This window comes from Sceloporus occidentalis, unplaced genomic scaffold (assembly GCF_023333645.1).
Source record: "Sceloporus occidentalis isolate IW3139 unplaced genomic scaffold, rSceOcc1.0.p SCAF_13, whole genome shotgun sequence".
In the NCBI taxonomy this organism is placed as follows: Eukaryota; Metazoa; Chordata; class Lepidosauria; order Squamata; family Phrynosomatidae; genus Sceloporus; species Sceloporus occidentalis.
In genome coordinates this window covers 7,947,501-8,060,517 of record NW_028316993.1, presented here as the reverse complement: position 1 = coordinate 8,060,517, position 113,017 = coordinate 7,947,501, and the positions used below count along the sequence as shown (strand labels likewise).

Sequence of the window (113,017 nt, the reverse complement as noted above, 5' to 3'; positions counted from 1 at the left end):
CCAAGATCCCCCGTGTATAACAAAATCCATGTATGCTCAAGTCCCATTAAATATAATGACATAGCAAAATGGTGTCCCTTATAAAAAATGGAACATCAAGGTAAATTTATACTTTTTGGGAACATTTTCAAACCGTGTATGCTTGAATCTGTGTATAAAAAATCCATGTATAAGAAGGGCCGACTGTATATAGGCAAGGTTAAATAAGGTTAAGCATAGATATTCAACATAATAAAATGAAGTTTAATTCTTTCTTTTTTCTATTCATTTCTCCTTAGCCTTTCGATTATAGAGACATTTAAACCACTTAAAAAACATTAAGGGTAAGGTAGATGGATATCTGAATCAATAATGTGGTAACAATTTTTTTTAGCACAAACGCAGAATATCTTGTTTTGACAGAAGCTATGGAAACATGCGGATGTTTGTAATTTAAAACTTTCATAATCCTTCGGTATATTGATTGACTTTAAGATAAGCTTTATTGATGTGCGATAATGACCTTTTAATTCAATAAAGATATATATATATATATTTTAAATGCTAAGAAAGGCAGAAGGTAGTAGAAAGAGAGGAAGACCAGATGGGAGATGGATGAACTCAACCAGAGAGGTCATGGGCCTGGGTTTGCAAGACCTGAGCAGAGCAGTAGAGGACCAAGGGTCTGGGAGATGTCTCATCTATGGAGTAGTTGTGAAGTTGACTTGAAGACAGTTAACAACAACAAGAGTCTGTAGATAAATCTAGCTGGTGCAATGGGTGATCCTCTAGCAATAGAATTTAGGCCATGGAATTTTGCAGCCAATACAGTACTGAAACTAGGGCTTTCGTTGGCCTTTGACTACAGGTCAAATAAAGCAAAATAAGTCAGGGGGGCCATGGGAAATATGCAGTCCCTACAGCCCATTTCTATACTGATCCCAACCTAATGTATGTATGTTAACTGATGTCAAGTCAACTTCGACTTATGGTGACCTGGGTCAAGTCTTGCAGACTGAGGGATGTGGCTCCTTTGGTTGAGTCTATCCATCTGGAATGTGGTCTTCCCCTTTTGCTACTGCCCTCTACTTTCCTAAGCATTATTGCATTTTATGGTCAGTCATGTCTTCTCATGATGTGGCCAAAGTACGAAAGCCTCATATTTTAATCATATTGGCTTCTAAGGAAAGTTCAGGCCTGATTAGCTCCAGAACCCATTTATTTGTCTTTTTAGGAGTCCACAGTATCCAAAATCCAAAACCAAAACACAATGGCGTCCTGCAGAACTTGGACACATCTCTTTTGGGGAGTCCAGCTCCCAGAATCCCCACTGCCAAACTATGGTGTGACATCTTTAAAAGGGGCTTTGGAGCAAGCCACTTCTTATCCACCTTTCCCTGCAAGTTCTAGCAACAGAATGGAAGTTCCGTGACAGTTGGGAGTCCCAGAGTGGAGGGACCATGCTAGGCATCAGGGAGATCTAAATATCCTTTTGGTCCCTCTCCTCTGTTATTCCTCTCTGTCATTTAAGGCTGCTGTTGAGGAAGAAGAAAGGATCAGGTGGAAGGGAAATCCAGGAGAAATCAGTTGCTGTACTGGACCCAATGAATCCCTACAGGATCATCAGTTTTGTCATTTCCTTTGTTAATGTTGTGCTCCTTCTAGCTACCCATATTTCGCATGGATGGACTCTGTTTAACCTTAATGTCGATATCATTACTTCTGGGCTCTGGGTTACCTGCTCAGAGAACCATGGGTGCTACCCCATGCACTCCACTGACGGTATGGTATATGAGATGAAATGAAAATCTACCAGGGAGGGGTGAGAATTCTGTTTTGATTTTATTTTGATGCTCACGTAGCCAGATTTGCCAGTTTCTCCATACAAACCTTAAAGAATGAGAGAGACTGAAACCAACGGATCCCGCTACTCATTTAAAATGTGTTGTTGTGTGCTTTCGAGTCATTTCTATTCTTAAAACCAACCTATCAAGGGGGGCTTCTTGGTGAGATTGTTCAGAGGTTTGCCCTTGCCTTCCCCTGAGAGCATGTGATTTGTCCAAAGTCAACCGGTGGGTTTCATGGACAAACTGGGAATTGAATCCTGGTCTCCAGAGTTGTAGTCCAGAACTCTAACTACTATGCAACACTGGGTTACTTAAAATGTGGACATCCACCCATGTTCCCATTAGTCCCATAGGTAGCCCTCCCTCCTTTGTTGTTGTCATGTGCCTTCAAGTTGACTTACAACCTGATTTGAGGGGTTTCCTTGGCAAGATTTATCCATTGCCTTCCTCTGACGCTGAGGGAATGTGACTTGCCGAAGGCTATCCAATGGGTTTCCATGGCTGACTGGGAATTTGAATTTTAACACTCAAATTACTTCACCATGTTGGCTCTCTATTCCTCTCCCACAACTTATGGAGGGGAGACCATTTTGACAACCCTCCCACTATATTCTCTCCTACAATGCCTGAAAATCAATCCCGCTCTGGCTCAAACAAAGGTAATGCTTGAAGAGTCTCTCTGTGCATGGCTAGCCCAACTCAAGCATACTCATGGGCATGTGTTTGACTCTGTATTCACAACAGAAAGTAGACATTCCCCATGGGAGCCATGGTCAGTCGCTTCTATGTCAGCAGAGAAGGGAATCTGCTCTGAATTTCAGTCTAAACTTGAAATACTCCAAGGTGGTGAACCCTATCCTAAAAATAGGTTAATACCTCCGAAAGTATGGACTAAAATTCAGAGGAGATTCACCACTTTACTGAACTATATTATAATTAATAATAATGATAATTCCCAGAGTTGCCCACTCTTCCCAAACTGGGAAATACCTGGTTTAATCTGAATTGATTCAATCCTGTACACACCTTGATCAAAGACTAACAGGATGAAAGACTGATGGAATCATTGTTGTTTTGGACTACATCTTCTCCAGATATCTTAACCTCCACAGTTTCTTCGCCCATATTTGATGAAAGATAAGACGCTGAAATTATATGCAATAATGTTCACAGTATCTTTGTGTTTTTTCCCCAAAGTGTACTTGGATTTCACTCGGTGCTTCATGATATTAGGCGTCATTGCTTCCATCATTGCTATGCTGTGGTCAGTGGAATGGGACCACGTCATTCACTGCAACTTCATCTTTGTCCCCAAAGCTCTGATGACTTCTATCTTCAGTTTTCTTTCAGGTATTATTGTAAACTGTGTAAATGCAGGTGGGCATCTTTTGTGGGTCCATTATTGCTTTTGGGGCAGAGGAGGAAAGAAGTTTGTATAAGAAGTGTCCAATCTACCAGTGTCGCTGGCCTTTTGCTGCTTGAAGCGAAGGACAGGGTGGCCACAGATTCCAGTGATATTTGGTGATTTCCATGTCAGGGGTGTGGTAAGTCCACTCTGGACTTTAGACTACAGTTTAAAGGTGCTATCCAAGAGGCTGAAATATATTCCCGACATAACCTCAACACCTTGGAAAGGTCTTTTGCAACAGTAGTTCTCAACCAAGACAATTAAAGGTTTGGAAACCAAGTACTAACAACGTAGGCCCTGTGCAGACCAGCCTAAAAAGCCAGCCTGGGGCAGAGTTGGGGTGTAGCATCCACATGAAGCATGCCCTGATTCTACCCCCAGGGTGGCATGATGCCATGGCCCGCTCCACACAGCATGCGGCATCACAGTGCTCCTCTGGCACTGCATCCACATGACGCAGCGCTGAAGAAGCACTGTAAAGATGCGGTGCCATGGCTATCATGCCCTTCACAGGGCGCAAAAAGTCCTTCATATGCCTTGGACTTCAATTCCCAGAATCTGTGGTCATGCTGGATTGGGTTTCTGGGAACTTAAATCCAAGAAAACCCTGGAGAACCAAGCTTTGAGAGCTATTTTAAAATGTGTAGTTTAAAGAGTGGATTCACTGCACCCTTGACATGGAAGCCACTTGCCACTATGGCCAATCTCCCATTCTATGTACAGAATATGACCAGACTGACAGTGAAATCATGCCTTACGTATCGAGTTTAGAAAAAAATATTGTTTTGGACTGCAGCTCCCAGCATGCCATGGCCAGCATAGCCACTACTTGGGTAGCTGTAGTCCAAAACAGTAAACCCAAAAGCCCATGCATTTTCATGCAGTGAAAATATATGCTAATATAGCTGTGATGGATCCCATGTCTGTGGAAATGACTGCAGGATATGCACCATGGCATTCCCATTCACCTAACTTACAAGCACCACATGAAAATGGAGACAGGGGTCATGTGCATGCTTCCCTGCAGAATAATTGGCTGTACTAAACATAGTAACTGCTTCTGCAATAGTGGCTCAGATCCTGAATTGGAAAATTTATTGTAAGATTCTGTTATTATGGATCTATTAAATCCTCCCCTACCCCTGGCCTCCTGCAGGACTTCCCTTCCTCCTTCACCTCTAGCCATAATGAAGTTATCTTCCTCTAGGAATCCATCAGGAGGTCCTAGAAAATGCACTCATTGTGGTGCATCTGGCTATAATCCCATAGCGCACTCTTGACCATCCACTACATGGCCATGGCATGTGGGGTGCAAGAGGAAGGTGAGCTCTATTAGTCAGATCTAGGGACCTGCTGCCTTTTCTAGTCCATAAGAGCTGTCTTATCTGCCACAGAACTGTAAGTCTCCTCATTGTGTCTCCTAGGGAGCTTCGTGCTACTCGCTGTGGTGATATTTGCACTAAAACTTGATCACAAGGATGTGCAACCATCTAAGAAATGGGGTTTTTACTTAAGCCTTCCCGTCGTTGTCCTGTGCATCATGTCAGGTGGGTATATGGAAGAGATTCACCTGGTTCAAAATTATTGTTCTGGAAATCAATTTCCTGGGTTGATCTGTCACTCTAAGAAAGTGTCCTGTCCTCCAATGCTTTTTGAGTCAGATCATGGGCAAAGACTAGTGTCAGTGGGGTGGAGAATTTGCCCCAGGTTTTAGCCTAAACTTTACAGGAGCTAACCAAGCGGCTGGCCCCTTTTTGGGGACAACTAGCCTTGGATAACTAAGTTTCACCACCCCATTGATACAGGGACCACCAACTGTCACTGAGTGAGATATAATCCATGGGTTATCAATTAGCTATAGCATGCCTAAAGCCACTTCACAATGGGGCAATCTAAGGATATTACTGGGATGGAATGTTAAATTGCTCTGGCAAGTTTGACCTTTCCATCAAGCAAACAAACAAACAAGCAAACAAACATACGCTTTAATTCCTGATATATCTTCAGCACAGTTATCTATGGGGAGTGGTAGGTGGCATTTCAATCAGATTTAAGTTGTTGTTAACAATGGGCAAGATCCTGATCAGAACCATAACTTTGTGATAGTGGAACTGAATCGTTGGCATGATATACAACCATGCCAGTGAATTATGATGCACAAATGGGGCACTGTGAAATATGTCAGTGGGGTCTCTTGCTGCATAATAGGACAAAGTTCATAGAGGGATAATGCTTACTGGGGAAAATGAGGAATTGGGGTTCACTTGAAAAAGTTCTGGGATCAACCCAGGTGCTAGAATTGTTTTGAATTCTCCAGTGGGATAGAATTATAAAGTCTTCTTGGGGTGTGGGCAAGGATTGAGAACCTCCCCTGTTTAGATCACAACTCCAAATATGTCCCAGCTAAACAGGATCACAATAGGATCACTTTCCTAAGCTTGGGATGTGGCTATGTCAAGCTGAGCTCCTGCACCTCACCTGTGACTTTTACACCAGATGGTGGGGATACTTGATCTTGCATGTGTTCCTTTTAACCTCTTGCAATCGCTTTCTCTTCCAGGGATTTACAATCTAGTGACCTACAAGTTGGCACTCTGGGGGACAGGAACATCAACCACTCACGTGGGCCCAGAAATCCTCAGCCACGAAGACCTTCCACAGATCTTAAAACATTCCCGACCTTCCATTCTCTGAGCAAAAAGAGCTCCGGTTTGCCAGAATCTGTACTGGTAATGGACTTGGTTACACTGAAGCATCAACCTTGGGGCAAGGCAGTTCACAGGCTGCACCAGCTTCCTTGAGAAACACTATGCCAAGGACTCATTTAGGAAGGTCCCTCCACTGGAAGGACATTTCAGGTCTCTGCTACAATTTTGGCACAACTAAACAATCCTTCTCTTTCTATTTACTGTTATGCAATACTGGAGAGCACAACTCTTGACATTTTTCAGTGCTCCATGAAATATCTCTCACCTACAAAGACTCTTTCCTTTCCCCATTGATTAAATATCTATGCACTCAATATATTTCTCTAGACAGCATTTAGATGGACAGATACCGGTTCTCTCTGCTGCCTCCATTCCGCCCTCAAATGTATTTTTTAAAAATCCAAAATTTGAATAAAAGAGAGAGGGAATAATAGAATAATATTAATATATTTAACAGAGATATAATTAATTAATTAATTATTCTACTTTATTTTATTTAATATATTTATTTCTATTAAATATTTCTTTACTGACAAAAATGCTTTGGTTCTCTTGTCATTTAGAATCTCCTCCAGTCTCTCTCTCTATGTGTTTATATTCAGATTTTGGTTTATATTTCTTTTTAGTGCAACTCTCAGTATGTCTAATCCAGCATATCCATTGATCATGCTTGATGTGGGATTCTGAGAACATTCATTCCTATGTATTACTATATACAAAAAAATGGAGAGGGAGATGACACAGAAAGAAAGAGAACTAGATAGATCCTTCTAATAGAGACCTGTGGCAAAAACGATTGGGAAGACTGTATTCCAGATAGGACTACTGGGGATCAAGAATGAGATAGGAGCATTTTCAGGAAGGCTCCAGAAATTCCAAGATATCTCCTCTTCCTCCCAGAAACCTAAGGGCAACTCCTCTAGAGTGATAGACGTTGGAGCAATGCATTTACTCCAGGTTGTACTGCAGGACTGAATGGATCTTTCCAAAGTGTGGACCCTATTTCAATCACCCCGATTGTTCCTTGAGAGGTAACCCAAACCTGGAATAGATCCATCACTCTAATAACATGGTCATCACTAACTGCCAAACCTCTCCTGCAACCTGAAACAGAACCCAGAAAGGTTTGGTGGTGTATTTTATAACGCCTTGTTTGGAGGGTATGGCAAGTCATTTCTGTTGAGGAGATACAGGGGAAGATTACGACAATGTTCCACTGTAAGACCGGTTTACCTACTATTCAAAGCAACTAAACAGAACTGGAAGCAAATAGGCTTTGAATACAGATATCACCAATTTGTATATGTTATAATTTAATACTGGGCGGTATCAGTATTTAGGGCCAAGCAAATAAAATGTTCACTCTCCATAGCAGACCTTCACTCTAACAGCTGGGATACAGAGGCTCTGTGAATTTAATCCTCAAGGTAGCATTGTAAATTCTTGGAAGTACATAAATAAATGAATAAATAAAATGGGGACACCTTTAGCACTCTGGGTGTTTTTGGACTCCAGTTCCCATTAGCCCCAACTAGTAGAGCCAGTGGTGAATTATTATGTTAGCTGTGATCTGACCACATCAGAAGGGCTACGTATTCCCATCTCTCTCTTTAAAAAATAAAGAATAGAAAAAAGGGATGCTGGTTTCTTCAGAAGCCTTCTATCCAGAATAGACTCAAAACCAGCACATTGGTCCTGAGTTCATTTACAACTCCACTTGTGGTACTGAAGAAGGAGATCTCTTTATGTCCCACCCTGTCTTTATAGAAGTGTTCACACATTGCATTCAGCACAAGTGCACTCTGTGTAGGTATGCACTCAGTTTGTTGTTCTGTGCACTAGTAGAGGCACGTCTCAGTTAACAAAGCATCTGACAGAGAAGGTCCTTTTTACAAAGTTGTTTTATCTCCACCCAGCCCCCTGCTTTTCCTTCTTCTCCTTTATCTGGCTATTTTTTGAAGCCTCAGCACTCGGAGGTGAAGGAGGGCTGGAGAAATACAGACTTTTGGTGTCAGTTTGCAGCAGCATGTCTGCAATAAACAAGGCAATAAAGATCGAGCTGGGAAAGAACTGGATCCTACTCTAGCTTATACTACTGTAGCTGTGTGTTCCAGCTTACAACAGGCAAGGTAAACAGCAGCTGCCTCCAGAAGTACTTACTGAGCAGAAGTGAACAGCAAAGCCAAGAGAAAAGGGGAGGATAGATAAGCCTGGCACACCAAGTAGCCCTCAGCATGTTAGAAGGGTTTTCCTGGGCCTGAACAGACAGGCCAAAATAAAGCTGCTTCGGATCACTTTGGAGGTATGCTGTTTAAATGACATGTGCATCTTAAGAGGCCAGAAGCTGTGGCATGGCTTCCGGCCTCTTAGGACACATGCATCATTTAAACAGCATACTTCCAAAGTGACCTGAAGCAGCTTTATTTTGGCCTGTCTGTTTGGGCCCTTGGTTCCAAAATGTGGGAGCAGCCACAGAGAAGGCTCTGTCCCACTTGGCCATCACATGTCTCCATGAAAGGTGGTGGGATCGAGAAAAATGCCTGCCTTGAGGATCTTAAGGCTCAGGCAGGGGTCTTGTAGAAAGATGCAACTCTTCAAATAGCCTGGACCTGAGCTGTATGGAGCTTGATACAATTGCTGAGCAGCTAAGTGCATTTTCATCCCTCGTTTTAAAAATATGCTTCTATGGCCTGGCATCTTTATCCAGCCCTGGATGCCTGTTCCATGTGGCTCAGTTCCAGAAGCCAAACAGAAGTTCCATGACAGTTGGAGTCCCAGGCTCCAGTGTATGAAGACTCATGAAACTGCCAGACTTCAACTAGGATATACTTCATGCTCCAAAAGCCCCTCTGCTCCAAATCTTCCCTGCTGTTCCTCTCCACCTTCTTAGGCCACCATTAAGGCTCCTGAGAAGATGCTCACGTGATTGTCCACATTCACAGGATTGGCTTCAAAGGGAACACAAGAGAAGAAGCCCATCTCCTAATTTGGCTCAATGGTTCCGTATAGGATCTTAAGTATCGTCCTTGCATTCATTAATTTTGTATTGGTTTTTATTGCTCTTCTGTCTCCCAGCTGGACTGCTTTTTATTCTAATTTTGATTTCCTCCTGATCGGCCCTTGGACCACTTGTTCCAATAAATTTGGATGCTACATTCTGGCAAACTTCAATGGTATGTTCAAGGAAACACAATGAAAGCTAGTGTTGTGGTTTTCATTATCAAATGATAGTACACTTTGAAATTAATATGACTGCATGTTCAGAAGTAGTATATTTTAAAAAAGAAAAAGAAAGAGGGAGGGAGGGAAGAAGGGAAGAAGGAGAAAATGAAATTGCAGAACAGGTAAAGATGTATGGAGATAGGTTCCTATGTGTTGCTGTCCCAGTGAGTGGCAGCACATGATCAAATCAGGTGTCTTCCCAATGTTCTTTAAAATATTACAGGAGTTTACTATGCACTGCAGGATCAATGCAGTTTGACACCACTTTTTGGGGTATGTAGTTTTGTTAGATATTTAGCCTTCTCTGTCAGAGAGCTCTGGTGCCACAACAACCTACAAGTCCCACGATTCCATAGGATGGAACCATGACACTTAAAGCATTGTCGCACTGCATTAATTCTGCAGTACAGATTAGACCAGAGAATGGATTTCACTGCATAGCACTGATGCTTCTGCAAACAAACAACTGAGTAAAGGAATCACTAAGAGATTATTCCTACTTTACTTCTAAAATCCGGACCCAGACAATTGACCATTTAAATGATAGAGTACACAGGTGACAGTATTGTTTGTAAATAGGATACTTGCATTTAAATGGATGGATTTAAAATATGAGGATTGGGAAATAAAGCAGGGAGTCTGTTCATAGCTACCAGTTCTGTGCTAAATATTGGGAAAGCTGGGGAGAATCCTGAGGCCCAGTTCTCCTTACCTGGGAGTTCACCATTGATTCCAGAATTCCCATTATGGTTTAGATAAACCTGAGCCATTCATAACAAATGCTGCTGCATTTCCAGTTTGCCATCCAAGTTTGCAGTTTGCAGTCTAGTCCTAAATTCAGAATTACTTACCCCACTGCTGTTTATTATCTTAATTTTGGTTTGCCGTTGCCTTGAGGTTTGCCATTGCCTTCCCCTGAGGCTGAGAGAGTGTGACTTGCTCAAGGTCACCTAATGGGTTTCATGGATGAGCTGGAAATCGAATCCTGGTCTCCAGAGCCATAGTCCAACATCCAAACCACTACACCACACTGACACCTCACATACCTTTACCTGTAACTATACCTATACATGACAGTGGGTGTGATGTAGGTGTTTTGGGTGTTGGTGTAAGGTTTTGGAGAACCAGGGCTCAAACCCTCACTCAGGCATAAGAACTTGCCAGGTGAACTTGGGCAAGTCACACTCCTGTTGGGAAAGGCAATGGGATCTTGCCAGGAAAAATACTAGGATAGGGCTATCATCAGTCAAGTCAACTTGAAGGCACATAATAAGAATGAGCCAGTGTGGTGTAATGGTTTGGGTGTCAGACTATGACTCTGGAGACCAGGGTTAAAAAACCCCCTCAGCCATGGAAATCTACTGCATGACCCAGGTCAAGTCACACTCTCTCAGCCTCAGAGGATGGCAATAGCAAACTCCCTCTGAAGAAACTTGCCAAGAAAACCCTGTAATAAGTTAGTCTCTGTATCGCCATAAGTCAGAAATGATTTGAAAGCAAACAACACACAACAACTACAACACTTGGGATAAAATTCTATGGCTAGTCCTAACTAATGTAGGGTCATTGAATCAATTGGATTTACCTATGGGTTGACACACCATTCAGCAATTGATCCAATGGATCTAATTTGATTGAGACTAGGTATCATGATTTTCTAGATATGTCAACACCAGACACATCCTCCAGAGCTAAAAAGGTTGTCCAGTCTTGCAATACATGGAACAGCAATATAATAAACACATTATTATGTTCATTGCCATTGGTTTCTTGTCATCCCCCCCAGCAAGCAAGCCCAAACACTTTTCATTTCCTTCTGCAGTTCCTCTCAAAAGGGCAATGGAAAGTGATGGTATGTAGATTCCCGTCACCAGATTAAAATTTTAAAACATAAAATAATAATGCTGGCAAGAAGTGAATAAAATAAAATGGTGTCATGCTCCTCTACTTCCTGATTCCATTTTGAGATGGACCGCAAAGGGAAATGGATGTATGGGTGAGTAGGACAGTGTTCTTTGGTACTTGTGAGTTCGAGAATTTTGCTGTGTGTTTTCGTTTTTAAAAAAGAGGGGTGTGTGAGTGTGCTGATAGATATATAGTACATGTGATAATGTACGATAGCCGGGGGTGGCCAGAGGTTTCCATGTCAACAATATAGTGAATCCATTCTGTTTTTTATCCTAACTGGAAAGGAGATATCCAAGAGCCCATACAGACAGGCCAAAATAATGCTGTTTCGGGTCACTTTGGACATATGCTATTTAAATGACACATGCATCTTAAGAGGCCAGAAGCTGTGCCAAAGCTGCACTCCAGTCCTTAGGGCCTCAGGGCGCATGCCTCATTTAAACAGCATTACCTCCAAAATGACCCAAAGCAGCTTTATTTTGGCCTCCCTGTATAGACCCCATGATATTGAAGGTCTCAAGGGAGATAAGTTTTCAGCATCCTGGATAAATCTTTTAAAGTCTAGAATAAAACCCAGAGTGGATTTGCTATACTAATGCAAAAGCCACTGGCAAATATACGTGTGTCTTCACGTCATTTCCGACTTGTAGCAATGAATCTATCGTGGGGTTTTCTTAGCAAGATTTGTTCATAAGTTTGCCATTGCCTTCCTCTGAGGCTGGGAGAGTGTGACCTACCCAAGATCACCCAGTGGGTTTCATGGTTAAGCTGGGAATTGAATTGGTCTCGATAAAGTTGTAGTCCAACATTCAAACCACTATGCCACACTGGCTCTTCATATACCTATACCTATTCATGAGAGCTGGTGTGATGTAGTGGTTTCGGTGTTGGTGTAAAAAAAAAAGAGGGTACATTGGGAGGCTTTGGGGGGACTGATTGTCACAGAAGTATGGTTCAAAGGCTGTGGGAGACCTTTGGACCATCTTGGACCACCTCTGTTTTAACTGAGGGATTTATAATTTTTATGTAATAGCTTAGCACTTAATAAACAGAGAGGTCTTGTAGCACCTTTGACACTAACCGAAATAAAGAAGTTGGCAGTATGAGCTTTCGTAGATTTCAGTCTGCTTCCTCAGATGCACAACTCAATAAAGGCAGCTAAATAGTTTCATGATTACAGAAATATCAGTATTTCCATGAGAAGATAAACTTGCTAATGTGAGTTTTTAATAGTGGGAGTTAATCTTGGTAATTCTGATCACTGCTTTCCTTTCCTTTTCCTTTTAGTGTCCCTGAGTTTAGCCCGAAGCTTCATGGTATTGGCTTTCCTGCTATCCACCATAGCTCTGGCAACAACAGTGCCATGGGACATGATTGTCACCACCTTCAACCTTTCCTTTCTTCTAAATGCATTAGTGACTGCCGTCCTCAGCATCATTGCAGGTATCACCCAAAAAACTCTACACAAATCTGCACAAATCTTTATATCTGTTACATTCATGGTACAGTGGACATAGGCTAAGATTCATTCACATAGTCATAACTCTGCCTTTTCCTCAAAACCAGAACTCAAGGCAGATTAAGCCCAATGCACTATGGTTGAAACATCCAGGCAGACACTCAACTCTTTCCATTGTATCTTGTAGGAATTTGTGCACTATTTTCTCTCGTGATCTTTGAAATCTACATTCATGAAAGGAAAGCGTCTGCAGACAAGTACTCCAGGAAATGGGCCGCTTACCTCGCTTATGCGACTTGTGTCATGCTTTTTGTGGCAGGTGCGTATGAATGGATGGACTCAGTTAAGAAAGGATGACCATTATGTTTGTGAAATCTCTCTTATCTGTTGGTCACAGCCAGCCCTCTCATTAGGCAGAGGCAGCTGCTATCATTTAGTATATTTGAGGGTCTACTGAAAGAGAAGCAAACAGTAAGTGCACCTTCCGATGATCAAAAGAAAGAAGTTTTTGTACAAACCAATTTTATTTCGGAGACCCATGTGACATTTTCTTCCTCCTGAGGATCTTCCAGAATTAGCAAGTAGTTCTTATTCCCACTCCACAGGTAGATTTAAATTAACCCAGTGCATTCCAAAATGAAACGTATCTGTACTTACCTGTGTGTTTGCACTCTCTCAGGAGCCAGTCAAGATGACCGCCACCAAGGCTGCATCTGCACTGCAGAAATGATCCAGTTTGACACTGCTTTGGTGCTACAACAAACTACAAATCTCATGGAGTCTTTAAAGCATATCAAACCATATTATTTCTGCAGTGTGGATGCAGCCCTGTTTTTTCCTGGATACAGAGTCAACAGTGTTCACTTGAGGGAAAGAGGATTGTTAGTACCAAAACGAAATGATCATAAGGCTTAACTAGTATTGCTACAGCATTTTAGCACTTTGACTATAACTCCTGGATTTCTTTTTTTTAAAAGGTTCAATAGAAATGGGTGAAAATCAATTTTTGGAAAGGTGCATGAGACTGGATGTGACACATGATCAGTGGGAAGAGAAGGGGACGAAGATAGAGAGGGCAATAGGAGAGAGGGAAAAGGAAGGCATGTTACAACAATGTCAACTATGAATATTTTGGGAACTAGGGCTTGGGGACTGTCATGATGAACTTGCCTATTAGTCCTTGTATACAAGGTTTCAGAGGCCATTTATGCACAGGCCAGGATACTCAGAGGTCAGCCTGGAGTATCCTGGACCCATAGATGTCCCGATCGCCTGGTGTTACTTGGGCATTCATAATGAGATACCCAGCGATAATCACAAGGCTTGGTCCTTGACAACCCTTGACAGTGGCAGACATGCAACTCAGCAGAACACCCATTTTGACAGCCATCACAGCACAGGAATGAAGGGCTCTGGATCTTCCCTGAAGATCTGGAGCAAGAAGTATATTCCCAGAAGATTGGGGCAAGAAGTCCATTGTATGGCTATCTCTGGTCCTGATACATAATGTTTCAGATGTCATCCAGACCGCTCACACCAGAACCGAGGATTGAGACATTTGTCATCCAAATAGGACAATGCCAGAATGTGTGTGTGTGTTGTGTGTAAATTGGTCTTTTGGCCCATGCAGACAAGGCCAGAGAGTACTGCATCTAACCTCTTTTTGTCCATTTTTCATCCAGGTGGTTACAATTGTCTTGTCTACAAGTCTTCTCTCTGGGGTTACAGCAAAAGCTCAGGTCCCATTGCTGATCAAGAAAAAAGTGCTCATGAGGTGGAAATAGCAGAATAAGCAGCAGTGGGCTTACAAGAGAGCCAAAAGAAATCTATGTGCTTGGCTCTATTTTGCCCACAACCATGGCAAGCTGCAAAGTCAACTCCAAAGTCTGCACCAACGTCCTTGAGCTATTCTCTGTCAAGAGACTCATGGTGGAATTTGGGGACTCTGAAATTCTTTAATGCAGATATGGCCATAGCAACTTCTCCCAGATGTTGTTGGACTGCAGCACCCAGCCATTGAGTATGCTAGCTGAAGCTGCTGGGATCTGTAGTCCAGCAACATCTGGAGAGCCACAATATGGCAAGGATAATGGTGCATACCCAACTCATTCTGCTTAAACAATTTTATTACACAGACATTTGATTATTATATATGTAGTTTATAATACAATATGTGTGTCTCTCTCAGTGTGTTATTTCAATATATATTGTTTGTATCCAGTTTATACGTGTGGATGTAATTTCATTGCATAAGGTTTTATTATTTTGAAATTAAGAATAAACACACACACCAGACTGTTACAGCACATTGCAAAGCACCAACCATTTCATTTAAGATAGGTATACTTCAGCTAACAAAATAGATATGTTCATAGGCATTACTTCTTTAATGGAAAATTTGGTACCAGAGGCAGAAATAACATGGAAAGAATAAGGGTACTTTCCCAAACCAAAAGAAAGAAAGAGCCCGTACAGACAGGCCAAAATAAAGCTGCTTCGGGTCACTTTGGAGGTATGCTGTTTAAATGACACACACATCTTAAGAGGCCAGAAGCTGCTTTGTTAACTGAGGTATGACTAATATTCATAACAGTAAAGATTATGGTAATAATAATAATAATAATAATAATAATATGATTTATTTATATCCCACTCAATCACTGGGAATCTGGGCGGCTTCTGCCAAGGCCACTGCTCTGCTGCCTTCTTCACGGCAACAAGATACAAAAAGGCTGGGAAGGAAAAACCTGTCCCTGCCAATAGCAGCACATCTGATAGGAAGAATTAGGCATAGGTTATTTACTAACAGTATGAAAATCTTTGTTCTTATTTTTTTGAGGTCTCCCAGTTGCGAGACGATGTTTTGTTACTTCACTGCGCCATTTTAAAAAAACTCATTTTACAAATTTGCAGATTTATTTGCACAAGATGCCAGATTTCGAAAAGATCCTCCATAGGCTCAGCTGGGTTTCTGAATGTTGTTTACAACTGCATGCATTTTAGCTACTTGCACTTTAAAATATGTCCATTGTTTTATGCACACAACATTTATCAAAATTCCCTATAAGTTTTGCAAACTGCAATTTCGCATAAAAGTCCTTAGAGGTACACAAATGCCACTTTTGTCAATAAAGACTCAAGTTAAATTCATTTATATCACTATTATTCATTACCACAAACATGCAGTGATGATGTACACTTTATGTGGCTTTAAGATGTACACTTTATGTGGCTTTAAATTAGTGCGAGGGTAAGGCTATACAGTGCACCCATGTTATATGCAGACATGCTATACGCGGCTTTGAGCTTACGTGCAAAGCTGTGTAGAGCTGTGTGGAAGAGCGTGGGGTGCAAGGGGCAGCGCGTCCCATTCGAATGAATGGGGTGCGCACCATCACACCGCCACGTGCACGAGCCCCATTCACTTGAATGGGGCTTGAGCACACGCAATATTTCACTTAAGCAGGGGGGGGGGGCAGAATGGATCTCCCGCATAAGCCAAGGGTGCACTGTACTTAGCTACTAGCTTAATCTTAATCTCCCCCCTGAATGACTGCCTGAAGTCGGTAATGGATTGGATGAGGGAAAATAGACTTAAGCTGAATCCAAATAAAACGGAGGTACTCGTGATAGGTAACCCCAATCTGGGTATGGAGATAAGTTTGCCAGTTCTAGATGGGGTTACACTTCCCCTGAAAGACTGCGTCCGCAGCTTGGGGCTGTTCCTGGATTCATTGCTTCCAACTGTCTTCTCAGATTGATGCGACAGCCAGGAGTGCCTGTTATCAGCTTCGGCTGATACGCCAGTTGCGCCCATTCCTGGAGCAGCAGGACGTAGAAACTGTTGTACATGCTCTAGTAACCTCTCGCCTTGATTTCTGCAATGCGTTCTACATGGGGCAACCTTTGTGCCACGTCTGAAAGCTCCAGTTGATTCAAAACATGGCAGCCAGACTGGTCGCTGGAAAATCCAAGTTCGACCATATTACACCTATTTTAAAATCCCTACATTGGCTGCCTATTAGCTTCCGGGCACAGTACAAGGTGTTGCTTATCACCTATAAAGCGCTACATGGCCTGGGTCCAGTCTACTTGAAGGAACGCCTCCTCCCATACAATCCTTCCCGCACACTCCGATCCTCCGGGAAAATCCTTTTACAATCTAGAAAGACCAGACTGGCGGTGAAATTCTCGGAGCTCCTTCTCTGTCACCGCTCCAAAAACCTGGAATGACCTGCTGGAAGAGATTTGCCAGTTATCCTCACTCGAGGCGACAAAAACCTTTCTCTTCCGGCAGGCCTTCCCCGATTGATAATGTCCAGAACCAATTGAATCCCCCTCCTTTTATTATTTTTCTTATTTGTGATTTGTTTTTAACTTTGATGTATTGTATGTATTTTTAAACATTTTTTTTACTGTTTAATTTTATACTTGGGAGGGAGGGTTGGGTTGGGGTTTTGTGGGGTTTGTTGTTTTTATTGTTGTATATTGTAATTTCTTTGTTGTTACCCGCCTCGATCCTCAATCGGAATAATAAATAAATATTTATCATCATCATCATCATCATAATCATCATCATCATCATTGGGGGCTATATTGTCAGGCCATATGCCACTCAGTACCATCTACAGGGATGGGAGGCGGACATCAGTAGAATGCTATTGCCTTCAAACTTTGCCTGTCAGTTTCTACAGTCCGATCCTATTGATAGACCAATAGGATCAATCTTCAAGTAATCAGTTTTGGGTCTTATTCTCTTACAGCAAGGGTCATGGACCACATGTGGCCCACAGTCTCCACTTTATAGATCTTAAGCCAAAGTTCTTCAGCCTCACCCCCAGGAAAAAAACAACAGATCACTCCCTCTTAGGCCAGAGGATGACAGTTAAGACAATGTTCATTTATCTAATTTGGTTTGCATCCCGTTTTTCTCCCAGTATGGGGGTGATAAGTGCCCTTTTGCACAAGACCTCATCAAACCTGGCACCATCCCTGCGCAGAGTCCCTAAATATTTAGGAACTCAGAGACTACCTTTTCTGGCTAATAAAAGGAGGTGGTTGGATAAATGCTTTGCTATTTCGTGAGAATCTTTCTGTGGAAATGAAGCCACACTGTTTTCTGGAATGGAAATATAGCTACATATCATAGAAAGAAAAGGTAGGTGGTGGTCCACACCTTGGAAACCTTCCTGCCCCAATACTTAACTTGCCTACATCAGCTAAACACCAACAACTGCTCACTTTCGTAGTTTATTTTCCTAGTCTAGTTTATTTTCCTACATTTACCACGGGCAAAACACAGAAATAAAACTGGGGTTCTTGAAATAGTTGTGGGATGAAAACCTATCTGCTACCCTTCTTCCTTCATGTTCTTTTCCATAGACAGAAGGTTCTATGGCAGTTGGAACTCAAGAGTGGAAGAGCTCAGTAAAAGTAACTGAGGAAGAGCTCATCTGTCTGCAGCTGGATCTAAATAATTTCCCAAGAGCCTCCTATTCCTTCCCTGCGAGGCCCCTTTGCCTTGTTTGGCTGGAGCCAGTGCAAACAAAAGGGACAAAGGATATACCTCATGTTTACCTACAGGCTAGTAAGCTGCATCTTTTCCTGCATCACGTTTGTGCTTCTCCTGGTTGTCGAATTCTTTCCTGGATGGAAGATGTATCAAGAAAATCCTACACTACCTTTATTTACTAGTTTGTGGACAGTTTGCACGAGCGGTATCTGCAATAACGACATCGTCAGAGAAAGTAAATCACGACTGTATTGAGATGAGATCGGTTGGGTTGGGTTGGGATGGGTTGAGCTGGGCTGGATTCAAATGAAATTCACTGCTGTTGCTTTTCTCAAATAGAAGTCAATATTAACTTCTCTTCCCCTTCAAATATAATTCAGTACAAAAGGGAAAAGTAATCCTGGTCAAAAGGGAAGCACCTTCCCTGGACTGGAAAATAGGACATTCATGATGTGCCGAGGACCTTCTCTTCCAATGCTAGGAAACCACATATAGGGCCCAGACAGACAGGCCAAAATAAAGCTGCTTCGGATCACTTTGGAGGTATACTGTTTAAATGATGCACGCATCCTAAGAGACTGGAAGCCATGCCAAAGCCAAAGCAGCTTTGGCGCAGCTTCTGGTCTCTTAGGACGCATGTATCATTTAAACAGCATACCTCCAAAGTGACCCGAAGCAGCTTTATTTTGGCCTGTCTGTATGGGCCCATATGCTTCTTCATTTATTGGATATGATGGTCCATTCAAAGTTCTCTCCCCATAAACCTTTCTTAGTAAAATCCTATTCTGAATATGTTTACTACTGAATCATAAGCAGCTTTCTCTAGGTTTATTGCTTAACAAATGATTCATTGGCTTATAACAGGTGTCTGTTTGAAAATGTTCCCAGAGAGATGTGCTGAGCACTAATACATAGAAACCAAGGGAATTTTACAATGCTAAACTTTCTCTGGATCATGCCCACATTTACACTTATTGTTTGCTAAAGGTAGCTATTATTTTATATTCTTTATGATATTCGTGGCAAAAAAAGTACAAGCACTTATCTTTAGGACTCATTCAGTCAACATGGTATCAGTTTGCTATTCATTTTTCTTTGCCACCACAAGAGAGAGGAGCACAATTTCAGTTCAGCTTTTACTTTGAATTCCTATCTGTTGCAATGGCTATTTCAGAGGTCAAGGCTGCAATGCTATGTGCACTTATCAGGGCATTCAATTGTTTAAAAATACATATTGAAGAAAATGTGAAATACCACATAATAACAAATTATGTCACTTTAAAGCAGACATGGACAACTTTCAGAGACTAGAAGGCTGCACTGATACCTCTATGAGCACTTGGAGGGCCATATATCCTCTGCTGGATCCCCCCTCAAATATCAAAATATTGCCCCCCAAAGGTCCCCCCATTGTCATCTATGAGTAATGTGGGCATGTTCACCATGTTTTTGCCCGCCTCTGAGAACACATTAAAACAGTTCTCAGAAATGGTGTCCCCTGGAAACGCAATGGGAACGCGATTGGAACGCCCGGCAGCAAAGGCGGTGTTCCAGTGTGCAGTAAAATGGGATTCTTGGCCCCATTACGTTCCGTGCGCGCCCGCGCATGGGCACATTAGAACACACTGGGGAACTTTTTAATCCCAGTGCGATAAACTTCAATCTGTTGTGTGTTTGGCTACTCACCTGCTTCCAGTCCCATTGTGCATTACTCAGGACTGTCCTTGGCAAACTGGGAAAGCTGGAGGGTATGCTACAGAGCAGCATGGATATAATGTAAATTTTAAATGGAGTTGTTCCCTCTCTCAGTTCGTACAGCACTTGTTTCAGGAAAACAGTTTTCTGCAACACAAAGTACTGACATCAATGGAAGGGAAAATCTTGATTTAGGCCAAGGGTAGAGGGCAAAATTGTAAAGCCTTCCTATCTAACACACTAAAGTCATAAACTGGCTTAGAGCCCCCATTCCTGTCTTCTCATCTGTGGCATACTGGTTGTGGAATGCCTTCCTACTGGAATGCCCATTTGGCATCCACACAGGCTTCGTTCCAGTTCTACAATGAAATACGAGATTTCACTAAAGCTTTGGGGAGCTAATTGATCTATTCCAAAATGCTTGTCAACATGATTTTAAATTGGTTTAATCTTTGATAATGTTTTCAGCCTGTTAAATTGTTTCATAGGCTTGGTTTTAATTATTTTGCACTGTGTTGGATTTCAAGTGGTTTTACTGCCTGCTGCTCTGTAATGTAGGGTAAGATAGAAATATTTTAATAAATAAAAAATCAGTTGTGAAAATAAAAGAATAATCCTTACCCTATATTTCACAGCAGAGCTGTAAGACTAAGGAATGTATAGTTTCCTTATTTCTCAATGCAGATTTGAGTTTACTATCAAAATCCAGTACACTCTTTTTGCAAAAGTTCTGTTCAGTTGCATTGCTTGAGTGGAGGAAGCTTGGGAGAGTTATGTTCATCATCTCTTCTGTTCCTTTCAGTGAACTTGGATGTTGTCCGGAGCTTCTTATTACTTGCTTCTTTTTTTTCTTTGCTGGCGATACTATGCTCAACAGAATGGGACTTTTGGGTTCAGTGCTCTGAGGACTTTTTTATAGAAGGCCCCAGTGCTACGATATTCAGCTTCATCTCAGGTAAGGCTATCAGCGACTGCCAGTCATGACAGCTATAAATCAGTTGAGAACTGTGCCAGGTCCTGGGTCAAAATCTCTGTTCTGGAACCATGGGGGGAGGACATGAGCTGCAAATAATGCCAAACTCAGAAGTGGCTAACTTTCACACTAATTCAGCATACCTTCCAACAGTTCACAAAATTAATACTAGAAAACCTTGCTAGATATGTCTGATGGACATTATACAGTGGGTCCTCTCCTTACGCGGGGCATCTGTTCCGGACCCCTCCCCTTGGCATAAGGGAAAATCCACATATGCTCATGCCCCATAGGAAACAATGGGGTGCGTGCACACGGTGGCGGTGCAGCGCACGTGTGGGCATGGACACCATTGTTTATATTGTTGTGCAGCTTCCGCATAAGCAGGAAGCCATGTATAGTGCGCCTGTGTGTGACGCAGGCGCACTTACATATCATTCATTAAGGGGAGACAGAGGAGTGGATTGCTTCCTGGTCTCCCTTAGTTTGCTATCAGTTGTAGAAACCTTCTCAGTAGAAAAATGATCATCATCCTACTAATCAAATACTGGGGCACACATGGCCAAGAAACCTCAATATGGCCAAGATGGTAAAAGTTATTACTGAAGAACAAGACACCAACTAGGAGAGGTTGCAGCAATTTGCTTTGGCCTAGGTTTACAGGGAGGAGGTAAGATTCTGCCCTCTCTTCTCACTCTGGCTTGTTAGTTGAATGTAAACTAGTTTTGCACTTTGAACTCAGTTTGCATCAATTGAAGTCATTCAGCAACAAGAGAGGGTAAAGTGGGAGGAGGAAAAAAGAACCAGGGCATTTTAAAAACAACTGAAAAGGGCGGATGATACAGGTTCAATCAATTCAAGACTGTCCTTGCCAAGTCAGGAGAGCTGGAGAGTGTGGCTTCCGCACCATCCTCCTTCATGGGTTTTGGACTTCAGTTCCAGAATCCCTGAACATCAGCCAAATAGGCTGAGGCTTCTAGGAGCTGATGTCCAAAACACCTTGAGGAGCAAAGTTTTAGATCCATTGCACTAGATGTTTGCAGAATGATTCAGCTTTAACTGCCATGACTGTATTCTATGGCGTTTGGGGGTTTATAATTTGGTAAGGCACTGACAGTCTCACTGATGATTCTAAACATTTCCCTCTAAACTGCAAATCCCAGGTCTCCAAAAGATGTTGCCATTACATTTAAAGTGGAATCATAGCACTTCAATTGTGTAGTGTGAAAGGGTCCCTGGCCTGGGGAAAAAATGTCCTTTTTAATGTTAAATAGTTCCTGGAATCTGTTTAAAAGGTTACTTGCCACTCTTGGATGTTTCCTTCCAAACAACAAAACAATACAAGAAAGAAAGGCTGTTCATATATGCAGCTTGGTATATTTATACACACACGTGCCCCAAACATTTTGAACAGCACGTTGAAAATATCATGAGTGGAAATTGTGCGCCCCAAGGTATGGGGGGTTGTGACACCATGAGTTACCACACTGGGAGATGCCACTGAAAATAAGGAGTGGACTTCAGGCCCAAAGGCTGCACAGTGCCCACTCCTGAAATAAACAGTGTGTTTCTGGTGTATTATCATTATTCACAGCCCAAATGACCACCACCACCCCGAGAATTATTACATTTCAGGACATAAACAATGGTAACATGTGGCCAGATACTCAACACTCTGCTTGGTGTTTTATAGGTCTCTGTGTGCTGATTTCTTTGGTAGTTTTTGATATCTCAGTTAATGATACACTGGATCCTGAAGAGGAACACATTCCTGATCAATGGGCTTTTTATCTAAGCTGGTTTATTTGTAGTCTCTGCTTTATGACAGGTAAATATCACTGAGGAGTTGAGTCCCTGTCCTCCAAGTCATCTATTTCCAGTGTTAGCAGTGAGAGCCATTACTTTAAACAGCTAAAGGAGTACCACCCTTGCCGCCATAGAGACATAGAGATGTCAAAATCCCCCAGTCTTAGCTTTGCGGTGTTTCACAGCAAACCTCTATCCACAATCTCATTCAATTCTTTCTTTATATTAGGTTGTGTGGCTTTGATTTTTCTTAGGGTTGTTATTGATAAGTGTCCTGCTTACTTCTGCTGAGGGCAGCACAACAGGGGAGCGTACAAAGGAATAGCCCAAAGGTCACACAATACCAGTCAGTTAGAACTTTGCCGCACGGGCCCAGGAACGGGCCCGTTGCGTTCCAAAAAGGGTGTGTTCTGGGAACGTAATGGTCCCCAGAACGCAGTTTACCGCACACAGGAACGCCGCAGCTGCCGCCGGGCGTTCCAATCGCGTCCCCAATCCATTCCAGGGGGTGCGATTTCTGAGAACTGTTCAAAAGCGTTCGCCAAAATTGCGCCCCCTGGAATGGATCAAGGATGCGATTGGAACACCCGGCGGCAGCTGCGGCGTTCTTGCGTGCGGTAAACTGCATTCTGGGATACGGTAAAGTTTTCAGTCATGGCTAAGGGCAAAGGCAAGAGCGTAGTCACAAGGCAAGTCCAGGGGTCAGATAATCAGAGTCATGAATTCAAGAGCAAGGAACACAGGAACAACAAGGTTACAAGACGGGTTGTTGGGTGCAAAGAACCTCAGCAGCTGGAGGTCTTTTTAAAAGACCTAAGCATCTCTCAGCTGAAACCTATTAGCTCTCTTCTTGGCTTCTAGCCTGTTAGAAGACTCCTTGACCTGACTTTGCTCTACAGGTCCTAGGACCTGCAGCCTAGAGTCCATAGAGTCTGTTTCTGCAGCTTCCTGAGCCTCCTTTGGGACTCCAGATCTGCCCTGTCTCAGCCTCCTCCCTGTCTTCAGAGTCTGAGTCCTCTGACTGTGCCTCTAAGTCAGGCCCAGAGTGGTCCATCACAATAAGTGCCTTCAAAGCACTTCTGACTTATGATGACCCCGAAGGTGAACCTATCATGGGTCTTTCTTGGCACGACTTTTACATCCCTTGCACCCTTGTCACTGATCTGAGTTTACTAAAGACAAGAGCTGTACATATAATTTTCAAACCCCATTTCTCATCCCTCCCTCCACAAACTCTACTTGGGGACTGAAGACAGATCAAAATAAAGCTGTTTTGGGTCACTTTGGAGGTATGCTGTTTAAATGATGCATGCATCCTAAGAGGCTGGAAGCCACGCCAAAGCCAGGCTCCAACCCTAAAGACTAGAACACAGCTTTGGTGCAGTTTCTGGCCTCTTAAGATGCATGTGGCATTTAAACATCGTACCTCCAAAGTGACCCAAAGCAGCTTTATTTTGGCCTGTCTGTTCAGGCCCTTTGATTTCCATTTCTCTCTTCCATATAATCTTCTCCTCTTACCCATCTTCTTACTTTAGCTGAGTGACTTTCGCATGCATGCCAGCCACAGTTCCAGGCTTAAGAACTCTTTACCATTGTCTCTCATTTAATTAATTAATGACTTAAGAAATTACTTTGAAAAATGATTTTTTCAGTAGAAACAGGACTTTTATAATATTCTGGATTTTACTTCTTGTTCTTGTAATCTGCTTTAACTGGTTTCAAATTTTATGACGATTTAGTTGCAAATCTATTTTTTTAAAAACTATGTTCATTTGAACTGTTGTAATGCATCCTGAGCCCCAAATTGGGAGAAATCCAGGATATAAACAAACAAACAAGAAGAAGAAAATTCAGGGACTATGTTAAGGTTGAAATTCCAACTCAACTTAAGCATTTTACATAATAAGTAGATATAATTCAGTTGATCCCTATAATAGTACCCCCCCCCCCCCATGATAACTTTATTGGTTTTAAATTACTTACATCTTTTCACTATTCTGTTTTTTAGGTATATACAGCTTAGTGCTTTACAAGCTCTCACTCTGGAGAACAGTGACTTCCTCGTCTCAGGTTGTTCCAGCGCAGTCGGACAAATGCAGAGTTTTGTAGCATTGATGACATTTCGCATCGTATGGTCATTTACTTTGAAGTGACCACCAAATCCATGGAATTTGTTTGAACCACATTTTCCCCCCAAATGGTTAAATTTTAGAACTTGATTTCCTTCAGATTGTAAAACCACCAAGAACCATGCATTCTCAGTAACTTGCACACTAGTTTACGTGTTCAGAGTCGTTTTTGCCTAATACTGTAGCCTAAAAACCTAGTGCCTAATACTGAAGAGAGAGCAAATATGTAATCTGGGAGGTGAAGGAGAGGTTTGGCTATGCAGTAAAACACATCTCCCTTTATTTCCCTTTTGGAATGCACTGTTCCCAGCTTTGAAAAGTTCCATTCACTCAATATTTCTCAGACAATTGCATAGCATTATTCCCTCCCTCCTTCTGAACTTAAGATCTGGTATGAAAATTTTCTATTTTGTCTGAAAGAAGCACACTGACACCCTCCTCTTTGTGAAATGGTTGCAAAGACAGTGGCCCATATTCTACATCACCCACTAAGTTACTCATGTGTGACTTAAGTAAGGTTTCCTGGCCCAGCCCTTCCAAAACTGTTTTCCCAAGTAGCAGCTGCACTGAGAGATGGAGGTCTGTTCAGCTGGCATTTGGGGCCCAGGAAGATGACATTTTGTTGTGCAAGGCTACTGCTGATTTTTTCATAGGAAATAATAACCTTTCACAAATAAAAAATATACTTGGCTGTCTGGAAACAGTGTCCAAGAAGCATGTGGAGACTTAGGCTCCATATAGACTGGCCAAAATAAAGCTGCTTCAGGTCACTTTGGAGGTATGCCGTTTCAACGATGCATGCGTACTAAGAGTCCAGAAGCTGCACCAAAGCTGTGCTCTAGTCCTTAGGAATGGATTGTGGCTTTGGCACGGCTTCTGGACTCTTAGTACGCATGCATCATTGAAACAGCATGCCTCCAAAGTGACCTGAAGCAGCTTTATTTTGGCCTGTCTGTATGGGGCCTTAGCTGTGATGGTGGAGTTACATCTCCTGGTGCAACTTCCCAAACCTACCATAGATGCCAGTCCCACCAAAGAAGAAGGGCGTTCCATGCCCCTAAAGAACTATTTTTCAGCCTTTGTTCCTGCAGATGGTTGGTACAACAACTCCCAGAAGCCCCAGGCAGCATAGCCAATGGCGAGGCATACTGGAAATTGAAGTCCAAACCATTTGGAGAGCCAAACCTTAAGGGCCACTATACTAGAGCCACATATAGACCTTAGTCCAATTTTAGGAGCCCTTCATAAATATGAACTTCGTAAAGTTCAGACCAGATGCTCACAAGTCACAAAGAAGGAAAGAGGCTGAAGCAATGAATCAGATTCATGTGATAGATACAAACTCATCTGAATGAGACTAGGAGTAAAAGAAAAATCAAAGACAATGATGTATTCCTGGTAAAGTTCATTAACTCCAAAGCAAAAGACAGTATGAGAAATGTAACAATTTGGTGATCATCCGTAATATCACAATTGGCCAAGAAATATCCAACTGACACTTGCGTTGTTGTTTTTTAATCAGCAATGTGCAGAAATAAGAGGGGAGTGATCATTGTCTAGTAGGCAATGAAGATGGATATTCCATTTGGGGACAAATATCTTGCTGGAAAGTAAGGATTTTGGGAATGGTTGAGATAATTCAACAGTTCCAACAAGGCATTTCAGTCAGATGAGCTTTCAAAAGTGAGAAGTTACAAAGGCCACTGGTGGCTTCCATTTCGGAGGGTTTATTCCACAATTCCAGGTTTATTCCACATTTTATTGGAGTTATCCAAGGTGCCAGACCAATTTGGGGATAGAGATCAACACTTTGGAGAATTTCTTTAAAGTTCAGCCTAAAATACAGAATGACATCACCAGCCACCGCTGGGAAATGTTATCACATGGATGTTTATCCATCGATAACAAGTGACTATTGGTTTAATAGCATCGCCACTTAGAACAGCCATTTTCCGATGGGGTTCCAGGCCTAGAGTTTGGTTCACAGTGGAGTATGTCTGCAACTGTGGATCTTCTCCACATTCTATACAGGGGTATTCATGTTGTTCAAAAATAATGGCTGTGGTCCTTGCAATGGGTTTACTTGGGAGGACAGCATTTTCTCTTCTGTGAGTAAATACTGGTGAAAAAGCAGACTTCGTGTACCTGGAAAACAAATGGGGAAATGGGTAGATAATGATTCATCCTTGAAATGTGAAGCATAAGGTTCACCATTTCTGTTCATAGCTGGTAAGGAAAAGAGGGGCCACAAAAACCACCATCTAAAAAGCTACATATGACCATAACAGAGATCTCTTTCATCAGAAAATTACACTTGACAGTTTTGATTGTGGAGGTGGACATTTGGTACTGGCTCAGCCTTGCAACGGACAGACTTGACAGTTTCACTTTCTCCCGTCGCTGGAATTCATGATGGCAGTTATGAATGCATAACCTAGAGTTCAGTTCAGTTCATCTTTATTATGGTCATAGACCAGCACATTATAACAGATTCATGGTCATGATTCATATATATTCAACAGGAATAGGTGGGGATCCCAAAGGACAGCAGCTGCTGTGAGAGATGGAGGTCTGCTGTCCTGTCAACACAACAGACAATTTCCACCCTCTTCCCATGAACAATCTCCAATGTGAGGATCTTGGTTCACACATTTACCTAAGAAAGACAACTTTGCTACTTACATTCCTGGTATAGACTGCATAAAAAATAAGTTTGTTACACCCGTTTTTGTTATATGGACATAACAGATAGATTTGCACAAGAACCCTTTTTTAATGTACTGGTATGGATACCTGTCCTTACTGGTGGTGCTTATAACATTATATTTCTCTTTATGCAATTGACTGTATATACCCAAGCATTTTATAAGTCAAGGAACTATATCCCTTGGTTGAGAAATTGTCTCTGCTATTTTAACATTGTGTAACTATGAGCATAATAAAGCAAACTTCAAAATCCATCAAGCAGAAACAGTATTGTCCTGATGTAATACTTGATCCAGAGAGAAGGTGACTTGGTAGTAAGGTACTCAGTGAGTAACTGATTATGGACAGAATTCTGTTATAGAGATCCATGCTTACAGGTTTTTTTCTTATGGGTAGAGATGTCCTTTTTCAGGTGCTGTGGCATTAGTTTTCCCCTTCCTTCCTCTGCAGCCCACAAAACCCCCTTGCTGAAAAACCATGCTTTGTGGAAAGCAGGCAGGTTTGGAGAAGCATTGGGTTACATGCCCAGAGCCACAGGCGAAATCATGACATCAGCACTGAAATTCACCAGGATCCTTCAGGTATTAGGAAAATAGCAAGATGCTTCTCTGAGTCTGTTTGCTCACTTGGCCTGGAACAACCATGCAAGGTGGCTTCAGAGGCATTTCCCATCTGCTCTCTTACTGTTTTAATCCAGAACAGCTCTATTTGTATTGTCTTACATCTCCATTGCCAATTTGGACTACCAAATAGCCAGGGCTTATTACAAGCTTTTGTTCCTGGTATTTAAGGCCCTGCACTTTAACCTTCCACAGCATCTGGCATCTCAGCTATGGTATGTACCATATAAGAATTTAAGATCCACATGCAAAGGATTGCCTCCTGGCAGTTTCACCGACATGTATGGCTCTATCAAAGGCTGTGAGCCTTTCAGGATCTGGATCTGCATTTGGGGAACAGTCTTGCTTTGCACCTCCAGCTGGAGGAGGATCTTACCCATTTTTGTAAAGGGCTGAAGACTTTCCTCTTTGATTCACTGGATTAAGCCTCTGAGTGAGTCTAAGGTGGGCAACTGATGAGGATCTTGTTTTCAGTACATTAGTATATTGTTTTAGTATTCTAGTATATTGCAGTGTTGTGTTTTATTGTCTTGTTCTTGATTATATATGTCTGATGTCCTGCCCTTATTTCCATTACACCAAGTGGATGTAGGACTGAGGCCAATTTACTAAAACCAGATTTTCAGAAAACCTGCCCACAATTGGGAATTGTGTGGTCCTCCAGATTTAGATCAACATCCAGCATTCCTCACCCCTGTCTATGCTGGGTAGGGCTTCTGGGAGTTGCAGTGCAATAACATCTGGAAGGCTGCATGATTCCCAGGCCTCGTCTATTAGACTACACTGCCCCAACTTCCATCTTTGTCTACATACTTATTTCCTTTGCACTGCAGAGCAAAATCCTGTGATAGGGTTGCCTTGAGATCACTAAAAGTGAGAAATGACTTAAGGGCACACAACAACAAAAACAACAAAAGGCGAGTCCCGGTCTCTCTACTTACCTAATACTAGGCTCAAAAGGAAGGAGACACAGCTGATCCAGAAAGCCCAGTCTGGTGCTAGGTGGGAATTCTCTGTCTTTACAACAACTTGAAGCTCAAATAACATAATCATTAGAGAACATATGGTGCAGAGTCCTACAGATAAGAAAGATAATGGTATTAGGACAGTGGTCATCATTAAAATCAGACATTTTTGGGACCAGCCAAAGAGTATCCCAAACTCTTGCATTTTCCTTAATCTCTGCAAATACTCATGGATGAGAAAAAACATCATTTCCCCTCAGCAGCATAGTTTATTTTTGATGGAAGGGAAAAGCCAGGTGCTGATATGATGCTGAACTAGGAGAGTCAGATATATGGCAAGAAGTCCTGAGGTCCAATATTGCCTCCATCTTGACTTTCTAGGATGCTCTGTAGAGAAGTATAGTGGGCTCTCCACATTTGCTGGGATTAGGGGCTCAGGACCCCTGTGAGAGTGGAAAAACCACAAATAAAAAAACATTTCTCCTTTTTTTAACCCAAGAGAACTCCTCTCTAGGGATCTTTAGGTCTTCCAGTGCTTTCTCTAGCAATCTCTAGGTCATCCAGTGCAACTCTATGGTCAATTCCATAATTTCTCTGGAAGACCTTGGGATTCCTAGAGAGAACATATTAGTCCAATCTGCAAATAATTAAATGAGCAAATGTTAAAGCCACAAATGTGGAGGGCCAACTGTATAACCTCCATCTGAAACATCAGGACTATAGTATAGCCGTACCTTCCAGGATTGTTAAATACATTGCAACATGATCATGCCTACAGATTAAGCATTATGAATGCTTGTAAATTCTATGATGATCATGATCATAATGGTAAGGCCCCATCCACTAACCCAAGCATAGGAAATGGTATTTATCACCTTGATAGTTTTTGAGATTTCAGAGTCACTTTCTCAATAACAAAAAGGGAAGAAACCTAGGAGGATGTTTAAAAAATGACAGGTAAATTTCTGACACAACTGAATGCTTTGCCTAGTGCCACATTATGCACATTTTCTGCATTGCTGTGAAATTGCGTCACACACACACACATGGTGAGTCTTGATTTATTTGCCACATTGGGAATATTTGGGGAAGAAGAGAGAAGAACCTTTAATTTCTTTTATAAATATAACTGCAACAGCCATTTTAAAAGTTCGAACTGTTGATTTGATTCTTGGGGTGGTTTCCATGCGTACTTGTTTAATCTAGCACTGCATCCGCTTTGGCAAAGTACCTTTCTGGTTTACAGTTCCCTGAATGCTGGTTGGGAATTCTGGGAGTTGTAGGCCTTGTCTATGTGGGTGATTTATCCTGAGTTCCCCCTGGGCTTGCTGCTTCCTACTTACATGACACAGGATCAGAGCCCCAAATTGCCTATAATGCCTGCATCCGATTTGGGGCTTCCTTCCCCGACCCACATTTAAATGCTGACCGTTTGCTGTAGGTTTTCGGCAGGTTTTCAGTGACAATGGTGGCAACCTTTTTACTTGTGGTCCCTGTGAGTTACCAGGTGCTTTCTGCTGTGGGTGCGAATTGTTTTGAGACACATGGCATCGATAGCATGGCTGGATGCCTTGTTATGACCTCAGCACTGGTATCAGGCAACAAATAGGAACTGCATGGGAAGGCAGCCATCCATCATTGATGGGAAAGAGAGCCAAAAGCCCATAAGCTAAGAGGTGGATTGCCAAGCTCTGTATCACATACATATGTACATGTAAACCTAGATATAATATTATACACACAGGGGCACTTTTTCACTTCTTTGGTTACTGATCTCCTATAATCCTAAAATAGTCAGCATTCCATGCTCAGTGAGCATGCTCAATCTTCACTGGTCTGAATATATTTTTCTCCTTCTTTTCCTCCTAACGCTTGGGGAGGAATCTGCAAAATGTGGAGTTTCTCAACCATATAAGTCCAAAACACACTGCAGGAATAATCCAGTTTGAGACCACTTTAACAGCCCTGGCTTAGTGCTAGGGAATCTTGTGAATTGTAGTTTATTGTGGCACCAGAGCTCTCTCTGACAGAGAAGGCTACATGTCTCACAAATACTACAGTTACTGGAATCCCCTAGTATTGAGCCAGGGCAGTTAAAGCGGTCTGAAACTGGATTATTTCTACAGTGTGTTTTGGGCCATAGTTACCTTTTCTCTTGGTTGGGGAGGCATTTTGTCTACACAAGTAGAAATATTCAAAGAATGAAGTTTTCATTTAGTAAAGATGATGGTGTGGCTCACATAGTACCTGCACTGTAGTTAGCCAGAGAAGAAATCAGGACCTCTGGTACTTTCCTCTTTAAAACATGAGTGAAAAGATCCTGGGAGGTCAGCAAGGCAATGACTGAGCAGCCAAGGGCAGTGATCATAAGGCCTTGAGTAACTGTCACGCTCCCTTGAAGAAACCAATGAAATAATATAAGTGTACATAATGGATTGCTAAGAATGCAAATGAATGGGTCATAGAACAAATCAAGCTCGAACTCTTTCTAGAAGCTAAAAGGACTAAAATGAGGCTGTCGTACTTTGGTCATATAATGAGATGGACATGATTTATTAGGAAGGTCAATGACTAACATCCTGTTAGTCAGTTAGGATGTCCTCAATTAGGCTGTGCACATTGTAACTGCTTTGTATTGTCATTTGTGACAATGGCAGTATTGCCATCTGGAGTGATGAAGGTCTGTGCTCCATTTCGTACAATGTGACCAGCCCCTTCCTGGAGGTGAGCAACACTGCAATGAAGAGTTCTGCTCCTCGCAATGTTGCTCAGTGATGGAAGGTGGGCTGGTCACATCATCTTGCAATGTCTCACTTGCCAACAGCACAGACCTCCATCTCTCTGGATGGCTGCCCAGATTTTAAGGTGGTTTTCAGGGGTTGGGTGGGGAGTGAAAACATCAGCATGACTCTGTGGCTATGTGTTTGACACAGGACCTTGACCAAGAATGCTTGGCAAAGTGGAAGGCTGTAGGTAAAGAAAAAGACTGCACTACACTGGATTAACTCACTCAAGGAACTCACAGCCCTGATTCTGCAAAGCAGTTGATGACTGGGCCTCATGGAGGTCTCCTGTTCACAGGATTGCCATAAGTCAAAGTTGACTTGACAGCAGATAATAACAACAGCCAACACTAATATGAGAATGCAAATCTATCTAGCATTATTATGGCATATTTAGCTTTAAGCAAAAGCATGAGCCCAGAGATATCCCTCTATCATTTAGCAAGACCATTAATTAAAAACTAACAGTTACACTGGGAGATGACTGGATTATAAAATATAACTTAAAATCATAATGGTAGAATTCAAAGATATAGCTGCGTTAGTCTGTAGAGTCAGTATGAAGAGAGATCGCTGTAGCACCTTTGAGACTAACTGAAAGAAAGAAGTTGGCAGCATGAGTTTTCGTCGACTTTGGTCTGCGTCCTGAAATGCATCTGAGGAAGTTGACTTAAGTCTATGAAGGTTCATGCTGCCAAAATCCTTTTTTCAGTTTGTCTGAAGGGTGCTATAAGATCTCTCCACATTTAAATCATAATGTAATGTAACTGTGCATCTGTTACTGGGGAAAGGAAGAAATTGCATACAACTTGTTATTTGTTAGAGGTTACTGCCAAGCCCTGTGAATGCATCAAGGAGCTGGCAGGAATGCATAGGGCTACCTCTGCCCCAATGCTCCATGATGTTACATATACTCATAGTAATGCTCTTAGCAGACCCCAAGGTCCAGGAGGGTCACCTTCTTCCTGAGTCATGTTTCTGCCATGGAAAAGGAAACTTCAGTCCTGGTATTGCTTACCTATGATGACAGGATTTCTAATACATTCCTTTTGAAAGCAAACCATCCACAATCCCACATGGATATCACCTGGCACACAATGATGCACCAGCCAGAAAGGAGATGCTATGGAGATTATGAGCAACATAGTGTTGATGGAGCACATGGCACAGTATGCTTTCCTGAAGAAAGACATGCGGGAGGTCTTGTAAGAACCTAGACAGAGAGGAAACAAAACAGCATCAGGCACCCTAAAAACAATGCTTGGAGGATATGTTTTAGGCCAGAGGTGGGTAAAGCGAGGCCACTGCTTGCATCCAGACCACAAAGTCATTGTTAGAATCATTTTTATTTTATTTCATTGGAAATGCTAATAATGGGCTTCTTAAACACAACACAGGACCTGAACCTGACTTATTCTGGCCCTTGTTGTAGCATCTGGATATCAAAGAGAAATGGGAGAGGCAAGATTTGAATCTTTATTTTTGTAATCCACGCTCACAGTCACGATTCTGCATGGGATTCTGGTAAGCAAGCAGAAGTTTTACAGTAATCAATGGTGTTTTAGCAACAGTCTTTCTATCGGATTAAATGCCATGGTGGCAGTTAGCCTCTAACACTGTTTGAAAGAACACCACATATATTCATCTATTAATCAGTGGAGAATTTCAGTACCTTTGATAACTTCTAGAGCAGATTCACTGTCAACGGATAGAGAAGACGTCACTGATCAGATGACAAAGCCAATAGCAAGGGACTATATGTGTTCTAAGCCAAAACATCCAGAGAGCTCAGCTTTTCAAGGCCTTCTGCATTGAACCCCAAACATTTGGGCTTCGTAAAGGAGGCCTATGTGGGAGGCTGAGTAACTCCCTCCCTCTCTCCTCATATTTCCTTTAAACATTAAAAAAAGAACCTGCAGATCTTCGGAAGATATATATGCTCCGTTCCCTGAATATTATCATTTCTGCCATTATTCCCTGCTGCTGCCCACGAAAGCGTTAACACATTTCCAATCTCATTTGCTATAACCGCTGATGTGTCACCAGACCCTCAAGCCCAAATATGTGAAGTAGGGGGGCTGTTTAAGTGATTGTCCCTGCCAATGATGTTATCCTAACTTTCCCTGTGGCTAATGACACACATTAAGTCCATATAGTGGAGCACAAGGCCACCTGTCTTCATTTTGGCTCCACCGAAGTCCGATCTAAAACAAGAAGTGTTCAGTCACGTCTTGCTCTGTTTCTTCTCTATACCCTCTTCTTCTTGTTGGTGTTCCTTTTGTCATAAACCAAAGGAAAGTACCACTAGGGTAGCTTGGCTCTCCAGTCTTGGCTTCCAACTGCCATAGAACTTTACCACCTGCAGAAACAAGGAGCCAGGGGAAGACACCAGAGCAACATCCCTTTTGGCTTATCCCTTTGTATTCCTTGGGATGCATCATTCACTGTGGCCTCACATCCCTTGGAATTAGGCTGGGATTCTCTTTTATATTGCACATTAAGAAAACTGGGCCTCTCTTGTTGCAGGGGAACAAACTGATTAAATTGCCAGCATTTATTATTCATCATGCCTGAATAGTTAAGCTCCTCATGGAAGTTCATAGGCACAGGTTGCATCCACACTGCAGAAATAATCCAGTTTGACACCACTTTAACTGCCATGGCTCCATGCAATGGAATTCTTGGATCTGTAGTTTTGTGAGATATTTAGCCTCCTCTGTTGGAGAGCTCTGGTGCCACAATGAACTGCAATTCCAAGCGTTACAACACATTGGCAGTTAAAGTGGTGTCAAACTGGATTATCGCTGCAGTGTGGATGCAACCACAGACATGCAAATTGAAAAAGTCAATAAAATCACACCGGGGGGGGGGGGGGAATAAGCCAGTTGGTTCAGTATTGTATGTTCAGAGTCAGCAATAAAACTTTAAAAATTAAAAGAAACCAGGAAAAGGCTAAATGCCTACCAGAATAGCATCACTGGCTGGCATCTTGTTAGGGACAGCCACATGCATGAGTTTTCCTTACATGGGTGCATGCCCCTTTTTGGGTTATGTGGTAACTGGCATTCCTTGCTCTCTCCACAAGTTACTGAACAGCCTCTATTGCCCCCGCATAGTGAATTCATGCTTCATGGATCACACAATTGTCTCCAGACACAAAATTATGGCATCAGCTTTGAGATCCATCAGGATCCTCTGGGGGTCTTATCGCTGCAGTACTCATTTTATGTCTGGCTATTGGGATGGAACCTGTGCCTGTTGTCTTTGGAGATGAAAAGAATATTCAGAACCATTGTTTTTCGGTTGTAAAATGGGTTTCCCAATAGTTGAGAAATTTCTCAATAGTTGAGAAAAATAACAAAGTAGTGAGACTTTTCTCTCCATTTTCTTTCCCAGTATTTGAAGCTCCAAAAGTGTGCAGGGGAGAAACATGGCAGCAAACATGTTTAAGGTGTAAAGAATGGATTTCCTGCACACCAAATACTGTATATCTTCTGCACAAGAAACACACATAGTTTTGCAGGTTAGTCCCTTCACAACAATTTGGGATGCTCAAATGCCAGAAGAATACTGTGGAGAAATAATTTGTTTTCTCCCTCAGCAGGAAAAAAAACATTCCAGCAATTATTTGTTCTTGCGCATGAGGATGTAATAGCCACAGATTAACCTCCCTAGTGTCTATATGTATTGACTGAGGACATGTGGTAGATCTCCTTAGGGAGGACAATCTATATGGAGAGGTAGTAAGGCTGACACTTCTAATGTGGCTGTTATTCTTTTAGTACAGGATTGGGCAATAGGATTGGAAAGACTATTTGAAACTGTTCCACAAATTGTCAGAAAACGTGGCTTTTGCACATCAAGAAATCCTGACAAGAAGAATCCTGGATTGACAAGAATCATTGTTTGCATGCAGGAATTGTTCATGCAGAACATTCTGTCTCCTGCACCAAAAAATGCTGAGGGAAATGAGGATTGCAAAATAATCACGTGTGAATTTCACACAGAATAAGTCCCAAATGGTGAATAGGCTTTCAGAACTATCTAGTTTGCAAAGTCTTTCGTGCATCAGGAAGAAAATGGCTAAAATTACTCATTGGTTTCTTCAAGAAGAAACACGGTGAAGAATTATGTCCCTATTGAGCAACTGTGGTCCGCAAACTCCATCATTGAATTTTACTTAGATTTCAAATGTTTTTGTCTGTGAGCCTTCTTGGGTCCCTACAGGGAGAAAGGCGGCATACAAATGAAATTAATAATAATAATAATAATAATCTCTAGCTAACATAGCCAGTGATGTGAGATTCTGGGGAGCCCAGTGCAACAAATGTGGAGTAACAAAGTTGGCCAGCTGTGTTTTAAAAGCCAGCTGAGAATATATGTCTTTCCTTCCCTCACAGCACTAGATTTCCATAAAGATGAATTTGTCAATATATGGGCTCAAACAGACAAGCCAAAATAAAGCTGCTTTGGGTCACTTTGGAGATATGCTGCATGTGTCCTAAGAGGCCGGAAGTCGCACCAAAGCCATGCTTCAGTCCTAAGGACTGGATCGCAGCTTTGGCACAGCTTCTGGCCTCTTAAGATGTGTGCGTCCTTTAAACAGCATACCTCCAAAGTGACCAGAAGCAGATGTAGCTATGAGTCAGATACTCTGAACCATTCCAGTAAAGTACTATTGGCTGATGGGCTTCCAGATGTTGCAGAGATGGAAGTGGATGTCTCACAGAGACCCTTAAACATTCCAGTCAACTCTTGGGTAAGTAAGTGACAGCACCACTTTGATGGTCTACTTTTATTTATTTAGATCCCAGAACCTTAGTGTTTGGCCCAGGTTGGGAAGCGTTTGTATTTATGGATATAGCTGCTTAACATCAACAGAAGCTGTTGCCGGTACTACTGTTCTTTGAGTGCTTAATTTTTTCTTTCCATTGACCAGATGTTTCTGCCACAGTAGTCGAAGTGTACCTGGAAAAGAAACCGGAGATAGATAATAAAGTTTGAATATACCTGTAAGTTTGCACTAGAGGATCCATTTTATAGCTACCAGCAGCAATACATGTTGCTTTTCATGTCAGGTCAAAGGTGCTTCTGCTATGCATTTTAATCTGAACTGAGCTACCCAAGGTGTTGAACCAGACCTTTCAATAGTTTCATCATCTTGGATCGCAACTTTGAATTTATTTATTTATTTATTTTAAAATCAAGAAAGATCCCAAAATATTTCTTTTAAGAATAATAGATTAAGAATTAGAAACAGTGGGTGGTAATAAAATATTTTACCTTCTAGTTGTGGCTAGAACACTCTATGCTTCCATGTGGAAGACTAATAAAGTACCCCCCAATATAGGGATGGTATGAAAAAATATTAAGTCTATTTCTTTTTTGATTGCAGCTTACTTTTTGTTTAAACTGCTTCAAAATGGTTGATAAAATACAGATAGAAATGTTTTAAAACAATAAAAAAATTATGACCAAGGAGAGGATTCCAAAGGCCACCCATGGCCTGAGCAAGCTTCCCACCTTCCCTTGCAAGTAATAATATACACTGCCACATTGGTGGCCAAAATCCCCAGGATTAGTCCCAACCAAAGCATTTGACTTACCCAATACTAAGCAGAAAGAACAAGTGAACATGCTCATGAAAAAAGCCCAGTCTGGAGACAAATGTAGGACCTCTACCTCCATCATGATAGCTCTAAGACGGAGGTACATAATAATCAGAGAGAACAAAATGCAAAATCCTAAAGGCAAGAGAGACAACATTTACAATGGACGCACATGCAAACCACATTAAAAATGAGCATCTTTTTTGCTCAGGCTATCCACATGCTTTGTCAAGAAAATGGAATTCCATATAAAGCCAATGGAGGAAAGTATCAATGGTTTTATCCTTAACCAGTTACTATATATATATATGTATATGTATATGTATATGTATATATGGACTACAGCTCCCACAATCCCTTACTTTTCCTAGATCTGGTAATTGTTCATTAGCTACTTCCATGCTCTTTCCTGAAGAGTGCAAGACCTGTGAGTTCTGATGAGAACTAGACTTATATTAGAATGATAGCTGATTTAGAAAACAATAGTCATTTTGTCTCTACCCAGGTGTGCTTTGGGACATCCCGGTTTTGAATGCAATTTCACCATTTTAGAAAGAGCTCCACAATTTGTTGTCATAGAGTGCAACCCTTTTGAAAACTGGATGCTGTTTGTGTTTACAAAACAGCTATAACTGTCCTGTTTAAGTCTGGGAAGTACCCAGCTACAGCCAAACAGGGAAAAGTCAGGCCAGCTCCAGGGCTGTTGGGTTATAGGCAGAAACATGGTCCTTCCCGTCCGAGATTGAAAAGCGGGGAGCAGTCATGAACAAAATCCAAAAGTGAGATGGGAGTTGTCAGAAAGATTAGTTTGAAGATACATGCGTGGTCAGAAATCCTCAAAGTCAGAGATGTCAGACAGCGTTACGCAGATGTCTGGAAGCTATTCTCCTGCAGCAATGCAATGGCATGGGTTCAACTAATTTATAGTCAGCAATTAATCAGCCCAGTTGGCCGCATTAGCTTAGCATCTTCCATTTAAAGAAAAGTAGGGCATTTCCTGACCCTTTGATCCCAGTGTTTTAAATTACAGTGTTCTGTGCAATGTCCCAATCTGCAACTGGTGCCTGGGTTGGACTGGCCTTTTTCTCTGCCTGTGCCAAGACAGGACTGCCAGGCTCTTCCAGCTCCAAATGGGGTCCATGGTCTTGACTTTCCTCTTCCCTTTTGCCTTGGGAGGGCTTCTTCAAGTAGGACATGACAACTTTCTCTTTTTCTTCTTATCCTCCTCCCCATTTTTGTTTCAATGTGTGCATGGCATGGGGTCACAACAGAGCTTCCAGATATTGTTGGTCCACAGGTCCCGCCATCCCTCACTGTTGGGTGTGATGGCTAGGGCCCTTGTGCATTGTAGTCCTACAACATCTAGAAGGCCATGCATTGTCCATTCACATACACACAACACACACAGAGAGATGTTCTATGCAAGTCAGATGCTTTCTCACAGTATAGTGAGTTGATTTCCCCACCCCCAATCTAAGGGCAATGTAAATGTTCCTATATGTAGCTTACACCTAGTAGTCAAGACTTGTTGAGAGTGTGTTGTTGTTGTTGTGTGCCTTCCAGTCATTTCCGACTCATGGCAATCCTAAAGTGAACCTGTCATAGAGGTTTCTGGAGCTGAGAGTGTGTGGCTCACCTAGGTTCACCGAGCAGGAGATCTAACTCCAATCTCCAGAGTCCAAGTCCTACTCTCAAAGTAGCATAACTCCACTAGCGCAACTCCACTAGCATAACTTCACAGGATTGTGGAGTGCTCAAAGGTAGCCATATTGGTTAGGGAGTGTGAAGCTGCACCTGTGTGTCATTCTGGGAGAGTTACAGACTGCTATGAAATCCTTTGTGTAAGAAGGCCCTGAGACCTGGATTACCCTGGGTTTCACAGCAGTCTGTATTTGTCCCAGAAAGATAAATGGGTGCAGCTTCACCCTTTACACATGTCCATAAAAGACATAAAAATGAATTCAGTCAGTTGGTTGTAGAAACATACCACCGCTCCCTGGGAATCCAGGCAGTACCTGCATGGTAGAAAGCTGCTGAAGAAATCAGGTTTTCGGGCACTTTCTTTTTCAAGCAACGTGTCAGAAGATCTTGAGAGCAGATCAAGGCAAGGAAACAACAGGCAAGGGCTATTAACATAAGGCCTTGTACAGCTGCCAGATTTGCTGGAATTGGGGAGATTAAAAGAAACACTCAATGGCAAACTTGAAAACTTTTTCAGTGAACAGACATGCTCTGTCACGGAGCTATGTTGAATGCGACGTCGGAACAAGGACGCTTGCAGGACTACAAGACCTATCCCACTTGCAACGTATGAGAAGCAGCGGATGCATAATATTCATGTCAGTTGAAGTCAAGCTTTGGAGTTCTCTATGTTTTGTCAGTGCTCTCTATGATTAGCAAAACCAGAATGATTTATGAAACATACTTAGGAGTGCAAAATGAAGCATGCAAATTAAGACATGCAAATCTACTGTATTTACACCGTTTTATTCAAGTTGCTTGCTTCAACTTGGATCGATATGGAAATGTATAGCTCCCATGGCAGTATGCCATCCAGCTGTCTGGATTTGATAGGGATAATCCCAATTAATCCTCTGTCATCCCATTTTTTTTCCAGATGCTTTTAAAATGTACTGGTTGCTCCCTCATCCTTCCACTTTCTCACTTGGTCCTCAGCTTACTTGAGTTGTCACAAACAGAACTCAATAAAGGTTAATAATAATAATAATAATAATAATAATAATAATAATAAAGTGAAAAATACTTTTAACTCAGCAGGGGTGAAAGAAGAGAACTCTGGGCCTTTCCCTTCCCAGGATTCTCAGGCAAAAGCAAACTGCTGCAACCTCTCTTAACTTGTGAGTTGTTCCTCATAAATAACTTTTGCCATCTTGACCAGTCTGATACTTCTTGGCCCTGTCCTGGTTTTGGCCTCTGACATTTTTGAGGGTAGGTGTGCATAACAAAAATTGCAACCCATTTAGCATAGTGTTCTAAAAATTGGAGAACCGTTGTGCCTCCTACCTGTAACAACAGAAATATAAGTACAGATAACAGTCCCAAAACAAATGCTCCACAGTCCCATATGGAAATCGTCTTCCTCAAAATGTTGCACTATCCAAAACGGCGATACAATGGCAATTATAAGCATCACGATACTGGTATAAGCCAATGCATAATACATATATCTGTAGAAGTTCATGGTGGCAATTTTGGCGAGGATCTGAAACGAGATGTGCCTTAGCATGAAAAACATAAACATTGTTCAAATCAGAAGTTTTATTTAAATACGTTCAGCACATAACACATGTGTAAATTTTGCACATACTGCCTCACACGCAGCCACACTCACATGCACCAGTGCTCACAGATATGCAAACACAAGGTCAGGCTCTTTCATTCATTCTTTCACACATACTCATTCACTTTCTCATGAACAGACACACAAACATTCATTCTGTTATGTATATGCAAGTACACACAAGTGCATTGTGTAAGAAAAAGAGATGAAGAATGTGACTGAGGAGGGTGTGCGTATGTGTGTGTTTGAAAGAGAGATAAAGACAGAATTTGTGTGTGAAACTGGGTGTGAATGAATGTATCTGAAGAGAAAGAATGCTGGGTAGGAATCCTGCATCTCCACTGCAGAAATAATCCAGCTTGAATTGCCATTGCTCCATGCTATGACATTCTGGGAGTTGCAGTTTTGTGAGATATTTAGCCTTCTCTGTCAGAGAGCTCTGGTGCCACGACAAACTACAAATCCTAGAACTCCATTACGTTGAGCCGTGACAGTTAAAGTGGTGTCCGACTGGATTATTTCTGCAGTGAAGATTCAGCCTGTGTGAGAGTACAGGGATGCTGGTGGCGCAGTGGTTAAATGCCTGTACTGCAGCCATTCACTCACAATCCCTAAGGTTGCGGTTTCAAAACCAGCCAAGGGCTCAAGCTCGACATAGGCTTGCATCCTTCCATAGGTCGCTAAAATGGGTACCCAGCTTGATTGGGGCAATTAGCTTACAGTTGTAGACTGCTTAGGAGGTATGAAGTGATATATAAATGAAGCTGCTGCTATTGCTACACATGAGAGTTCATGGGGAGGCAGAGAAAAAGAGACAGAGCCCCTTAGGGGCTGCTTCCACTGCCCCCCAAATCTTCTACCACCTCTGATGCCACCAATGGCTTCCCAAAAGCCTCTTTGTTCATTCCTCCTCTTCTTGGGCCCCATCCAGCTTCTAAGTCTCATGCCCAGGGGTCCCACGCCAAAGACTGAGAACCACTGCTGTATGATATTGTGTTCAAAGATTCTTCAGGAATCCCATTTGGTCCAAAACACAGCAGTAAAGTTGCCCAAAGAATCATTTTACATCCATTTCAGAACAGCTGCACTGCTTCTTGATATGTTTCCAGGGAGAGCTTAAGGTTCCAGTTATTGCCTATAACACTTTAAATGACTTCTTTACAGGGTTCCATACCAAGCTGCCAGCACCTAAAGATGAAGATCTGTTGCCCAACAAGGGCTGATTCAAGATTGGTTGGGGGGTGTATGGCCAGATCATTGGCCAGATCAGATGTGAAATTCTTTTCCATGGGAGCTCCAATTGTCCCGATCCCGTTTTTAAACTTTAGTACACCTGGTGAAGGCAGTTTTGTTCATGCAAGTGTTCCATCAGCAACCATATGACTTAAAAACATATTGGCCACATCAAACTATTTATGCCATAAATTTTTGTGGGTTTTTCGGGCTATGTAGCCATGTTCTAGAAGAGTTTATTCCTGAATAAACTCTTCTAGAACATGGCTACATAGCCCCCAAAACCCAACAAAAATCTATGGATGCCAGCCATGAAAGCCTTCGACTTCATATTTATGTCATCTCTATTATATGTCACACAACCCCTATTTATACCACTTTGGATCCTGTCTTGCCACTTTGGTATGTTGGCTTGTTTTTATTAAATTATTGTTAGACACTGTGATTCCTAAAGATTAATATTTTGCTGTTAGCTATCTGGAGTGTTTCATTTGAAATGTGATGTTGGAGGAGAAGGACACTATAGCCATGGCAGCACTGCTGTATGGTGCCTCTTCGGCACTGCATCATGTGGATGCAGCACCGGAGACGTGCCATGATGCCGCACGCCATCTGGAATGGCACGCGGCATCATGATGCTCTAGGGACAGAGTCAGGGTGTCCATTGTCAGGACGCTGCGCCCTTTCAGGCCAGTTTCTATAGGGCCATAGTTACATGCTGGTTGTGCTATACCACTCTTCTGCTTAATACTGATATTGTGCAACCAATTGTGTATTGGCCAGTGTGCTTGCTTATTGCCCCATTCTACAATCCCAGTGAATGAAAGGTTAATTAGACATTATCCAAGGATGCATAAATAGCATGTGAAATGGTTATTCCCCTGGAACTCCATCTATATAATCATTTACTGAATTTGTCTGTTGCATAACAATCAGAAAAGCACAGCGGCATGTGATATATCAGTGCCAGACCAACAGGCAGATGACCAATATTTATGGTAGCTCTACCATGTTTGAGTGTCAGGTCAGGAATGATGTATTCGTTCTTACAAATGAAGCTGTCCTTCTTGCCAATGTCCTGGAGTTGTCCCTGTGACTAAGAACTACATTTTTCTGGGAGTCAGGGACACAAGAAGACTTCTCCATTGCATTGTAGCATCGCAATGGCTACTTGGCTTCCCAGAGTTTGGCCTCCAACTGCCATAGAACCTTTCCAGCCATAGGAACAGAACCCTAGGATGGGGGTGGCAGAAAAGCCATGGTTGGAATATTCCTTTCTTGTGCAGGGGCATTTATTATCACTTACTATAGAACTTAGACTATAGCCAAGCTCCTATACACTTGTAACCGAGGATAAATGCATACCATCATCATTACCCAGGGCCCCACAGTTTCATTGCCAACTGGGCAGAGTTCACTTATTGTGCAATGGACAAATTCATCCTCACGAGAATCATAGATTCATTGAGATTTAAGAGACCACAAGGGCCATCCAGTCCAGACCCCTGCCATGCAGGAACTCTCAGTCAAAGCATCCCCGACAGATGGCCATCCAGCCTCAGTTTAAAGACCTCCAAAGAAGGAGACTCTATCACACTCCGAGGGAGTTTGTTCCACTGTCGGACAGCCCTTACTGACAAGAAGTTCTTCTTAACGTTGAGGTGGAATTCCTGTAGCTTGCATCCATTGCTCCAGGTCCTAGTTTCTGGAACAGCAGAAAACAAGCTTGATCCCTCCTCAATAGGACATCCTTTCAAATACTTAAACAGGGCTATCATATCACCTCTTAACCTTCTCTTCTCCAGGCTAAACATACCCAGTTCCCTAAGTCATTCTTCATAGGGCATGGTTTCCAGACCCTTCACCATTTTAGTTGCCCTCCTCTGGATACGCTCCAGCTTCTCAACATCCTTTTAGAAGTGTGGTGCCCAGAACTGGACACAGTTTTCCAGGTGAGGCCTGACCAAAACAGAATAGAGTGGCACTATTACCTTCCTTGATCTAGACACTATACTTCTATTAACACAACCTAGAATCGCATTGGCCTTTTTAGCTGCCACATCACACTGTTGACTCGTGTTCATCTTGTGGTCTAATAGGACTCCTAGATCCCTTTCACTTGTAGTCTTTCCCTTTCACATGTAGGGATAGAACTTTCTTTTTTAAAACAAAGGAAAACATTTTAAAAGGTATTTCTCTGTTCTTGAGAAATCAAATTAGATTCTTCACAGTTTGGGACTGTGGTGGAAAATGCTCTTTTCGGTACAAAAATATCACATGCCAATTTTGCACAGAAAAAGTGCTCAACTCCAATTAGTTTTTGAAAACTGACTTTTTGTAGTCTTCTTTCACAGAGAGAGAGAGAGAGAGAGAGAGAAATTGCTAACATTATGTGTGATGTCATTGAAGAAGAAAATTAACAAAGAATTACATCTCTCTTAATCACCCGCCGAGTTGAAAAGAAGAGAGAGGATTCCTTCTGTGTGCTTTCAGAACAGTTTGCTACACCAGGGACAGAGCCTTTTTCTCACTACACAGCTATGGCACAATGCTTCCACTTTAACTGCCATGGCTGGTTCCCATAGGATCCTGTGGTTTGTAGTCTGGCGGTGAGAGCATTCTGGCTGAGAACTGTAAAGGGTGCCCTCCTCAAACTGCAAAGCCCAGAAGTCCATAAGATGTTGCTATGGCAGGTAGAGTTATAATTGTGTACTATGAAAGGGTTCCAGCTGGACGCCAAGAGGTACCACTGCTAGTGAGTAAAGCAAGTGTGCTGAGCATGTGGTCTTGGAGGTCCATATTGTCTTTGGAAAGGCCCTTGGGGCTCCCTCTCTTCATTCCTGAAACCCCTTAATCCATTTTCATATTTGTGTGTGTGTGCTTAGAGAGAAGGGGGGGGTAGAAAAACCAGTTTGGGGCAGAAAATACCCTTGGAGGACCAGTTTTGGTGACAAACACAATTTTGGTAGCTTCCTTGCATCAAAACTCAAGCAAACAAGCAAAAAACCTAGACCTGTCTAAAACTCAGTATCAGAAGATGAATGTTTTAAAGTATAGACTTGTACCCATTTACTGCAAGATGAAATATCTGGGGATTAATAGAGACATAAACTTTCCCAGGATTGGGACACAATTGTAAACCAACATAAAATTAGTGGGTGACATCATGGTGCTCATACTACAAACAGTAGTATGCGTTTTCTTATGGCTTATACTTCTGGTTTTTCAGAATGGAGAAAGGCCTTGTATTTCTCTTCTGATCATAGTCCAGAGCCTGGTGCCCTAGCAACTTTATTTATGGTAAAGGAACTACACTGTTAAATGTTAGACTAGGACCTTATAGGCTGACAGGTGGAAAGCAGTTGCAGCAAGTGATGCAGAAAAGTTCACTGGAGCAAAATGAGTGCAACACAGATTCGAAGTTCAAATTCAGGCACAGGATGTGCTTTTACGATTGTCTAAAATTCAGATTTATAGCCAGACCTCAGGCTGAGAACCATCAAACTAATAAAGATTCATTTGAAAATAGATGCCTTTTTAGTGATATGTAAGGTGGTGGCTGTCTTGGATATGACATAGGATTTTGCTTCTTTCCTTACAGGAAAGATTAGTTGTCTAGGATTGCAAGAACAAAAAATTAAATTATCCAATACTTCAATGGCTGGCATCGTACAATTATTCCAACAAGGTATTTGCAGATGATGACTTTTCAAAAGGAACAAGTTGCAGTGATGGAAGTGTGTGTCTCTGTGTGTCCGATTCTCATGGTGAGACCCACTCAATATCACACAGGGCTTCTGGTTAGCTGATATCACCACTCAGAATGTCCATTGCCCAAGCAGGTTCCAGGACCCCATGCTTAGTTCACAGAAGGGAATGCCTGTGATTATCCATATATTCCTTGCGGTACTTGGAAAAGTGATGGTGCTACTTCTAATTGCTGGACTGGAATTACTTGAATACCCAACTTTTTATCTAGAAAGACCTGGTATCTGTACCATAACAGGCTCGATATACCTAGAAAAGAAATAACGGGGGGGGGGGGGGGAGAGTAGAGGCTTTGATTAATTGGGCACAGAGCTTGGAAAGTTGCTTTTAATCATAGAATCATAGAGTTGGAAGAGACCGCAAGGGCCATCCAGTCCAACCCCCTGCCATGCGGGAAATCACAATCAAAGCATCCCTGACAGATGGCCATCCAGCCTCTGTTTGAAGACCTCTAAGGAAGGAGACTCCACTACACTCCTAGGGAGTTTCTTCCACTGTCGGGCAGCTCTTACTGTCAGGAGGTTCCTCCTAATGTTGAGGTGGAATCTCTTTTCCTGGAGCTTGCATCCATTGTTCCGGGTCCTAGAAGTTATTCATTCTTTGTTGTAGCTCCAGCACTCGGACTAGTAGGCCCGATACAGATGGGCAGAAAGGAGCATTGAGATGCCACCCCTTTCTGCCCAGAGGCCGCAGCAACCAAATGCCTCTGGGCATTTAGGGTGCGTGCACGGCACCATTGGCGCACTCACGTATGCTGAAGACATCCGCATGGTGCGGCACCATTTGGACGCTGCGTCAGGCGTACGTCATCATGGTGGCCCTTGTGTAGATGGGGTGCACCATTATGGCATGGTAGGGCTCGGGAGTGTATGGTTACTCTGTTCTCCTGAGCCCTAATTTTGGCTCCAGGCATTAGTTATTTAAAATAATGTTTAGCTTTCTCAGAACTAGCTAACTATATCTCATTAATACATTTTTATAGAACCTGAACGATGCACGCTGCTTGTTGCAGTGTGTCCTCAAGTCGTTTCTGACCTATGACAACCCTAAGTCAACCCTACCATAATATTTTCTTGCGAGGTTTCTTCTGGCTGGGGGTTCCCATTGCTTTCCCCAGAGGCTGAGAAAGTGTGCTTTGCCCAGGGTCACCCAGTGTGTTTCCATGGCCTAGCTGGGATTCAGTCACAGTCCAATGCTCAAATCCCTATGCCACACTAGCTGCTAGCTTGTCCTATACAACACATATTCCACTTATTCAGCTCATCATTATTTCAGCACCCACAAAACTGTGTGAGGCAATGGTATGCATTTGAGGGTCAGAATTATTAGAAGAATTCATGACTGTTCTGGCTGTTTTTTGCTGTTTTTAGCTGTTTTTTACATTGTCTATGGTTTAGTTGTCTATGATTTTAGTTCTCACTAGAAGTGAAAATGACTAAACTAGGGCCATCATGCCTTGGGCATATCATTAGGGGACCTGACTTGTTGGAAAACATAATGATGCTTGGTAAAGTGGAAGGCAATAGGAAAAGAGGAAGTCTGCACAATAGGGGGCTGGTTCAGTCAAGGAAGCAATGACTCTAAGTTTGCAAGACTTGAACAAGGCCGTTGATACCTGGGCATCTTGGTGTTCTCTGACATAGAGTCACCATAGGTCTAAGTCAAATGGATGATTAGATGGTTTTCAGAGCCATTTTATAAGGGGAATGTTGTTGTTTTTAGTGTTTCTAGTTACATGTTTAACAAGTGTTGTTACCCATTGCTCATTTCTTCAGGAGCCCTAGTCTCCAAGTGATGAATGCAACAAACAAACAAACAAATAGCTATTGGGAAAGGGGGATTAATTGCTAGTAATTACTTTCCAATTTCAGGTCCTGCCAAACAGGATTCATCTGGCAATTTCAAAGCTAGACAATGAGAGAGATCTTTGGCTATTTCTCTGGCTACATACTGTGGCCAAAGCATGGACAAGTCAATCTTGAGGCTAAAACTTCCAAATTCCACCAGCCAGCATAGCCATGGAAAGTGCAATCCAGAAACATTTGGAAGCCCCCTCATTTCCAGCCCTGGTGGTTTAAGGGAAGATTCCTCTCCTGTTGCCAAGCAGTTTGCCCAATTCTCAGCTTTGGTACAAACGACTGCTCTTGGACAAGACTTTCTTGCTGGCCCTATTTTAAAAAGTGTGTTTGAATGAATTGTTCTCAGGTGGCTACATTGGTTTTCTTGACCTTATTTTTCCCTGGTTTGTGACTGCAGTGTGTCACTAATGCTTTCACTTTTATTGGGATGCAGGGATGCTCTTTTCTAAAGCTGTAATACATGCTTAAAAACATGTATGCGTGTGGGGTCAGACCTTCCATCAACAGTGTACTGACCTTGCTAAATTGCATTCTTGCAACCCTTTTTTGATCTGTTCCCCTTTATTCTCCTTCAAATGGTAGTCCCACCTTATCAACTTTTACTCTCTCTTACACGATGTGTATTATTTACCCAAGACGTAACAGACGGAACAGACGATGCAACCCAGAGTGAAATCCGTATACAGAGATAGGTAGACAGTTTTATCCTCTTCAGTCATATATCTTAGCTTCTTAGTCACAAGCAAAAGACAGCCCAACACACAGGTTCCTATAGGAAAGGAAGAGAGGGTTAGTTGGTTGTCTCTCTTTCTTCCAGTTTTTGCTTCCCATTCTGCTCCTTCTGACACAACTTCTGTTGCAGCTGCTCCACTGTCCATTCTTCAAGTGAAGCAACCCAACTCCTTGAAATGACTCCTTGTGTTCTCCCTTACTGTTTCCTAGTTGGTTTTTCATCTCTAAACTAGGGATATGATTTTTCACTAATCTTCTCCAAGGAACCAATGAGTAATTCTAACAGTTTTCTTCCTGCCATGAGGAAGACATTAAAAACTGGGCAGCTTTTGAACACTGGTCACAATTTGGGACTTACTCTGCACAAAATTTGCATGTTGTATTTTCGCCTAGAGAACACAATTTTTCATGTCAAGTAACAACAGACGCTGTGCAGAAAATCACATTTCTGTTCAGAAAATGCTGTTCTCTCCACAGAACCACTGCAAATGAATTTTGTGGCGAATAAGGGGTTGAACAGACCAGCCAGAAACGCCGGCATTGGAGTGGAGTAGGGGCATGGTGAGCGCACGCTGTACACTCCGACTCCATCCCAATGCCAGCCTCTAAACAGAAGGCCAGCCAATATCATTAGTGATGAGGTGAGCCTTCTTTTTACAGATATGTAAATAATATAATACCTGTGGTGAAGTTAGCCAAGAAGGAAATCAGCCCTTCACGTATATTCTTTTGCACACAGCGCATGAGAATAGTCCGGGATGAGACCAGTGAAGTTAAGGAACTTAAAATGGCTGCTACCAAAAGGATCCGGGCAATAGTCAGATGCTCTACATAAAATGTAAAAAGAAGAATCGCTTTAGTCTGAACCATTCTCTTGAGAGCCTGAATGCTGTATAAAAATAAGGTTCTAGATTTAAACCCACACAGCCTAAGGCAGGCAGGGGTTGTTGTATCCTAATTGAACAAACACTGCTGAGTTTTACAATACCTGCACCACAATTTGTGGAATAGGTTTGGGACCTTGGAAAGCTCTCCTTAAACTTAGAGTAGCTCTTATAAAACTCAGAATGGATTCAATGCCACTGCAATTGAGCCACTAGCCATTTTTTCATTCAGGCAAGATGCTCACAGTGTGACCATGGCATAGCTCTCTCTCATTCTCTATCTCTCACTTCCCCCTCTCCTTCTCTCTCCTTCTCCCTTCTGTCCTCCTCCTGTCTTTCTTTCAATCTTGCATGCCTCATAATGTTGAAAAGGTAAAGCCTAATGGGGTTTGGCTAAAAGCTATACAGCACTAGGAGGCTTGGGGTGGGGTGCGGACCATACCAGGTGACATCCTAAGGTAGGGTGACACCAATGCTCTTCTGACACCTTTGCTTTGGCAGAAACAGGCTGTGGCATTCATCTAGTAAAGAATACTAACACAGATGACTAAATTCTTAAATCCTTTCTGGGATTTAGGGGTTACAACTGTAATATTTTAATTTTTTTAAAGTGACTTTCCAAGCTCTTAAAAATACATGCACATTCCCAAGACATGCCCCTTACCAGAACTCCTAAAAACAACATCACATTTGTATTGGAAACAGTAGGTCCAAAATCCCATTACAAATTCCCTTTCCCCAGAAGGATGCACAAGCCAATAGGGAGATGCGCCGATTATCACAAGCAGCAAGAAGTTGACGCAGGTGATCATATAGTGTATCGTTTTAAAGATGCAAGGGATGGAGATGATGGCCACAAATCCAGATAAGGAGCTAAGTCCTCTTTCAGACAACCTAGGAAAAGCAAAAACAAAACCTGGCATTCACATATTTCAGAACATGGGTGCAAAAGAAGAGCTGCAGTCCTGTATCATGAAGCAGGAGTGTAACATCCCAGCCATGCAATTCTGCCTCCTTTCTGCAATTGATATAGAGTGGCCAGGGGACAGGATAGCAAGAGATATCTTGAGAGCATGCTACCTGCTTGGGGAGAAGAGCAAGGCTCAAATAGTCAGGTGGCATCCAGCTGCAGTTCTGAGACCCAGGAGAAAAGAGCTAATGGGCCCAAACAGACAGGCCAAAATAAAGCTGCTTTGGGTCTCTTTGTAGGTATGCTGTTTAAATGACATGCATATCTTAAGAGGCCAGAAGCTGCGCCAAAGCTGCGCTCCACTCCTTAGGACTGGAGCGTGGCTTTGGAGCAGCTTCCAGCCTCTTAGGACACAACCATCATTTAAACAGCATACCTCCAAAGAAACCTGAAGCAGCTTTATTTTGGCCTGTCTGTTTGGGCCCATAATATCACCCTTCCAGGACTCCTGTGAGTAGCTAGAGATCCAGTGAAGTGATGTCAAGTTCCTTCTCCCACTTGCAGAACTGACTATGTTATGGTAGCATGCTCCATGTGTGTCAAGACTTCCTGAAGATGGAGTGAGTGGGTGTTGTGCAAGGAAGCACTGAATACTTCTTTCACGATATTCATAAAAGAACATACATTGTGGGTTAACCACATGTGTGTCACCTACAGGATTCTAGCCACTGTGGCCTTTGAGATGCTGCTGACTTGAAGCTCCCGACGGTCCTGGCTAGAATAACCAATGCTAAGGTTAATGGGAGTTGCAGTTCAACAGGATCTGGAGAAGAACACAATTCTCAACTCGGTATCCATTTGGTTTTGCTTTGCCTAGACAATTTATACCTGTCCTTGCTTGGAATGTTTCCCAAGGTGTCTTACAAACCATAATATAACTTCACTCCTCAAGATGCCCACAGACACACACAGCTCAACAGTGTTTTGTCCTCTGGAATGGATGGCATCAAGTCATGCTTCTCTTTGGTTTTAAATTCCTAAAGCAGCTGGCATTTGGATTGGGTTCTTGTGCAAAAGTCCTATTTCTGCTCATCGTATTTCAGATGCTATGACCTGAATAATCTTCATGTTAGGGTAGCTGGAGGGACCAAAGGAGGTGGGGTCCTTGAGCTGTCTGTCATACACTATACTTAACAGGTTCCTCCAAAAGTATTTTTGCTTGCATTGAGTCTCACAGACATTATGGTAGAATACAATTGCAAGCAACATAAAAGTGGGCATCCTGTGAACCAGGTCTAAATGCCCAGAAGGTACCAGATCCTGCCTGATCTTGAAAGCTAAGCAAAGTCAGGCCTGTTTAGTACCATCTGCTGTGGGCTATATTTCAGAATAAAGCAATGGCAAGCCATCTCTGAGTATTTTTTGTCTAATAAAATGCTATGAAATTCATGGAGCCACCACAATTCAATACGCAGCTGGAAGACATACTGACATATATTCTGTTAGTTACAATGGCATGTCCAACTTACACCTATATAACTCACTTCTGTTGCTGTTGTAGAGTTCTGTACTGACCGTGAAGTGACCAACATTCCAACAAACCACTTTTTCTCTGCACTATACCGGATCCCAACCACATCACAACCTGATTTGTGGTATTCATGCTTTGTCATCAGTTTGCCAAATCTGGAGACAGCAACAATACTTGCCAAGTAGATATTGAACGTTGAGTTTTAAAGTGATGGCACTGCCTTGCCTCTACATCAGGCTCTAGGGGAACCATGGAAGCCTTGAATCAGCGTGTCTGAGATCTGTGAAAGACCAGAGGGGGGGGGGGGGATGATTTGAAGCTTAATCCAAACAAAAAAAAAATGCTGGTGGTAAGAGTGATGGATGATTATCTCAACCTATTCTAGATGGGGTTGCCCTTCCTTGGAAAGACTAGCTATGACTTTTAAAGCATATTTATGAACTCATCTTTGTTTCTTTATATAGACAGATGGGGCTTTGAGCTACGGCGTAGTAACATCTCTTGTGTGTCACACTATTTAGAGGCAGCGCACGAAGCATGTCATTGGCGTGCATGCTGTCTGAATGAGTGTGCACCCAAAATGGCACTGGGAGAGCAAGGAGCATGCGAACGCTCCGCGCTCCCAAGTCCTAATTTCGGCCTCAGGCAAAATGGCGGTCTGTATCGGGCCTTTTTTATCTCAAGGGTGGAAGGCTGTAATACAGTCTGCATGTGACTGACCCTCGAGAGTGCCAAGAAACTCCAGGGGCTTTGGAAATATTTTGGAGGGGAGATGGACCCACCAAAAGGAGTTCCATGTTGAATGCCACCTTTGGGTATTTCTTTCTGCACCTCAATCTATGACTTAGGGATAAAGAGTTATGTATGTCAATGGTAAACAAGTAGATTAGTAAGTCCCTATTCAATGTTCCCCTGAAGGAAGCAGTCCCAAAGAAACCCATGGCATCTTATGAAACAGCTTTTGCAGAAGCAATTTCCATGTCAGTAGTAAAACAGGATCTAGGATAGGGATGGGAAGAATATCTGCTTGAGACAGTGGAGACAGTGGAGACATGCTGCCGGTGTAAACAGCACTGAGCTAGTTGGACCAGTGATCTGGCTTGGTATAATTTAGACTCCTGGAAGTCAGAGCTTGGAAATGTTGGCTTTGGGGACCAGAACTCTGAGGATACCTTGGCCAACCTAGCCAGTGGGAATGTAAGGTTCACAAAAATAAGATTTCCAAACTCTGCTTAAAAGGTCACTCTCTGGGTCAGGAACTCACATGCCTGTTGAAGCATACAGAAGAGCATTAGGACATGGTATCATTATAAAACAGTAAATTTTCTTACCGAGAAGGGATTCCAGATAAGAAAGGCTTGATCTGATGTTGACTACCAGTGAATCAGACCTTGGGTTTTCCCATCGGTGTTCTTGCATAGACTCCTCCTGATCAACCTAGGCTCCAAGGCTGATTGGCTTCCTCAGTTCCAACTGCCATGGAATCTTCTTCACTGAATGCCAGGAGGTGCCATGATGTGCAGAAGTAAAAAAGGGCAACTCTACAAGTTGCCACTCACTCTTGTTTTCTGAACATTTTAGAAACAGGCTTTCCAGTGTCTCAAGCCTTGACTTTCAGCATTCGCTCTCCTACATAAAGTAACACCTATGAATTTTTTTTGTCTGTGTCTGTTTTTAGAAAAGTTACAATACCTCTGAGCACATATGGAGGGCCTTTCCCTGACATGTAACTGATCAAATGTTAAAGTGCTTCTCACAGAATGTGCTTTCCCCTCTGAAAAATATCTCCACGAATAATGGAATAAGAGACAGGCAAGTACCTGGCTAATCTTTTCCTCACAACCTCCCCACATTCTTACCTTGCTCCCAACTCTGCTTTCAAATTCTTTACCTCCTAGCACCCCCTTTGCCTCTTTCTGGAACTAAGGCATATTATCTACATGGGACAGAGGAGTGGAACAAAGTCACCAGTGTGAATGTTAAGAGAGATTTGTGGATGTCAAAGATTGCAATTGCTAAATACCATGGACCCAAAAAATGCCCATGAGATATTGAACCATTAAATGATTGTCAACATTAGATGGGAATTATACAGCTGTCCAGATGTTGGTGGGGTGTAAATCTCAGCACTACTAAGAAATATAGTGAATGCTGAGAGATGACAGGAATTGTGTGACACACACATACACCCAATGTTAGTGGACTGTAAGGGGTCATTCCGACTTACCTCTTGATTCGATTCCTGAACCGATTCCTGAATCCGGTTCAGCAAACAGAGTGGTGCCCACTATGTTTGCACCCGTTTCAGGAATTGGTGTAGGAAGCGACAGCCGCAGCTTCCCCGCCATGCCTCTCTCCATCCTCCTGGCCATACCAGGAGCAGAGGAATGGCCGGGATGGAAGGAGAGGGCCAGGCTTGGAGGACTGAGACACGCCGGGATGAAAGGAGAGAGGCAGACCATGAGGACGGAGCAGGCATGGAGGTATGGCTAGGAGTCCGGGGAAGCCCCTGCCAGTGGGAACCAGGGCAGATTCGAATCCAATTTTAATCTTCCAATTTCCCACTTGGACTGAATCGACTTATTTCCAAATAAATCAATTCACACCCCACACCCCAAAAAAAAAAAAACACCATTTTACCAGTATCTTTTTGATGCAGGTTAAATGGGTAAAAATGGGTAAAAACCATGCCCTCCCTTTCCTAATTGCTTCAGCGATTTGAATTAAATGGGAACCATGGTGGTTTAAACCGGATCATTTGGAATCACAATCCGGTTTAAACCATAGTGGGAATGAGGTGTAAATCTAAGCAGCATAGGCAGTGTTGTAAATGGTGAGAGATGGGAGTTGCAATCCAACAACCTTTGGAGGACTGCATGATTATAACCTTGCATCCAATTGAGAAACATCCATTCCACAAAAGATTTTATTTGCAATGTTTGAAAGTTATCATAATTATCTGGAAGCAGTCTTTGTCCTGAAAATGAATTCTCTTTCAAGGCAGTAACTTTCTGTATTGCTGGGTGGGATGGGGACTATCTTGCAAAGGGGCAGGAAAATCCAATCGTTCAAAAAGGTAGGATCAGTACAACACAGTGTTGCATTGGAAACAGATATCCTTTCCACAGACGAAATAGCTTCTGGTTAAATGACAGCACCATTCAAGATGCCTGTTATCTGTTGAATCTTGTTCAACAGTTTATAGCTCACACACAGAAGTGTCTGTGACTGTACATAATGTAATGGCCCATGGATTACATGGCAAGATTACTGCAACCTGGTGAGTCATCTTCTCCAATCTCTTCTAGCTTTATTTCACGGTTTAACTTTTGCTCTTCAAAGTCTGTGTTCTTGCACTGTTGTAGGCTGTATACACCTTGGTGGACAAAAGTTAGAAAGGACAAATTATATTTACTTATTAAGAAAAATATTTATATTTCTCCTAACATCCAAAGATCTCAATTAAATGAGTTTAAAACAATAAATAATGATACTGATTTAAAAAGATTAAAACATATTCAATGATTTATCAACTAAAAACCAAGCAATTTAAAAGCAGTTAAAACTATGGCCCTGTACAAACGGGCCCTTTGCGGCATCATGGCAACGTGCTAGGGTTGCCTCGGGGCGGCGCGTGCACATGCCCCGCAATCCTAGCACGTCGCCATGATGCCATAGCTGTGCAGCACCGTCCAGACAGTGCTCACAGCTATGACGTCACTGCTGTGTGGTGTCCAGATGGAGCCACACAGCAGCGACATGCTCACGCCGCCACCAGAAGTTTGCAACGGCGCAAAAAGGAGCCGCTTTTCAGCACTTCTTTTGTGCAACCACACTGCATAATTTGGTTGCTGTGGCGCAGCAACGCAAAAAAGAGAGGTGACTGCTGTCCACCTCTCTCTGGTGGTCTGTACCCCACCCATGTTAAATAGTGCAACCATAAGACAGGCATAGCATGGATAAACATCAGTTAGGACTGAAGACTATAACAACAACAACAACAACATTTTGTCTTGGTGCTGAAATGATTCCTCACAGGGGAGTGCCCTGTGCCCCATAAAGGGTCCTGTACCCTCACATAGCCATGGTAAGCAGGAGATACATCAAGATCTACACGTAGATCTTCCAACAGCCACTAAGGATTTCTAACACTGCAATATCTAAAACCAGAAAATCCCATCCCCTTTTCTCAGTCCTTGGATGATTGTGTGAAAGAACTTGTGCTCTTGGTTTTGGAAGAATGAATCATAGATTTCTGGGCTGAATTCATGCTCCCAGGCACTCTGTTCCTTAAGTTGTATCAAATGTCTGCCTGATTGAGCCACTGTTCAGAACCATGTTAGTGAACCTCAGCGGTCTGGAACAACAAAGTAGATCCCATCACCCTTAAGTCTATTTTTTCATCTTCTATGTCTGTGGTCACCAACCTTTGGCTCTTATTTATTTTGGACTTCAGCTCCCGGAAGCCACAGTGAACTTGGCCAACAGTCAGGAATTATGGTAGATGAAGTCCAAAACATCTGGAAGACCAAAGGTTGCGAACCACTGCTCTATGGGATTAATTGTATAACACCCAAAGTTGCCCTAGAATTGGACTGTAAAGAACACATCCACGTTTCCTAGCCCTCAATGAGTAAGGGTGTCTGGACACATCCAGATAACCTGCTGAGACAATGGCCAACTTGTACAAGGTTTTTTATAAATTGGGATTATTTATTTATTTAGCCAAAAAATATCCACAACATTTGTACATAAACCTCAAACACAATTGTACTGAGCACGTTCTGTCATATATAAAATACGGTTTTATACACAGAAGCATGGGTTTTTTGGGGGGAGGGGGTTACATGCAAACAAAAAAGAGCAGTTTTTTTTAAAAAAAATATCCCCCCACAAAAAGGTGCCAATTGTGAAAAATTGTCCCGGTACACACCACCAGGATGTGACATCCTGGCGGTGATAGTAGGGCTCAGGACCACGCACCAACTGCATGGTCCTGAGCCCTATTACATGTGGACGGTAGAGTAATGGCAGCGTCCTGTCCACACAGGCACCACCATCTTTATGTAATGGACGCATAGCATCTGCATGTTGCTGCACATCCGTTACGTCACGAGTGCGCCATTGGCGCACTTGCGACATAACCAGGGCGCTGGGAAAAGACCCCAGAAAAAACGGGTTCTCTTAACTCCGGAGGGATGTTGCACAGTCTAGCGGCTACGGCATCCCTCCAGAGTTAAAATGGGCACCTGTAGACCGCCGTTTTCGGGTGGTCTGTCCTGTGCCATTGTCGACCATATGTAGAAATACTCATATAAACGAGAAGGAGAAAACTTTTGGATTTTTCCATCTGCACTTGCAAGTACAAGCTAAGTGGCGATTTGCATTCCTTGTGAGTTTTATTATATGAAAATTAGCCCATTTTCCAATGTGGGTTTGGACACTATCACTGGATGGGCCATATCCTGGATATTGGTTATCTTTCTGCTTTTTCATCTAAGGTAGTTTGAAAAAACATGAGATTTTTTTTTAAATCTCTGGCAGGCCATCATAATTGGTAGATGGGCCACCTTTTACTGAGGTACAAGACAAGACCTATTGCACTGAATATGATCTGTGAATGGTTTGTCTATTTGTTACTCTGGCTTCAACACCAAATTCTTACCTGCTCCTACACAAAGTCTGGTCCCACAGTGGTGGGTACTTACCTAAGATGAAGCTTAGAATACAAGCCAAGCAGCCAAAGTAGAAACCACAGAATGGTATTAGACGATTGCCATGTATGTCTACTATCGTCCTAAGCTTGATGAATGTAATCAGCAAAGTGCAGAAAAGAAAGATTCCTGCAGGCAAGGAAGACAGACCTGGGGTTATATCCATCCTCGGAGCTCATGCTTTTGGTTCTTTTCCTGTTCTAGACCATTGCTTCTCCGAGCTCCCTCCCTCCAAAGTTCATAGACTAATAGAGCTGGAAGAGACCTCAAGGGTCATCCAGTCCAACCCGATTCTGCCATGCATGAAGACACAGTCAAAGCACCCCCTGCAGATAGACATCCAGGCTCTCTCTCTAAGCAGGAGACTCCACTATAGTCAATGAAATCTCTCCTGTTCCTTTGAAGGCTCAGCAAACTATCTCTCCTTTCCACCACTTCCCACTTCTAAACTCACATTTTGATGTGGGTTTTTGGCTTATCTCCTTAATTGTTGTTTCTTAATTTGAAACCAAAGATGCACGAGGAATTTCATCTTGGTGAATTCTGGTGTGAACTGACCTGATCCTCATCTTACAGACTAATGTTCAGATTGGCGCATTTGACCTACAGATTTTGCACTCCATGTAATTTCTCAGGTCTCAGATCAAAAAATGTACCAAAAATGCATTTTTAAACACACATTTTGTGACGGGATGTATCCAAATGGTTAGGCCCAACCACAGTAGACCCAATGAATTAATGGAATCTTGGCCAATCTACATTATGTAAATCTCACTGATTCAGTAGTTTTATTCTACCCAAGGCTAACAATTAGATCTAGTCCAATATATTTTAAAATGCATACTTAGAGATGAAATGTACATGTCAATACATATTTTCTAATTAAAACATTCGGAAGGGACATGATATTTTCTCAAAGGAGGTCCATACAACCTCTGGAAATGGGGCAGGGGGAAGAGGGGCTAAAATTGGTTCCTATATGTCTTCCTCTCTGCCTGAGACAGTGGCATCACTAGGGTTGGCATCACCTAGTCCAGTAACTCATGGTATCACTCCTACATTAATGTCCTCCCATCCCACACCAGACATAATCCTTAGTAATTTTTATATTAATGTTATTCATAAATCCTAATTCCGATTTATCATCAAACGTAATGGCAATAATTGTGATATGGACAATTGGCAAAATTAGAATTAAACCTTTAAATGGCAATAACATATGCACAGCCTAAATGTATTCACATGCACATAGTTCCATGTGGTTAAAGTGAACATTTGGTAAGATGGGATGTTTTAAAATAAAAATTTAAAAGTATATTTTTTTAAAAATTAAAAATATCTAATAGCGGGTGTCTGTTTCTCAACTTTGTCTGCATGTGATACAGAGGAACCCTTCCCCATGCAAAGTCTACACTTGACCATGAGGCTTCAGTTGTATTATGTTTCCTATTCAACTCTATGGGAATCAGGCATCTCACACAATACCTGTGATGAAGTTAGCCACAGATGAAGTGAAGTTTTCATCTAGGTTGACATTCCAATCCGTAATGCAATTAAGCACTTCCCACATCGAAAGCAAAGCAATCAAACCAGAAATATCAGCTACTATAGAAAGGGCCTGGGCAGCATCTAAGAAGGCTAGTGGAAATATTAAAAGAACAATTAAGCATTGTTACAAATGTTCACTTCCTTTTTGGAATTACATAGGTAAATATGTACCAATCACATCCCAGTTTGCATTTATAGGCACATTCCGTACTGACTCTAGCTGTGTCTACACTGCAAAAGTAATGCAGTTTGATACCACTTAAACTTCCATGGCTCATTGCTATGTCATTCTGGGATATATTTTCAAGCCATACTTGAATCCATGGATAAAAAGTCTGTGGATACGGAAGGCCAACTGTATTCCTTTCTAATGCAGAATTGTAAACAATCTTGACTATTTACAATTTACACAGCAGCCATAATCAGGACTGGCCCTACCATTAGGTATGATGAAGCAACTGCCTCAGGTTGCATTGATGGCATCTTCTTGGCTGATGTGATGAATGGTTGGTGGAAAACTGTACTCCATTGCCATTATTGTAGTAAGGTTCTCATGCATGTTCAGAAAGTCTATGCATGGAATGGAGGCTGCCACCATCTTGCCCCTTGCTTCAAGATTTATGACTGACTCCTGAACAGGATGCCTAGCATTTGGGGATAATTAGTGTCTGGGTTGTCTATTTCTTAAGGGTATACCCCAGTTTTCCATATAAAATGCCTAATGTGTTTAACAATAAAATACGTTGCAACATTTACTGCGCATTTTGTGGTTAGCTTATATAAATCTGTTTACTCAGAGATTGGAAAATTCATCTTCCAAAAGGAATTTTTTTCTAGTTACTCATCATAGTGTTTTAGAAGTAATTTGCTGCCATTTTTCATGGCAGTTTTAGAAACATCTTGCAATCCTTCTTGCTTTTTCATTGATTTTCATTACTTGAAAAAGAAGCACAGGATTGTTAAGGGTTTGGCCTTAACATTTATATTTAGATGCTATAAAATGCATTCAATTACTCTTTAAAGGTAACCTTTTAAAGTAATTACAATATGTAACTGCTTACATCAATAAAATAAATTTGGACTAAGTCAGCAGTGGTAATAAAGACTTGGATGGATCCATTCATATGACAGGCGCAGCTGCCACACTGCCAAATTACTGTGGTTTAACTCCACTTCACTGTCATGGCTCCATCCTATGGAATCCTGGGATTTGTAGATCGCTGTGGCATCAGAGCTTTCTGCCAAAGCAGGCTAAATATCTATCAAAACTATAAATCCCAGAATTCCATAGCCTGGAGCCATGGCAATTGAGGCAGTGTCAAACTGCATTAATCTTGCAGTGTTGACACAGCCAATATTGTAGCGCAATGATCCCATGGCAACACCCTATGGCAGTGATGGCGAACCTATAGCACATGTGCCAGAGGTGGCACTCAGAGCCCTCTCTGTGGGCACATGTGCCGTCACCCCAGCACAAAGTTTGCCAGAGTTTGTAACTAGAAAGCCAGAGGGACACGGCACTTTGCAATATATAAGTGGGTTTTGGGCTGCAGTTTGGGCACTCGCTAAAAGGTGCACCATCACTGTCCCCTGGGATCCTGGGAGCTTAGAAAGAGCCACTTAGAATTCACAGCCATAGACCTCTAACGGCTCACCAAAGTACAAGCCCCAAGATTCCATAAGATGTTGCCATGACAGTTAAAGCAGAATACATATGGAGTATTATTTTGGTGTAATGTCTCTACATCCTTTTCAGCCAAAAGAATTAGCAATTTCGTTGTCCTAGAAGTGGGATAAAAGTAAGCCAACTATAGGTTTCTTACTGCCAGGGTCAAAGAGCTCATTACAACCATTCCGATCACAGAAGTTCCACAATCCCCTTAGAAGGTAGCCTTCTTGAAACCGGTACCAGAGCAGTAAAGGAGTCAGAGTAGAAATTATGAGCATCACAAAGGTGATGGCAGACAAGGCGCGGAAGACAGTTCTTTGGGTTTTCGGTGAGCAGTTCTTCGAGAAGATCTACAGAAAGATCAAAGTCTAGCATCAGATATTTTATTTTATCTACATATTACTCTAATTTCTGCAGATTTTTTTAAAATTTAATTTTCATTGACCTATTCAGTTACAGAAAAAGAAAATATATTTCCCACCCCTTCCCCCAATTTCCAGTTTAAATACATAACCTTTGCATTTCCTTCCTAGGACTAGACATGCTCCGGTTGATTTCTAACTCTCTTATATGTTCTTATTTCTGTGACACTACTTTATCTAGTATTCCTTTTTCTAAACCCCTCAAGCTTATATCATGAAAATTTACACTTTTATACAACATATTTCGTTCCCATTTCTTTTTTCTTCTTATCCACCGTCCAAAGGACGGGAAATATTTGACTACTTAAGTTTAAACTAATTTCCAAAATGTGGTCCTTCTCAAAAGCAAGATAGAATGATATCTCTCAGTTAAACAAGAACATCTTACGCACCATCATATCTCTCTGGAGTTACCACTAGCTTTCCACCTCTGACAACAATATGCCCCACTGCCTCCTTCTCTCCATACTCTTCAGCCGACACAACCCTGGTTGGTTTCTATGCCTGCCTTTGTGATATTGTCAATGATGTCACAGATTCTACCCAGTACCAGCCTCTCTGCAATGCCCTTAGAAACCCCCAGTTCTAATGGGAGGCATGATAGGCAAACAAGTTTCCAAATGTCCTGATTTGTCAAGAACAGCCCTGATCAGTTCTCCGTTGCCCCACTTTTTCAGCTGCTTTTAAAACATCACAGTTTCCTCTTCTCCTTCTACTTTCCCTCTCAATCCTCAGTTTAATTCAGTTGTGGCAAACTGAGCTCCAAGTGGAAGAGTATTTTGCATTCAATTAATGTGTGGGATGGGAAGAGATAGAAGGGTCAAAATCTTGCTCTTCCCAGTAGGCTCAGGCAACAGCAAACTGCTGCGGCCCATGCTAGCTTGTGCGTTCTTCCTCATTAACCTTTTTAGCCATCTTGACCACACTTTGATGTTGCTTGGCCACATATGTCCCAGTTTTCCCCTGGAAAATGTTGAGGAGCGTGAACAAGTTGTTTTTCTGGACAAGCTGTTCTTCTGATTCCCTATTCCTCACACCCAATATTCACTGTCACTCAGGATCACACTAAGCTAGGATGGGAGACAACTGGCTGAATGAAACTACGTGCGAAAGGGATCTAGGAGTCCATATAGACCACAAGTTTGCAATGCAGCAGCTGAAAAGGCCAATGCAGTTTTACGCTGCATCAATAGAAGTATAGTCTCTAGATCAAGGGAAGTAATAGTGCCACTCTATTCTGCCTTGGTCAGGCCCCACCTGGAATATTGTGTCCAGTTCTGGGCACCACAATTCAAAAGGATATTGAGAAACTGAAGCGTGACCAAAGGAGGGTGACTAAAATGGTGAAGATACAAATCTGTCTTATCTCAGCCAAGATGCTTATGGGAACCCCTTTCTCCTTTTTTCAACTGGCCTGTGAAGGAGAGAAGAACGCCAAGCATCTGCTGGACTTAGTCCCCTCTCCCACTTTCTTCTGTGTCATGTCTTATTTAGATTATAAGCCTGAAGGCATGGAAGGGTCCAGAATGTTCCATAGTTGTTACAGTAACCAAGAAGAAAGTAACAGAATTTGGAATGGAAGGAAGGTCCAGAGAAGTCTCAGTTCTCAGAGAGGAAGTCCTCAGTTGCAAACTTCTAAGTCAAGGATAAGCTCCTCTTTGTGTATTGTGCAAAAATCCTGCCAGTGAAGTCTCGGTTTGCTCCTCCATGAGGAATGGTCTTCCTTTAAGAGGAGGAAGTACAAACTGAAAGAGCCCCAAGTCTACAGGTTGAGCGATGGGGTGGAGTGAAAACTTAGCTTCAGGATTCACCATCTTCACCGTCTTCTTGCTTGTCATCACAATCATGGACCATCATTGGATCTATGTCCAGTCAGAGAGGCAGTCTTACTACAGTGGCATTTGGAAAGTCTGTAAGAAGCTGGTGTGTGCTGACATCATTGCTGTCTCACGTAAGGCGCATTTCTCCTTTTTCGCAGCTGTGGAGCCCTTGGGGCCATCTTTGTTTAGAGCATATTACAGTATATGAAGTTTTTCTACATGAGCACTGACTCAATCCTGTGTTACAAAGGGGTGGGGGATGGATGAGTTTTACTCACTGCCTCTAATCCTAGCCAAGGCTCCATATGAGTTAGTACTAGAGCGTGGAAAGGATTTTCATGGCCAAGGAGGGATTTGGAAAGAGCAGTGAGAACTGAACACTTAACACCCCTTCTGAAATCTATGCATTTGTTGCCAGTTGCTCTATGGTACCCAATTTAAGGTATTAGCATTGCCATACTGAGCTCTACATTAAGCTCAAGATCCAGATTTTTCAAGGACCACCTAAGACAGTACTAACCTACCAGGAATTTTAATTCAGCTGCAGAAGCTCTGTCATGCCTTGGAGTAGTGTGGCCTGTAGGGCTACCATATAGACAGGGCTTTCCCAGGGGTAATAGCCTATTAAAATGGTGAAGGGTCTGGAAACCATAAAGTCCTATGAGGAACGACTTAGGGAGCTGGGGATGTTTAGTCTGGAGAAGAGAAAGCTAAGAGGTGATATGATAGTATTTGAAGGAATGACATATTGAGGAGGGAGCAAGCTTGTTTTCTGCTGCTCCAGAGAACAGGACCCGGAACAATGGGTGCAAGCTCCAGGAAAAGAGATTCCACCTCAACATTAGGAAGAACTTCCTGACAGTAAGGGCTGTTTGACAGTGGGACACACTCCCTCGGAGAATGATGGAGTCTCCTTCCTTGGAGTTCTTTAAACAGAGTCTGGATGGCCATCTGTTGGGGGTGCTTTGATTGTGATTTCCTGCATGGCAGAATGGGGTTGGATTGGATGGCCCTTGGGGTTTCTTCCACCTCTATGATTCTATACTCCTTCTTTTCTTCCTCCTCTTTTCCTCCTCCTCTTCCATGGCCACCACCATCAGTATAGCCAGATTTGAGAGCCTAGATTCAGGACCTTCCAAAGCAAGGCACAGCAACCATGATAGGATTCATAAATTCAGCAGAGATTCTTCACTGTAAAGAACTGTTGGGACAATCTTGGGGTTAGCTCTCTCAACAGGCTTGGCTTTCTCTTGCCGGTGATACATTCCATTCACAGGTAAGGCATTTAGCACTTTGACACAGATCTGGCATCTTGATGTGGAATATTATGGAGAAATATTCATTCTACTACTGTACTTTAGTATTATCCATACTGCTTTAGCCAGCTACATGTGAAATAGATACAGCAGAGACCTACCACATCACAGACATATGGTACATGACAAATAATTAGAAATGCATGCTTTCTCGGTACAGATTTTAGACATAGAAAGAGAGGCATGTGCTTGCCTGTTTTTGTGTTTGTGTGTGTAAAGAAAGACAGAATAATACTGCAATTTCCCTTTCTCGGTCTATAACAAGTTGCCTTTTCTTCTAATCCCTTTCTATCACAGCCAATGTTCAAGGTGCAAAAACACTGTTGGTTATGGCTCTTTTTTCCGGATTTGTTGGCGTTTCATTTATGACATTCACCTACCGCTATTCCTCAAGCTTTACAATATACCGGTACCTCATTTCAGCAATGGGATCTTTTATCACAGGTAAAAATATCACATTTCAATTCACATATTACCGAATTCTACTGAGTGAGATCCTTTTAGCTGGAGATGCCAGTGGTTAAATATCTTTGGTTATTATTTTAATGGTTGAAAACCATATTTTCCAATTGACAGAAACCAGGAGGAAGAGAATCCTGTAGAGATAAAGAAGCCTTGCAATTTGGGTCTGTTTTTGTGCAAAATATGCTTGGTTTTTTTTGGTGTAGGAAACAACATTTTCTGCGTGGAAAATTGTTCTCCTCCATAGAAAATCCTGTTTGCTGCACAACAAATTGCAAATTCTGTGCAGAATAGGTTCCCAACTGTACCATTTTCTATACAGGAAATAGCATTTCCTGTACAGAAAACAATATTTCAGTTCATAGATTACACATTCATAATTGCTTTAGTGAATTCCTGCCAACAGCAACAAGAGTGAGAGATGAGAAGAGACCAAGAGTCCTTTATAATTATGGATTTGTAAGAACTAAGTCATAGTAACATCTGTAAAGCCAAGCAGTAGTGAGAAAGTGGGTACCAGATAGCATGTTGCTTAGTGCCATGGGATGTGTTAAATTATATGTGGAGGCAGAATGGGTAGCAAATGCTCTCAAGAAGAAAGAGGCCTCTCCTCTAGAGTCTGGCTCCACACATTAACATACTAATCCCAATATCTGGTTTACTGCCTCTAGTTCAAAGGCTAGGCAACCTTCATTTGGTTGTTAAAGGGCACACTGCGGGCACACAGCACAACTGAGGCTGCCTCCTGAGGGCACTCATCTGCCATTCTGAGCAATCCGTCAGGAGTCAACATCACTAATGCTGTGTTGGAGCACAGGTTCCATGCAACAAAGTTTTGAAATAGATGGATAGATGATAGATAGATAGATAGATAGATAGATAGATAGATAGATAGATAGATAACAGCTCTCAAATGTAGCATTCCCTGAATATCTGTGATCTCTCTCAAGCATCTCTGGGAGCTGCACATTGACATTTCCCTCATGTTTTCCACAGCTGCCTTGGTCTTTTTAGCCCTGAGTGTTTACACCATCCGCATCTCCACCCATGGAATCGTCAGAACAGGGAAAGTCACATACCAGTGGGCTTTCTACATTGCCTGGGCAAGCTGTCCTCTCTTCATTTTGTGTGGTGAGATGGAGGAATATTATAGATTTGTGCTTCTCATGTGGGATCTGGCAAGAAGATTGCTGCTTTCATTCTGGCAGGAACCTGCTGGAAGAGAGTGGATATATCAGCTAGATGTTGAATGCTGAATGTTTCAGCTGAATGACACTTAAGGGCAGTTTGATGGTGGGATCAGTTATCTAGAGACGACCGACCCCCAAACAAATACAATTTAAAACAATACAAAAGCATATAAAGTATATAAATATAATTTTTTTAAAGAAACAACTAAACAATTTAAAAAGTTAAAACAATCATACATTTAACATTTTAAATGTATTAAAAACTCCAAACTACCTTAAAATCTGAATTGCACCTTATTTGAAACCCAAATCTTGTCAGTTTGAAAAAGCCTAACGGCACAAGGATGTTTTTATCTGCCACGTTTTCCAAATGTGGAGAAACCATGACAAGAAGAATCCTGAGCTGATGAGAAACTTTGCGGTTTGGAATTTATTTAGTGTAAAATTCACAGATGGTTGTTTTGTGCAGAAAACAGCATGATCTGCGCATGAAACAATATTTAGTTGATGCTTGATTTACTTTCCATAAGTTTAGAGTTACAGTGAAGGAAAGGGAAAGGAAGTAGAGAAGAATGAGAGGATAAGTGTAGGTTAAAATAAAAGTGGAAAGGTAGAAGAAATAGAGAGAGGATTTGTTTTGTTTTCCTATTCCTTTTGGGAACTCACATAACTTAATTTTAGGATTATTTTTTTAGACGTGGATCAAAATATCATCATTTTCCTCAGATGGAAAGACTTTGATATGCGAAATAATGAGGGGACAATTGAACTCTGTCACCACATTTTGGAATTTCAGCACAACTTCATAATTGCCAACATGGCTGTGTTTAAGCAGAATGAGTACATGAAACATAAGAGATATGCATGCACCCAAAGTGCTATACCTTCTAAAATAATATCATTTTTTACTTGCATGCAGAAGATTAGTGCCTAGGTGGCCACTCAAGTCTGGAAGCACCCCCATAGTCTAATATTTTTAAAGTCATTTTGGTTCGAAACAAAATATGATGATGTGAGGCAGAGAGACAGTATTTTTCAGGGCAGGAGTTCATCAAGTGCTGGAGATAATAGCCCAAATGTTATAGAGGGAACCAAGCAAATAGCTCAAAAATCCAACAGCGTGGAAGACATATAAGAGGAATGGCTCATTGTCTTACTGTATATGCTCATGTATAAGTCTAGAAATTTAGGTAAAAAAATTGACCCCAAGAAACTGATTTGACTTATCCACGGGTCAATGTAAGTATTGTATCTTAAATCTTATTTAAAAGAAGGCACCATCTCCTGATGAAAACCAAGAGTATAATATGGGAAGCACTGACCCCCTCTACTCTCTTATCCATCCAATCTTAAGAGTAAGCACACAGAGTTATGTCTGCTGGAATTTTATAAGTTATTTGACATTGTTTTGCTTTGCTTCATCCTTTAGATCGTTTGCTATATGCCCCTAAATTTTACCCGTGACTTATCCATGGGTCATAGCAAAATCCATAATTTTGGCCTCAAAACTTGCCCTCGACTTATACATGAGGTCGACTTATAGTCAAGTATATACAGTAGAAGTCTCTATGCTGAAGCACAGAGCTTGGGAAATAAGCAGGATGAACTTGAATTCTTAGCACAGCAAAGCAAATATGATATAATAGGCATCACTGAAACCTGGTGGGATGAGTGCCATGATTGGAATGTAGTAACGGAGGTAAGAAATACACTCATCCCTCCATATTTGCAGATTTGATATTTGCAGATTTGATTATTCGTAGATTTGATTAATATGTTCTCTCTAGGAATATCTAGGTCCTCCATTGCAACTCTATGGTCAACTTTAATTAAAAGTTGCACTGAAAGACCTAGAGATTCCTAGAGAGGATACTCTACTAGGCATTTGTAGCTCCTCCAGCGCAGTTCTATGGTCAGTGTCTATCGGACGTTGACCACAGAGTTGCATTGGAGAATCTAGAGATTCCTAGAGAGGTGTCCTCTCAGGTAAAAACATGGTATTCTTATTATTTGCGGTTTTTCCATAGTCACAGGGATCTTGTGCCCCTAACCCTATATGGAGGGACAAGTGTATATGCTAATAAATATAAGAGGATAATGACATTGTGGGATTAGGAACATCTCCAGATGTTCTCATCCTTCTTCAACACTGGCTATGCACATTAATTCTGATGGGAGTTGCCCCCCCAACAAAATCTGGAGGCCTACTCAATCCATGCCTCTGCCCCCCCCCCAAAAGAACCCAAAAGATTCCACCATCTCACTTGCTTCCTCTGGTTCTTTCTCCTTGCAGGTTTTTGTGGACTGATGGCTCACCAGCAGGTTCTGATGCAAGCAACTGCCTTGTCCGACAAAGAAAGCACGACCAGCACCTCCTCCACAAGCTGGATCACTGCTTCATCCAGCTCTGTTGAAGAACAGGGCAAAAAGAAACAGGGGGAGGAAGATCAAGAAGAACAAACAGGGTCCGAAGACAATAGTACAGATAGTAGAAAACTTTCTAGTCCTACACTTTCTGTAGTTGTGTAATGAGGAAGGAGTGATTTACAGCGATTTACTGATTCCTCTCACATATTGCATATGAGAGAAGAACTGTGTGTCAAGATGGGTGAAAGTGATGCTGGCGGGAGAGGTTCACAGTATGCCCCAATTGCCCTTTCTTGCCTTTATTAAAGACTGAATTATTGTATCTGATTCTTTTGGTTGTGATTTCTAGTTTTCTGCTTTTTAAAGCATGTATTTCAAATTGTTTTAACGCCGCCCTTCTTTCTTCATTGTCTTTTTCTTCTATTTCCCCTCCAAAAATTCTCTAAACAGCTAATACTGTCAACTGTTGTGATTGTCATTGTTAACTGGCATCGAGTAGACTTCATCTTATGGCAACCTTATGAATGGGAGAGCTTCATGCCACCCTATCCTCAACTGACCTCTTGCAGACTCAGGGCCATGGCTTCCTCCATTGAGTTTATCCATCTGTAATGTGGCCTTCCTCTTTCCCCACTGTCTTCTATCCTATCAAGCGTTATTGTCATTTGAAGTGTGTCATGTCATCTCAGAATGTGTCCAAAGTATTGCATTCTTGGAACCTATTTATTTGTCTTTTTTGCTGTCCCCAGTATCCATAGAACTCCTCTCTTCAGAGCCAACTGTTGTGATACATAGACTGAGAAGTAACCTAAAACTTTCCATAGATAGTGACCCTTACCTTAGCTTAACTATTTCTGAAGCTACTCCTGCCCTTCCACATGAAAAGGAAGTAATAATAATAATAATAATAATAATAATAATAATAATAATAATTTATATTTCCCACCTCTCCCTGCGGATCGAGGCGGGATTGCAACAATAGAAACAACATTACAAGATTTAAAAACTACAATTTCATATAAAATACACCCAATAAAACAGTAAAACTGCTATCAATACAATACATAGACTAAATCATCATTTAAAATATATATCTCTACAAACAGAGGTGGGGTATTTCTAACTCTCTTATAGCAGATGGGGTGGATAGGCCTGCCAGAAGAGATCCGTTGTTAAGTGCCTTCTTTAAGGCATCTAAGGTGGCAATGAGACGGATCTCCTCCGGCAAGCCATTCCATAATTTAGGAGCTACGGCAGTAAATGTCCTGTGGGAAGTTGTTGTTAACCTGGTGTTTGCATACTCTAATACGTTCTTCCCGGTTGTTCTGAGAGTGTGGGGTGGATTGTGTAGGGAAAGGCATTCTCTCAAGTAACTCGGGCCCAAGCCATGTAGGGCTTTAAAAGTAATAACCAACATTTTTTCTGCAGCAAGTGTTGATTTATCCCTGCACAGAGAGAGAATACACCTACCAAAAAGTATATATATTTAGGGCAATGCCACAAAAAGTGGCAGTAAGATCCCATATTTCCACAGTGATGCCAACTGTCTTAGAACTCTTAGAGATTAAAAATGGCTAAAGTGTATTGAGATTATGGCGTAGTGGTGTGCATTGGACTATGATTCTGGAGAACAGGGTTGGATTTCTTGCTCAGCCATGAAACTCACTGAGTGACTATGTCACACGCAAGTTACACATTCTCAGCCTCAAGGGAAGGCCGTGGCAAACCTTCTCTGAACAAATATTGCCAGAAAACCCCTTAGGGTCAGAAGCGATTTGAAGGTACACAACAACAGTCTGAAATATAACAACTTGATGGAGCATTCTTTAAATTTTGTTGAAATCAAATTGAAATCTCCCCCTTCTTTCTCTTCCGCCATCTGTTAAGTTTGTGTATGAGGGGATTAAAAGTCCCAGAATCCCCATAGCTTGGATATTCTGGGAGTTGGCATCTAAAAAGGACTTTTTGCAAGCCCTGGCAGCTTCACCTTCAGCGGCATATCAGGCTGCAATTAAAAGCAAAAGAGCAAGGTCAGTTTAGGGGAAACAACGATCACACCTTCATTGTGGGAGCAAGATGTCTTTAGTGGAAAGGGGTTAGAAAATAGCTCATCCCCACAGAAGCCACACAATTGCAGTTGGTGTGGTGGAGAAATGAGTGTTAAAAGCACTGCAGAACAACTGGGGGAGTGTGAAGTGACAGGAAATAGTTCACAAATGGAGTTGAGGCAGATTAAACAGAACCATTGACAAAGACCCCCAAAGAGAGAAGCTCAGTTTTGGTGGCTCTACCTGACTCATCCTTTGAAATCAACAGCTTTGGGCTGACCAAAAAGTCCACACCTCCGATCAAACGTCAAGCCAGCAGCAGACGTCACTCTCTTTGGTTCTCACGAGACAGCATCTTCCCAAGCAGTCTTTCTGCAAGAAGATTCAAGTAAGGACAGAAAGAGGTCTGGTGCTCTCCAACCTTAGGAAAGAGGGAGAATTACAAAGTAGTAAGTACCACCTTGTTCAATATGCATCTTTCCTTTCTGCCCTTGATAGTTACTTGCAACCTTACTCGCCACTACCCTAAGCCCATCTCAGATAAGGTTCTAGACAGCAGCTTGGAGAACCCTCTTGTCTCTTCTCCCATGGCTTCCGAGGGTCAAATCACACCCGAAGGGAAATGCTTATTTCATGCCATTTCGGCACAGTTGCTATTTGCAAATGAAACCCGGCTTTACCTCGCACTAAGAAAAAAGCAAGCTAATTTGCCGTACAATGTACTTCATGAAACTGGAATAAAAATGGCAGTCAAAAAATATCACTAGGGCTTTCTTTGGAATTTGGATGCCAGCTGCTGAAGAAGCAAGTCACACATCAAAATTGAAAATCTAACCTGGAAAATAGGTTGCTTTTTTTGGCAATGCCAAGTGCTACTGGAGAAGCTGCAAAGCAACCTTTGGCTGTGTGCTTTTGTGCTTCTCTTTTCAAGAAACTGTCCTGGAAATCCAGGAAGGCGATGACGGCTGTTTTCTCTTGGCTACACCTGGGCACCCCATACATTCCCTCTGCCACCCTTCCCCTGCCATTTGTAGCAGGCTTACAGCAAGGAGGGGCACTTTGCAAAGGATCTCAAGGATAGATGTCTGCCCAAGGACTGAAAAGTACATACACACAGGGACGTAGCCAAGGGGTCCGGACACCCCCTTCCGTTAGATACAATAAATGGTGTGTGCTGCCGTGCTGCTGCACCCAAGCCCCATTATAATGATGGCACTTAGTCGGGACCCTCCCTTCCCAAAATCCTGGCTACGTCCCTGATACACATGCATAATTTTAGGGTGCATGTGCATATGTCAGCAACAGACTTCTGGCCAACATTTGGTTGGACTCTTTTGACTGTCCCAGCATCCATAAATTAAAAAGTTGGTTCATTGCTAGCAGTATTTGTCTCCTTTTCCTCTCAAATGAGAGCCAGGGCTGCTGTTTCTGATCTCAATAAGACCCCAAAGGTGTGAAAAAAGTCTCCAGGAAGTGGCTTGAGGTGAAACACACGGCCTACTCTGCAAAAGCTGCTGCAAATATCAAATTCATCTCTACAAGGCAACTCAAGATAGTTATCATGTTTGTATCTCAGCCCTCCAACCATTTTAAAACTCTCCTATGGGGAATCTTAGGTAGGGCTGGTACCAAGTTTGGAGAGGCATTCACACAGTGTTATCTTATGGACTCCTCTTGTGTCACAGCTTCTGCACATCTTCATCACATGTTGGTAGCAGCTGGAAATGCTGAGTTGCCCTAGGGCACTGCAGGAAATATACAGGACAGTCCAATTTGGAGACGTGATGGAGGGGCAAAGATGACACATCTAGTTGTCAGATCTGCAAGGAAGCCCTGTGTTCCTTGAAATCTTACCTGGGATTCCTAGACATATGAATATCCCAGGAAGATGCTGTGAGGGTTTCTATGTCTTCAGTATGCTTTTTGGGACTTTCCATCCATGCGTTAAATGCCATTCTCTTGTTCTTTCCCCTATTGTTCTTCCAGGTCAGAATCCAGCCCAAAAGAACTCATCTCGAGCAAGCCAAGGATGCTGGCTTGCAGAATCTTCAGTGTGCTGCTGACATCCATCAGTCTGGTTCTTCTGCTGATGGCGCTGATCACTGACTACTGGATAGTGGCCAGTGATGGAATAGACATCATGCACAGCGGGCTCTGGCAAGTGTGCAGAGATGGGAACTGCTTTGTACCAAATATAACTTATGGTAAGGAGCAGTGAGGCAAAATTCTAAATGTTATGAAAGAGTCTCAAGAGGGATTGACATTCCCATAAGAGATTGCAAATGAGCCCCTCAAAATTACTACTCTTTTTAAAGAAAATGCTAGCCTGTGTACCTGTATGTTCCTTGGCTAGGAAAAGAGAGATCTTGGATCCACATGTGTGTAGTGTATCGCTCACACACATTGCTCTGTGCCCTCAAAGCAGCTGTTAGACCCCATTTACTGGCCAAAGGAGAAACAGGGGGAGGCATTGAGATACAGCTGGTCTGGCTGAAATTCTGCACCCAAAGGGAAGAGAAATAAGGTCACACTCCCACAAGCAGAACTTCATTCCTATTGTGTCATTGTGTCATCACCTTTCCCTGTACTCCCCTGTTTATTAAGAAGACTTGACAGTGGCTCCAGAGCATGAACAGCTACTGGAGGTGTGTTTGTGGAAGGAGTTAGTGAATACCTCTTTGGAAGATCTCTGGAAAAAAAGCAAACACATGCATAACCCTGAGTTTTGCATATGTGTGGCACCAACAGGATTCCAGTAAAGATCATTTAAATAAAAATTGTCCATCTTATCACAGTGGAGAAGGCTATGACCTTCTTCTTCTGGAATGGTATCTGCAGGGACAGGGGTAAATATGACAGAGGCACAGAAAGCACACTGATCTTCATTGGATTGATTGGAAGGCAAGGCAATTAAAACGTCAAGCAAAGTTCACAAATCTTTATCTAGGCAGACTCTTGGGTCCCATCACATCACTGCAATAAGGAGTGAATTTTAAATAAATGAACAAATCCCTAGTTAACCATACACATCTGTGCTTTCCTTTACAGACTACATTATAGCAACACGTACATTCTTGATCATGGCCTCTCTGACAACCCTGGCTGCAGTCATTGTTCTCGTTGCCTCCTTCATGCCTTACAATTGTGGTGTTTTGGACAAGCCCTTGAATGCTTCTGTGGCTGCCATCATAGCTGGTAGGTGTACTCACTCAAGAGCGAGTGTCTCTGGTCATGGCAGGAGGAGGGGAAAGGATAGTCCTCTGTTTGAAGGGCTACCACCTTCCCTGCTTAATCATGAAAAGGGCTACTCACTAGCCTTGTCCTACTTTGCAGGGCTGTTGTGACAGTAGCTGGTGTGGGAGAATCAGTGATGCCAGCTTGCATTTCTTCAAGGAAGGGTTTAATAAATATGGAAAACAGGGATGGGCAACTGTGGATGGCCTGGGGGCCAACCCAGGAGACTTTGGAAGACTGCACACATACATGTGCCACCAAGAAAAGGAAGAAGTCCTAAAATGTCCACAAAGGGACATAGGGTAGCCATATGATGTTTTTAGCCTTCCCACCCACTGGCCTTGTTTTTGTTTTAAGTATCTCTGGGCAGAAATTCCTAACTACCCTGAATCCTCTGCTGAGAGAAATTGAAGCATAAGGGGGAGATGGGGGATGACTACAGACCACTTCGGGGACCATTCCCCCCAATTTATTGAGAATTCTTAAAATGTAGAAATTTATATTCCCAAATTTATTGCTTTCCCCAAAGTACGGCTCATAAATACAAGCCATGGACCACATTCGGCCCACTCTGATGGCGGGAGAAAAGTGGGGTAGAAATTGAATAATGAAATAAATAAGTTCTTTGTTGCTTTTTAATTATTGGAGAGAATAGGTGTATTAAAAAACGACAACACCAGACTGAATAAATTGTTCACACATCAATTCAAAATGTATTAGAATGCCCTTTCAAAAATAACTAGAAAGTGCAGTGGAACCTTAGTATCCGCCGGGGTTTGGTTCCAGGATTCCCCCGTGGATCACAAAATCCGTGGATGCTCAAGTCCCATTAAATATAATGGCAGAGTAAAATGGTGTCCCTCATATAAAATGGAAAATCGAGGTTTGCCATTTGGAATTTATACGTTTTAAAAAACATTTTCAAGCCATGGATGCTTGAATCGGTGGATAAAAAAAATCAGTGGATAAGGAAGGCTAGCTGTAATTAGAAAGTGTTCCTTGTTGAACACCAAAAGGGAAAATAACCCTTTCCTGTGCATTATTTGACTTTTCCAATGTAACTTTCCTTTTGACATGTAGCTACATTACTTCCAAGCAACTCCTTCATTTCAGGCTCTGCTAAAAATGCTGGTAAGAATCAGATTTCCATCAGCTCCACTGACTTCCTTTCTGTTGCTTTGTAGGATTGTTCAATCTCACAGCCCTTGCTGTATTCACTGCTGAATCCTGGCAGAAGAATGGGAACCCACAAATCCGAGTCACTTTCGAATGGTCTTTCTACCTTGGCTGGGCAGCATTTCCCATGCTTCTATTAGCTGGTGAGTCTACTGGCTAAAAAAGGAAAAGTGAAATACAAAGGAAGGCCAAACCCATCAGTTTGGTTTTTGGCGGGTGCATATGTTTATTTAGAGCGTTTATACCCTGTCCTTCAGCCAAAAGGGCCCCAAAAATAGTGGAAGATGACATGTTATAGTTCCCTAGCATTTCCTTCTTATGCAGCTCTGGAGTTTGATAAGCAAAATGTATACATGCCCAGCTCAAGCTGTACAAGCTTATTTCTCTTTCTTCTCTCTCTCTCTCCCCTTTTCCTTGCAGGTATATTCAGTCTGGTTGCTCACCTGTGCTCTCCACGTTCTGGTTACAACAACATTTGAGCTCCTGGACCCAAAGATACAACGGCAACAACTCCAGGAGGTCATAGTGCAAACCAGTGGCAGCTGGTGGCTTCGATAACAATGTGGTGGTGAAGCTCCTCTGTATTTTAATCCAGATCGTAAAGGATCTTTTGTATGAGCTTATTGCTTGGGCAAATAAGCCGGTTTACCTCTTCTAGCATCAGTTCTGGATCCAGGATGCCCCCAGATGTTATCATAGCTAAACCACCACCAATCTAGGCAGGATGTCGCTGTCCGGATGCATCCCGGGTCAAAGCCTCGCTCAGTCAGCGCTTTTTCGAAGTTAGGGAGCTTCCGACTTCAAAAATTGGCCAGCTGAGTGAGGCTTCAACCCAGAATGCAGCATCCCGCCTAGATTGGTGGTGATTTTAGCTATGATTACATCTGGGGGCATCCTGGAACCAGAATTGAACCTGGAAGAGGTAAACCGGCTTATTTGCCCAAGCAATAAGTTCCTAAGGCACTGAAGCCTATCCTCTGAAATAAAATCCAGCACTTTGGAAAACTCAATCAATGGTACCATCTACCACTCTATTGTCAGCACCTGCCACTGCCAAATAAATGGAAAAACCCAGTCTTTCCCTGGGTGCATCTGCTCTGTAGAACGAATTCAATTCGACACCACTTTAAGTGCCATGGCTCCATCACTTCATCTGATGACTCATATTCTCTTCTTTGGCTCCTAAACCAATGCCTAAGGAGGCATTGAAGAGAGAGGATGGGGAGGCACAGGGAAAGATAGTTGGAGCACCGCCTATCCTTCTCCAAGACATGAAGTTGGGTGACGGCTGGTGGTGTTCACTTATGGCTTGTAATTTTGTGTGTCCTGGGAAAAGTCTGCTTTTGCAATTGCCTATGCCTCCTTCTGCATCAGAAACTGGTGGATTTCAGAAGGCAAAATCCTCAGCAGCCAACCTGGACCCAGGAAAGGAGAGACGTAAGTCATCAGGGATCTTTCAACACTCAAAGGCTAGTGCCATGCTTTGGGCCTGTGTGCCGGTCTTTGATGAGCCAAATCCTGTCCATGACCTTCCCATTCTGCAAAGCAAAACAGAAAGAGTTTGGGTGCTGGATCACATCTAGGCTGCATCTGCACTGCAGAAAATAATGCAGTTTAGCACCACTTTAGCTGCCATGGCTCAATGCTATGGGATTCTGGGATATTTAAGTTTCTCTGTCACAGAGCTCTGATGCCACAGCAAACTACAAATCCCAGGATTCCCTAACACAGGTGTGAGGTTGAGATCATAAGGGAGAAACGAGACTTTAATTTTCCCCAGGTATTAACTCTGCAGTTGCAGATCTGCTGTACACCCAGAAGCCACAGAAGCCAGACTGAGGTGCCTCCACATTTCACAAAAACAGTGGCTCAAACCCACTTCAACTGTCTTTTTGGTATTCTGTGAAATCCTGGGATTTGTAGCTTGGTGAGGTGATTAGATTTCTCTCTCAGAGAGCTCCAGTAAACTCCCCTGAATTCCGAAGGTGGGCTATAAAGTCAAGGTGTCTGGGGAACCATTAGCTCAAGGGAGTGGACTAGAGCTCTCTAGCAGAGAATTCTAAATACCTCACCAAACTACAAACCCCAGGATTCCAGAAGATGGAGTCAGGACAGTAAAAGTGGCATCAAGTGCAGCTTCAGTCATGCTGGAAATTCCTTCTCAGTTGCTGGTGGCAGAACCAGTTCCCACCTTGTCATCGGATACTTGCTCCAGCCAAAGGTGGGTCCGGTTGAGGATCTGCATGCGAGTGTATCCATAGTCCTCAATCCTCACAGCACTCCAGTCCCTTGGCTCGGGGACAAAGGGATCGAGCAGCTCTTGGCAACCCTGGATGAAGAAAAGAGAAACTGATTTAGAACAGTCTGGTTTTAAGGGATAAATTATATATATATATATATATATATATATATAGAGAGAGAGAGAGAGAGAGAGAGAGAGAGAGAGAGAGAGAGTGTATGTGTGTGTGTGTGTGTGTGTGTGTATTCTCTGTTCAAAATATTGGCTGGAATCCACTTGGGCAGTTATGAATGCCTAACCTAGCGCAATGGGTTCCAAACCACTGGTATTCCAGATTTGGTCTTTGGGTTCCATAACTCCTGACTGTTGGCCCAATTGGCTGGGGCTTCTCTGAAGTCCAAAACAAATGGAGGACCAAAGGTTGGGAAGCAATGACCTAGAGTTATGCATTCATGGCTGTTACATATTCACAATTCTTATGGTCAGGGGATATGTTGGGACTGTGAAAGTCCTCCAAACCCCACTTAACTTCTGTTGCGAGCAACAGAGGTCTATTTCCCTGCCAGTGAGAAAGCAGATGATATTCTCATCCAATTTCCTTGTGTGAATAATCTCTGGTGGGAGGGGAATTGCGAGAGGGACCCCGCTTGTGCCTGTTGCAATTGGGATCACTCATGAGATGGAGTGGGTTGAAACAGACAACTGCTTCCCAAGTAATGAGGAATGGACCCTGTTGCTTGCAGCAGCTGCTGTCCAGTAAATGGGGACTAGGAAGAATGGGATGAGAGACACAGCTGTCTAATGATGGTAAATACAGATTCATAAGTGCCCAAATGGCTTACAGCCATTGTTACAGTTGTTTATTATCTTAAACTGATTTTATTGTACGGCATTCTGAGATCTTTGTATATGCTCAGAAGCATGCTGCTATTCTTGGTTTGAGCCTCCCCCAAGAATGCTCTTGCCCCAAATTAAGCCAACCCCAATTCCCAGATCTTGCACTTACGGCCGATCCAGTGATAATATGAACAGGGGCACCAGGATTGGTATATGGCGCCTCGGTGCTGCCGTTGTAGACCTGGAGCAAAGAGAAGGTGAGAGAAAGAGATGAGGGAGAGGAAAAATATCATCTGAGGAGCTGAAGAACATGATTCTGTTCATGGCAAAATGATGATGATGATGATGATGATGATGATGATGATGATGATGATGATGATATAGGGATCACCCCTGTATCTGTTGGACCAGTACCCATGGTTTCACTTACCCATATTTGAAAAAAAATATGTTCTCTCTAGACATTTTCTAGTTCCTTCAGCATGAATCTATGGTCTCCTTTCACCAAATGTGGAGGACCTACAGAATCCTAAAGAGGCATTTCTAAGTCCTACACCGCGATTCTATGGTATGATTCCACCAAATGTTGACCATAGAGTTGCATTAGAAGACCCAGACAATCCTGGAGAGGTGTTCTCTCTAGGCTTTTCTGGGTCCTCCAGCAAGATTCTATGGTATGTTTCAGCCACAAATCCTTCGTTTCAATAGGGTTCTATTTGAGTTTCCATGATAAGTCCAAGAATGTATCCCCCATGGATATGGGGTCCTACTGTACATTATTAATAAAGTAAATAATAATTATCAACATTTTTCATATTGGCTATTAGCAATTATTCAATAAGCATTAGCATTATGGTCATTACCGTCAACATCATCTTTATTGATACCTGACCTTTTCCTCCAAAATCAGGATGCAAGACAACATACAAATTAAGCCAAACTTAATTCAGATGAAAAGGTATGCTAAAATATAATTGTAGTACTGCCAAAAACTTTAAAACTAATCTAAAATGTACAATAGAAAAATAACAGAAAGATGACGAAGACCAAGAACAGTTTCTCCCTTTTTTTTGATCAGAAGGAAACTGGAATTTCCTCCCAAGTCTGGAATTACCTTATAGTTGTAGAGCGGCCAGAGCCTTTCATAGGAGTGTTCGTGGGCCCAAAGCTCCAGATCTACTCCTAAAATCAGGGATGAAAAAGGAAAGTGAACATTTGAGAAGTAGAGGATGAGAGCAAGAGGAACTTTACCTAAATGTTAGTCTCTTGCAAACCACTAACACCTTTGTTTACTACACACTTCAGAATTTCATTAATTAGATCCCCTATCTTAAATCTGATGCATCATTTTTGGAAGTACAACAAGTTTATGAAAGCTCACGCTAAACCTTTCTTCCCATAGTTAGTCTCAAAGGCGCTGCAATATCCCTTTGCATACTGATATTCCAGACAAACACGGCTACGTCTGTGACTGCTATCTCCTGAACTATGGGGCTCTCCAGGCCACCCCAAAGGGGAGGGCTGGAGGTGCCCAGTTTTCTCTGGAGGGGTTTAGCAGCACCCAAACCAAGCAGTGTCCCTCTGGACCCGGACCAAAAACAACCTGGGAAAACTGGGTTCTTCTTGGATCGCAGGGACTACGTCATCAGTGCACCATTGGCGCACTGTGATGCATCCATGATGGAAGCGTGGCATCCAGGGGTGCGGACACTGCACTGTGCTTGCGTCATGCACATGCACGGCATATGGACGGCACCACATAAAGACGGCGCCACCTATACGTGCTAGGATTCCAGAGCGTGTGAACCTTAGAACTGGCCCCAGGCCACCGCAAACTGGCGGTCTGTACTGGGTCTGTAGCACTCAAAAAGATCTCTAGTAGAGAATTCCAAATACCCCTCTAAACTGCAAATCCCAGGATTCCACAGGATGGAGCTTCCATGACAGTTAAAGTGGTATCAACATGCTGTGACTGGGGAATGTAGATACACTCCATGTGTTTTCCTGTGGTCAGAGAACCAACGACCAAATTCTTGTTTCCCAGAGTGGTCTTATAATGGACTCCTTCTTTAGAATCAATACTTGAAATGGAAAAGGGAGGTTTGGGTGGACAGACCCAAAAGACAGAAAAAGTGAGCCCACGACTCATGACCTACCATATTTGTAGAACAAATCCTCCAAGCCATACTGGTGAGAGTCAAGTCCACAGCGAACCTGGAAAGCAGGGTGGTTTAAAAATAATAATAATTAAAAACCCAAATCAATCCAATCATTTCTGGACTAATTGGTTAATGGTTTCTCCTTCCTCTCACTCACAATGCTTTCATGCTGTGTGCAGTCATCCTTGTCGTTGTTGGAGCAATACATGGGCCGGTGCCCCATGGTTATGATCCAAGGGCGTTCCTTGCGCTGTTCTGGCTTACTTGCCTCCTTTCGTAAAGGGGAGAAAGGAGATTAGCATAGACATACATAATATTGGAGTTGTGCATGTAGAGGGATCTTGTAGCACCTTTGAGACTAACTGAAAGAAAGTTGAGCTTTCCTAGATTTCAGTCTACTTCCTCAGATGCTTTTTTGGCATGGTCAACCTTAAAAGAGAAAATTAACTCAGGGCCAAAACCGGGCCAAACCACACTGTAGAAAGAATCCAGTTTCACATCACTTTAACTGTCCTAGTTCAACGCTAGGGAATTCTGAGGATTGTAATTTTCTAAGACATTTAGCCTTTTCAATCAGAGAGCTCTGGTGCCACCACAAACTACCATTCTCAGGCACCGAGCCGGGGCAGTTAAAGTGGTGTCAAACTGGATTATATCTGCATGTGTTTTGGCCCTTTGGCTCAAATTTCAGAGGCATAATTGCATGAGGTTTTGTACTATGCACTGGTAAAAAGATCTGGTTTTCAAACATCCCTCAAGATGTTGGACTACAACGGCTCCCAATATTCCTCATTAATGGGTTTGCTGGAATTTGCAGTCCAACAAAATCTGCAGAGGTGTGTGATTTCTACCACTAACCTATAGGTTTCCCAACCTCTTTTCAGAGATGGACTAGGACTCTGGAGACAAAGGTTCAAATCTCTGATGAGTTGGAAATGACTTGAAGTTGTTGGAAACGACTTAAAGGCAGACAATAACAAACAGGTGAAGTACTGCACCAAAGAAGAGAAAAGGCTGTGGAGTGTTGCAGCAAAAATACAAAACACACACACACAAACCCAGAGGAGAATCTCCCCTTTTAGTTTAGGACAGTTGCATGAATAGTACATTGAATCCACTCCAGTGGAAAGGATTGCACAGTCCACCAGCCTCTACTGAATCTGCCCATGACCAGGTCTCAATCCTTGCCTGTAAATCCTGCTCCAGCCACTGGAACTGCTTGGCTACAAGCTCCCGGCCGTACTCCAAGTAGAAGTACACCTCGGTGGAGAAGGAGATGATGTGAGCAGGACCGATGTCCCAGCTGGAAGGGAAGGAGGGCAGTCAGGGTATGGCAAACCAGGTGGAGACTTTTTAAAAAGTTGATCACCTTGAAATGCAGTTAAACTAATCATCATCATCATAATAAAACCCCAGGATACTGGGCCAGAAGGTACTCACCTGTACCAGAGGCTCTCTGTGTTTCCAGGCATGCTGAAACGATTGCGGTAGTTGGAGAAGTTACTGGGGAAGAGAGCAAGGGAGACAGTTAAGCAGAAGTGGGCTGTAGGAAAAGGACACTTGCAACAGTTACACGTATTATTTTTTACATAAACAACGAACATAGAATGCCAAGCTGGGGAATGTTGCTGTTTTGAATGACAACTCATGGGTGTTGCCATCTGAAAAGAGAACTTTTCCAAGCTCTGGAATGACACGAAGAACCTTATCACATTAAAAACCAACCCAGCAGGCAAACGGAAAGAAGCATGTTTCTCTTTCCGTTTCTGCATGCTGTTGAAGCGCTTTCGTTCTCTTCCAGTCGTAAAAGTATGGAAGAGGATTGTAAAAGTGTTCCTTTTGCCAAGCTGGAAATAAACTGTTTGGCAAAAGGGACATTTTTACCACTCTTTCCTGTGCTTTTACAACTTGGAGAGAACAAAAGTGCTTTGATGTCATGCGGAGACAGAGAAAAATAGGCGTGTTTCTCTCTGTGTGCCTGTCAGGTTGGTTTTTAATATGATAAGGCTTTAAAAATTGGAAGAAGATTCCTTATTCCTGCTCTTAGTCATGGACTTAAGACAGGTTGCTCAGGTCAGTCATAGGATTCTGCTCATGCTCAAAGGCCAGTAAAAAATAAACCCACAATTGTCCCACCAATCTCCAGTTTGCAAAATATCAGTCTTTCTGATCCGCAAATGTTGAACTCAACAGAAATTCATTCTATAAATAACCCCCCAAAAACCATCAATAGGACCACACTAGCAAAAAATCTGCCTGCTGGAGCCTATTTGGGGCTATGAATTAATCTTTGAAGAACAACGGTTCAAGTCATAATCTTAAAAACATTAAGATCATCTCCAGAAACAAACATATTGAGGGGTAGCCAAGCTGGCCCTATAGCAAAGTACAATAACCTCCAAAATCCACAAAGCAGTAGTACCTTTATTTGGCCAACCAAAATACACAAAATACATTTTGTATAGTTTGGTTGTACATAGTATAGCCAAAATGGCTTTTCCTGATATTCATCATTGGTTGGTAAATGGCTACTTACTACTTCTCCTCATGGTTCCCTGGGCAAGTCATATATGGAACCAAAGCTGCCACAGCTTCGATTTTCCTCATGAAGGCATCTCCAACAAGAGCATTATTCTGTAAAACAGCAGGAGGGGAAAACCAAAACCTCTGAGAAGGGCAGAACAGTGGTAACCACAGAAAAAAGACCCCACCACAAAACCTCATTGGCTTTGTCCCAGCTGCATTAGGAGACAGAGAAGAACCTCCTCAGGTCTTAGGACTTTAATAGAGGCAACAATCACTAATAACTCACTATGGGGCTATACAGATGGGCGGCATGCAGCTGCCCCTTTTTGACCCAGATCGGTGCCACAGCAACTGCACAGAGCTGCACAAACCCGCTCCCTAAAGGGAGCAAAAGGAAGCCGCCCAAGCAGCTCCTTGGAAGGGGCGTCATAGGCATGCAGATGCTTACGCTTGGGTGCTGCGCCACAGTGGCATCATGCACATCAAAATGGAGCCATAGGGGCGGGATCACGGCATCGAGCATGCCGACGTTACACCGTGACTCTGCCCACAGGCTGGCACAAAGTGCCGGTCTGTATCCCCCCCTAATTTATTATCCTGACATTCTCCTCCCGGAACCCAAGATGGCTCACAAAACAGTGACCAGCTAGGTTAGGAAACAGCCTCTATGCATATGTAGCCATTAGTAAACTTTTCTTTAAACTGCAAGCTGCTTGTGTTGTTTTTTTAAGTCAGTCTCAGTTCTTGAAAAAGCATAGTTAGAGAGGAACACGTTTCTGCCACTCTGCTAATTTAAAGCTAGACCCTAACAGGCTTAGCTTTGATATTTTAATATTTTTGTTTCCAAATCTAGCTGACTTCCCACATCTTACCGTGTCAAAGTCGTAAGCAAAATCCCCTGCAAAGAAAAAGAGAGATCAGGCTCAAACTAGGGGAGGGATGATTCCTCCATCTCCTCCAAAGTAGGTAAGGATTTAAAGGACAGCCATTTGGGAGGACTATTCAGTCAAAGCCCCCGACACTTGTTGGATCGTACCCACATGAAGCACCATGTCGTACAATCCCAATGTTGTCTCCCGCTGCAACCGAGGCAAGGACTGCGGGTTCAGCAAACCCATGTCCCCGAAAACAGCAAAGCGGGGGCTCCAGGTGGTTGTGTTCAGCAAGGCCCGGAAAGTGTAGGGTCTACTCCAGCCCTGCTCACTCCCACAACGATAGGCTGCAAAAGAAATAATGCATTAGAAATAAATTATTATATTTATATCGCTACCTCTTTCCCAATCTGGGACTCAAGGTGGCTTCAAACAGGTACAGCTACATCATACAGCAGTTTAAAATATCAATATTTTATCAATCGTTTCAATCAATATTAAAACTATAAAAAAATTCTAAAAGAGTTAAAAAGAGACTCCTTATCCAGAATCTGAAATATTAAAAAACCAAAACTTTTTTCCCATGGATGTAGAGAGACCTTGTAGCACCTTTGAGACTAACTGAAAGAAAGAAATTGGCAGCAGGAGCTTTACTAGACTCAAGGTGCAAAACACACTGCAGAAATAATCCAGTTTGAGACCGCTTTAACTTCCCTGGCTCATTACTAGAGAACTGGGAACTGTAATTTATTCTGGCACCAGAGCTCTCTAACAGAGAAAACCAGAAGACTCACAAAACTACAGTTCCTAGCATTCCCTAGCACTGAACAAGGGCAGTTAAAGTAGTCTCAAACTGGATTATTTCTGCAGTGTGTTTTGGACCTTAAGTCTACTTCTTTAGATGCACCAAATGGATCTGAGGAAGTAGACTTAAGTCTAGGAAAGCTCTTGCTGCCAACTTCTTTCTTTCAGCTAGTCTCAAAGGTGCTACAAGATTTCTTTACATACTGCTTTTGCATACTACACCTAAACTATACATGGCTATATGTTTGAATTCTACCACTACAGGAAGCTCTGCTCTTTGTGAACAAGAGCTGTATAGCTGTATAGAAAGAGAGGAGGGATCCCCAAGGGTGAAAAGGAGGGTGTCTTTGCATGCAGATGCCTCCATACCACCTTTGACTTGGTGAGTCCCAAATCAGGGGGGCCAGGCTCAAGCCAATGTGGGGCAGAGCATCCAGCCCCTTACCATAGCGCTGTCCAGGCACCAGGCCACGGAGGGTGACTCTGTGGATGAACATGGCGCGGCCTAGCTTCCCGCCATCCACAAATCGTGTGGCGCTTCCTCTGGCCATGTGGCTGAAGGCCTCTCCTGGGTCCTGGCCAAAGATAACAATGGACTCGGCTCTGTCAAAAGTCGTCCAGGTGACCGTCATGGAGGTTGGTTCCCCTGCAGAAAGTAAGAGCAGCTGAATGAGACTGAAGGAATGTCAGAAGTAATAGTGAGTGCCTTGCTGTTCCACCGGGTGGAACAGTGGGACTTGTGTGCAAAAAGCTGCCCAGCATTGCAATGGAGGACTCAAGGTAACTGGGGAACATCAGGGAAACTCCAGGGCTAAAATACACCAGGCTGCTTCACACAAACCCATCCTGAATCTTGCTGAGACTCAATGGCTGTGAAACTCACCTGGATAAGAGAGATGCACCTGCTCAGGTTGGGTGGAATGTAAACCTTTGCATCCCAGGTGGAGGAGGCAGAGGAAGAAACCATAACAAACCAGTGTCTCCATCTTATTCATGGCCCTCCTTGATATGTCCTTCTCTCTCTCTCAGTGCTGTTGAACCCTTTCTGATGTGAGCTGAGACTCAAAGCAGAGGAGAAACTGGACACGCAGGCAGTGTTGCTCCAGGCTTCTTCAATAAGTCACGGGTTGCGGTGTTGTAATCTGTTGACACACACAATTTTCCGTCTCAAGAGTCTGGGGCTGGGAGGACAGCATGTCCTGGGTCAAGAGAGGTTAAAAGAGTCAGCTCAATTCTAGGCTGCATCAATAGGAAGATAGTGACGAGATCAAGGGAAGTAATAGTGCCACTTTATTCTGCTTTGATCAGACATTACCAAGAATACCATGTGCTGTTCTGGTCACCACAATTCAAGAAGGATATTGAGAAGCTGGAGTGTGAAGGCGACCAAAATGTTGAAAGGTCTGGAAACCACAAAGCCCTATGTGGAAGGGCTTAGAGAGCCCAGTATGTTTAGCTTGGAGAAGGGAAGGTTAAGAGGAGACATGATAGCCCTGTTTAAATATATGCAGGGGTGTCATATTGAGGATGGAGCAAGCTTGTTTTCTGCTGCTACAGAGAATAGGACACAGAGCAATGGATGCAAGCTGCAGGAAAAGAGATTCCACCTAAATGTTAGGAAGAACCTCTTTATTGCAAGAGCTGTCTGACAGTGGAAGACATTGCCTCAGAGAGTGCTGGAGGCTCCTTCTTTGGAAGCTTTTGAAACAGAGGTTGGATGGCCATCTGTCTGGGGTGTTTTGATGGTGAGTTCCTGCATGGCAGAAGGGAGTTGGACTGCAGGGCCCTTGGAGGTCCCTTCAACCTCTAGGATTCTATCTACTTTTCCTGTTGCCATGGGAATTCTGCAAATGGATCCAAATGGTAACCAGGGCTGGGAAAACATCTTTTCTGCCCAACACTTTCCAGAACGGTCCGGCCAGGGGTTTTGGGAGCTGCAATCCATAAGGCCAGGAATGACTTGAGTGACAACTTCATGGCCAGAAAAACAAAACAAAAAAGAAAGGTAAGCAGAGCTGAGCAAGTACCATTCTCTGGACTACATAGAAACCCAGTGGGTGACCTTGGGCAAGTCACACTCTCTCAGCCTCAGTGGAAGGCAGTGGTGGGAAAACTCCTCTGAACAAATGATGCCAAGAAAACCCCATCATCAGTTCCCCTTAGGGTCGCCATAAGTTGGAGAAGACTTGACGGTGCTCTCTATATCCACAGATTCAGCCATCCACAGTTTGAACCTATTTTTAAAAACATAGATTCCCAAAAGCAAACCTTGATTTTGCTATTTTATATACGGAACTCCATTTTATTATGCCATTGTATATAATGGAAGCATGGATTTTGGTATCCACTTCAGATCATGGAAATAAACCCCACCAAATACCAAGGACCCATAGTATTATGTTTTCTAATAAGTCCTGTCTTGTTCTGTCCAAAGTGCAATCACCTTAATTGAATCAATTTGGCTTCTTGGGAAAGTTCAGGCTGGATTTGCTCTTCTACCCATTCATTTATCTTTTTAGCAGTCCATTGTATCCTATGGCACCAGATTTCAATTGAGTTCCTATCAGCATTGGTCACTGTCCAACTTTCACAATTACCAAGAGAAAGTGGTATAACAAGATACATCCAATTGGTTTAATTATAAGATACATCAGACGAAGTGGGTGGCAACAATTTATTATTCTGCCTATTAGTTTTGGAAATGCAACCATGGTTTGCAGCTGGGCCTTTGGTATCTGCTGAGGTTTGGATCCAGCTCAAATCCCATTAAATACAATGAAGTAGTGAAATGGAGTCGCTTATAGAAAATGGCAAACTCAAGGTTTGCTTTTGGGATTTTTTTTAAGGGGGGGGGGATATTTTCAAGAAAACCAATATGCTTGTAATGATTTGAGTGTTGGACTACGGAGGCCAGGGTTCGAATCCCTAGTTGGCCATGGAATCCAGGTATCCCAAAATCCAAAAAATAAAACACTTCTGATCCTATGCATTTTGGGCAAGGGAAAAACAACCTGTATTAAAAAGACCAATACAAGCAATGCGGTGGATGAAAGACCCCCTTTCCCTTGAGCAAGCCACACTCTCTCAGCCTCAAGAGAGGGCAACGGGAAACAAACCTGGGCAAGAAAACCCCAGGAAAGGTCCATCTTAGGGTCGCCATAAGTCAGAAACGACTCGAAGGAACTATTGCTGTTGTTGCATGCCTTCAAATGTTTCTGACTTATGGTGAACTTGTCATGGAGTTTTCTTGGCAAGGATTTGTTCAGAGGAGGTTTGCCAAGGCCTTCCCACAATAACAATAATAACAACATAAAGGGAATGAGAGCAAGGGCTGCATCCCTTCGTAGCTTGTCTGTTCTTCCTCATGCATCATCTCTGTCATCTTGATCTCACTCTGATGCTGCTTGATCATGCATGTCCCACTTTTCAATTCTGAAATATCGGAGGGCATGGACTCTAGGGAGATATGTTGAAAATGAAAGAACAGCCCAGTTAGGAGAGTCGACATGGCATTCACTGGGAAGGGAAGGTCTTTGGTTGCATTTTCAATTTGAGAAGTGGAAAACAGCTTCTGCAAACAAAAAGGACTGGTTTTCCCTCCACTGTATTTAGCTTGGGCTTTGAGACCTGAAACTCAAACTCTCCCCACCCTATAAAACAGACACTATCCTATCTAAGCTGTAAAAACCTGAGAAGTGGAACAAGGTAAGTTCTCGACTGACTGAAACATAAATTTGGATGTATGTTACACTAGGATGGAGCTACGAGTGGCATCAAACTGCATTATTTCTATAGTGCAGATGCACTCTCGAAAAGGTTCAACATGTTTTTGCTCATTTATGTAAAGTTATACACTTTTATGATTTTTAGATTGTCCTCTCTTGGTAGGTTTTAAGGTCAAACTGATGATGTCTGTGACGTGCCATGTAAATTTTATGGCGCTATATAAATAAACATGACTGATGGTGGTGGTGAGGATGGTGATGATGATGATGCAAGGTTTCCCTCACTGGGTTTTCATTTTATATGGACATATTGTTCAAGTCATTTTAAACTTATGGTGACCCCACGGCGATCCTATCACGGGGTTTTCTTGGCAAGGTTTGTTCAAAGGAGGGTTGCCTTCACCTTCCTCTGAGGCTGAGAGAGTGTGAGGTCTCCAACTCTCCATAGCTGAGAAGGAATTTGAACCCTAGACTCCCAGTGACCACTTCTGGTCAATTTTCAATGTCGTCCTCCTTCAAAGCTAGAAATATGGGGACTGTAAGACAATTTCATGGGAAGGGGAAGAATGTTTATTTGGGAGAGCAATGCCCTCATTTGCCCCCATATCCTATAGATACACCCTTATAGAGAAGGAGAGAAATCCTTCCACACAGAGGACATCATTTACTTTATTATGATTATTATTATTATTATTATTAGTTAGGTTTTTTAAATATCAAAACCATCCTTTGCTCATGCAATTCAAAGAAACTCAAGACTGACGCTCTGTACCAATCAAAGAATAGACAAGAAAACTGAACCAGACTTTTAAAAGCATTAAATGCAGCAAAAGCGGTGGGCAACCTGCCTTTCTGCCAAAAGGGGAAAAAATGGCACTCATGACACTAAAAGCAAATACAATCAAAATATAACACATGTGAATCAAAACATAATACAGATTAAAACAGGTTAATTAAAAAATGAAACAGCGATCGCTGTTGGCACCATTTGAACTATATATTACAATGACTACTATCACAGTGTATATATTCCCCCCATTGCTAAGCCTGGCTCTGTGCTCAGTTTTTGTCCAGCTTCTTTCACAGCCATGCTGCCTTTTTCTTAGGGAAAGAATAAACACTGCCAAGCCTTTCTCTGGGATTATGTAACTATAATGTGCTACAGGATCCCTTTGCATGCTGATTTTCCAAACGGCTGTACCTTTGGATTCCACAGCCTTGCTGTGGAAAAGAAAGCAACGGGTGCCGTAATCCTGCTCTGCTTTTTCTCAGCTCAAAAAGATTATGTTCCTCTATTATGCTGCTGTTTGGCGCATATCTGCCCATGCTCAGTCTGAAGGTGGGTGTTGCCTGTTTAGCCGAGCAGGAAAAACTGAGCTGCCTTTTTATTTCCGGCTTGTACTCAGCTGGACAGCTAGGCCTCCATGCATTCCTCCATCATATGTCAAACCCCAGACTTTAGACCCACCAGAGGAGAAAAGAGGTAAGTGACATTTCCCCACATGGTAATGCATTTTGTCTCTAGATGTTTATGGACCTGTGTGTGTGTGTGATAGAGAGAAAGTAAGCAATGAAGTGTTGCTGTTTCATAGGGCAGGGTTAGAATCGTAGAATCATAGAATTGTAGAGTTGGAAGAGACCAGAAGTCCAGTCCAACCCCATTCTGCCATGCAGAAACTCTTAATCAAAGACCTTAAGGCAAACCTATCATGGGGTTTTCTGGAGCTGAGAGTGTGTGCCATTATAGGTATGTTGCTGGCCTACAATGCCCATCCTCCCCTAACCAGGATACACTATGTGGTGGTCTTATAGGCGTTTCCATCTTAATATATGAAGACATGCATATTCCTTGAGGGCTTATAGGAGTTTCCATCTTAATATATTAAGGCATGCATACGCCTGGAGGACCATTGGCCCGGCTGGGAGAAATGCAAGACAGCTGGGGTGCAACAGCATGAGTTTTCCCACTGGGTTGACACCAGTGGGAAATGGTACCAGGGAACCAATGGCAAACGACAAATCTCTATTCCAAAACGATTTATCAAAAAACATTTCCTTCCTCCCTTCCAGACACATGACCACAAGTGAGCACAGGCATGGGGCCAGTAAAGAGCAAGAGAATATCGGTGGATCTCCCATGCAAAATGGAAATCCAGCCAATGGAGGATTTGAAACTGCTTCCGGATGAACTGCTGGAGCTGATCCTGAGCTGGGTGCCAAGCCGGACCCTGGTGAGGCGCTGCCGCTTAGTGTGCCGCAAGTGGAGAGACCTCATTGATAGACCCACCATCTGGAAGCTTCAATGGGAGCGAGACCCCTCTAAGAAGGCCACCCTAGAAGCAGCCAAGCATTGTCCCCCAATGGATTGGTGCCGAGTCGGTGTCCTGCAACCCTTTGGGAGGAATCTCATCAAGAACCCCTGCGGAAAAGGTGAGGCAGCTGGACAAGTCAATAGCTGGGAGGGGAAGGGTGTCCATCACTGACCTTTTAGAGATGGAGTTCCACAAGCAAACATTTAGGTGGTTAGCTGGACTGTCAGACTTTCTGTCTCTCATGCATCATGATATCAAGGCGGATTGCATAGACCCACTGCAGAATCAAAACAGTTTCATACCACTCTAACTGCTATGGCTCCATCCTACAGAGTCTTGGGATTTGTCGTCTTGGGAGGCACCAGTACTCTTTGGCAGAGAAGACTACAGATTTTGTTAAACTACAAATCTCAGGATTCTATAGGATGGAGCAACAGCACATAAAGTGGTGTCAAGCTGTATTGTTTCTGCAGTGTAGATGCTCCAATAATCCTGATCTGCAGACATAATGTCAACAAAATACAGACCAATCGTAAATTAACCAGAAATACTTGGATTTAAATCAGCTGTCACCTTCTCCCTGAACATACTCTCTCACTATGCGCTGTATTTCCTGACATCCTGGGTTGTGTCCACAGAGCAGTTCCGACACTGGGAGGTCCAGCATGGAGGTGATAAGTGGAAAGTGGAAGACAACAGGGACCACGTGGAAGGAGCTGAGGCCCAGAGCTGCTTTGTCTCTTCATTTGTGTGAGTAGTGAAAGGTTTTTCCTTGTCATTCATTGTCACTTTAATGACCTTATCGCTTGAGAATCCATGCTGAGTTTTGGTTTACAGCACCCACTTGATTTATCCCTAAGCCTTGGAGGTGTTTCTTTTTCCAGAACTGATACAATAGCTTGGTGATATGAACATGTTGTTTTGGCTGGGAGAAGTGTGAGAGAGAGTGCTGGATTTCTAAAGCAGAGTACCGTATTTTCCGGTGTATAAGACGACCGAGCATATAAGACGACCCCCAACTTTTTCAATAAAAATATAGTGTTTAGGATATAATCACCGTATAAGACTACCCCTCTTCCTGAGAAGCCGTCAGCTGGCCAAGCGCGTGCGCACAGGCTTCAAAACACCTCCGGAGGCCCCTTAGAAGCTTGCGCGGGGCTGCCAGATTCACACGCCTCCAGAGGCCTGAGAAGCTGGCAATTGGCCGAGCGCATGCGCGCCGGTCCATGGGGCTCTCTTGTTGCTGGGCTTAACCCAGTGTATAAGACGACCCCTGACTTTTGACCCAATTTTAGAGGGTCAAAAAGTCGTCTTATACACCAGAAAATACGGTAATCAAATTGGCAAAGCAGAAGCTGAACAACAGCCAGTCCCACACTGCATCCATGGGATTTAGCAGCAACGATAGTAATCTTAGGTCCAAAACACACTGCAGAAATAATCCAGTTTGACACTGCTTTAACTGCCTTGGCTCAGTGCTGTGGAATGCTGGGAACTGTAGTTTACTGTGGCACCGGAGCTCTCTGACAGAGAAGGCTAAATGCCTCACAAAACTACAGTTCCCAGAATTCCCTAGCATTGAGCCAGGGTGTTAAAATGGCCTCAAACTGGATTATTATTTCTGCAGTGAGTATTGGATCCATGGCCCGCTACAGACAGGCACCCAAGTATATACTCCGTACGTACTAGGGTTGCCTGGGGGTGTCTCTTTTAGACACCCACAACCCTAGTACGTATGGAGTACGTACAAAATGGCGGTGCCCTGTTTACACGTCTGTACATCGCTGCGCCCGGGTGACGTCGTGAGTGTGTCACTGGCGTACTGCGGTGTCACTGGCGCACCGCAAAAAGAAGCCGCTTTTTGCGGCTTTTTTTCTTGACGCCGCCAAGCTGTGCGGTATATCAGCTGTGGCTTGCCAGTGGCACAAACAGCACTGCCGCCAGACCGTCCTTTAAGGATGGTCTGTAGCGCGCCTAAGTCATTGGAAAAATGTTTGAAAGTAGTGTTACCTGTAGACCCAGCATGGTGTAGTGGTTTGAGCATGGGACTGACTCTGGAGACCAGGGTTCAAATCCCTACTCAGCCATAAAACTCACTGGGTGACCTTGGGCAAGTCACACTCTCCCTGCCTCAGAGGAAGGCAAAGTCAACCCCCCTCTGAACAAACAACAAATAAACAAACAAACGGGAAGTCAGCAAACGCACAAACAAGTGTGCATAGGCATACAAAGTTTGCTAACTCTAACAGTTTTTGCCTTCTGTCCCCAAAGGTGGTGCGCAAAATCTCAGGTGATTGATTTGCTGAAGGAAGGCTTCTGGGAAGAACTCTTGGACACCTACCAACCTGATATTTTTATTTCTGATTGGTGAGTTCTACTGCTCTTCAGCTCTGTTTCGTATCAGTTTATGCAAAAGCGAAGAGAGTCATTTCCACTGGGCATTTTACCCAAATCGTGATTTCGAGTCCGCTCCGAATGGAGAATTCAATTCACCAGACTCATCGTTCTCACTACAAAGCCTGTCTTTTTATGAACACATGCATCCAGTTTTTCTTCAACCATGCGCCTAGTTCCCACTGATATTTTTCAGGAGTATTTTGACGCGGACTTTCCTTGTTCCTAGTTCCCATTGCTTTTTTGAATTGGGGTATTTTGAGTCAGGCTTTTCAAACAACTACATGACTGGCCATCTGTGGTTTTTAAGTATATTTAAAGATAACTTACTGTATAGTTTCAACTTATAACTAAGATAATTAAGGAGGAAACATAGATCCTTGTTATCCGCTGAGGTTTGGTTCCAGGATCCCCTGTGGATAAAAAAATCCGTGGATGCTCAAATCTCATGAAAGACAATGTCATAACCAAATGGTGTTCCTGATATAAAATGGAAAATCAATGTTTGCTATTTGGAATTTATACTTTTTTTGGAATATTTTCAAGCTGTGAGTGCTTGAATCCATGGATAAAAAAATCCGTGGATAAGGTATGTATGAATGTTTGCATTGATGTGATAAAGTATGACTGTTTTGTTTTGCTGTTGGATGAACAATTGTGGAACAAAGTTCAGGAACCATTGCTCTAATGCCGTCAGGAAACTTCCATCTTTCTATAGCCTGTTAGTTCTTTGCTTGTCTGCCTCAATCGTCACCAAAGCTCTCCTCCATTCTCCGCAGGTGGGGCGCCCGCGAAGACTGTGGGTGCATTTACAAAATCCAAGTCAGCCTTCTGGCAGCAGACCGGACTTCTGTCATTGCTATTTTCACAGTTGAACCGGATCCAATCCCGCAGTGGAACGACTCCAAATATCAACAGGTACTCTTTGCCACTACAATCTTCAAAATCTATTCCGCTCTTGTTATGTGCTGGGATTCCCTTTGGGACACAGAAGAGATCTCTAGTTGGCCTTGGCATTGTGATCAATCCCATCGCTGCTGGCTGGAGAGATCTGGGCAGACTGAAAACCCTCTTCCAGAAAGCCCCGAAGAAGCAATAAGCAAGGTTTTCTGTAGCAAGAGATCTCAGATCTTTGCCACAGTGTGGGACAGGCCCTCAGTTAGCTAAGCTTTGTCCCTCCTCATCTTGGACACTGCCCCCCGGCATACATTTATTTACGTATTTCATTTGTATGCCGCCTATCTCCCAGAGTCGGACACAAGGCAATGCCCAAAGAAAGCTCATTAAAAAACCTTAACAATAAAAATTCAAAAGCAATTTAAAGCCCACCAATTAAACAGTATAAAATCATTTAAAAGACATACAACCATTTAATAAATAAATATTTATTTATAAATAAATAACTCCTCTCTATTTGATTTGATTTTTCCTAAGATTTAGATGGTTGGCCCACCATATTTGCGGCTTTGACTTTTGCGGATTTGATTTTCACAGATTTAATGAATATGTTCTCTCTAGGAATCACTAGGTCCTCCAGCTTGACTCTATGGCCAACTTCCATGAGAAGGTTGCACTGGAGGACCTAAAGAGAACAGCTCTCTAGGCGTTTGTAGATGCAGCTCTACCTGCAATACTATGGTCCACGTTTGGCAGATGTTGCGCCAGAGGACCTAGAGATTCCTAGAGAGACAGTTTTATCTGTTAAAAAAAGTGTTTTTTTTAAAAAAAATATTGCAGTTTTTCCACATTTGCATTATAGCATTACAACAAGCTGCATCAATAAAAGTATAGTGTCTAGATCAAGGGAAGTAATAGTGCCACTCTATTCTGCTCTGGTCAGGCCTCACCTGGAATACTGTGTCCAGTTCTGGGCACCACAATTCAAAAAGGACATTGAGAAACTGGAGCGTGTCCAAAGGAGGGCGACTAAAATGGTGAAGGGTCTGGAAACCATGTCCTATGAGGAACGACTTAGGGAGCTGGGGATGTTTAGTCTGGAGAAGAGAAGGTTAAGAGGTGATATGATAGCCCTGTTTAAATACTTGAAGGGATGTCATATTGGGAGGGAGCAAGCTTGTTTTCTGCTGCTCCAGAGACTAGGACCTGGAGCAATGGATGCAAGCTCCAGGAAAAGAGATTCCAGCTCAACATTAGAAGGAACTTCCTGACAGTAAGGGCTTTTCGACAGTGGAACAAACTCCCTCGGAGTGTGGTGGAGTCTCCTTCCTTGGAGGTCTTTAAACAGAAGCTGGATGGCCATCTTTGATTTAGATTTCCTGCATGGCAGAGGGTTGGACTGGATGGCCCTTGCGGTCTCTTCCAAGTCTCTGATTCTAAGCCCTATGAATTCACTGGGGTAAGGATGCAGGATCACCATGCATTTGGAGATTCACTGTAATGCTATAGCACAAATGTGCCCTTTCAGTGTTCCACTGATGGACTGTATTTATAAATAGATGATGGAATAAATAAATAAATGTTTGTTTATTTATAATTAAAACACATTCCAGTCAAAAACACCCCTCTTTACCTATATAGGTCCTGTATACACAAAAAGATTTTTTCCTGCCAGCAAAAGAAAAGCAGGGAGGGCACCAGTTGAGTCATCTCTAAAACTTGGGTATTGGCTCAGAAATCTTAGGAGCTGGGATGGAGAACCCTGCTCCAAACTCTCTTCATTTCTTTCTCTTCACCTCTGCAGATCTCTCACGTGTTCCGCAACTACGGCCCCGGAGTTCGCTACGTATATTTCATGCACGCAGGAAGAGACACTCAGTACTGGGCAGGGCATTACGGCGTCCGAATCACCAACTCAACAGTCCTAGTTGAATTCTCCCCGGAGCCTCCATGATCTTCGGGATGGTTCCTCCGTCACAGAATCAATTCTTCCAAAGGCAAAAATATCCCAAAAGAGGAACATCCAATTTGGCCGTGGACGTAATATTTCTATGGTGACGAAGACTACCGGAAGAGAATTTTGCCTATAGAATGAATTGGAAGTAATGCTTGAGCTTTGTGCTAGGCGTAAATACACTTGTTATGGATGGTGGCTGAAGTCCTACATTACAGTCTATGTTTACAAATCCATAGGTATGTTGTAGAAATGCAATGAAATCCTCCTAGTGTAGTGGTTCCCATACTTTGGTACTCCAGGTGTTTGGGACTTCAATTGGTCAAGGATTCTTGGGAGCTGATGTCCAAAACATCTAGAGGACCAAAGTTTGAGAATCACTGTTGTAGTGAATTGTGAGGATGTGTACCTGGACACTGGTGGCAATCCACATCAGGCATTTTTGTGGTGCGTCAACCCTTCCTCTTGTGGACCATCACAACGAAACCACACTATTTTTGCACATATGTAAAGTCTTTTACAAAGACTTAAGTCCCAAGAAGAGTATTGTTTCTTTCACCTAGAATAAAGTCCTTACTATGTACATCTGGCTTGCTTCTTGGACATAAATAGCGCTATTTTTCTGCTTGTGGGGGACACTTCTTAAGTACAGAATGCTCCAGAATTTATTCCTGCTTGTATAAAAATAAAACATCTCTAAGATTATTATTTTTTAATCTATGAAGTCAATTAATTCTTCTTGAAATAAGACAAGGTAGTTTTGGACTGAGAAATTTGGAACAGTTCTTGCTGTTGTTTTGTGCCTTCTTAAAATGCAGACTTAAAAAGTTGTTGTTGGGTGCCTCCAAGCCATTTCCGACTTATGGCAACCCTATATCCTGGGGTTTTCTTGGCAAGATTTGTTCAGCGGAGGTTTCAGCATTGCCTTCCTCTGAGGCTGAGAGAGTGTCACTTGTTCTAGCTAAGTCTAGTGCTAATGGGAGTTTGAGGGAGTGTCACAACATGATCTTTCCAAATGATCCAGAGCAACTAGTAAGTTTTTAAAATCCAGGGTAAGACAGATAAACCCTGGTTCTGTTGCTGAACTGGTCCACCATCAGGGTCTGAAACTTCTGAATAATACACCGGGCTGGCATCCGCTGCTGGGTTTCATTCCAAATCAAGATTTGCTTTTGGGAATATGTGTGTGTGTGTGTGTGTGTGTGTGTATTCAAACTGTAGATGGTTGAATCTGTGGATATGGAGGGCTGACTGTAATTAAAAAGGCTACAAGTGTCTGCCTTTCCCTGTCTTCTCCCCTCACTAAGGTCCAAAGCACACTGCAGAAATATAATCCAGTTTGAGACTGCTTTAACTGCCCTGGCTCAGTGCTAGGGAATCCTGGCAGCTGTAGTTTATTGTGGCACCACAGGTATGTCTCACAAAACTACAGTCACCACAATTCCCTAGCACTGAGCCAGGGCAGTTAAAGCAGTCTCAAACTGGATAATTTCTGCAGTGTGTTTTGGGCCCTAAGTTAATTAAATGAAAGCTACTTTTGCACTTTAAGCTCAGATTGCAGCAGTTGAAGGAAGCTGCGGACAAAAATAGGCCAAGTGGGAGATTCTGTGCTAACCAGGACAAGCCCATTCCTTGGCCTTGCAAGCCTCCCAAACCTTGTCATGCAAAATGGCTGGGGCTGGCACAGTGGAGCTGGTTCCGAAATAGTCACTCCTGTGTCAAAGAAGGCAGAGGAAGGGATGCAATGCCCATTGATAGTGATCTCCCTAGATTCACTTTCCAGCTAAACCCAGCTGTTCCATTCCTTTGATCTCATCTACTTGTGGCTGTGCTTGCTTGTGGATTATGGGAATTGCAACCATCCAAATTGCAAAGCTTGATTTGGCACGGTCTGTTCCAATTACTGCTCTGCAGTCCCACTTTTCATCAGCTTTGAAAGTGTCCCAGTTTCTCTCTCCTCCTCCAGCTTTCCTCTTGCACTTCACTTGCTGCAAACCAAGTTGCAAATGCAAAAATAGTTTGCACTCCATCAACGGAGCAAGGAGGAGAAAAGAGAAGACGTCAGAGCCTTGTCCTTTACAGGAGAATAAGGCAAAAGCAAACTGCTGCAGCCTCACCTAACTTGTGCATTCTTCCCCATTCATCACTTTTGCTGTCTTAACCACACTTTGATGTTGCTTGGCCAGACGTGTCCCAGTTTTTCATCTGTGAAATGCTGAACGGTATGCAAAAGGCAGGACTGAGTGTCCATTTGGGGAAAAACAACTATTCCTTTCAAAATGCCTTTCCTCTCTCCCTGTAACAATGGCATTTATCACATCTCTCTCCTCCTCACTTTCCCCTTTGTCTGCAGCTTACTTTCAAACCGAGATTAAATGGTAAAAGTAGTTTTGCCCTGTTCAACAGCTCTTACTATCCAGAGGTTCAGTGTCTGTTGGACGTTGACCACAGAGTTGCACTGGAGGACCTAGATAAGTGTCCTCTCAGTTAAAAACATGGTGTTTTTGTTATTTGAGGTTTTTCCATATTCACGGGGGTCTTGTGCCCATAACCCTAGCAAATATGGAGTGACAAGTGTGTATGCAATCATGGGGTTTTCTTGGCATGGTTTGTTCAAAGGGGGGTTGCCATTGCCTTCCCCCCAGGCTGAGAGAATGTGTCCTTCCCAAGGTGACCCAGTGGTTTGCAGGGCTGAGCCAGGATTTGAACCCTGGTCTCCAGAGTCGTAGTCTGGATGCTCAAACCATGACACCACTAAGGTGGGTTTTCTTGGCAAGATTTGTTCAAAGGTTTGCAATTGTCTTCCCCTGAGGCTGAGAGAGTGTGACTTGCCCAAAGTTTCCCAGCGGGTTTCATGGCCTCTAGCACCACTTTTCACATGGGTTAATCCTCTTCCTATCAGCTTTTGTCACTGTACAACCTAATTATACAAAGCTAATTATTTGTGGGGGGGGGGGATTCAATATATTTCGGGATGGGGGAGATATTCTACTCAATGCATTCTATTTGTTATTAGCCATCAGGTCAACTTCCACTTAGGGTGAACCCATGAATGAGAGATTTCCAAAAATCTCAGTTTTTAACTACTCAGGTCTTGCAGTCTCATGGCAGCCATGGCTTCTTCAATTGCATTAAATCCACTTGTAATGCAATCTCTTTCTTTTTCTACTGCCTTCCACTTTTCCTAATATTTTGCAAACTTTGCAAACAAGTCACATCCTCTCATATGTCCAAAGTAAAACAGACTCCATTTAGTTATCTTCACTCATGTTCCTGCTAATGCTAACACCATCTTTCCCTTGTATTATGAGAAACCTTATCTATAAATCACATTTCTCCTTCTCGAAACTGAGGAGCAACGCAGCTTGTGACATTAATATGACTAGAAACCTTATCTATAAATCACATTTCTCCTCCTCAAAATTGAAAAGCAAGGCAGCTTGCAACATTAATATGAATGTAGGAAAGAGAAGAGCACACACAAATAATGCTGGTCTACCTGGCAGGGCCGTTTGAAGGATGGGAACAATAAAGATGAATTAAAATACTCTCAATTGCTGTATAAAAACAATCTTTTTAATTGTTTTCATTAGGATAACAGGATTCTGAGGCTCAGCTCTTAGGGAGATAGTTCTAGGAAATAAATAAATGGAGTTTGGGAGTGAATGACGTCTCTGGTTGCATCTACACTGTAGAAATAATGCATTTTGACACCACTTTAACTGCCCTGGTTCCATCCTACAGAAACCTAGGATTTGTAGTTTGGTGAGGCACCGTCAATCTCTGGCAAAGAAAGCTAAAGGGTTTGCAAAACTACAGGTCCCAGTATTCCTTAGTATGGAGCTACAGCACTTAAAAGTGGTGCCAAACTGCATTATTTCTACAGTGTAGATACACCTTGGGTCACATGTATGTAAGGAAGCTGATCAAATGTATAAAATTTCATAACATTTCATAACATTTCCCATTATCCAAAAATACCAGGAAGAAATCCAACAGCAGCTCCAATAATGTATGCAAATAGCTTTATTTAAAAAACAGAATAAAAGCATACTTTTAAGGGGGGAATTGGGGGAAGGAGTAAAATTTGAAGACATTTTCGGCCATTTTTGTTTTTTAGCCTGAAAGCCTTTTCAGCCATTTTGTTTTGGGCCAGCCCTGAAGGCCTTTTCGGCCATTTTGTTTTTTAGCCTCAAGGCATTTTCGGCCATTTTGTTTTAGCATTGTGGCTAGAAATGCAGTTGGTTGATTCTGTTTGCCTTCTGAATACTGGGTTAAAGAATTCAGCAGTGTTCTTTTTCACATTTTATTAAAAGATTGTACAAAAAATAGAACAATAAAGCATGGCTAACACTGATTTCAACAAGGGAGATGACCAGATACCAGTCCATTCAGATTCAGATATTGATATACTCAGTTCACTTCCCCAGCTTATTTTGGCACTACTAGTGGCTTGTTATGTATCAATCAAGATATATTGGTATATATATGAGAAACTGAACCCTTAGCATTTCCAGAAGGATCACATTTTTAAAAGATTTGGAATGGGGGATAGAATAAGAGGATTAATAGACTAAGGATATCTTGATAATTCACTAAAAGTAATGGCAAATGATGGGAAAACAAGAGGTACAAGACCAGGGTGTCCGTTATCACCAATATTATTTGCAATGGTTATAGAGTTGTTAGCGAATGTTATAAGGAATGATAATAGTTTGGAAGGAATAGGACTTTTTTTAAAAAAAACATAAAATTGGTTTATTTGCCGATTATACATTATTAACTATTAAAAATTTATTGGATAAAAATTTATGTGGAGAAAAGATAGATCTGCTTAGCAACAGCGGCAGCCAATCAGGGGCTTAGCAACAGTGGAAGCCAATGAGATGCTGGCAGGGAGAGATTGAAATTTCTGTTGTGGCAGTTAAAAACTTCAGATAGGGTTCTGTCATGTCTAGTGGGTGGGCATAGTTTTATGAGCTCCAGGGTGGAACTGAGGGGCTTAAAACCTCTTAGTTGGGGAACAGTTAAGTCCAAGAGAGGACTGTGTTCCAGGAGTTTGTGAGGGAACAGTAATTTGGCAGAGTGTGTTTTAATTATATACCAAGAGAGGGTCTAGTGGTCTCAGAAAGGGACAGTAGTCAAATTGGGAGCCTAGTAGTGAGAGACTCGGGGTTAGCTGGACTCTGGAAATATGAAAAGTGTGCTGGAGACAATTGGTGTTACAGGGGTTTGAGTTTGAGTTAGCAGAAACCCAAGATTTGATTTGAACTTGGAAAGTAGAAAGTTTAACAGCTAAACTAAAGAGACCTGGGTCAGTGAGGGTAATCTCTGAGGTAATGGTCAAGGGTACTGTGTAAGAGATTACCTGGAGACTGACCAGGCTGGACAAGAGAGTTAATACCAATCCCTGAGGTAATTTGCTGAGGTAAATTGTAGGGGACTGTTGAAAGGAACGTTGCAGTTTTAGAGTGCCGAGATTCGACAAATCCGGTGGCCATAAGTGTGCTTTGGTTGTAGAGGTCTGAGTGCAAATTACCAGACACCCAATATTATATGTGAACTTGGAATTAGAGAGTTCAATATTTTAAAATCTAGGCGTTGGTGTCAGTAAAGTGATCTCTGAGGTATTTGCATGAGGGTATTTGTAGGGGATTGCTGGGAAACTGACCACGCTAGACTATGATTTTAAGACTAGTCTCTGAGGTAAATTGTTGAGGTAATTGTAGGAGACTAGTTGACAGAGAAAAACAAACAAACAAACAACAGCTAAAGTTTAGGCATTTGAGTCAGGAATAATCTCTGAGGTAACAGCAGAAAGTTAATTTGTAGGAGATTACTTGGAAGCTGACCACACCAGAAATTAACTAGTCTCTGAGGTAAACGTACTGGGTATTGGTAGGAGACTAGTACAATAAGGAAAAGCACACTTAGTGATTCCTGAGGTAAAAGTCTGTGGTAAACGTAAGGAATCACTATTCTGAAATCAAGATACAAGTGTTTAAATTTAGTAAAAATCTGACATTTTTAAAGTGTTTCCTGAGGTAAACGTTTTGGGTATTTGTAAGGAAATACTTCTAACATGCCTCCTAACAAAGTCAAAAACCCAGCAGGGGCTGAAATGGAGGAGGAAGAGGTTAGAGAAGAAATGGTGGCTAGTATTGACACGGCCATTTCTGAACCTCAAGAAAGTTTAGAGATTTGGAAAATAAAAGGAAGAATAGAAATGGGTATCCAAGATGGATGTCTGATACTCGATGTAATCTTTGTAAATAGTTCTCTTTAGCAAAGATTAAAGAACCCTCTTGTTGAGAGAAACCTTGCTTGTCCAGAGATTCATTCCTGTGTGAGAAGAAGTCTGCCTACACAACTCAGATTCTTCACAGACCTTCTGGGCATCATGTCTGCATACAATAAACTCTGCTTATGCGTGTCTTCTCCCAGCATGCACCTCACCTTTCTTCCTGACACACATGGCCTCCATAATGTATTAGGAAGAGCCCTGGTTCTGTACATAAGTCTTTCTTACCCAATTTAATTTTACTGGGTCTCTGATCCAAAACAGATTTGATTTCCTAATGTTTTCTTTAAACCATAAACCAGCTGAGGGCTCTGATTCTAACCATACAAGAGATTGTGTGGAGGAGGACATTTAACCTTTTCTTAATTTCTCTTCCTCCTTCATCAAATGTTCATTAGTCCTTTTTTTTTATTGGTAGAATGAAATTAATACATGTTATTATAATAAATTGATACAATATTGATTAAATTCACCTTACAATAATATATAAAAAAGACTTTTACATTATATTCCCCATACATATAATATATCCCTTTATATACCATTCTTTACTACTTTATCTAACTTTAATTCATATTTCTTTTCATCATATATGTTTCATAATTCCCCCCTTCCCCCAAGTGCTCCCCATCCCCTGAGCCTAATATCTTCTTATTACTCTATCTCCAGAATTGTAACTCTTCCTCTGGTGGTAAAACACCACCTTCTTTTCCTAAAACTTTTTGTACAAATGTTTTCCATATTGCTTCAAAATCATTTCTCTTGATTATTCCTCTTCTAAACTTAATTTCACTAGTTAACTTATCATTAATTGCTATTTGCCAAATCTCTCTATACCAATCTTCTATTTGTAAATCTCCCTGGTCTTTCCACTTTTTTGCTATCATTAATCGCGCCGCTGTTAATAAATTTGTAATTAGATCCTTTATAACTTGGGTGCAGTTAATTTTATCATATAAAGATAATAACGCTATCTTTGGACTAAATTCTAATTCAATTTTTGTTATTTCTTTTATCTCCTCAAATACAATTTGCCAGAATTTCCTTACGGTTCTACAAGCCCACCACATATGCCTATAAGTGCCTATCTCTTGACACCCTCTCCAACATAACCTTGAATAATTCTTATTGATATGACTTAACCTTACAGGCGTTAAATACCATTTCCAAATTATTTTGTAGTAGTTCTCTTTTATTCGTATAGAATAAAATTTTAAATGGCGTTGATTCCAAATTTTCCCCCATTCGTGGTCATTTATTTTTTGTACTAAATCATCCTCCCATGTTGTCTTTAAATAATCTTCTTTCTCATTATATTTTAATAATAATTTATATATTTCACTTGTGACCCCTTTCAAAGTTTCATTTGCCTCTATACTTTCTCTTTGCCTAATCAACTGTTCAAATTTTGTGTATTCTCTAATCTCTCCTATATTTTTCTCGTACTTCTTTATCCATTGTTCCAATTGAATACAATTATACCAAGTTAATTTTGATCCTTGCAATTTCTCCTTTATTTTCCCTTTCTCCCTCATAGTCTTCATCCATTCTCTTATCCTATATATTTCTTGACCTTTTACTAATTTCCCTACTTCTTCCTTTAAATTTACTGGAAAATTTTTTAGCATTATAACTGGTGTTAAAGGTGAAATAGCTGGCATTAGTTTTTCTTTATTTTTTTTCCAAATTTCTAATATATTCTTTAAAAAGGGGTTTTCTATTTCCTTCATTTCTTTCATAGTAAGTTCTTTAAAAAATATATTTTCCAATTTTTCCTCTATTCCTGTTGTTTCCATCTCTAACCAATCTAATTCCCCTTTCTCTATGATTCCATCTATAATATATCTTATTTGGTTTGCATTATAGTACAATTTTAAATTTGGGAGACCCAAACCTCCTTCTTTTTGGGGTTTATACCAATATCTTTTATTAATCCTTGCTTTTTTATTCCCATTACAATAGTTATTCACTAATACTTGCCAATTTTTAATTTCAACCTCTAATATTTGTATTGGCAACATCCTAAACAAAAAATTAATCTTAGGCAGAATTTTCATTTTTATTAATGCGATTCTACCGAACCATGATAATTTTATATTTTTATATTCTTCTAATTTCCGTTTAATTTCTATTCTTAATTTTTTATAGTTCTGATCCTCTAATTTGTGTAGATTTTTTGTAATTTTTATTCCTAGATATTTAATTGTATCTTTTACCTTTATATCTATCTTTCCATCCTTTACAAATTCCTGTTCTTCCGTTTTTGGATAATTGAACAACATTAGCTCTGATTTATTCCAATTGACTCTTAGTCCTGTCATTTGTCCAAACTCCTTTAAATGGTTTTTGACATTATTCATTTTTTCCAAGGGGTCTCTAATTGTTAATAGAGTATCATCTGCAAATAAACTTATCTTATTCAATTTTCTCATCCCAATTCCTTCCAGATTTTTATCCTCCCTAATAATATTTGCTAATATTTCAATAATTATTGCAAATAAAACCGGGGAAAGAGGGCATCCTTGCCTTGTTCCTCTAGAAATTGAAATTTGTTCTGTTATTCCATCATTTATTGTTACTACTGCTGTATTATTTAAATATAACTGATCTATCAATCCTCTAAACTTTTCTCCCATACCTAATTTCTTTAACGTTATTTTTAATGCTGGCCATTCCACACAATCAAAAGCTTTATAAATATCTGATGCCATTATTCCTGCTTTCTTTTCTCTATTATATTTATTTTATTCAGTCCTCTTCCTATTAAATTTGACATTTGTCTTCCTTGCACAAATCCACATTGATCATTTTGAATATATTTATATATAAACTTATTCATTCTTTTTGCCATTATGGCTGTTAATATTTTAGCATCCTGATTGATAAGGGATATAGGTCTGTATGAGCCTGGATCTGACAAATCTTTATCCGGTTTTGGAATCAATATTATCATTGAGTGGTCCCATGATGGTGGGATCCTTTCTCCATTTAAAATTTTATTTAATTTCATTTGGCAACTCAGGAAAGCCTCGAATGCTGATATTATTCCTTCTGTTACGATCCTGCAAGTCAATAATTTTCCTTTCCAGCTGGTCCAATCTGGTTGAATGTTCCAAAGTTATTTTTTGTTGATCTTTCTGTTGACTTTGTATTAATTGGACTTTTTTATCCACTTGTTCAATTTCTTTTGTAATCATCTGAAAAGATTTGTTCATTTCACCCATAATTGTCTTAGTTATAGTTTCTGTTAAAATAGCATTATTTTTAATTATCAACTCGTTCAGGGTCTCAAAACCTTTGTTTTGGTTTTCAGTGAGAGTTTTTTCTAACCATATCTTTATTTCTTCTTGTTTTGGCTCTGTTCCCGGAACTTTGCCATGTTCTTTAGGTCTAGCTTCATTTTTTCCCACCGCCTCCATAGACGTTGTCTTTTTCATTTCTTTATTACAAGTTCCAAGCTTCTCTTGTGAACTTATTCTTTGCAAACTACTATAAGCCTTTTCGGAAGGGTGTTGTTTAGACTCTCTTCCCCAGTTTATCACTGTTTGTTTGAGTTCCTTATTTTTCTTTTGGCTTTTAGACATCTACCAGCAATCCAAGCATCCGCTCGGCTGACAAACCTCTAGCCGGCAATGTAAGATTGCTGTTTATTTCTCATCTTTCCCTTTAAAACTTTAATTAAACAGTTCCAATCTGCTCTCTTCCCTTTCCAATATATTTATTTGCAGTTACTCACAGTTTTTTTTTCTCATTAGGAGAGATTTTTTTAGCTTTTTAGGCTTTGCTTTCAGGAGCAGTCGATCTTAGCTGCTCACACCATCGCTCGTGGCTCCTCCCCTCATTAGTCCTCTCATTAGCACTCCCTCACGGAGCCGCTTCCAAGGCCTCCAAAGGTGCCTGGGGACAGCTTCTCCCAAGCCCCAGCCTCCAGGCCCTCGCTGGGAGGGGGGGTGCCCCGGGGGCGGGGCCAAACCGAGGTGGGACCGTGTGGACCCGCCCCAAACCGGGAAAGAACCCAACGCCAGCCGTCAAAACGGGTGAAATCTCTGCGTGTAATAAAGTGGTTGCTTGAGTCCCATTGCGATGTCGCCTCAAAGACCTTGCTCTGGTCAGGCTTGCTCAGGAGCGCCATGGTCTATTTCTCCCTTAGAAGTTCTTTCAGTGAACTTTCTAACAGATGTCTACCATTAAAAATACATAAATTTACCATTGTTGTTATTATTATTTCGTTACTTTCAATAGCTTTTCTACGATTTCTTTTTGCATCTGATTGACTTGGACCAAGCTGTTGTATTTTTCCAGCCGATCCATAGACATGTCCCTGTACTGGCATTGGTGCTGCAACAGAACAGACAAAAACACACACACCTTTTAACCACTGAAAACCACTTACCTTGTGTATGTAAAAGTTTATTCGGTCATTGACCAGCAAACACTTACCTTGTTCACGGACACTTGGGCCCCAGCCTGAGCCTCGGTCCGAGGCACTGGTAATTGCGACGCTTTCGGACACTCTTGTCCGGGTCGCTCAAGAAGCGCCTGAAGTGATCTTGTCCTGGTTGGGAGACACGAGGGACGGCGCTTTATTTTGGGGGGAAGTTGGAGCAGAATTCCTGCCAGATGCCATCTTGGCCTCTCCCTCAGGCCTTGCTCCCTCCTCCTCAAAAAGGCGCAAATACCTCTCGCCTCTTATCACGCAATCCCAACCGAGGCCCCTGGGACATGCGCAGATTAACGACAGCAATGGCGCGATCCGCGAGAGCCCTTTGGAAAGGAGGAGAGCCTTGCCAGCTATAAGACGAGGAAAAATAAGGAATGGTTTCTTTTTCATTCCTTCCCTTGAAGCCTTTTTATATCTGCATTGCTATATTTTAAAAGAAAAGAAAGGAAGTTTGCAGCTTGGAAAAGGGACTTTGGGGTTCTTCTTATTATTGTGATTATTTTCCATGCATGCATTATTTTTTTAAAGCCCCCCCCCCCCCCCAAAAAAAAATGAAATGGGATTAAAACCAGAGTTCCTGTTGCGCAGTTGTGTTTGTGTTGCTTAAGAGGCTGGTTTTCCTTCTTGGCCTTGTTGGTCTCAGGTTGGGATTTGGGACTGGTGGTCTTTGATGGGTCTTTCTGAACCCCATTTGTGTTGGTATCATGGGTATAATGTTCCTGCACTGACCCTATAGAGGGGAGAAAGCCATCTCGTATATATCTCTTCTGAAATGCTGCTGGGGCAGTTCTGGGTCAGGGGCAGGACTAAAACTCCAACCTCTTCCAAACCTAGCCCCCACCTCAATTCCTACAGTCTATGCCCCACAGGTAACAAGGCCCCCTTTGCCATTCCCAGAAACTGTCCCTTTCCGTTAATCCCAGCCTCAACTTTCTTCAGTCAACTTTCCACACATGATGCGATGGATGTGCAGAACATGTTTTAATGATTGCCTGCAATCCTAAAAGATAAAATTAAAAAATTAATGTTTCCTCTAGGAAACCGAGTTCTGTTACAAAGTATTGACAGGAAAACTTGTATATAATTCGCTACTGTATATCTATATATTTGTATGTATGTATGTATGTTTTTGTTTTTTTCTCATGCTTTTTATGTGCTATATGTTAAATGTATATTATAGAAAACTTTAATAAAGATTTATAAACTCAAAATTAAAAAATTAATGTGATAATGTTATTACAGTCTTAATATAGTATACAGCATTAAAAACAATTAAATGTTACCTTATTTGTTGTTCCTCTTTTGTTACTCTCAAGAGTCTTTCGTAAAATCCAGAATATATAAAAAATGTGATAAACATGTGATAAACTCCTAAGAAGCATGGATTTACACATTTATGAATGGTTTTAGCTTTTGTTTGGTCACTTCCTACATTTTTCTTTCTTTCTTTCTATTCGACCTATAAAAATATCAACAATACAGCATACAATATCGACAAACAAACATACGACTCCCCAAGATGTACGACAACAGTTTTAAAGCTACAGGACGAAAATAAATATTGGAGGATTTTGTTGTATTTAATCACTGCGGCAAGAATCCTAATTGCAAAAATGTGGAAATCAGAAGAGATCCCAGGATGGGATGATTGGATGCAGAAAGTGAACGAATATAGAGAATTAGATAAGATCTCCGTCCTGGTTAAAGACCAAAATGAGAAAGACAGAAAAGAGGGCTGGGATAAAGTGATAAGTCTATGGGAAGCAAAATGGAATATTAATACAAAATTACTGGAAGCTTAATAATGTTAAATAATATTAGAGAAAATGAGTTCCATCTTTGTTATTCACTTACATATTGCCTTTTGTTGTTATAGGTCTGAGACACAGGTATATACATATTTTTCTTTCGCTGTTCTACCTTATTATTAGCTTTTTAAGTGAAAGGGGTTTTAGGATCCTAGCCACTTTACTCTGGATGTCTTTTTTGGTTTCTTCCTCCAATTTGGAGGGGGATGTTTAATCCATGATTAGGACACTAGAACCCTTTGCTAACTAGGAAATTAAGCTACTTTATCTTTGCCTAAAGTTACTGGATTAAGGAAGCCTTTAACTAATTCTTAAGAGAAAAATATTTAATTAGATATCGAAAGAAGAATACAATCCTTAATAATTTAAGACGTCTTCTGTCTCTCATATAAATAAGGAAATATCATTCTTACTCCTAGCTGTATCAAACCTTCAAACCGTGTTTCAGACTTTGAGTGAATACTCCTTTTATTTTCTCCCAGTGAATACAAAGGGCTTTCTGAGTTTAGCTTACGTTCGTAAGCATTCCCCTGGGCTAACCCTGATTGAATTTTAACACTGAAATCACATTTCACATAACAAAATACAACTTTAAAACATAAACATACATGCAAACCTTACAAACAAAATCACCAGGGCCTTTTCTTGGCACCGCTGGATTGAAAATCTATTTTTTGTATTTCTTATTGACAAAATAAGGATAGTTCACTGCTGTGATTTGTGTGGCTTCTGTCCAGTGTGAAATATGTTGTATGTTTCTTTAAGTCTTACATCCTTTCTGTTCCTTCACCTGTTCTGTGTTCTTATAAATCATTATGTGATCTTGGGAGTAGTGGGAGCTGTTTGGAAAGAGACTGACTATGTGTGTGAGTATTCTGAAGCTCCAGCCTTCCCAAAGATACTGACTTTTGAACAAAATGGATTTATCTATTTGAGAAACTTGACGGAGCATTCTTCACAACATTACAGACTCTCTGATGTTTCACTCACTTCCATGAAAAAGATTTCCGACAATGCTGGCATTTGTGTGGCTTCTGTCCAGTGTGGGCTCCCTGATGTCTCACTAGGCGTGACTTTCTAGAAAAGCATATGCCACAATGCTGGCATTTGCGTGGCTTCTCTCTGGTGCCCCCTGAGCTGTGCTGGAGAGTTACTTGTGACGGAGTTACTTGTAATAGGAACTCCTAATCTAGGAATGGAGTTATGTCAGCCAGTTCTGGATGGGGTCCCACTTCCCCTGAAAGACTCTGTCCGCAGTTTGGGAGTGCTCCTGGATTCATCACTTGATCTGACGACTCAGGTGGATGCAATGGGTCAGGAGCAGAAACCTAAAACTCCACCTTCTTCCAATCCTAGCCCCCAACTCCAATTCCTACAGTCTATGCCCCACCAGTAACAAAGCCCCCTTTGCCATTCCCAGAAACTAGTTAATCCTTTCTGTTAATCCCAGCCCCCCATCTAGCTAACCTATACTGTTGTAGAAGAAACTGCTAACACTCTGCAGGTTCTCACACCTTCCTCACAACAAGCCTCGGTCTGACAGAATCAGATAGGAGGGGACCAAAGATGAATTTGCCAAACCCAGATTTATTTAAGACAGCTGTCACCCTGGGAGGAATTAGCATTCCAACAAAAGTTCCCAGGGCCCAGAACAAGGAAAAATGGCTTCTTTATATAGTGTTTAAACAAAGACCCTTAGCTGGCATCTCCAAAAGTTAACATATAGGATTTTCATACAATCAGAGTGCAGTTACATGACTATATTAAGGTACATTTAGGTCACATTTCACTAGCCCATTAGCCTTATCTTTCCTTGCAGAGCTGTCTCTTCTCCAGGGTTTATGGCCCTCTGTTTATAGCCCTATGTTGACTCCAACAACAACAAACTTCCCAAACTCCAGATCTCTGGTTATAGTCTTATGTCACTTTTGATCTCTCAGGCCTTAAGTTTGACTCTTTAGCCTGCATTCCTGGGCCTCTCAAATTCCTTTCAATGCAAGTACCTTTATTTCTACAAACTACATTTATATGCATACTAAACATGAAACTTTAAAATCTTCTACCTCAATTCCACAACCCACAATCTCCAGCCTTATTTACAACCCAAAGCAATTATCTATAGTATAAGCATTTAAAACCTAAACTTAACAAAACGCAACTTTAAAACATAAACAGACATATGCAAACCTTACAAACAAAATCACCAGGGCCTTTTCTTATCACCGCTGGATTGACACAAAATAAGGATTGTTCACTGCTGTGATTTGTGTGGCCTCTCTCCTGTGTGGACTCTCTGATGTGTCACTAGGGCTGACTGCCAAGACCAACATTTCCCACAATGCTGGCATTTGTAGGGCTTCTTTCTGGTGTGGACTCTCCGATGCATCTCCGATGCATGACAAGGATTGACTTGTAAGCAAAAGGTTTCCCACAATGCTGGCATTTATGTGACTTCTTTCCTGTGTGGACTCTCTCATGACTCAAATGTTCTTCTGTAAAGAAGGACAATGACAGATAAGACTGAAAATCAGAGTTGTGATGTCTGCTGTTAGAATCCAATCTTATATGAATCCACACAGAGTCCGGTCTTCAAGTAAGAGCAGTAAGTTTATCCATCCATGCCTGTCTCAGCAGAGTGAGATGAGGAAAAGAGAACAATCAATCCCTCCCCAACCCTCTTAATAGTACTGTACATATAGACTGCAGCTGATATCACTAAGGGCTGTGTCTTAAAGGTACCTTACATCACAAGAGTTAAGAGGAGGGTGTTACCCCATGATTTAGCCCTCATTCCACTCTTTATTTGAGATTAAATTAATAAAGTTGCTGTGAGTAACCCTGCTGCTTATGACCCTAAATCCCTGCAACAATTGTATCATCAGGAGATGACTCACAACCAATACAGTTTGCATCTCACATGCGGATTGGGTGTAGATTGGATTGGAGTTGTGTGTACAAGAGATAGTCAAGTCGATGGAAGTCGGAGAGGAGAGCTTGCAAATATTTTGCAACTCAAGAACCTCCAAGTTTTTCGATGAGATCAACTGTGTCTGTGACTTATTTTTGAGTGTGAAAAGTGGTCAGTGCATTGCCAATATCTATATCTGGATATTTACTTCTGTACTCTGCTATGTTATTGTTGAGCTGCATCTGGGAGCGTCACCCTCAGATTGTGCTGTATATTGGCTTGTGAACGTGATCAGAATTCAGAGCTAAGAAGGACCTGAGAGCCAGTGTGCTAAACCTTTTTGTCTGAGATATTTGTACCAAGCACCATTTGCGTTCAATTTGGTTTCAGACCAAAGCTGACAAGTTGGAACATGCCCAGAGGAGGGCAACCAAAGTGGTGAAGGATCTGGAAACCATCAAGCCCTATGAGGAGTGGCTTAGAGAGCTGGGTATGTTTAGCCTGGAGAAAAGAAAGTTAAGAGTGGATATGAAATCCATGTTTAAATATTGGAAAGGGTCATATTGAGGATGGAGCAAGCTTGCTTCCTGCTGTTCCAGAGAAAAGGAGACACTACAATGGATGCAAGCCACAGGGAAAGAGGTTCCAGCTAAACATTAGGAGGAACTCTGGCACAGTCAGAGCTCTTCGACAGTGGAATCTACTCCCTTAGACTTTGGTGGAGTCCTCGTCTTTGGAAGTCTTCAAACAGTAGCTGGATGGTGCTTGGAATGTGTATTCCTGCATGGCAGAAGGAGCTTGAACTGGATAGCCCTTGTGGTCTATTCCAACTCTGTGGTTCTATCATTCTAGTGGAATCATAGCACCATGATAATTGAGCACAAAAGGGACCTCAGTCTTCAAAGGAAGTGTAATGGACTCCGGTTCCTTACCCACAGAGGCCACATTTTCGTAATTCTCCACCATCACATAACTGTACATAAGTTTCTGCTTCTTGGTTAACAGTTTCCATTCCTCCTCGACCTCGGAGAAATATACTGCCACATCCGCAAAGGTCACCTACAACAGAAAACAGCCCTTATCCAGAAAGCGACTAAGCAAAAGGGGAGGAAAGCACATGGTGCATCCAAATATTATTTCATCACTTCAGAATTCAATCCAGGAAATAAGTTTGCCTCGAATCATTTCAATATAATCTACAATTCATCTTTTATTGAAACTATTTAAGACACAGAGTACAAATGAATACAGAATTTAAAAATAGCCCCAGAAAGGCGGCTCACAGTGCAAAACCCCCAGAGATGTAAAACAATTGCTTCAAATAATTAAAAAAGGACATTTTAAAAGGTTCCGTAATATACAATATGATAAACAATATAATTTAGGCCATAGTATGTTCTCCCCTTGCTTTCATGAGTGACACACATGATTCTAATAACCGAGATAGTGACTCACCAAAGAGTTGTTGTACCTTGGTAGCCTCTTTCTTTATCTTGGACCTCAACTCCTTCCTCTTGTCCTTGCCATGCTGTTCTTGTACTTAGTTGGGCAGGGGTGTCCTGGTGATCTTGCACTTTGGTCACGTCCAGCAAGAGAGGCTCCAAACTGTGTCCAAGGAGGCCAGGATGAATTTCCTGGGAAAGGGGACCAGGGTTAGCATTGGCTTGGCAAGAAACCCTTCAGCACTCAAAGTCACAAAGATCAGCATCCTGCTGGTGACATACGCAGGTGACATTTGCTTCCTTTGGGCCGATGCAGAGGTGGGTATCCCCTTCCTCCATCAGCACCAAACAAAGCCCCCTGGACCTAGAATAGACCCACTGCAGTTCCCTTACACAACAGTTACTCCATGCCTTGTGGGAGTGGTGGGGGATTAGGGGATGGGCATTGGAGAGGGCCATGCCTATGTCCCCATAGGTAGATGTGAAATGAGGGCATCATCTCCAGAAGCACCCAGTGGTCCTCAGAGGAAGGTGTTTTCATTTTGCTTCTGGCTACAGAAACACAGCTGGACGCTTCTTCAATACCTTGCACCCAATGCTCTCACCAGGCATGGAATGGCCATGCGGGATGGCTTCCACAACTCTATGGTAGTACCTGGGGACCTTATCACACGTGGGGAGGATTGCAGCTCAGATCCGCAGTCACTTCTGTTCTAGCAATGCGAAAAGTGATGTTTTTTCACACCAGATCTAGAGTCACTCCTGTCTAGCAATGCAAATTGATGTTAAAACGTGATGTTTTACCACACCTGGTGGCCTTTCCATTGCCTTTCCGAATCGAGGGGGAAGCGGAGTCAGTTTGATTCCAAGCAAGTCACGTGAGGC

At 42.2% G+C, this 113,017-nt stretch overlaps 7 protein-coding genes and 4 long non-coding RNA genes across 13 annotated transcripts; 6 read left to right on the top strand and 5 right to left on the bottom strand.

Annotated features, from left to right (window-relative positions):
- The first annotated feature begins 1,428 nt into the window (after positions 1-1,428).
- On the top strand, positions 1,429-6,447 carry LOC149304809 (uncharacterized). Its single transcript, XM_089479326.1, has 4 exons — positions 1,429-1,761; positions 3,024-3,176; positions 4,659-4,781; positions 5,795-6,447. The coding sequence occupies exons 1-4, from the start codon at positions 1,584-1,586 to the stop codon at positions 5,926-5,928; spliced, it is 588 nt and encodes a 195-aa protein (XP_089335452.1). The 5' UTR covers positions 1,429-1,583; the 3' UTR covers positions 5,929-6,447.
- Positions 6,448-8,723: 2,276 nt separating this feature from the next.
- LOC149304808 (uncharacterized) lies at positions 8,724-14,713 on the top strand. The gene is made up of 4 exons (XM_089479430.1): positions 8,724-9,115; positions 12,360-12,515; positions 12,719-12,850; positions 14,214-14,713. Exons 1-4 carry the CDS (start codon positions 8,938-8,940, stop codon positions 14,321-14,323), a joined length of 576 nt encoding a protein of 191 aa, XP_089335556.1. The 5' UTR covers positions 8,724-8,937; the 3' UTR covers positions 14,324-14,713.
- A 3,072-nt stretch (positions 14,714-17,785) lies between these two features.
- LOC149304807 (uncharacterized) lies at positions 17,786-24,817 on the top strand. Of its 2 annotated transcripts, XR_016271906.1 has the most exons (4): positions 17,786-18,278; positions 20,541-20,693; positions 22,405-22,539; positions 24,526-24,817. It is a non-coding gene; the product is annotated as an uncharacterized LOC149304807 (long non-coding RNA). The 2 variants fall into 2 exon arrangements; XR_016271907.1 differs by lacking the exon at positions 22,405-22,539.
- Positions 24,818-26,051: 1,234 nt separating this feature from the next.
- Positions 26,052-34,046, bottom strand: LOC149304806 (uncharacterized). The gene is made up of 5 exons (XR_016271873.1): positions 33,893-34,046; positions 32,739-32,933; positions 31,185-31,331; positions 28,914-29,048; positions 26,052-26,791 (listed from the first exon to the last, which is right to left on the bottom strand). It is a non-coding gene; the product is annotated as an uncharacterized LOC149304806 (long non-coding RNA).
- Positions 34,047-36,535: 2,489 nt separating this feature from the next.
- Positions 36,536-43,040, bottom strand: LOC149304805 (uncharacterized). Its single transcript, XR_016271920.1, has 5 exons — positions 42,914-43,040; positions 40,354-40,552; positions 39,345-39,491; positions 37,327-37,464; positions 36,536-36,688 (listed from the first exon to the last, which is right to left on the bottom strand). It is a non-coding gene; the product is annotated as an uncharacterized LOC149304805 (long non-coding RNA).
- Positions 43,041-44,964: 1,924 nt separating this feature from the next.
- On the bottom strand, positions 44,965-53,004 carry LOC149304804 (uncharacterized). Of its 2 annotated transcripts, none has more exons than XR_016271852.1 (6): positions 52,879-53,004; positions 51,546-51,827; positions 49,771-50,000; positions 48,903-49,049; positions 48,122-48,259; positions 44,965-45,880 (listed from the first exon to the last, which is right to left on the bottom strand). It is a non-coding gene; the product is annotated as an uncharacterized LOC149304804 (long non-coding RNA). The 2 variants fall into 2 exon arrangements; XR_016271851.1 differs by having other exon boundaries at positions 51,726-51,827.
- Positions 53,005-54,487: 1,483 nt separating this feature from the next.
- LOC149304803 (uncharacterized) lies at positions 54,488-61,497 on the bottom strand. Its single transcript, XM_089478914.1, has 5 exons — positions 61,293-61,497; positions 60,633-60,828; positions 58,747-58,899; positions 57,256-57,390; positions 54,488-54,923 (listed from the first exon to the last, which is right to left on the bottom strand). Exons 1-5 carry the CDS (start codon positions 61,296-61,298, stop codon positions 54,802-54,804), a joined length of 612 nt encoding a protein of 203 aa, XP_089335040.1. The 5' UTR covers positions 61,299-61,497; the 3' UTR covers positions 54,488-54,801.
- A 1,179-nt stretch (positions 61,498-62,676) lies between these two features.
- On the top strand, positions 62,677-68,269 carry LOC149304802 (protein NKG7-like). Its single transcript, XM_089478913.1, has 4 exons — positions 62,677-62,851; positions 64,334-64,480; positions 65,495-65,629; positions 67,982-68,269. The coding sequence occupies exons 1-4, from the start codon at positions 62,677-62,679 to the stop codon at positions 68,215-68,217; spliced, it is 693 nt and encodes a 230-aa protein (XP_089335039.1). The 3' UTR covers positions 68,218-68,269.
- A 2,182-nt stretch (positions 68,270-70,451) lies between these two features.
- LOC149304801 (protein NKG7-like) lies at positions 70,452-75,013 on the top strand. The gene is made up of 5 exons (XM_089478177.1): positions 70,452-70,552; positions 72,090-72,307; positions 73,152-73,298; positions 74,522-74,656; positions 74,934-75,013. Exons 2-5 carry the CDS (start codon positions 72,133-72,135, stop codon positions 74,990-74,992), a joined length of 516 nt encoding a protein of 171 aa, XP_089334303.1. The 5' UTR covers positions 70,452-70,552; positions 72,090-72,132; the 3' UTR covers positions 74,993-75,013.
- Positions 75,014-75,223: 210 nt separating this feature from the next.
- Positions 75,224-89,459, bottom strand: LOC149304800 (acid phosphatase type 7-like). The gene is made up of 14 exons (XM_089478175.1): positions 88,877-89,459; positions 84,834-85,149; positions 84,396-84,596; positions 83,311-83,493; positions 83,147-83,172; positions 82,285-82,382; positions 81,189-81,251; positions 80,937-81,051; positions 79,906-80,019; positions 79,746-79,803; positions 78,704-78,771; positions 77,759-77,830; positions 76,705-76,842; positions 75,224-76,051 (listed from the first exon to the last, which is right to left on the bottom strand). Exons 2-14 carry the CDS (start codon positions 84,943-84,945, stop codon positions 75,977-75,979), a joined length of 1,323 nt encoding a protein of 440 aa, XP_089334301.1. The 5' UTR covers positions 84,946-85,149; positions 88,877-89,459; the 3' UTR covers positions 75,224-75,976.
- Positions 89,029-95,937, top strand: LOC149304799 (F-box only protein 17-like). Its single transcript, XM_089478176.1, has 6 exons — positions 89,029-89,158; positions 89,746-90,105; positions 90,626-90,737; positions 92,259-92,354; positions 93,161-93,299; positions 95,083-95,937. The coding sequence occupies exons 2-6, from the start codon at positions 89,772-89,774 to the stop codon at positions 95,230-95,232; spliced, it is 831 nt and encodes a 276-aa protein (XP_089334302.1). The 5' UTR covers positions 89,029-89,158; positions 89,746-89,771; the 3' UTR covers positions 95,233-95,937.
- Positions 95,938-113,017: the final 17,080 nt, after the last annotated feature.

Bases quoted from the DNA above. Each gene is read 5' to 3' on its own strand.
- LOC149304809 (XM_089479326.1), top strand. From the start codon at position 1,584: ATGAATCCCTACAGGATCATCAGTTTTGTCATTTCCTTTGTTAATGTT. The intron at 3,177-4,658 runs GTATTATTGTAA...TGTGTCTCCTAG, and splicing joins TATCTTCAGTTTTCTTTCAG to GGAGCTTCGTGCTACTCGCT. The intron at 4,782-5,794 runs GTGGGTATATGG...TTTCTCTTCCAG, and splicing joins TGTCCTGTGCATCATGTCAG to GGATTTACAATCTAGTGACC.
- LOC149304808 (XM_089479430.1), top strand. From the start codon at position 8,938: ATGGTTCCGTATAGGATCTTAAGTATCGTCCTTGCATTCATTAATTTT. The intron at 9,116-12,359 runs GTATGTTCAAGG...TTTTCCTTTTAG, and splicing joins CATTCTGGCAAACTTCAATG to TGTCCCTGAGTTTAGCCCGA. The intron at 12,516-12,718 runs GTATCACCCAAA...TGTATCTTGTAG, and splicing joins CGTCCTCAGCATCATTGCAG to GAATTTGTGCACTATTTTCT.
- LOC149304803 (XM_089478914.1), bottom strand. The intron at 57,391-58,746 runs GTATTGTGTGAG...CCTTGCCTGCAG, and splicing joins TGTGGCTAACTTCATCACAG to GAATCTTTCTTTTCTGCACT. The intron at 54,924-57,255 runs GTAAGTACCCAC...TTGTCCACCAAG, and splicing joins TATTCTAAGCTTCATCTTAG to GTGTATACAGCCTACAACAG.
- LOC149304802 (XM_089478913.1), top strand. From the start codon at position 62,677: ATGGGGTGGAGTGAAAACTTAGCTTCAGGATTCACCATCTTCACCGTC. The intron at 62,852-64,333 runs GTAAGGCGCATT...TTTCTATCACAG, and splicing joins TGACATCATTGCTGTCTCAC to CCAATGTTCAAGGTGCAAAA. The intron at 65,630-67,981 runs GTGAGATGGAGG...TTCTCCTTGCAG, and splicing joins TCCTCTCTTCATTTTGTGTG to GTTTTTGTGGACTGATGGCT.
- LOC149304801 (XM_089478177.1), top strand. From the start codon at position 72,133: ATGCTGGCTTGCAGAATCTTCAGTGTGCTGCTGACATCCATCAGTCTG. The intron at 73,299-74,521 runs GTAGGTGTACTC...GTTGCTTTGTAG, and splicing joins TGTGGCTGCCATCATAGCTG to GATTGTTCAATCTCACAGCC. The intron at 74,657-74,933 runs GTGAGTCTACTG...TTTTCCTTGCAG, and splicing joins TCCCATGCTTCTATTAGCTG to GTATATTCAGTCTGGTTGCT.
- LOC149304800 (XM_089478175.1), bottom strand. From the start codon at position 84,945: ATGAATAAGATGGAGACACTGGTTTGTTATGGTTTCTTCCTCTGCCTC. The intron at 77,831-78,703 runs GTAATTCCAGAC...TCTTTGCTCCAG, and splicing joins GGCCGCTCTACAACTATAAG to GTCTACAACGGCAGCACCGA. The intron at 76,052-76,704 runs GTGGGAACTGGT...TTTGCTTTGCAG, and splicing joins AGCAAGTATCCGATGACAAG to AATGGGAAGGTCATGGACAG.
- LOC149304799 (XM_089478176.1), top strand. From the start codon at position 89,772: ATGGGGCCAGTAAAGAGCAAGAGAATATCGGTGGATCTCCCATGCAAA. The intron at 90,738-92,258 runs GTGAGTAGTGAA...CTGTCCCCAAAG, and splicing joins TGCTTTGTCTCTTCATTTGT to GTGGTGCGCAAAATCTCAGG. The intron at 93,300-95,082 runs GTACTCTTTGCC...TCACCTCTGCAG, and splicing joins ACGACTCCAAATATCAACAG to ATCTCTCACGTGTTCCGCAA.